This window comes from Brassica rapa, chromosome A01 (assembly GCF_000309985.2).
Source record: "Brassica rapa cultivar Chiifu-401-42 chromosome A01, CAAS_Brap_v3.01, whole genome shotgun sequence".
NCBI classification, from domain to species: Eukaryota; Viridiplantae; Streptophyta; class Magnoliopsida; order Brassicales; family Brassicaceae; genus Brassica; species Brassica rapa.
Genome location: NC_024795.2, coordinates 25,139,436 through 25,261,331, shown reverse-complemented (window position 1 = coordinate 25,261,331; position 121,896 = coordinate 25,139,436). Strand labels below are relative to the sequence as shown.

General features: G+C 35.5%; 23 protein-coding genes, 3 long non-coding RNA genes, 1 other non-coding gene and 2 pseudogenes across 38 annotated transcripts in view; 18 read left to right on the top strand and 11 right to left on the bottom strand.

Annotated features, from left to right (window-relative positions):
• Positions 1 to 5,987: 5,987 nt before the first annotated feature.
• Positions 5,988 to 7,743, bottom strand: LOC117125815 (annotated as a pseudogene).
• LOC117125818 (geranylgeranyl pyrophosphate synthase 11, chloroplastic-like) lies at positions 7,744 to 9,407 on the bottom strand. The gene has a single exon (XM_033272286.1). The coding sequence runs from the start codon at positions 8,947 to 8,949 to the stop codon at positions 8,461 to 8,463; it is 489 nt and encodes a 162-aa protein (XP_033128177.1). The 5' UTR covers positions 8,950 to 9,407; the 3' UTR covers positions 7,744 to 8,460.
• A 238-nt stretch (positions 9,408 to 9,645) lies between these two features.
• On the bottom strand, positions 9,646 to 14,962 carry LOC103844604 (terpenoid synthase 25). The gene is made up of 6 exons (XM_033272272.1): positions 13,254 to 14,962; positions 11,712 to 12,087; positions 11,400 to 11,618; positions 11,154 to 11,292; positions 10,822 to 11,070; positions 9,646 to 10,739 (listed from the first exon to the last, which is right to left on the bottom strand). Exons 1-6 carry the CDS (start codon positions 13,489 to 13,491, stop codon positions 10,407 to 10,409), a joined length of 1,554 nt encoding a protein of 517 aa, XP_033128163.1. The 5' UTR covers positions 13,492 to 14,962; the 3' UTR covers positions 9,646 to 10,406.
• LOC103841893 (cytochrome P450 72A13-like) lies at positions 14,633 to 25,774 on the top strand. Of its 3 annotated transcripts, XM_033272266.1 has the most exons (8): positions 14,633 to 14,643; positions 21,451 to 21,576; positions 21,641 to 22,670; positions 24,075 to 24,292; positions 24,366 to 24,613; positions 24,696 to 25,062; positions 25,134 to 25,440; positions 25,515 to 25,774. In XM_033272266.1, exons 3-8 carry the CDS (start codon positions 22,403 to 22,405, stop codon positions 25,652 to 25,654), a joined length of 1,548 nt encoding a protein of 515 aa, XP_033128157.1. In that variant the 5' UTR covers positions 14,633 to 14,643; positions 21,451 to 21,576; positions 21,641 to 22,402; the 3' UTR covers positions 25,655 to 25,774. The 3 variants fall into 3 exon arrangements, with proteins under 3 accessions (XP_033128157.1, XP_033128153.1, XP_009116734.2); XM_033272262.1 differs by lacking the exons at positions 14,633 to 14,643; positions 21,451 to 21,576 and adding an exon at positions 22,776 to 24,005 and having other exon boundaries at positions 22,432 to 22,670; XM_009118486.3 differs by lacking the exons at positions 14,633 to 14,643; positions 21,451 to 21,576 and adding an exon at positions 22,776 to 24,005 and having other exon boundaries at positions 22,432 to 22,670; positions 25,134 to 25,765.
• LOC103841923 lies at positions 16,546 to 17,330 on the top strand. Its single transcript, XM_009118517.3, has one exon. The coding sequence runs from the start codon at positions 16,780 to 16,782 to the stop codon at positions 17,224 to 17,226; it is 447 nt and encodes a 148-aa protein (XP_009116765.1). The 5' UTR covers positions 16,546 to 16,779; the 3' UTR covers positions 17,227 to 17,330.
• Positions 17,784 to 21,179, bottom strand: LOC103841913 (C2 domain-containing protein At1g53590). 2 transcript variants are annotated; one of them, XM_009118505.3, is made up of 10 exons: positions 20,802 to 21,179; positions 20,657 to 20,731; positions 20,445 to 20,588; positions 20,283 to 20,378; positions 20,073 to 20,204; positions 19,841 to 19,993; positions 19,682 to 19,723; positions 19,541 to 19,592; positions 19,309 to 19,401; positions 17,784 to 19,224 (listed from the first exon to the last, which is right to left on the bottom strand). In XM_009118505.3, the coding sequence occupies exons 1-10, from the start codon at positions 20,916 to 20,918 to the stop codon at positions 17,987 to 17,989; spliced, it is 2,142 nt and encodes a 713-aa protein (XP_009116753.1). In that variant the 5' UTR covers positions 20,919 to 21,179; the 3' UTR covers positions 17,784 to 17,986. The 2 variants fall into 2 exon arrangements, with proteins under 2 accessions (XP_009116753.1, XP_018510316.1); XM_018654800.1 differs by lacking the exons at positions 20,657 to 20,731; positions 20,802 to 21,179 and having other exon boundaries at positions 20,464 to 20,535.
• Positions 25,775 to 26,031: 257 nt separating the features above from the next.
• LOC103841876 (cytochrome P450 72A15) lies at positions 26,032 to 28,434 on the top strand. Of its 2 annotated transcripts, XM_009118468.3 has the most exons (6): positions 26,032 to 26,296; positions 26,363 to 26,446; positions 26,566 to 26,783; positions 26,851 to 27,098; positions 27,349 to 27,706; positions 27,777 to 28,434. In XM_009118468.3, exons 1-6 carry the CDS (start codon positions 26,170 to 26,172, stop codon positions 28,200 to 28,202), a joined length of 1,461 nt encoding a protein of 486 aa, XP_009116716.1. In that variant the 5' UTR covers positions 26,032 to 26,169; the 3' UTR covers positions 28,203 to 28,434. The 2 variants fall into 2 exon arrangements, with proteins under 2 accessions (XP_009116716.1, XP_009116708.1); XM_009118460.3 differs by having other exon boundaries at positions 26,033 to 26,446.
• Positions 28,435 to 28,750: 316 nt separating this feature from the next.
• LOC117125821 lies at positions 28,751 to 30,229 on the bottom strand. The gene is made up of 2 exons (XR_004448225.1): positions 29,893 to 30,229; positions 28,751 to 29,823 (listed from the first exon to the last, which is right to left on the bottom strand). It is a non-coding gene; the product is annotated as an uncharacterized LOC117125821 (long non-coding RNA).
• A 1,991-nt stretch (positions 30,230 to 32,220) lies between these two features.
• On the top strand, positions 32,221 to 34,806 carry LOC103841861 (cytochrome P450 72A15). Its single transcript, XM_009118440.3, has 5 exons — positions 32,221 to 32,595; positions 32,673 to 32,890; positions 33,163 to 33,410; positions 33,701 to 34,070; positions 34,159 to 34,806. The coding sequence occupies exons 1-5, from the start codon at positions 32,250 to 32,252 to the stop codon at positions 34,582 to 34,584; spliced, it is 1,608 nt and encodes a 535-aa protein (XP_009116688.2). The 5' UTR covers positions 32,221 to 32,249; the 3' UTR covers positions 34,585 to 34,806.
• Positions 34,807 to 37,261: 2,455 nt separating this feature from the next.
• Positions 37,262 to 40,317, top strand: LOC103841850 (mitogen-activated protein kinase 19). The gene is made up of 8 exons (XM_009118429.2): positions 37,262 to 37,793; positions 37,893 to 38,429; positions 38,518 to 38,577; positions 38,674 to 38,823; positions 38,907 to 39,062; positions 39,146 to 39,357; positions 39,433 to 39,534; positions 39,609 to 40,317. The coding sequence occupies exons 1-8, from the start codon at positions 37,770 to 37,772 to the stop codon at positions 40,177 to 40,179; spliced, it is 1,812 nt and encodes a 603-aa protein (XP_009116677.2). The 5' UTR covers positions 37,262 to 37,769; the 3' UTR covers positions 40,180 to 40,317.
• A 71-nt stretch (positions 40,318 to 40,388) lies between these two features.
• Positions 40,389 to 43,988, bottom strand: LOC103841841 (pentatricopeptide repeat-containing protein At3g14730). The gene is made up of 2 exons (XM_009118417.3): positions 40,574 to 43,988; positions 40,389 to 40,493 (listed from the first exon to the last, which is right to left on the bottom strand). Exon 1 carries the CDS (start codon positions 42,541 to 42,543, stop codon positions 40,606 to 40,608), a length of 1,938 nt encoding a protein of 645 aa, XP_009116665.2. The 5' UTR covers positions 42,544 to 43,988; the 3' UTR covers positions 40,389 to 40,493; positions 40,574 to 40,605.
• LOC117129039 lies at positions 42,737 to 42,839 on the top strand. Its single transcript, XR_004452616.1, has one exon. It is a non-coding gene; the product is annotated as a U6 spliceosomal RNA (small nuclear RNA).
• On the bottom strand, positions 42,859 to 44,933 carry LOC103844593 (protein Jade-1-like). Its single transcript, XM_033276457.1, is given in 3 exon segments — positions 42,859 to 44,791; positions 44,794 to 44,892; positions 44,927 to 44,933. Coding segments are annotated over 3 exon segments (810 nt in total). The 3' UTR covers positions 42,859 to 44,087.
• LOC103841824 lies at positions 44,889 to 47,037 on the top strand. Its single transcript, XM_009118400.3, has 2 exons — positions 44,889 to 46,716; positions 46,811 to 47,037. The coding sequence occupies exons 1-2, from the start codon at positions 46,264 to 46,266 to the stop codon at positions 46,856 to 46,858; spliced, it is 501 nt and encodes a 166-aa protein (XP_009116648.1). The 5' UTR covers positions 44,889 to 46,263; the 3' UTR covers positions 46,859 to 47,037.
• Positions 47,038 to 47,068: 31 nt separating this feature from the next.
• On the bottom strand, positions 47,069 to 49,581 carry LOC103841833 (bidirectional sugar transporter SWEET2). Of its 2 annotated transcripts, none has more exons than XM_033272279.1 (6): positions 48,873 to 49,581; positions 48,603 to 48,664; positions 47,909 to 48,125; positions 47,668 to 47,826; positions 47,469 to 47,588; positions 47,069 to 47,384 (listed from the first exon to the last, which is right to left on the bottom strand). In XM_033272279.1, exons 1-6 carry the CDS (start codon positions 48,951 to 48,953, stop codon positions 47,268 to 47,270), a joined length of 756 nt encoding a protein of 251 aa, XP_033128170.1. In that variant the 5' UTR covers positions 48,954 to 49,581; the 3' UTR covers positions 47,069 to 47,267. The 2 variants fall into 2 exon arrangements, with proteins under 2 accessions (XP_033128170.1, XP_009116660.1); XM_009118412.3 differs by having other exon boundaries at positions 48,603 to 48,639; positions 48,873 to 49,571.
• Positions 49,582 to 55,138: 5,557 nt separating this feature from the next.
• LOC117125823 lies at positions 55,139 to 57,213 on the bottom strand. Its single transcript, XR_004448226.1, has 2 exons — positions 57,026 to 57,213; positions 55,139 to 56,140 (listed from the first exon to the last, which is right to left on the bottom strand). It is a non-coding gene; the product is annotated as an uncharacterized LOC117125823 (long non-coding RNA).
• On the top strand, positions 57,082 to 60,121 carry LOC103841815 (trifunctional UDP-glucose 4,6-dehydratase/UDP-4-keto-6-deoxy-D-glucose 3,5-epimerase/UDP-4-keto-L-rhamnose-reductase RHM3). The gene is made up of 2 exons (XM_033272238.1): positions 57,082 to 57,330; positions 57,878 to 60,121. Exon 2 carries the CDS (start codon positions 57,903 to 57,905, stop codon positions 59,892 to 59,894), a length of 1,992 nt encoding a protein of 663 aa, XP_033128129.1. The 5' UTR covers positions 57,082 to 57,330; positions 57,878 to 57,902; the 3' UTR covers positions 59,895 to 60,121.
• Positions 60,122 to 60,211: 90 nt separating this feature from the next.
• Positions 60,212 to 63,077, bottom strand: LOC103841788 (zinc finger BED domain-containing protein RICESLEEPER 1). Of its 6 annotated transcripts, none has more exons than XM_033272230.1 (4): positions 62,922 to 63,077; positions 60,631 to 62,629; positions 60,473 to 60,534; positions 60,212 to 60,389 (listed from the first exon to the last, which is right to left on the bottom strand). In XM_033272230.1, the coding sequence occupies exons 2-3, from the start codon at positions 62,615 to 62,617 to the stop codon at positions 60,494 to 60,496; spliced, it is 2,028 nt and encodes a 675-aa protein (XP_033128121.1). In that variant the 5' UTR covers positions 62,618 to 62,629; positions 62,922 to 63,077; the 3' UTR covers positions 60,212 to 60,389; positions 60,473 to 60,493. The 6 variants fall into 6 exon arrangements, with proteins under 6 accessions (XP_033128121.1, XP_033128119.1, XP_033128106.1 ...); XM_033272228.1 differs by having other exon boundaries at positions 60,212 to 60,409; positions 60,474 to 60,534; XM_033272215.1 differs by having other exon boundaries at positions 60,212 to 60,371; positions 60,474 to 60,534.
• A 364-nt stretch (positions 63,078 to 63,441) lies between these two features.
• LOC103849825 lies at positions 63,442 to 64,665 on the top strand. Of its 2 annotated transcripts, none has more exons than XR_001957134.2 (3): positions 63,442 to 63,767; positions 63,872 to 64,033; positions 64,121 to 64,665. It is a non-coding gene; the product is annotated as an uncharacterized LOC103849825 (long non-coding RNA). The 2 variants fall into 2 exon arrangements; XR_629560.3 differs by having other exon boundaries at positions 63,850 to 64,033.
• Positions 64,666 to 68,165: 3,500 nt separating this feature from the next.
• On the top strand, positions 68,166 to 70,930 carry LOC103849026 (GDSL esterase/lipase At3g14820). The gene is made up of 6 exons (XM_033272298.1): positions 68,166 to 69,154; positions 69,247 to 69,420; positions 69,502 to 69,632; positions 69,716 to 69,940; positions 70,020 to 70,272; positions 70,374 to 70,930. Exons 1-6 carry the CDS (start codon positions 69,085 to 69,087, stop codon positions 70,568 to 70,570), a joined length of 1,050 nt encoding a protein of 349 aa, XP_033128189.1. The 5' UTR covers positions 68,166 to 69,084; the 3' UTR covers positions 70,571 to 70,930.
• An 11,143-nt stretch (positions 70,931 to 82,073) lies between these two features.
• On the top strand, positions 82,074 to 88,521 carry LOC103841779 (probable leucine-rich repeat receptor-like serine/threonine-protein kinase At3g14840). The gene is made up of 22 exons (XM_009118346.3): positions 82,074 to 82,360; positions 82,440 to 82,611; positions 83,440 to 83,511; positions 83,610 to 83,678; positions 83,768 to 83,839; positions 83,940 to 84,011; positions 84,097 to 84,168; positions 84,256 to 84,327; positions 84,417 to 84,488; positions 84,566 to 84,637; positions 84,722 to 84,793; positions 84,894 to 84,965; positions 85,051 to 85,116; positions 85,226 to 85,288; positions 85,377 to 85,418; positions 85,504 to 85,544; positions 85,622 to 85,995; positions 86,371 to 86,566; positions 86,648 to 86,803; positions 86,875 to 87,442; positions 87,534 to 87,684; positions 87,912 to 88,521. The coding sequence occupies exons 1-22, from the start codon at positions 82,264 to 82,266 to the stop codon at positions 88,326 to 88,328; spliced, it is 3,060 nt and encodes a 1,019-aa protein (XP_009116594.2). The 5' UTR covers positions 82,074 to 82,263; the 3' UTR covers positions 88,329 to 88,521.
• Positions 88,522 to 89,325: 804 nt separating this feature from the next.
• LOC103841769 (protein trichome birefringence-like 41) lies at positions 89,326 to 91,727 on the top strand. The gene is made up of 5 exons (XM_009118335.3): positions 89,326 to 89,822; positions 90,543 to 90,714; positions 90,831 to 91,006; positions 91,085 to 91,243; positions 91,322 to 91,727. The coding sequence occupies exons 1-5, from the start codon at positions 89,566 to 89,568 to the stop codon at positions 91,614 to 91,616; spliced, it is 1,059 nt and encodes a 352-aa protein (XP_009116583.1). The 5' UTR covers positions 89,326 to 89,565; the 3' UTR covers positions 91,617 to 91,727.
• Positions 91,728 to 94,791: 3,064 nt separating this feature from the next.
• Positions 94,792 to 96,486, top strand: LOC117127122 (putative nuclease HARBI1; the record flags this gene model as incomplete). The annotated part of the gene is made up of 1 exon (XM_033276454.1): positions 94,792 to 96,486. A coding segment is annotated over one exon (1,197 nt), but the record flags the coding sequence as incomplete, so codon positions are not given.
• Positions 96,487 to 96,723: 237 nt separating this feature from the next.
• On the top strand, positions 96,724 to 98,940 carry LOC103841763 (peptide-N4-(N-acetyl-beta-glucosaminyl)asparagine amidase A). Its single transcript, XM_009118324.3, has one exon. It carries the CDS (start codon positions 96,911 to 96,913, stop codon positions 98,702 to 98,704), a length of 1,794 nt encoding a protein of 597 aa, XP_009116572.1. The 5' UTR covers positions 96,724 to 96,910; the 3' UTR covers positions 98,705 to 98,940.
• A 4,900-nt stretch (positions 98,941 to 103,840) lies between these two features.
• LOC117125819 (phosphoenolpyruvate carboxylase 3) lies at positions 103,841 to 105,820 on the top strand. The gene has a single exon (XM_033272292.1). The coding sequence runs from the start codon at positions 105,311 to 105,313 to the stop codon at positions 105,518 to 105,520; it is 210 nt and encodes a 69-aa protein (XP_033128183.1). The 5' UTR covers positions 103,841 to 105,310; the 3' UTR covers positions 105,521 to 105,820.
• LOC103844574 lies at positions 105,628 to 108,444 on the top strand (annotated as a pseudogene).
• Positions 108,445 to 108,773: 329 nt separating this feature from the next.
• LOC103841746 (TPR repeat-containing thioredoxin TTL2) lies at positions 108,774 to 112,555 on the bottom strand. The gene is made up of 7 exons (XM_009118309.2): positions 110,633 to 112,555; positions 110,371 to 110,566; positions 110,111 to 110,295; positions 109,692 to 110,025; positions 109,398 to 109,602; positions 109,220 to 109,326; positions 108,774 to 109,151 (listed from the first exon to the last, which is right to left on the bottom strand). The coding sequence occupies exons 1-7, from the start codon at positions 111,721 to 111,723 to the stop codon at positions 108,999 to 109,001; spliced, it is 2,271 nt and encodes a 756-aa protein (XP_009116557.1). The 5' UTR covers positions 111,724 to 112,555; the 3' UTR covers positions 108,774 to 108,998.
• Positions 112,556 to 116,473: 3,918 nt separating this feature from the next.
• Positions 116,474 to 118,228, top strand: LOC103841737 (multiple organellar RNA editing factor 8, chloroplastic/mitochondrial). The gene is made up of 4 exons (XM_009118297.3): positions 116,474 to 117,111; positions 117,185 to 117,282; positions 117,353 to 117,418; positions 117,506 to 118,228. The coding sequence occupies exons 1-4, from the start codon at positions 116,741 to 116,743 to the stop codon at positions 117,970 to 117,972; spliced, it is 1,002 nt and encodes a 333-aa protein (XP_009116545.1). The 5' UTR covers positions 116,474 to 116,740; the 3' UTR covers positions 117,973 to 118,228.
• A 242-nt stretch (positions 118,229 to 118,470) lies between these two features.
• LOC117125788 overlaps positions 118,471 to 121,896 on the top strand; it is an 8,959-nt gene continuing 5,533 nt past the window's right edge. Inside the window, exon 1 of the mRNA XM_033272192.1 lies at positions 118,471 to 121,896. This exon is cut by the window's right edge and continues 1,775 nt beyond it. The gene's annotated coding sequence lies outside the window, so the exon portion shown is untranslated.

Below are 121,896 nucleotides of genomic sequence, written 5' to 3'. Positions count from 1 at the left end.
TTATTATTTGGTTTACTGTGGCCAATATACTATTCCCTTAGTTGCATTTTATACTTCGTTCTAGGTTTTTTATTTAAATTACAGAAATCATTAAATTTATTATTTTACCCTTAATTATTATGTTATTCAATTTTATTATGTTAATTAATAATCTAAAAGAATAAAGATAAAATTGAAAAAAAAATATCAAAGAAATATCTTGAAAATATAAAACGATAATTAAAATTAAATAAATTTTTAATTCTAAAACAACAACTAATATTAAAATGGAAAGAGTATTATTTATGTTTACTGAGATTAATATATTCTTATTTCGGTTTTAATGAGATCAATATCAGTGATAAATCAACTTAGGAAAAACATGACACCCCGTAGATCTTTATAAAATATTTATTTATACAGAAAAACATTGAAAATTACTGGGTGTGTTAGTGAAGTTTCCCTTATGACCCGACCCCTTTATTTGGCTATACAAGCATCTCTCTGATCTTGGACTTTTTCTCTATCTGGAAAAGAGTCTTGAAAGTTGAAACCTTTTCGAAAAACACGAGGCTTCAATTCATATAATCCAGATCTGCTAGACTGAAACATGTGATGAAGGATTTAAAATAAAGCAGCGATTAATTACTGTGGAATCTGTTGAAGTAAGCTTGAAGAAAGCTTGAGCGTCAAGCAATCCTAATCCCAAGTAGATTATGATCTTTAAGAGATAAGGATCAATATGTATTTAGGAGTTATCTATTTACAAGTGTTTCCTTTTAGGATTAGGATATCTAAAAGTCTTATATAAACACAATGTCATGAGATGATATGTGTGTGAGTTGTGTGATTGAAAGCTTGTGGTTTTGAGTGAGTTTCCACAAGGGATTAATAAGAAGAGTTAGTTCTTATTTAAAGTTGTCAAGTTCTTATACAAATTCTTGCGCCACATTGTGGTATCAGAGCCAGGTTACGATAGGATGAGTGATCTTACTGTGGCGACAACGTCAATGACGAAGAGGGAGGGAGGATCTTCCTCAATCAAGTGTCCGATACTAACTGCGACAAATTACACCGTGTGGACTATGAAGATGAGAATCCTACTTAGGGTGCACAAGGTTTGGGATGTCATAGAAACAGAAATAGAAGATGATACTAAAAACGATATGGCAATGGCATTACTGTTTCAGTCAATACCCGAAACCCTCATCTTACAAGTAGGAGAGCTAAACACGGCTAAAAAGATATGGGAAGCGATAAAAACAAGGTATGTAGGTGCAGAACGAGTAAAGGAGGCTCGTTTGCAGACACTAATGGCGGATTTTGATCGTCTCAAGATGAAAGATACAGAGACCATAGATGACTTTGTTGGAAAACTGGCTGAGATATCATCTAAATCTGCTGCATTGGGAGAAGAAATCGAAGAACCTAAATTAGTGAAGAAGTTTTTGAAGTGTCTTCCCCGAAAGAAGTATATTCACATAGTGGCTGCATTAGAACAAGTCTTGGATCTCAAGACAACTGGCTTTGAGGACATAGTAGGACGCCTTAAAGCGTATGAAGAGCGAGTTACAGACGAAGAAGAAGTTCAAGAAGATCAGGGAAAGTTGATGTATGCAAACTCGGATTCACAGTCAAATCGTGAAGTCACTGAACCACAGACAAACCGTTACAGTGAAAATAGATGGAGAGGTCGTGGAGGAAGATATCAAAACAGAGGACGAGGTCGTGGAAGATACACTCCACGTGATGCATCACGAGTCACCTGTTATCGCTGTGATAAAATTGGTCACTATGTGACTGACTGTCCCGAGCTAAAGCTGAAGTTCCAGGAGGCAGTAGAAAACGAGAAAGATGATACCCAAGAGGCTGACGAACTTATGCTTCATGAGATAGTTTATCTAAACGAAGAGAAGGTGGTTCCAAGCAAATACGAAGTTGAGAATGACGAAGATAACATCTGGTATTTAGACAATGGAGCCAGCAATCACATGAGTGGAGATAAGAGATACTTTTCAAGCATTGATGAATCCATTACCGGAAAAGTCAGGTTTGGGGACGATTCTCGCATTGAGATCAAAGGAAAAGGATCCATTGAGTTCTTGGACAAGAACGGAGAGCCAAGAAAGATTGTTGATGTCTACTTTATTCCTGATCTAAAGAGCAATATCATCTCACTATGGCAGGCCACAGAGTCGGGGTGTGACATAAGGATGAAAGATGAACATCTTATTATGCATGATCGTGATGGAAGATTGATCGCTAAAGCTCTTAGATCAAAGAACCGCCTATACAAGGTTCGAATGAAGATAAAGGAGGCAATAAGCATGCTTACAACTACAGTCAGTGACTCCATAAGGTGGCATTCAAGGTTAGGACACATAAACTTCGAGACAATGCGATCAATGGTACAACGAGGGCTAGTCATTGGTGTTCCACCAGTTAATATAGAGAAGAACGTCTGCGGCTCTTGCTTACTTGGAAAGCAAGCAAGACAATCCTTTCCTCAGGCAAGTACTTATAGAGCTGAAAAGGTACTCGAACTTATACATGCTGACTTGTGCGGTCCTATAACACCTTCTACGAGTGCTGGAAACAAATATATCTTTGTGATGATTGATGATCATTCTAGATATATGTGGACTGTATTACTCAAAGCAAAGGATGAAGCGTTTGGGAAGTTTAGAATCTTTAAAAATCGAGTAGAGCAGGAGACAAAGATGAGGATACAGACCCTGAGAACAGACAGAGGAGGAGAGTTTGTCTCAAAAGATTTTAATGAGTTCTGCGAGAACATGGGCATTAAAAGACATCTTACAGCACCATACAGTCCACAACAGAATGGGGTTGTCGAGAGACGTAACAGAACGTTGTTAGAGATGACAAGAAGCTGTTTAAAGGCTATGTCCGTACCAAACTACTTATGGGGAGAAGGAATCAGACACTCTACATATCTACTGAACCGTGTAGCAACAAGAGTATTGAAGGATGTCACACCTTATGAAGCTTTGCGAGGAAGGAAACCAAATATTGCTCATCTAAGAACGTTTGGATGCATCTGTTACGCCAAAATAGACTCCAAGTTCTTGAAGAAACTTGATGACAGGTCGAGAGTACTAGTGCACCTTGGGACAGAACCAGGGTCAAAGGCGTATAGGTTGCTTGATCCTAACACTCAGAGAATAGTGGTCAGTAGAGATGTCGTGTTTGATGAAACAAAAGGATGGAACTGGAAGCAAGACACCTCAGAAAGTAACCAAGTCGGAAATTTCAGCGTCACGCTAGGAACTTTCGGCAATCATGGTATTTATACCGATGAAAACAGAGAAACAGAACAGTGTAAAAACAGAGAAACAGAGCAAAGTAAAATCGAGATGGGAGCTGGGAATGAAAACACAGCCAGTGAAGGAAAAGATACGAGCAGTGAAGAGGAACAAGAAGATGATGATCCATTGATGTTAAGACGATCGGAGAGATTTCGATCAAAGCCGAAGTACTTGGATGATTATGTTCTGTTTTCTGAATATGAAGGAGAAAGACTACTGTTGAGTTTGAATGATGAACCGAGAAGTTTTCAAGAAGCTAGAGAGTTTAGAGAATGGATTCAGGCATGTGAAGATGAAATACGATCCATCACAAAGCTTGAGTGCTGGAGTCTCGTTGAGTTGCCACAGGGAGTAAAGCCAATAGGTCTAAAATGGATCTTCAAGCTAAAACGCAACGCAGACGGAAGTATTAATAAATACAAAGCTCGACTGGTCGCTAAGGGATATGTGCAACAACATGGAATAGATTATGAAGAAGTGTTTGCACCAGTGGCAAGAATCGAAACCATACGTCTTTTGATTGGTCTTGCAGCATCCCATGGATGGGAGATTCATCATCTCGATGTTAAAACAGCGTTCCTGCACGGAGAACTAAAGGAAACGGTATATGTCAGTCAACCAGAAGGCTTTGAAGTAAAAGGAAGTGAGAAGAGAGTATATAAGCTAAGAAAGGCTCTCTATGGTCTTAAGCAGGCACCACGGGCCTGGAACTACAAACTAAACAATATTTTGATGAGTCTACGGTTTGAAAAGTGTCACAAGGAGCCATCTGTGTATAGAAGATCAGTGGATGGAGATCTTCTAGTCGTTGCTGTGTATGTGGATGATCTGTTCGTTACCGGCATGAATCAGAAGATGATCGAAGATTTTAAAATAGAGATGGCAATGAAGTTTGAGATGAGTGACCTAGGGAGACTTACTTACTACCTTGGCATTGAGGTGAATCAACGTGTCGAAGGTATCTCACTGTGTCAGAACCGATATGCTCTCAAGATACTAGAAGAAGCTGGGATGCTCGCCTGCAATGCAGTTCAGACGCCTATGGAGATGGGACTGAAGTTAGCAAAGTCTGAACAAGAGAAAAGTATTGATGCGACCGGCTACAGAAAGATCATTGGGTGTTTTCGCTACTTACTTCATACCAGGCCAAACTTGTCATACTGTATAGGAGTTCTTAGTAGGTACATGGCTAATCCTAAAGACTCTCACGGAGTGGCATTGAAGCAATGCTTACGGTATCTAAGAGGAACTGCCACACTTGGATTAAGTTTTGAACGATCAAGGTCTGAGACGATAAGATTGATTGGCTACAGCGACAGTAGTTATAATACAGATCCTGATGATGGAAGAAGTGTAACAGGGCATATATTTTATCTTGGAAGAAGTCCTATCACATGGTGTTCTCAAAAACAAGACACTGTGGCTTTATCTTCTTGTGAAGCAGAGTTTATGGCCGCAACAGAGGCAGCAAGACAAGCAATCTGGTTACAAGATCTTCTTGGAGAGATCACAGGAACCGTATGCAATAAGACTGTCATACGAATAGACAACCGTTCAGCAATTGCACTCTCTAAAAATCCAGTGTTTCATGGGCGCAGCAAACACATACATTCAAGATATCATTTCATCAGAGAGTGTGTTGAAAGAGAGTTGCTAGAGGTCGAACATGTACCCGGGAGTGAGCAAAAAGCAGACATTCTAACAAAGGCTTTGGGAAGAATCAAATACAGGGAGATGAGAGACTTAATGGGAGTTCAAGACTTGGAAGTCATGGAGTTCAAGCTTAAGAGGGAGAATGTTGAAGTAAGCTTGAAGAAAGCTTGAGCGTCAAGCAATCCTAATCCCAAGTAGATTATGATCTTTAAGAGATAAGGATCAATATGTATTTAGGAGTTATCTATTTACAAGTGTTTCCTTTTAGGATTAGGATATCTAAAAGTCTTATATAAACACAATGTCATGAGATGATATGTGTGTGAGTTGTGTGATTGAAAGCTTGTGGTTTTGAGTGAGTTTCCACAAGGGATTAATAAGAAGAGTTAGTTCTTATTTAAAGTTGTCAAGTTCTTATACAAATTCTTGCCCCACAGAATCTACACGATCAGGTTTTATTGTACGTTGCTTTCAATCCACGACACTGCTGATCATTTAAGGTGTCCTTATCAAGTCCCTCACATTTTAGACTTTTAACAAGTTTTTGATCAGATATGAACTTTTTCTTGTAACGTGATCGGGCTCACTGATGAGAATTTCAGTAGAAACTCCCAAGATTGTTATCATGATTATTATCTTTAAAAGATAACTAGATTTTGATCCGCGCTTTCAAAGCGCAGATTTTTTTTTTTTTTTCAATTGACAAATATTTAGTAAATGTCATATTTTTATATATTTGTGTTTTATTTTATAAAAGACTTAAACTTTTTATCTTTATTTATCGTTTTTCATTTTAAATGACTATTTATGTTTAAAAAATTAAATTTTATTTCTTTAATGAATTAAGTTGGTATAACTCTGATAAATTAATTTTATTATGTGGTTAATATTTTAATAAAAAAAATATATACTTTTAATAAAGATTTATACTTTTCATTTCCAATGAAAAAAATTAATTTTTTATGAATGCTTAAATTATATTAAGAAAAGAAAAAAAAATAATTAATAATAGTTGAAAAAAATTATTTGAACTTGGACTCAATGGCCTAAAGGAAAAAAAAAATGTGAGAATTGGATCTGATTTCTTAATCGGCCCAAATGGTCCAAGAGAGATCTGATGTGGGCTGGGTCCGAAAAAAATAATCCAATATAGATGTGTTATTAATATTACTTGATTGCCCTTATTAAAACATGCAATGTTAGTAAAAAAATGGCAGGTTAAGGTAAAAAAGACAATAGGATCATGCTTTAATAGTATAGATTCATGCGTTGTGTAGGTTACAAAAAAAAAAAAAATTCATGAGTTGTGAACCGAATAATCCCAACCCTCATATTACTTTTTTTTCTTGGACTTGTATATCACAAACAAACACGGCCAAAACTACTCCTAAAAACCGGTTCAACCAACTGTTTTTGAAACCTCTTTTTATGGTATATAGGTGTATCCGAAACGCTAATCAGAGACTCCGAACCATTGCCTTCACCATTAAAGCCTAAAGACAAGACCCACTCTAAATATCCGATAGATCCAAGGAGAAAATGGATAGTACCAGCCTGAGCATACTACTTTATATATCTGAACCACGTTATTAATATTAAAAAGCAAAATTAAAAACTTCAAATTTAATTGTCTATATAATATTTTTCATAATTGTAATATCATAATAAATCAGTGTTAAAAAGAAAAGAGAGGCCGGAGTTGAAGCAATGTAACAAGGAGTTTGCGACTTGCCTTCCTTATATCAAACAGAGATTAAATACATGCATATATATATTGAGAAAGTGTTCTTACTTGCAAAATAAATAAGTTTGCGACTTGCCTTCCTTATATCAAACACAGATTACAAGTTTTGTGATAAAATAGCAAACAAAGTAAATAATTTCAAAATAGCATGCATTAAATGAAAAACAAATATATCCATGATTAATTATATATTTTTTTTAGTTTTAGAAAGTAAGAAAAAAATAATTATAATATATATATATATATATATATTTGAGTTTAGGGTTTATTAGGATAGGAGCTAGTTTAGGTAGGGCTTACAGTAATTTTTTTATCTTTTCATGTGTTATTTTGTAGATTTTTCTTTTGTCAGCCTAATTACTAACCATAGATAGCACACAAAAGAGTTCAAACTTATTCAAATTATGTGCTACTAAGAAAGTGACTATTATGTCGTTGTTCACATATAATTAATTATGTATCTAAGTTGTATAATTATTATTCCTTCAAAGCATTAATTGTTTCTGCTGGCAATGTAGCTAGCCAGAGCTACTAGAGGTGCCACCTTAACCGAATCAAACCCTACAAGCTGCTCCTCTGCTTCTCTTCTCAGTTTCTCCGCCAGTTCCCTCGATTTCTCCAAACCAAGCAACCTTGGATACTGTCAGTTTTCCCGCGATAGCGTCATTGCCGGTGCTCTTACCCAGTTCCTCAGTAGATTTAGTCACGTCAAGAATATCATCAACCACTTGAAACAACAGGCCGATACATCTCGCGTACTTTCTAAGCTTCTCCATCTCTTCATCTGTTCCACCTCCCATTATAACCCCTATAACCGCCGCTGCCTCCAACAACGCCGCCGTTTTGTGAAGGTGGATGAACTCTAGACGCTCTAATCCAGCGTCCTCTGGATTTAAACCTTCACTGCTTAGGTCAATAACTTGCCCTTGCCTTGGCAAGCTCAATCACCGCACGGACCGTCCTCTCGGGAGAGACACTTGACACAACCGTCATGTTCTCAAAGGCCAAAGCAAGGAGTGCATCACCCGTCAAAACCGCCATGCCTTCTCCAAATACCTTGTTTGAGTAAAATTTGGTTCAACACTAGTCAGCATGCATTAACACCAATGAAAAATTCAGCAGTTGTGAATATCATGGACAAAGTCCGAAGTTAGAAAGGTTCTTCAATAATATATTGGATTTATGGTTTGTTTTAGGTTGAAAACTCATCTAACTTATTAGTGAGCATTTCTCTAAGTCATTTTATGATTTAATAGCATACCTTATGGTTGGTAGGATTGCCCCTGCGGACGTCTGCATTGTCCATACAGGGAAGGTCGTCATCAGTGCCGTCCCGAAAAATTCAGTGGCCTAAAGCTAATTTTAAAATTCTACTTAACTTTTGTTTGAAAATATATGTGTAAATTTTCAATCGTATATAACTTTAGGTCAGAAATAAATATTTGTTATTTTATAAAACTTAAGAATAAAAAATATTCTTTTTTTTTTTAAACTTTACAACTGTGAAAACTATATATGAAAGATTAAAATTTATTGGGATAAACATCTAATAATCAAATAAAAAGATATTATTGTAATAGCAAAATCCTAAACTAACACAAAGAAAAAAATTTACTCAAAATAAAACTAAGTTAACCAACAAAAATTGGAACATAAATTCAAAACAAAACACACCATTGAAAAAAAAAAAGTAAAAAGATGTTGCATTAGACACTGAGCTACAATCATTTTATTGCAGTGTAGCCTTAGAAACTGTGATTAATATGTGTGGCCTAAAGCACAAGCTTTAGCTGCCTTATGGCAGGGACGGCACTGGTCGTCATGAATAAGAGAGCTCACATGGATCATCTCCACTGCACAAGCGGCTGACATGGCTGTAGCCTCGTCGCCACCCACGAGCTCGCATGCAGCAATGCAGAGCAGAGGCCTCACACGTTTTCCACCCGCTAGCAGTGAGTACCGCACCGGCTCTTGGATCGTGATGGGTTTCAGAAGTGGTACGGAAACGTGGAGAGCTGTGTTTACAGATTCGGCTTTACGCATCATATAGGACTTGAAGTCAAAGGGGGAGTTGAGATCACTGCCTTTTCCTTCTGGTGGAATCATGTCTCCGCCTTGTGAGATGAGAGCAGACGAGTGAGACAAAACTGTGCGTTTTTGGAGACTCTTGATGGAGGATATGGAGTTGTATCTTCTTCCTTTGGATTGGATGAAGAGGGAGGATGAGATTAGATGAACAGTAGCCATTGCTGATCCACTTTCTCCCAAATACAATTTTATAATTGGGTTTGCCCATTAAGAGCATGTGAAGGCTCTTAATAGATTTCTTGGACTTGGAAGTAATGAAGGTCTTTCCTGTTATTTAAAATTGTATAACCAGCGAAGAAGTTGGTATGAATATTCAATTATGGAATGAAAAGGTCTCGCATGTACAAATATATTATAAGGTAAGAATTTCAAGTAATAATTAGAATAACTGTATGCATAGTAATTACTTCTAAAAGAGATAAATTACCGTCAGGTACAAGCTGGCTTTTGCCGAACCCTTAGTCAGGGACATATTGTGAGCTATTATGTAAAATTTTTGATCTGATCCTAGAACATTATGAGTGTCAGGAATAGCCGGGCTTTTTTTTTTTTTTTTTTTTTTTTTTTTTTTTGCTTAGAAGCATAGGTTCTGCTTAAGTCCATCTCTAAGCAACAACTAACAGCCGTTTAAGTCACTTGAAACGCTGCGATTTGATGACATGCCTGATTGGGAAGACTGGTTAGACATATAAGAGCACCCCAACGCCAAGTCCTTAGCAATATTTGTTAGGAGAAAAAATATTATAATATTTATTTTTTAGGTTTTTGTGCCCCATAAACTCTTGCATAAGAGTATCCCCATTATTGAACCCCATGAAAGGGATTTACAAAGCATTTTTTTATTATTTTTTTTTTTTGGGTTGATTTTTGTTTTTTAAAAAAAAAAAATATATATTTTTTCGGACCAGTCGCGGGCCGCCACGTGCCGTGGAGCCCGCACTACAGTGATGAACCAGATTCACTGGGAAGGGGTGGAGAAAGATAGGTTCATCACTATTCCTTATTTTAATTTTTTTTTTTTTTGGAATGTGTGTGAACCCTCCCATAAGTTCACTAATGGGGTGCTCTAAGAATTGATTCATGTGCAAGTTCGTTACTGTTCGCGGGCTCCACTACGCTTGGAATTGATCAATTTATTTATTTTTTTTTAATTCGGACGAAAAGAAAAATAATAAACTATTCCAAAAGTTGTTTATTGGTTATCGAGCCCTCGGTTTCTGGGTTGTGGGTGCTCACTAGACATATTCCCTTATCTCAAGATCATACTGAGATGTACGGACCTAACAAGGAATTTACCGACTTTTCTTCCTTGTCGGATTTCTCTTAACACCCACAAATGCGGGGTCTTAGATTGCCAGCTAGACTACCAGCTACGAGAATCTTCAAACCCTAAGCATAAAAACCAGCTTTAACTCTCTCATTACATTTCCTTTACGTCATTTCAGCTCTCGAACTGGGATTCAATTTAAAGGCTAAAGTGAACTGTGTGTTAATGGTAACTTAGTTTCTTATTCAGTTTTGAAAAGACTAACCAAAAAAGTATGAGAGAGGGCACGAGTAGTTCTCAATGCACATCAAATACAAAGAACAAAGGGAAGAAATACAGAAAAGTATGATTATATATCTCCCAAATTCACTCGAACTTTCATAAGTTTTGAAAGAGGAATTGGATGGAGGAACAAAGAGGCAAGAATGTCTTTTATCTTTTGATCAGGATGACCAAATCCATCACCTTCCTTGTAAAACAAATCAATCACACGAGCAGTGTTGACGGCTCGCACCAGAATCTGTCGTGGCACAGCTTTTGAAGAAACAAATTCCTCCATCATTATCTTATAATTCTCGCGTTCCATCTTCCTCAATACGTCAACCGCTGCTTCTTTGGTGACACCATGTTGCTTCATGTAACAGTTGACGCCATTCGCCACCTCCCCTCTGCTCATTTCTTGCTGTTCATTTTTATATAAAAAGGAGTTGTAAATTTGGTAGTAAGACTTGGTCCATGTGTAATATATTTTTATACACATTTACCTCAAAAGTGACAATGTCATTTCTAAGACGAAATACAGTATTTAAAGCTTCAAATATTTTGGGTCTGGAGTTGAACCACTCATGCAATTGCTTCTTATCACAGTCATCCACCGATATATATCCGTAGGCTGCAAAGTCATGCAGTCCAGATGCGGAGCTCCCAACCTCCATGTAATCCTCAAAGCTTGGCACGTGACCTGCGCGTGCCCATTTTGATGTCGCCAGATACAATATCATCAGACTCTTAGTCTGCAAGGATAACTGTTAAATCAGATTAACTAAGTCAAATTGGAAGCTACTTCCGTCTACTACTTGAAATAGATTGCTTATACCTCATCTATAGTTGGTTGCAGACTACCGAACTTTCCTCGAGCTTTCATTTCTCGATCAATATCTTCAACTGTTTCTAACATATTTTGGTAGAGGATTCTCATATAGCTTGGTAGTTCTTCCATGGCCCCAAGATCCCACCTGGCCAATTAATTTCTTTGTTAGTTACATGAAACACACATATATGGATCATAGATGCATAAGATATTGGTAGATGTGCATGCTTGTAGATAAGACTACATAAATACCTCTGGAAAGCATCATGAAGACTAATAACTTCCCGAAGAGTAGCATATGCATCACATGTATCATCCAGAGCAGTCACGAGCATTGAAAATTTAGTGGCATGAATTCTTGCAAGTGAATACCTTGGCTCGAAAAACATTCCTACTGCAAAAAGAAAGACCTCCACAATTCGGTCCCTTATGTAAGATAGCTTAGGCGCCATGCCTATCTCTTTCCACCATCTGCAGCCATATAAATTAAGTTACATATCAAGTAGGCTGATGATCAGAATCATAAGAGTATAAACACACCTAAAAGACGAAAAACTTAATTACTTGGTCATTATCTTAAGCTCTTTGGTGTAGTGCATTTGGCAAAAGTTGAAGTTGAGCTTTGCAAATTTGAGGAGCATCTTGTCGTGGACCTCCTCTTGTCCGTAAAAAGAGATGTATTGTCGTGCAACCACTATTTCTATGCTATGATATCGAGCTCTATACAATGCGTGGTCTATCTGCTTAAAGAGATTTGGGTTAGTTTCTTGGCCAGTCAACATCCCCAAGTGGTGCCGCGTAAAAGTCAATGCCTCGTCCATTATATCTTCAGATGGTAGTCCCAGATGCGCTGATTCATACAACTGTAGCATTCCTCTAACATCATGCGCCAGACTTTGCTTAAATTTCCCCTCTTCAGTTTTGAATCTCTCAAACACATCTATAAGAAACCGGTATAAAGTCATAAATAAGGAAAACTGATGAAACATTTAAACTATTAGGAAGAAAGTCTCACATCAAAAATTGAAATGAACCTTAAATAATATATACAAAAATGACCAATCCACTTATCACCAAAATAGATTTTGATGCTACATGCCATGCGTAATTTATTCGTATTAATTTGATAAATTAAAAATTGAAATGCAAGCATACTTTTAGGTTTTATTAAACCTAAAGATGGTCATATTGATTTGAAATATATATATATATATAATTTTGTAAAGAGATTTTAATAAAACAAATATATGTTTATGGCAGTCTTAGTTTTTAAAAAAAAATTGGATACACCGGAAAAAAATAAGCGAACTTTTTTTGTTCCACAGGTTAAGAACTTTAGTTGGATCTAATTGATGTTAACTGAATAGGTGTCAATATATTGTTTCTGTAATTTGAAAGATCGTAAACGTAGTTATGAACTTTAGTTGTGTTGTTGAATCTAAATGATGTTAATAGGTGTTGATATATTGTTTCCTCTCTTTGCTGATCTTGTATAGTGTTTATATTAAGTTAAATTTTTTTTTTTAAATGCAAATCTATTAAGAAAACTTTCTCGTAATAAACCTTAAACATGATTTCCAGAAAACATCAAAAAATATCTTTGTCAACCTATATTTATAACGTACATTAAGTCTCAATTTAAATGATCTGAAATTTTGATTTAATGGTTTATATATGATAATTTTTTTTTGAATAAAATATATTATTTTGTATATTTTAGAAAATTGCTCGGTGATATTATATTGCCTTCTTCATCAAAATTGTTATTTTGAATATATTTCATATAAACTTCTTAAGGAATAAACTAATGAATTGATCCAACTAGTACTTTGTATAGTATATATATATATATATTTTTTTTTTAAATGACTATTTTAAAAGAGTATGTGGTATCATAACTCGATTCATACTATCTAGTTTATAGATCGAACCCAAACTTACCCATTAATCCTCAAATATTACAATTTTGACGTATTTAAGATAAAGTCTCCCATCATACTTGGAAAAGATCTTAAATAATGAATACCAAAAATAGCTAAATTGGTTATCACCAATTATTTTTAGGTCAAAAGCTCAACAAACTTAATAAAAACATTTTTAATTTACCGCAAGACATCTTGTGTCCATATAGTCTGAAAACTTCAAACATGATTGCAATTGTTTCCAGATCATCTTCTTCTGATATTAAGTCGTCCAGATTTTGGAAAGCATGGTGTAGAATTTCTTCAATTTCACTCTCAAAATAATGAGCAATAGCAAGGCTGATAAGCAAATGGACAATAGGAATCTTCTCCTTGTCGCTACTGTGAGGACACATGAGGATGTCTCTTACCTTTGGTTTCATCACGTATTCAATTTCTTGCTCAACTGCCTCAAATTCCTACAAAGAGAACAATATAACTTAATTGAAGAAAGTCTGTTGATCACGAAACAAATCAGATCACGAAAAAAATTACCAGTCGCAAAGCCCTTCCAGTTATTTAGAGGGTTTCAACAATTGCATCAATGATATTATTTTTTCTTTTATATTTCTTTGACCGAGTACTTTTTTTTTGTTTACTTTTTATTGTATAATTTTCCAATTTGGGAATTGTATATAAGATTTTGAACGTCCCCCCCCCCCCCCCCCCCCCCCCCAAAAAAAAGCAGAAGAAATTTGTATATAGCTTAAGTCCTTGGAAAATATTTTTTATCAAAGTAGAAAAACTGTGGAAGATTTATTTTACCCTATGATGTTCCAAGAAGCCAAACAACAATAGCTTAATTAATAAAGAGGATATTAGTTAAAACGATTTTACAGTCGTTTGTTATTTCTATTTGGAAAGGCCACAAGAAAAAGAGTGTATACTATAATACTGAAATAATAATGATTTGATGTGGTATATGATACTACTATTATATGCTTGTGTCTTTTTTTTTTGGGTCAAATATGATCGTGTCTATATAAGACCGACTTTACCATCAACTCCAGATTCGTGTTGTATTATTTAAAATACATTACTTACCTATAAGAATATTGGGCTTGTCTAGTATTTTCCATATACTGTTCTAAAATTTGATACAACGTTTACTTGTTGTAGTCTGTTGATGCCCTTGGTGACTATAAACGGAATATAATCTAATCACTGAACGTTGTTGACATCGCTATAACCTCTCACTATTGATGACGAATGCAAAAGGAATATGATTTGCTGGTTTGGCCTATTAATGTCCCACATCGCTTCTCACTTGCTTGATTTCTCCGTCTCATAGTTTGATTTCGAGGGAAAAATAAAAAAAGAAAAAGATGTTTTATTCGCATGTGTACTTGGCTCGGAAGGGTCCTCTGGGAACGGTTTGGGCCGCCGCGCACTTGCAGCAACGCCTCAAGAAGTCTCACCACACCGCCACCAACATCCCCAAAACTGTTGATCTTATAATGTTCCCGGAGGCACCTTTGGCATTGAGATTGTCTGGTCATCTTTTACTTGGTGTTGTCCGAATCTATTCAAAGCAAGTTGATTATCTGTTCCGTGACTGTGCTCTCGTCACCACTTGGTTATCTAAGTTTTTCATAGTTGATTTGCCTGAGGATGCGAGGCAGGCTCCCTGTTGAGTCTGTGACTTTGCCTCAAGCATTGAACTTGGACGACTTCCAATTAGATGATGACACGCATGAAGGGGAGTTTGATAATCATCTTAGGAGTCAGGAAGATATCACTCTCACAGATCAAATCCCCACTGGTGTTGATCCTTATGTTGCTATAACATTCGATGTGGGACATTAATATAGCCCTTTACAAATTACAACTACAAAGAGGAAATAACAATTAACTAATTAAAACATCAAACTACAGAAGTTTTGAATGAAATACATACTATTATAGAATAATTCGACAAATGTTGGAGAAAATTAAAGAAGACTTTAATTTTTTTTTTTTTTGAATAACAAATGATTTGAATGGTTTTAGTTTTGACGTTGGGTTCAAAACCCCGAAATTATACTGGTTTTAGCAAAAAAAAAAATATTAAAGAAGACGAAAACAAAGGTGGAGTCGGAGACATGTGAACCGATCGATAATTGATGCCATGAAGATGGAGTGGGTTGGTCCACTAAAAGAACCACCACTCTTGCTAATGCTTCGAATCCCATTTATTCGGTCAAATCATTTCTTCTCCAACGTCCAGCAGGACCAGCACCCACATGTGACACGTACCTTATCAAGCATATCGTAGAGTACCCCGAAAATTAAAGTTTTCTTTTTATACCTTTAATATAAAGGTTAGTGTCGGTACGTGTATTATAAGTGTGACATCCATTTGCATTCTAACCCTACATCATATTATTATGTACTTCAGCCGATATAAATGTTAGCTATGAAAATAGACCCCAACAGTTTGTTAGGCGTGTAAATTTTGCCTTCTTACAAAATAAAGACATACAAAACAAATTGTGTCTTTAGTTAAATTTATATACTTTAGTAGATATATATAGTTTTTAAAAGAGGCAACGTTTTTAAAACCTTTTTGATCCATAAAAGTATTAAACTTTTTTTTAATAATTTTGAACTTCAGGAACGAAATCCAGGACCATAAGATTTATAAATACTATGGCATGACGTAATCATTCTTCTCAAAGAAATTTAAACCTAGGGCAAGATAAGCCAAGCTTATTAAACTTATTATTTCCTATAAACAACCATTTTAACATGTTTTTTTTTTCAACACCATTTTAACATGTTTTATATTTCCTATAAACAACCATTTTACTGGATTGCGACGTACTATTTCTAATCACATGAATATATAGATCTTAATTTATGTTGAACAATTCGTCATTTAATCACTTTACTGAATAAAAACAAAAGAGGTTTTTCGTTTTACAATTATGTTAAGCTAAATGTTTGATATTTATATGTTATTCTGTTACACGTAATTATTTCATTCTCATAATTATGTTGTTACCAATCATAATTCTTTGTCTATATGGTGACTTATGAATCAAAGTTTGACATTTTATTTAATTTTTTTTTTCCGGTTGAAAGCAATTACTCGAGAATCAAATCTTTCATAAAAACAATTACTTTGTGGATATTTTATAGTCGTGGTATTCTCTGTCTACATAGTAGTGGTATTATCCGTAGCATATTACGTCCGTTGATTTGTTCCCAAATTAATTGCAAACACGATAAAGCAGATGTCTCGGGTTTGTTTCTTTGCCTAAAGTACCATATCTATTAGTGGGTTGTGCATTATACCAAACTTTCAAGATCTTCCCTATACGCATATTCCACTTAGACACTTGAGATTTGACATTCAACTAATTTTCTAATTATAATATTATATCCATTAATAAATTTCATTCAGTCATGTCTCCTCAATGGTTCAATATCAGTTAGGCCAAAAGCTACAACATTATCCCTCTTATTCTTTATTACAAACTATTATTATCATCATCGTATCAAATTACAAATGATCACATGATTGGTCGTGTAGAGTGGGGAGACATATGTCTTATCTCATGTGCCAATATGCCTAATTAATTAATTTAACACTTCCCTCTATATAAGACCTTAGCTTTGGCTCATGTTAAAATATATTCTCCCAAGTTTTATATATTTTTCTCTTCATAACACTTTACACATTCTCACAAATGGCGTCTGTTCAATATGGTATGGATCAAGGAATGGAGATTTTTAACAATGAGCTTATGATCATGTCGTTTCTGGAAGAAGAATCGCCTCTCGATAATCATAGCAGCATCAACAAAGAGAAAGAAGAGGAACTAAACCGCGTGATTAGATCTTTAGAAGTGGAGATCAACTCGAGTTCTTCTTCTCCCATGGAATCTCGGGAAAATGATCTTCAACAGGAGAAATCCGGCATTGAAGATGATTTCGGGTGGCTTAAGGACTTTGATATTGGTTTGATGTCGTCGCAAAATGATGACGAGATGATGAATTGGTGTACGGAACTTTCTTACATGGATGGTGTAGATAGTAGTGTTCTTGAGATTGAAGGTGGTGATTATTATTCTCATATTAATTATGGACTTACATTTGAGGAACCAACTCTTTCTCTATGGCAAGAGAATATGTAGTTATGTAAGATTTGATTGGTCTCGTGGAGTCATAATAATATAACAAAGACTGCTGTTAATTATATATATTCTTTAGATAATGCAATGATCACTTGATGAGAAGATTAGTTACTAAAACTAGCATCTATCAACATGAGTTGGATACACATATATACTTTCATACGGTTTCTAATGTTTAAAAGATAGAATTTTATATATACTGTATTTCACCTTAGAATTAGTTCTGTAATGGACTTGCATCTATGCTAAGTGAGTTGTATTTAGTTTATATAATGTTTTAACATCAATGAAATTGGGTTAAGAAAAACAAAAGACTTAAATATGGCATAAAAGAGAGGCCACTTTACATGATCAGAAGACTAAAAGTAAGCAATATATACCCAATGATCCATGCGTCTGCTATGCTATGTGTCAATAACATGTCTACTTCATATCTTCTTCTTTGTGAAAGCTCTTGAGACACACAGCTTGTGTGTTACAGCAGAGTTATTGTGTAACACACGGATAACCATATGTTCTGTCATTAGTGTTGTCCCTCTAATCAGAACACGATTAAGTGGTCAAACTTATTTCTATAAAGACAGAGCATTTGCTTGAGAATATTTAGAATAGTTTCAAAGCAAGTGATTAGACAGACACTCAAAAAGCTGTAAACCAACACATAAGACTCAAAACTCAAAAGCTGTACAATATTTTCCTTTGTTGTAAATTTAAAACTACTCAACTTAACAAGCCTTTTATTACCTATATCTATTTTCTATCATTGGACTTTTTTTGGCGTAAAGACTTTCTCAGCTCCAGCAGAAGCATCCATATGTGTAACACCTCTAGAATCTTCTTTAGAGTTTGCTGATGTATTCACAAGACCATCTTCTCCTGCCCTCACACCTTTACCTTCATCTTTTGCTTTCCTTGGTGTCCCCTGCACACTGACATCTGCAGTATCATCATCGTCAGAATATTCAAACTGACATTCTGAACCAAACACAGACTCATTCTCAGGAACCGTTGAGCACTCATCATCTCTCGACTTCCTCGACCCTTTACGCGAAAACGCGTGCTTTATATGCCTTGCAGACTTCTCAGCGTGTTTCAGAATGCTCTTGGCAACATCCTTCATATGTCCCTTGTTCTGAGCATCCTCAGAGCCAAAGCTCTCACCTCTCGGACTTCTCCCCGTCAAAGGCCCAGACAAACGGTCTTCAACTATGTACTTAACGCCAACATCCTTTCGGTTCAACGCCTTCAAGTTGACCCTAGGAGACCTCACATCCTCCTCCACGTTCCCAGACTCTTCCTTCTTCCCATTCCTATGAAACACTTTCTTCAATCCTTTACCAACAGACCTCGCTTTGTTCTTCCCTTCCTGGTTCTCATCAGGACTGCTGCTTTCATTACTACCAGTAGAAGCCTCAAGAGTAACTCCACGTATGTTGTTGTCAACGCATCGACTCTTGCCTTTTCTTGGCTCCCATATCTGAGAGACTTCAGTCCCTGGCTGATGCACCCATATCCCAGTCTCTTCTTGTCCTTCAATGTTAATCGGTTCAAGATTATCCCTAACTCTCGGAGACTTATCAGACACCACCGAAGAGAATGAGCCTCTATTTGCATCATCATTAGCAAAGGAAGCCCACATGTCTTCTTTACTTATCGTCGCTCCTTCAAACGGATCATCATCATCATCCACCTTTGCTTCCTCCTCGGTTACTGTAATAGCGAGGTGGAGCCTCCCCATCTTGATGTTCTGGAGAGGCAGCCACATGTCGTTTCTCTCCCCACCTCTAAACTCTGCGATGTTGACTGAACAGTCGCCGAGGCTGTCGTCGCTGAACCGGTCTTTGTCTTGGACTTCGATGTTGAGGATGTTTGGAGAGTCCCACGTCAAGATTGGGATCTTGAACTCTTCTTGCCATTTGGGAGAGAGTGTTTTCTTTAGTATCTTGGTTTTGAATCTGTATGCGCCGAGCTGGCCTTTCACGTAAGGATCAGATAAACCTGAAGCATTCCAAAATACAAGAAGAGTTCATAAGATGTTGTACTAAAGTGGAGGAGACTTAACTTAGCTCAGTGAGTTCTAACCGTTTAGATCTGATGGTTTAACATCAGATGCTTCAACGACTTCAACAAGAGCGTGTGCAACTGGTTCTTTCTCATCAACAAAGAACCAATTCTCTGGAACAAACATGGACAATATTAATCATATAGACTGATTAAATGAAAGTTTGAGATATTTTGACAATTTCAAGAAACCAATAAAAAAGGAAGTACAAAACTAATTTTATGTATTCTGAACATCAACTGCAATAGTTACCTCCTGATTGTGGGCTAACAAACTTCTCCATATCAACTACAAGCATATTTGGCTGCAAGTTAAGACACAAAAGCTTCATTTAGCCGACTTCATCAATGTAAAGAAAATGTTTTTGCTTAGCTATATGAGGGGAGACTTTACCTCAACAAGAGTCTGCTCAAATGCAATAGACAAGAGTTTGTCCTAATAATGGTTGAAGGTGTTGTTAGAAGTAGTAGTAAAAAGTCAAAAGAGCAGGAGGAGACTTTCTACACTAACTTAAGTTAACAAGCTGAATCAGAGGGGTTAATTAGTACTTACAAGCCATCCTGCAATCCCTGGAAGGACAGTAACATCAACTCCGTGAGTGAAGATTGGTTTCACATTCATTTGGAAATAAGGCGGCTCTGCAAAACAGACGCGTAACCGCCCCAGAAACGGCCATCTACGAAGGAACTTCACTCCAACCAACACCTACAAGAGTGTATAAGGTATCCAGAGAGTGTGTAAGTATATGTCTATGTGAAGTAACTACAGAAAAAAAAAACATTACCTTTCCTTCAACATGCATCCCTGTGAGATGTAACTTGGTCCACATCCCAAACCCAAGTCTTTTCCTCAACTTCACAGCGAGTATTGCGCTCATATCATCTGCTGTGAGGAAGTTCATTCCAAGTTCCAGCACCTATATATATATACACACTTCAGCATATGTCCTACTCCCTCTAAAACAATCTATCAAGAGATATGACTGCAACTATACCAAGTGATCATCACCAGTAGATTGCCTTAGCACTCTTATATCAGTCAACAAAGGAGGGTTTCTTCCCAAATAGAGATGTTGTATCAAAGCCTCTTTCTGCACAAAATCATCATTAACTAACACTCAATAAGAGTCATATGGAAGGAAAGGTGTAAGCTTTACCGCGGTCCAAGGTCTATACTTGTCCAAGAACCAAGGTATGATGGGACGAAGAATCTTCTGAGAAGCAATCTGTTCCATACAAATAGGCCATATCTTCTCCACGGCATGATTCAACCACCGCACCGATTCAGAATCAGATAGAACCTAAGCATAAAAGCTTAAAGTCAACACCTTTGGATACAAAATTGAGAACCCTTAATAATAATAATTACCCGTTTCTGGTTAGCTTGCTTCCTCTCTTCAAACTGCAACTTCTTCCTCAACCTCATCACGTAACGCTCATGAACCTAAAGAAACGTATAAAGATCGAAGCTTTAAGGAAACAAAAGTCAACCAGAGGAAGAGATAAGTAAATACCAAGTAGAGGTAAACGAGAGCGAGGAAATAGAAAAGGGCGTGTGATCGATTCAAGTAAGAGAGAAGCCAAAGAAACATCAACACAATCACCACGTGATGGAACACCGAACACTCCATTGTTGTTTCCCACTTCCTAACGGTTGAGAATACGACAAGAAACTCCAAAGGTTACTGCTTTTCTCTTCCTACGAAACCAAAATCGATTCGAACTTCTTCATGATGAGAGTTTTGGTTCGAAAACAGATGAGTTGTGTGTCTTTTTTTTTTGTTTCTTTCTGATGGTTGATTAGTTAGTGTAAACAGAGACGAAGACATAGAGACAGAGACACAGAGACAAACATTGGATCTATCCTAGAATGGAGAGAGAGAGAGAGAGAGAGAGAGAGAGAGACTTGTGGGGAAAAAAAACATGTTCTGAGAAAAAGAGAAACGCGTCAAACGCCTGAATGAGTGCGAAGCGTGTCATACACGTGTGAGGATATACCTGTAGGGTCTGCCATGTCATGACAGTGATGTCTGGATATAGATTTCAAGTTTGACCAAAAAAGTAATGATTAAAGCTCAATAAAAAAATAAAAAAGCCCACATATGATTTGGGAGAGATCTCCCAACAGAGAAAGATGTTCAGCCTAAGATCTACCGGATGAAGCTATGATTCTGTTAGTTGCTGCAACTCTTACTAATTGTGTAAATGCATTTGCTTGTGTCTAGGTACTTCCTAAGGAAACTGAAGAAGGTTAAGAAGAGCAACGGACAGATACTTGCCATCAATGAGGTATGGCAATTACAGTTTCACACCGTGCTGGATGTGATTGTGTTGTTATCTATTCTTTTTGTAGATTTTTGAGAAGAACCAAGAACTACGGTATCTGGCTGCGTTACCAGAGCCGAACCGGGTACCACAACATGTACAAGAAGTTCCTTGAGGTACCCTTGCATTCAGATCATTAAGACCGCCACTGTCCTTGCAAAGCTCTGCAAGAGAGAGAGAGAGAGAGAGCACCAAGCAGTTCCATATCTCCAAGATCAAGTTCCCTCTTGTTTTGAGGAAGGTCAGGCCACCGACAAGGAAGCTCAAGACTACTTACAAGGCTCCAAAGCCCAACCTTTTCATGTAAAACCAATTTTTACATGATTCTCTACTCATCAACCAGATCAGATTAGTGTTCTTGTTCCCCAGTCTCTTTAAATTTTTTAAGTTTAGCATTTTTAAAACTTATGAATATTCAAAGTTTGGCTGCTTCAGGGAAGTGTTTTACTGTAACTTGCACATAACTCATATCTGATATTATTTATTATATGCATTCTCATACCTTGTTCATTATGATTAGTGGATCTCTTCTTTAATCATTCAAAATGCTTAGTGGGTCTCTTTTAGAGATTAAAAAAAAACATTAGACAAGAAAAATGCAATTAGATAAGGTTCAGGTGGCAAACATTTACACGCCATTTTCATAATTCATACACTGTTCTTCACATTAAACGTGGGAGAAGTTGGTGAATCCCTTTTGGTTTAAACTGTACATCTTACAGTGGAACTCTCAGTGGTAGAAAAAGCTCTTAACTTGCAGAATCTAGAGTGAGTGAGAGAAGTAGTAGAGATGTCTTTACCACTTGTAGCAGCAGCTTTAATTGTGGTTTTAGGAGCTGTTTTGATAAGGGTTGTGAACTGGGTGTGGATAACACCAAAGGAGCTGGAGAGGTACCTGAGAAGACAAGGTCTTCCCGGAACTCCTTACACGCCTCTTGTAGGAGATATCAAGAAGAATATTAAAATGTTGATGGAGGCAAGATCAAAACCCATCTCTCTAACGGATGATGTCATCCCATATCTCCTTCCTCTTGCCTTAAAGATGTTCAACTCTCACGGTACTGCTCTCTCTCTCTCTCTCATTGTCTTTTTCATGTCATGACACAAACTAAACCTTAAAAGACTGTGAGAGTTGTGAAAGAACTTGTTGTTTTTGGTGTTAGGTTTTACCCAACAAAGAACAATAAGAGGATGAAAGCAATAGACAAAGAGATAGACACAATACTGAGAGGTATGGTGAGCAAGAGGGAAAGATGGAGAAGCAGAACACAATGATTTGTTGGGGATACTTCTTGAATCAAGTTCAGAGGAATCTGGAGGAAATGGTTTGAGCGTAGAAGAAGTTTTGAGAGAGTGCAAGCTGTTTTATTTCGCAGGACAAGAGACAACTTCAGTACTCTTGGTCTGGACAATGGTTTTACTAAGCCATCACCAAGATTGGCAAGAACGGGCACGAGAGGAAGTGAGACTAATCCTCGGTGATGATAATGATACTAAACCAGACATAATGTTCACTCTCCTCAGATAGTCATGACCACTCGTCCTCAGTTCGGAGCACATCTCATCCTCCACAAGCTCTGATTCTTATTTTTGTATTTCCATGGTGATATCATCAACTGTGTTTTTTTCTTTTCTATAAAGTGTTTATGAATGTAAAAGATGGTAGTTCAAAAATAATGTTAAAGGGAAGTAGTGTTTACTGTAACTCAACTCTGATGTTCTGTTGGTGCAATCCCATCACTTAACCGACAACACTTCGCGTCTGACACACACGCAATAATGTTAAGTTCATTATGATTAGTGGTTCTCTTTTTTTATTATTATAAAAATGCTTAGTGTATCTCTTTTGATGATTAAAAAACTGCAATTATGCAGTAGGTAAGATTCAGGTGGTAAACCTTTACACCCCATTTTCATAATTCATACTGTAAAGCTGCTTTACACGTCACTTAACCAACCACACTACTCTTGGCAAATTAAAGACCTGAGAGCAGTTGGTGTATCTCTTTTGAGATTTAATAACGTCTGCAATTAGATAGAAAACCTCTAAAGCATTGACATATAGCTCCACTGGTGGCAAAGCATTTGAACTGTACCAGTGAGTTAGTAAGTGAAGGAAGTGGATATGTCTTTACCAGTAGTAGCAGCAGCTTTGATGGTGGTTTTAGCATTTTTGTTGATAAGGGTTGTGAACTGGGTTTGGCTAAAGCCAAAGAAGCTGGAGAGGTACCTGAGAAGACAAGGTCTCCCTGGAACTCCTTACACACCTCTTGTAGGAGATGTTAAGAGGAATGTTAACATGTTGATGGAGGCAAGATCAAAACCAATTACTCTAACGGATGATATCACTCCACGTCTCCTTCCTCTTGCCTTGAAGATGTTCAACTCTCACGGTACTCTCTCTATATCCTTTCTCTTTTAAACTAGAGTTTGGACTTGACTGAGTTATGTTGGTGGAACAGGAAGGACGTTCTTCATATGGCTTGGACCAGTTCCAACGATCATGATAACTAATCCAGAGCACATCAAGGAAGTTTTTAGTAAAGTGTACGATTTTGAGAAGAATGCTTCATTCCCTTTGGTCAGATTGTTAGTAGGCGGGCTTGCTAGCTATAAGGGAGATAAGTGGGCGAGACACAGAAGGATCATCAACCCCGCTTTTCACCTTGAGAAGATCAAGGTTTCTGTTATCTTATCTCTTATTTTGAGTGTATATAGGTGTGTTTAGTGATCTGCTGTTTCTTGTTTTGCAGAACATGGTCCCTGCGTTCTACCATTGTTGCAGCGAGGTTGTTGGCAAATGGGACAAGTTAGTGTTGGATAAAGGGTTGTCTTGTGAGGTGGATGTTTGGCCTTGGCTTGTGAGTATGACTGCGGATGTGATCTCGCATGCTGCTTTTGGAAGCAGCTATAGAGAAGGACAGAGGATATTTGAGCTCCAAGGTGAACTATCTTCTCTCATAGCACAAGAGCTTAAGAAGCCTTACATCCCTGGACTGAGGTTAGTAAACACACACCCTCCTCATTTTCTAAACCTTAAAGGGTGTGAGAGTTAATGATAGAACTTGTTGTTTCGGTGTTAGTTTTTTCCCAACAAAGAACAACAAGAGGATGAAAGCAATAGACAAAGAGATAGACATAATACTGAGAGGTATGGTGAGTAAGAGGGAAGCTGGAGAAGCAGAACACAATGATTTGTTGGGGATATTGCTTGCATCAAGTTCGGAGGAATCTGGAGGAAGTGGAATGAGTGTAGAAGAAGTGATGAGAGAGTGTAAGCTGTTTTATTTCGCAGGGCAAGAGACAACTTCAGTACTATTGGTCTGGACAATGATTTTGTTAAGCCATCACCAAGACTGGCAGGAACGGGCACGAGAGGAAGTGAGGCAAATACTCGGTGATAACATTAATACAAAACCTGATATAGATTCTCTTAACAACCTCAAAGTTGTAAGTAAAACTTTCACCATTTACTTGCACAACAGTACAAGATTCACTTGATCAACTCTCATTGTCAACAGATGACTATGATCTTCTATGAGGTTTTGAGGCTATACCCTCCGGTAGCTGAGCTTCGAAGAACTGTAAACAAAGAAATGAAGCTAGGAGAGATTACACTTCCAGCTGGTGTCAGAGTCTATATACCAACTGCTCTTGTTCACCGTGACCCTGAGCTTTGGGGGGAGGATGCAGGGGAGTTTAAGCCGGAGCGTTTCAAAGACGGTATCTCGAAAGCAACAAAGAACCAGGTCTGTTACTTACCCTTTGGATGGGGACTGAGGATCTGCATTGGTCAGAGCTTTTCTCTGTTGGAGGCAAAGATGGCAATGGCATTGATTCTACAGAGATTCTCCTTTGAGCTCTCTCCTTCTTATGTTCACTCGCCACAAATAGTCATGACCACTCGTCCTCAGTTCGGAGCACATCTCATCCTCCACAAGCTATGATATGCTTTTTTTGTATTTCCATGGTGGTGTCATCAAGAATAAAGTGTGCTTATGTATTATTTACTTGTTGTAAAATAAGAGTAAGGAAACGTTAATTGAAGATTTGTAATTTTTTTTGCTCAAGCTATCAGTTTATGTTACCTACCATCGTCAAGTTTTTGTAAGTGTAAGAACAACAATTTGAATAGAACACTCTATGGAAGAGAGGTGAAGCTTCTGGACGGTCTTCATATTACATAAGAACACTCCTATACATTACTGTCATAAACAAGATAAAAATAAGAGCAAAGAAACGTCAAAAAGTCTAGGAGGTCCCCACTCCCTCCACCTTTGCATGCCACTCAAAATATGACAAAATACATATCTTCCTCTTTTTTGTCACCTTCCACAAAAACCAAACTCTGTGCTTCTTGAGACTTAGTGACATGTGAGTATGTGACCATAAGGCTCCAACTAAAGCAAAAGATCATTGGTCAAACCGAATACTAAATAATACTTGGCCACGATTTATTACCAAAGACAAATTACTTAAGACATCACCACACCAAATATCTTCTCCAAAATTCTCAACAATATTTAAATCCTGAGAAGTTAGCAAAACTGAGAGCAAATGGAGACATCAGTTGCATCGGTAGCAGTTTCAATTGTGATAGCTGTTGTGTCTTGGTGGGTATGGAGAACCTTGAAGTGGGTTTGGTTTAAACCAAAGATGCTTGAGAGCTACCTGAGAAGACAAGGTATTCCCGGAACTCCTTACACGCCTCTTGTTGGTGATTTAAAGAAAATGTCAAGCATGCTTACAGAAGCAAGATCCAAACCCATCAAACTAACGGATGATGTCACACCACGTGTCGTGCCTTATCCCTTCCACATGCTCAAGACTCATGGTATGTTTCCTGGTTAGCCTTATACCTCTTGATTCCTCTCTTGTTTAGACCTCAAAAACTGTAGAGTTAGTACATGGTATATACAAAGGTTGTATGATATCTCTATGCGGTTGGAACAGGGAGAACTTACTATACATGGTTTGGACCTATACCAACCATCACCATAATGGATCCAGAGCAAATCAAAGAAGTATTCAACAACGTTTATGATTTCCCAAAGCCACATACATTCCCATTAGTCAGATTCATAGCCACGGGACTCGCTAGCTATGATGGTGATAAATGGGCTAAACACCGAAGAATCATCAACCCTGCTTTCCACCTAGAGAAGATCAAGGTTCTGTTTTAGACCTCTTTTTAATATTGGTTGAAACATTATTGTAACTTTATGTTTCTGTGTATAGAATATGGTACCTGCGTTCCACCAGAGCTGTAGTGAGGTTGTTGGGAAATGGGACAAGTTGGTCTTGGACAGAGGGTTGTCTTGTGAGGTGGACGTTTGGCCTTGGCTTGTGAGTATGACTGCAGATGTGATCTCTCGTACTGCTTTTGGTAGCAGCTATAAAGAAGGACAAAGGATATTTGAGCTCCAAGCAGAACTATCTGAGCTCATCATACAAGATTTTCGGAAAGCTTTCATCCCTGGTTATAGGTAATGTTCAAAAAAATCGCTAAGCACTAATTAAACGCTTATATGGGATTATTGATTAGGCGGTCGTCTAGACCGGATCTTTTGAGTGTTTAAACCAATTTTTTTGATACAAAAAATTGTTATGAAAATTTTGTTTGTTTGATTTGCCGAATAGGCGGAAGTAATACTAAACCTGAACTAGTCTGGTTTTATTACAAGGATATAGACATGATCCGTGTTGTCATAATCTCTGAGCCTATTGTTTGTGTAGTTATCTCCCAACGAAGGATAATAGAAGGATGAAAGCAGCAGCTAGAGAAATCCAAGTTATACTGAGAGGGATAGTTAACAAGAGGTTACTTGCGAGAGAAGCAAGCGATGACTTGCTAGGTATACTTCTTGAATCAAATTTAGGGCAAGATGAAGGAAATGGAATGAGCACTGAGGATGTGATCGAGGAGTGCAAGTTGTTCTATTTCGCTGGACAAGAGACAACTTCAGTACTTCTTGTCTGGACAATGGTTATGTTAAGCCAACACCAAGACTGGCAGGCTCGTGCACGAGAAGAAGTGAAGCAAGTTTTTGGTGATAAAAAACCTGATGCAGAAGGCTTGAACCAGCTCAAAGTTGTAAGTTAAAAAACCAAATCAATAACTATCTTTGGTTTTGTTTTGATGAAATGATTTGACCCCTTGGCAGATGACGATGATATTGTATGAGGTTCTTAGGCTGTATCCTCCAGTAGCTCAGCTGATACGAGCCGTTCACAAAGAGATGAAGGTAGGTGATCTGACATTACCGGGCGGCGTACACATCAATCTACCTATTCTGCTAGTCCAGCGCGATACCGAGCTATGGGGCCAAGATGCAGGGGAGTTCAAGCCAGAGAGGTTTAAAGACGGTCTCTCAAAGGCGACTAAGAACCAAGTCTCCTACTTTCCCTTTTCTTGGGGACCAAGGATCTGCATTGGTCAGAGCTTTGCCTTGTTGGAGGCTAAAATGGCAATGGCCTTGATTCTACAGAGATTCTCCTTTGAGTTATCTCCTTCCTATGTGCATGCTCCTTACACAGTCATGACTATTCACCCACAGTTTGGTGCTCATCTTACCCTGCACAAGCTATAGTTCCATAACCCATGCATGTGTGATGTTTGCAAATGAGTCATATATAAGAGAAATAAAATTACTGCAGATCCTAATATTATAAAACCATGCTTTTAAAACAACTAGTGGTATCCCTCGCTACGCGCCGGGTTTGTATGTTTTATTATGTTATTCCATGTTTGGTTTTGTAAAATATAATTGTTGAAATTTATATTTATATTGGTGTGATTTGTAATATTTTTTGTTAAACATATGTTTCACGATTTCTTTTTAATTATTTCATTCCCATAGTGATGTGTTCAGGTTGCTAATACAAACAAATCACAATCGTTTACTACATTTGGCATTTATCCATTGAAATGTTAAATTAAAAGTAATTTATGTTTAGTTTATTTTAGTTATTATTATAATCAGTTTGTTTGTTTCTTTTTTTCTCATAGTAGGAATATTGGTTTGTGGAACGTAAAGGAGAATATCAGTAACATAAACTGAATGACGACTTGAGGCGTTATGATGCTGGATTTACAAAATCAATTTAATTTAGATTTAGTGTTATGGCTTCAACAATGTTAGGAGTAAGGCAATGTGCCGTTTCACGAATTCATTGACTGGATGTCAAATTAGTACCCAGACAATTGAAAATATAGTTTCAAATATGAAAACATGAGCCAAGTGTGAAACGGAAGGTTTGGGGAGTACACGTGATTTTGCGAACTTTAGACCTATCTATTTATGTTTAGTATAGTGACATGTTATTTCCCATTCTATTATTTTGTGTTGCTTAATTCAGATATATTTGCATTTTTGTTTATTTTATGATTAATGGTAAGTTCACTTTCACATTATGAGTTATGTTTTACTATGATATCTTTTCATATTTTGGCTTCGTAGATTCCTAATTGTTTTTTTTTTCTAGAATTGTAATGTTAGAGATAATTCACTGCCGCTGCTAAAAAATGTTATTGTTGATTTATATTTTTACAAATAATTAAACAATGGAAATTATTGTTCATTCAGTGAATTCTCAAAAAATGCCTTAGAGGGAAGTAAAATATGTTTTTCTCTGAATAGCATGCACTTGCCTCTTTTGCTTTTTTATCTATAGGAAATGTTAGAATTTAAACTCTCTGTTAGTAACATTGTGAAGTTGGTTAAGATGGAAATATGTAAAGAACAAACCTATCGTGTATATAAGATGAGTGCGTACATTTGCATGGACTTCCAATGTAAATTTGTGGTTGGATTTTAGATAGCTACTACTGTGTTTTTTTCGTCTCTTCTCGGACCATACGGTGACTTGGATGGAGAAAACATCATCCTTTCATTTAGTTTGTAGGACATTGTTGTTTTCTGTTAATAAATTGACCAAAAGTAGCAAATAAGCAAATCAAAAAGTTTTGGATAAGTGCAAAGTACGAATTTATTGTGCGCATAATTTGAAAACATAGTAGGTGATCTCAAGACTTGCTAGTAAATAGGGTCGTAATATCTGAAACTTGAGAAGTTCAAGTCATTTTGACTTGCGAGCTGATGTGTTTCATGAGCAAGGCCAGTAGCTACCAGTGAGCTTCATTCCCTCAGAACTCTTCCAGAAAACACATGTAGCTCCTGGTGTATCATCGGCAGGGTTGTGATTGCCTCCCTATCAACGCACCATTTAATATGTCAGATGATTATAGATGAGAACACGTTCTGATAACGATGGACTTACGTCTATCCCAATGTTAGATAGCTACTACTGTGTCTATATCAGTTGCGATCGAAGAGCGGAGATAGTGAATGTCTGATGGTTGGAAGAGAATTTTAATTTGGACAGCTGCAACTGAAAAGATTAGGCTCTGACAGCACTGTTGGGAGAGCGGAGATGCGGGAGACATTGTGGGAGATCGCAACGGGTCCTCCACACTTGGGTCCTGCTTAAAAATAAGAAGCTAGTACGGTATTGACCTGTGGTGAGGAATCAAGCTCTGGCACCGTTACTGTTTATATTTTCTGAACACCTCCATACATCAAAGAACTTGAGGAGCAATGACCATCAGTGTAACACAACCGGTGGTGAATAATGTGTCATGTTTTAGTAGGCGTCTATGATGAAAGTGTAAGTAAAAAACTATTATTTGAGCATCTTACTTGTAGAGGAACCACTAACCAGCACTGATCTCATTGCCAAAGTTGAATTGAGTCTCATATGTTGCATTAAAGAATTCACGTTTTCCACATGTATGGTTGCCTTTCCAGGTGGGTTAAGGAGGAACAACATGTTCATTGTTCCAAATTTGAGTTTATCTGTCGCAAGATAAAAAACATGCTTAGAAGGATCCTGAGAAAAAAATAAAATTCAGTAAACGAAGCAAGCTTACAGACCTGAGCACGAATCAAGCGTAAGAGATGATTGTTTCTACTAACTGACTCTGCATATTGATTTTTTTTTTGCTGCTAACAGAGCCAGAAACGTACTATGTTTCTTTAAGGTCATGACTTGTTCATCGGCAGTTTGAAGCATTGTTTCAGCTTTCAAGTAACCAACTTGCAGTAATATAACTGCATCATAGCCTTAGATAAGACTTAACCCATGGCTTTGAGTTGCACTATATGAAAAGAAAGTAACAGAGAATTTTACTCTATGATGTATACCTGAACTGAGAACATGAGGCTAGTAGTAAAAAATGTCACTGGGAGAATAACAGAAACAATAGAAGGCTCTTACCTTGGAGGAAGAGCTGCATCAGATGTTGATTCACCAAAAAAACAGGTTAGGTATCCTTAATTCAGGCCTAGAGTTCTTGTGTCAGTCATTCTTGTTTTTCAGTTTTGCGATACCATTGTAGGTTCATTAACCAACAACGTTCTATTTGGAAACAGACAAAGCAGAAAAACTGTCTATAACTTATCAAAAGCTTATATCACTCTGAACAAAATTTTAAATCATCATAACTGAAATCGAAAACTCAAACTCTTGACCTTGTGCATATACAGTAAAAACTCTATAAATTATATATATATATATATATATATATATAAGATTTTAATAAGATTATATATTCACATAAGATTTTCTAATAAAATATTATCGTATCATTTCATCAATTTATATTATATTTTTAACTGGTTTAACTCGGAACCAAAGAAATTTATTAATTTAGCGTGTTTATTAATATATCGAGTATTAGTTTATAGAGTTTTTATTGTATGATAGGAATTACCGCATGTGGCAACACAATTTTGAATAAAATCAGAAACAAATTTAAAACGAAAAAAAAAGACCAAGAAAATTACATATTCACAAAGACAATAACATATTTTTTTAAAGTTAAAAAAGTTAAAACCAACCATGAATGTTTGACTAATGTTTTTCTTAAAGAGATGTAGTGACAAAGAAATGTCAAAAGGTTGACGGTCATGCCTTTTACCCCTTACGCAATTTTATAGCCAATATTCACACAAATCCAAATTTTCTGATCGAATGCAGATGTAAACAGTAGTCAAAAAATTACGTATTCACAAAGATAGATAATAACATATTTTTATATAAACCACAGGGTGGTGGGCTAGTGGTCTTGAGGTAGTTAACAAACCAATACGGACCCGGGTTCGAATACCCCCTGTGGCCACGGAATGCTTTACGCCCTCTCCAAGTTTAAAGTTATCGCGGCGTTGGTGCTGGGTCCTTGGGTAATGGGTATTAGTGCCGGCTGGTTCCGGGCCAGGGGGATTAGATGGTTGGCAATCGGAAACCATGTGCGGATTACGGGCCTTTGGGCAAATGGAAACCACGTGCGGATTACGGGTCACCTTTGAACCTCCTGTTAAAAAAAAAAAAAAAAAAAAAAAAAAAAAAAAAAAAAAAAAACATATTTTTATATAGTTGAAAAGTTAAAACCAACCGTTGCTAATGTTTGACTAATCTTTTTTTAAAGAGATGTAGTGACAAAGAAATGTCAAAAGGTTGACGGTCATGCCTTGTCCCCCTTACGCAAGTTATAGCTAATATTCACACAAATCCAAATTTGCTTCTCGTGCAAAACATAAAAAATATATGACATCAGTGGTGAGGTCATCACCACATTCATGCATATATATAGATCCCGAGAATGCCATCAGATTATCTATCTCCCTCTCTCTTCTCTAAGAACGAAAATGGAAGCATCAGCTGCGTCAGTAACAGTTTCAGTAGCTATAGCTGCTGTATTGTGGTGGATATGGAGAACTCTAAATTGGGTTTGGTTTAAACCAAAGATGCTTGAGAGTTACCTGAGAAGACAAGGTCTTGTCGGAACTCCTTACACCTTACTTGTTGGAGATGTGAAAAGGGAATATAGCATGACGACGGAGGCAAGGTCCAAACCCATCAAACTAACTGATGATATCGTCCCACTTGTCTTGCCCTTCCCCTCTCACATGCTCAAGACTTACGGTAGATTTCTTGATTCCTATCTTTTAGGAACATATTAAAAAGGTTTTAATTTTTGTATCTGTATGTGGTTGGAACAGGAAGGACTTTTTTTACATGGCGTGGACCTATACCAACCATCACCATTACGAACCCCGAGCAAATCAAGGAAGTGTTGAACAAGATTTATGATTTCCAGAAGCCAAATACATTCGCCTTGAGCAGACTTGTAGCCAGTGGACTCTTTAGTTATGACGGTGATAAATGGGCTAAACACCGAAGAATCATCAACCCTGCTTTCCACCTTGAGAAAATCAAGGTATTGCTTTCATTTTTCTATAGTCCCTAATCACATTAGCGTACTTTATGTACATAGCTGGTTCTAGACACACTCTAATGAAACATTCGGCTAAAGAGTTATTTATACATAGGTTACATGATCTTCAAATTATAAAAAAAAAATTATTAAGATTGAACTAAAAATATTTATGACTTCTAATCTCAGATTCGGCCTTGTTTAGGTATGATATATGTATGTATGTTGGTTGCTTTGGATCTGATCCAGTTTGTGCCTTGTGTTTCTGTGTATAGAATATGGTACCTGCGTTCCACCAAAGCTGTAGCGAGGTAGTTGGCAAATGGGACAATATAGTCTTGGACAAAGGGTCATCCTGTGAGGTGGATGTTTGGCCTTGGCTTATGAGCATGACTGCAGATGTGATCTCTCGTACTGCTTTTGGCAGCAGCTATAAAGAAGGACAGAGGATATTTGAGCTCCAAACAGAACTATCTGAGCTCATTATACAAGCTTTTCGTAAAGCTTTCATCCCTGGATATAGGTATTGAGAACCTCTACTAATCAGGTTATAGTAAGACTAGGCCTCTAGACCATGTTTTATTTTTCTGGCAAACTATTAGGATTTCATTAAAATCAAATACGGTATAACACATTACATTAAAATATAACTTACAACAAATACATTTTTAACAAGAATTTGAAACTGAAAAAGTACACAATACTAACTAACTCATCCGTAGAATAGATTGATTTCGCTAACTTTATCCATCTTCGTTCTCGATCTTATAGCTTATAGCTTGACTAACCATGTTGTCTGATATCTCTACGTAGTTATCTCCCAACGAAGGGTAATAGAAGGATGAAAGCAGCAGCTAGAGAAAGCCAAGCTATACTGAGAGGGATCGTTAACAAAAGGCTAAGGGCCATACAAGCTGGGGAAGCACCAAGCCAAGATTTGCTAGGTACACTTCTTGAATCGAATTTAGGACAAGGTAAAGGAAACGGAATGAGCATTGAAGATGTGATAGAGGAGTGCAAGTTGTTCTACTTTGCTGGACAAGAGACAGCTTCAGTACTTCTAGTTTGGACAATGATTCTGCTAAGCCAACACCAAGACTGGCAGGCTCGTGCTAGAGAAGAAGTCAAGCAAGTTTTTGGTGATACAGAACCCAATGCAGAAGGCTTGAACCAGCTCAAAGTTGTAAGTAAAACAAAATTAAAAAACAAACTTGAAGTGACTTCAGTACTCTGGTTGTGTTATGATGATTTTTGCTGAATGTTTCCAACAGATGACGATGATATTACAAGAGGTCCTTAGGCTATATCCTCCAGTAATCAATATGACTCGAGCCATTCACAAAGAGATGAAGCTAGGCGGCGTGACGCTACCAGGTGGCGTCAACATCACTCTACCTATTATGCTAGTCCAACGCGACATCCAGCAATGGGGTAACGATGCAGCAGAGTTCAAACCCGAGAGATTCAAAGATGGCATGTCAAAGGCAACAAAGAGCCAAGTCTCCTTCATTCCATTTTCTTGGGGGCCAAGGATATGCATAGGTCAAAATTTTGCCATGTTGGAGGCAAAGATGGCAATGGCATTGATTCTACAGAGATTCTCCTTTGATCTTTCTCCTTCCTATGTCCATGCTCCTTACACGGTGTTCACCCTTCACCCACAGTTTGGTGCTCATCTAATCATGCACAAGATATAGTTTCCATAACACATGTGTGATGTTTTCATATGAACTTATTATATGTAAGATAAATTAAGAATAGTCAAGTTATGTTCTAAAACCATGCTTTTTAGTCGAGAATGCGTCTCTGACTATTATATCCTTTCAACCTCTGAGTTTCCTTGTGGGTTACGGCAGATATTTAATCATCTTTGTCTCTATTCTCAGTGGAACTTTGATATTAATAAATCTCTCTGTGGATTCTCTGTTTCAAAATAAAAGAATATGCCTTTTGGACAAGTACACGACATACACAATTGTTGATGTGCCCTAAACCACATGCAACTTCTACTGCCACTTTCACAGGACCACTATGGTATGCATTATATTTTGATTTTATTGACATGATGCAGCATCCTCTATTGTCTTCTTTTATCAACTTTATGTATTTGCATTATTGTTTTTTTTTTTAACTTATGTAATTGCATTATTGTTGGGTATAATAATATATATGTATCAGACTGAATCTCAGCAAAAATGTATAAATTAACTTATGGTCCTGTGTATATATTTTTTTTTGGTAAAAGGTCCTCTGTATATTTCTGGTGTAGAAGATTGAAAAGGATGTTTTGGTGTTATACGTTATTAGATATTTTCTTTTACTTGATGTAACAGGCGACAAAAACTTATTAGCATAATAATGTTGATAAGGATTTGTTTTTAATATTGAACACTGATTGAACTATGAATTAGGTTCGTTGATTCTTTTAGAGGCTACCAAACAAAACAAGAAAAAAAAATCTGCATGTCTGAGATATTTCTGAGTCTTGCAATACCACATTTGAATAAAGATAAAACGAGTATGTTTTTCATAAAACAAGAGTTATGTTTATCATGTGGTAAACTTTATCCTTTGTACTGTTTTGATAGATTTAAAACGCACATCTGGATGAAAACAAGTAAACAAAAAACTACTCGATTAACGTTTTCCAGTCAAAGGAGTAGCAAAAAAACTGAAAGTATATTTCCTGCGGTTTACCTTAAAAATAAATATGTCAATTCATACCAAAAAATGAATATGTCAAACAACACGATCTAGTATTTAAAATCCGTACTAAAAAGAACCTCAAGAATATTAAAAATGTGTCAGGTCGCCTAAAAGTTTGGATTGACTTCTATGTCATGCTGAAAGCTAAGCCTGAAATCTCAAAATTTTCTGCAAGTTTGATAATATTATATGAACTTGTAACATGTTATTTTAAGCAATTATCAAATGTATGGAACAATTTTTGGTTACGGAGGCCTTATCAGTTTGTGCTGTGATACAGAGATACCGACTTTACACGTTTCCAATACCATCACAATGTAATTATTAATAGCTTATTGACTTGGTATGTATTTTTATTATTAAAGAAAAGGTCACCACAACGATGAAAGTGTGATGGAAAATGAAAGATTAACTTTAGTTGAAATGTTTAAATATTGTCACTTGACACCTTGCCCTACATTGATATATTAAATGATACTATTTATGTGGCTTAAGATTTGAGATTCTTTTAGATCCGTGATATTGTATGTCTTTTTCATGCTTTAGTTAATGGACCGACTTTGCATCTCACCCATATGTTTAAATACCTCAAAACTATATTATTTTGTGTACAACCATATATATATATATATAAACAGATAACTCAAGTTGTAAATAAATGAATTACTCAAAAAGAAAGTTAGGAACGAACGTTAACTTGTATAATTGACATTTATTTTCCACGAGTATCATAATGTTTTATATAATAATTTTTCTTGAGACTGAGTCAGAGAAACCAATGAGCGACATGCAGTCTTTTTTTCAAAAGGCTTGAGACATGCAATCTTATTTGGTGATCTTAACGTTGTAGCGGCAACAACAGCAAGGTCGCTTGCGGAAATCATCCTATAGTTGTTTGACACTTGAGTCTTCTCGTTACTTAGACCATGATTAACGGTGAAACCCAAATGAGTTTTTTATTTATCTAAATAAAAATAATTAAAAATCAATTAATTACGGACGGCCCCGAATCAGTGGAGTCCACGAACAGTGCAAGAAACCATCGAATAGCGGTCTAGTTATTCTGCAACCGATTTTTGTTTTTTTGTAGACCCCTCTCTTAAGAAATCCACTAAACACCTCCCCCTCCCCCGATAATCCTGCCTTTATAATTGTAATCACGATAGTAGTAAAATTATTAATTTATTATTAAGAAACTAAAGTAATAGTAATTGCTATTTCAATTGCGGCCATGTGTATAAACTTTAACCATAGTTAGGTAAGTTATACGGCTCCATTTATAAACTTGTGGGATTTATCAAGCTTTAATCATATTTATTGACTGAAACATCAATGACAGTGATCAAGTCACCAACTTGACTGCCCACCAATTTTTGCCAAAATTATAATATTACCAAGGAAAATGAACTATTTAGGGGGTATTGAACCATTATGATAAAAAGAGTGGCTAAAATTCGATTTATGAATAGTTAGATGGTTAGAATTTAAATAGTAAAAAAGGGTCGCCCAACGGTAGGTTGCCTCACAACGGGTCTATCTCAAAAAGAACACCGACAGTGTACCTAACGGTAACAAAACAATCCTCAGAGTTTGTAAAGAACTACGAGAATGCCATCGCCTCGTGACCTGTCCCCTCGTACGCAAATAAGTACCACGAAAATTGCTAAAATTAGATTTATATAACCAAACAAACAAACAAACATTTGTGAGTGATCTACAGATCTCCTCTCATCTCTGGATCTATAGATCTTATTCTCATCTCATCTCCGAAGAAGAAGCCTTTTTTCTCTGTTAAGTGCATTCATCGGGTTTTGGTTTCTGGGTTTTTTTTTGTGATTCCAAGAATCGCCATTTTTTTCATTGGTCACTGTAAATTTGTTTATTGAGATCTCCTCTGAGATCATTCATATTAGAAAAGGGTTTCTTTTTTTTCTGGTTAAGGGTTTAAAGGTTGCTGAGTTTTGGATTTTGAATCTGAGGAAGACGATAGGGTTGTTGAGCGAACGGTATCCTTCCCCGGTTTGGTTTGGTTTGGTTTGTTTTGGTCTAACTTGCTCACCTTTCTACTTATTGGTTGCTGAGAAAAATCACTCTGTTTTTTTTATCATTCTTCTTGCCTCCTCTGTTTCGTCGAATCATCCGTAAAGACTCGAACTTTATTATCTTTTTGAAGAGGATGCAGCAAGTTCAGGCGAAGAAGGTTAGTCTCTGTCTCTTCAAGTATGTTTCTTTCGTTGTGAATCTGATAGACTTTTAACTAGTTTTGCTCTGTTTCTTTGCTTTTGGTGATGCAAAACAGAGCATGAAAGAGATAGACTTTTTCACAGAGTACGGCGACGCAAACCGTTACCAGATCCTCGAAGTCATCGGGAAAGGAAGCTACGGAGTCGTGTGCGCAGCCATCGACACGCACACGGGAGAGAAAGTCGCCATCAAGAAGATCAACGACGTCTTCGAACACATCTCCGACGCGCTCCGTATCCTCCGCGAGGTCAAGCTTCTCCGCCTCCTGAGGCATCCTGATATAGTCGAGATCAAGAGCATCATGCTTCCGCCTTCTAAAAGAGAGTTCAAAGACATTTACGTCGTGTTTGAGCTCATGGAGTCGGATCTGCATCAGGTCATCAAAGCTAATGATGACTTGACTAAGGAGCACCATCAGTTTTTTCTTTATCAGATGCTTCGTGCCTTGAAGTATATGCATACGGCTAATGTTTACCATCGTGATCTTAAACCGAAGAACATACTGGCTAATGCGAACTGCAAGTTGAAAGTTTGTGACTTTGGACTAGCGAGAGTGTCCTTCAATGATACTCCTACAACTGTCTTTTGGACGGTTTGTCTCCACCTTTCTCTTGATTACTTACTCAGTTTTGGTAATCTCTCCAATATGTTTGAATTTGCTTCTGTCTTTCTTGTTTCAGGATTATGTTGCGACGAGATGGTACAGGGCACCTGAGCTCTGTGGTTCATTCTGTTCCAAGGTACTTGTGTGTGGTTGTGAATGTTAGAGATATAACTGAGTTGCAGTTTGTAGATGGCTCAAGAGACTGAGTTGCTGTTTGTATTCTTTTGTGCAGTATACTCCAGCGATTGACATTTGGAGCATTGGCTGTATTTTTGCGGAGGTGTTGTTAGGGAAGCCTCTGTTTCCTGGTAAAAGTGTGGTTCATCAGTTAGAACTCATCACAGATCTTCTTGGCACACCAAAATCAGAGACCATTGCTGGAGTATGTTTCATTTTTTGCTTCCTCATTACGAAGTTTCTATTTTTGTTTGCTGGAAACTAATGATATATGTATCTGTAACGCAGGTTCGAAATGAAAAAGCTAGAAAATACCTGGGGGAAATGAGGAAGAAGAGTCCAGTCCCCTTTGCGCAAAAGTTTCCTAACGCAGATCCTTCAGCATTGCGCCTTTTGCAAAGACTGTTGGCTTTTGATCCAAAGGATAGGCCAACTGCTACAGAGGTGCCTTGCTTCTTTCCTTTTTCTTCTTGTTCATATCTCAGCTCCTCATGTGGTGATGTTAACATTGTGATGTTATTTGACAGGCGCTGGCTGATCCTTACTTTAAGGGTCTTGCTAAGATTGAAAGGGAACCTTCTTGTCAGCAAATCTCGAAGATGGAATTTGAATTTGAACGAAGAAGGTTAACAAAGGATGACATTAGAGAGTTGATATACAGGGAGATACTAGAATACCATCCTCAGCTGCTCAAGGATTATATGAACGGATCTGAAGGCTCTAGTTTCTTATATCCTAGGTTCTTACTTGCATCTTTCAAAACCATTTTTTCTCATTTTTCATTTTTGCTGATAGATTGATTTTGATGTTGCAGTGCCATTGGTCATCTGAGGAAACAGTTTGCGTACCTAGAAGAGAATAGCGGCAAAAGTGGGCCAGTCATACCTCCAGAGAGAAAGCATACTTCACTTCCTCGGTATTGTTTTCTCTTCTGTGCAGATTGATTCAGTATGGCACTTGTGATTAATCTCTTCATGTTCATCTTTGTAGGTCTACAGTCCACTCCAGTGTAGTAAGCTCCAATGCTCAACCTGGCTTGACTGCACCAGACAGTCGACGTGTTTCTTTCGAGCCTTCAAGAAATGGAGTGGTTCCATCAACTTCAGCTAATCCAACTAAACCTTTACGACCTCCTCCAAGAGTACCATCAGCTAGACCAGGCCGTGCTGTGGAATCATCATCTGTAACTTATGGGAACAACAGGAACCTCAAAGAATCGTCCCATGATGCAAGGACATCTTACTACAGAAGCACAGTACCCCCTCCACAGACCGCATCTCCCAACGGTTTCTTCCATCCTAACACCATGAACCAAGAGAAGCGTGGTGGTGGTGGTACAGAACCTGCTTCTCAGCCAAAACCGCAGTTTGTCCCAACACAATGCAACTCCGCAAAGCCAGCTGAGCTGAACCCAAACCCTTATGTCGTCCAATCACAGCACAAGGTGGGTATTGATGCTAAGCTGTTGCAGGCACAATCCCAGTACGGTCCTGCTGGAGCTGCCGCGGTTGCAGTAGCAGCACACCGGAGCGTAGGCACGGTTGGGTATGGCATGTCTTAGAATTAGCAGTTTGTTGGTGTCAGGTGATGATTGTTCCCCTCATTAGTCGTTATGTAATGTGTAAGTATTATTGGAACCAGGCCTGATTTGAACTCATCTGAGATTGTAATAATAAAAAAAGTTTCAGTTTTAACCTCACCAAACGTCTCTATGGGAAAGCCAAATGTCCTCTTGGAAACAGCTCTGCTAATCCTGGATCGACCAGGTGATTTCAGTTTTCAAGATTGGTCACATCACTCTGGGCTATAATAATACAGAACAATGGCCAAACAATTGTTGTTGGTTCGTAGATATTCTAATCCGGAAACGATCGTCTGTCACACAACATTATTAGTAAACTATAATACTCTTTCAAGGTTATGAAAATCTCGAAAAGAAGGATATTATGACTAACCAAAATTTGGCATAATCGTCGAGCAGCGTACACTAATGACCACCTAATATATGAGAAGTCAACGGGCTTAAACAAGCCTCGATAGATTCATATTCCGGGTGAGTCTTATCGCTGTTAAAGAACGTGTGAATCTCATGCTTGACCTCAATCCAGCTACTAGCTGCTGTCTTCTTCATATTCTGTTTTTTCATTGCGTCTCTAAGGGCCAAAACTCGCTCGTATCCACCGGTTTCCATATACATATTAGACATTAATATATAAGCGCCGCTATGCTCTGGCTCTAGCTCATATAACCGCTTTACAGCCAATTCCCCCAGGCCTATGTTGTTCCCGTGGAGACGACAAGATGCTAATATTGACCTCCAGACTACAGGATTATCCCCCACAGGCATTGTTACTGCTAACTTATATGCTTCTTGTAGCTTCCCTGCACGGCCAAGCATGTCTATCACACAAGTGTAGTGATCACTCGTTGGGACAACGTTGTACACCGTCTCCATCTGCGCCAGGAACCTTTTCCCGTCGCTAACAAAGCCTGAGTGGTTACATGCTTGTAGCAGCCCAACGAATGTGATCTCATCAGGTCTGACACCTGCTTCGCACATACGCGAGAACATATCCAAAGCTAGCTCGCCGCAGCTCTGGACACCGTAACCGTTAATCATAATGTTCCAAGAAGCCGAGTCTTTACTCCTCATCGAGTCGAAAACCGTCTGCGCATCTCTCAAGTCCCCGCATTTCGCGTACATGTCCATCAAGGAGTTGTTGATGAACTCATCGTTGGAGTTTCGGTTTAAGAGTCCGTTGACGATCATGTATCCATGAATCTCTCTTCCCTGGTTCAACGCAGCTAAACGACCGCAAGTGGGGAGAACTGTCGTCAACGTAACGAGATCAGGTCGGATTCCGGAACAAAGCATCCTGTTGAACATAGCTAAAGCTCCGTCATGATCACCACAGTAGTCATGAACACACAACACCGAGTTCCACGTAAAGATATCTCTCTCCTTATCCATCGCTTCAAAGATCTTAACCGCTTCCTCTAGCCACCTACTCTTTCCATACATATCAATCAACGCATTCGACACAACGGTTCCAGAATCAAACCCCGTTTTCACCGCGAGGCCGTGGATCGATCTACCGTTGTCAACATCTGCTAACACCGTGAACGCTGACAAGACGCCGGTGACTGTATGCCTACTCAAGGCAACACCTTCTTCACGCATTTGACTAAAGACTCTCAAAGCATCCTCAAACTTAAATATCTGAGAATACCCAATAACCAAAGCGTTCCAAAGCACACTGTCATCTCTCTCAGGCAATTCGTCGAACACCTTCTGCGCATCCTCCACTACCCTAAACTTTAAATAAGAACTCACTAACGCACTCCCTACATAACAATCCGAATCAAACCCAAGTTTAAACGCTAATCCATGAACCGTCCTAACATCAGAAACCTCCATGGCATCGCTTCCTTTAAGCAAACTAGGAAACGTATACTTATCAGGTAAAATTCCATTAGCTCTCATCTCTTTATACATCTCAACAGCATCGTAAGGAAACCCATTCACCACAAACCCAGAGATAATCGCGTTATACGCGAACACGTCTCGCTCGGATCCACCAGAGACGGAGATCGCTCGCCGCATGAGACCACACTTGGCGTACATGTTGACGAGGCTGGTGACGGCGCGAGGGGAGTCTTCGAGAAGCCCTTTTCGAACCATGAAGCCGTGTAGCTCCCCGCCGGAAACGGCGTCGTTGCGGTGCGCGCAGCGTTGCAATGCGGCGATGCAGGTAGCGACATTGTGGTGCTCGTATCTCTTCGGGTGTTCTTCGATTCGGGAAGAGAGTGTGGAGTAGAGAGATGATAAAGGAGAAGGCTTTATAGTGGAGAGGTTTCGTGGGAGTAACCTCAGAGTTCCGATGGAAATTTTTTGAATCTGGATTCGAAGGAAGACGACGGTCATGTTCTTGGCTCCACGATTTTGAAATTGAGCTTTCTTTTTAGTTGCTTTTTATATGGTCGATAACGTTAATGGGCTGGATACAAAGAATAGGCCCATTAAAGCTGCAAACGAGCGAGGAGCTTAAACAGTCCCACATCGGTTAAGTGAAGAGAAGAAGCTGTGTTTATATAGCGATAGAGTGACCAAGATGATTGTCCCTTCGGGGACATCCGATAAAATTGGAACGATACAGAGAAGATTAGCATGGCCCCTGCGCAAGGATGACACGCACAAATCGAGAAATGGTCCAAATTTTTTTTTTTCTTTTTTTCTTTTTTTCTAGATCGATTCAGTCTTCATCGGTTCTGCTGGGTTTCGATTGCTTCACGTTCTGAATCAGAACTGGCGTTTTGGATGCAAATCTGCGAGAAAAAGAGTCACTACACGTTTCTGAAACCGTTGAAGTTCTAGGGTTTTTGTTAATTAATTTTAATGGAACTGAACTTTGAGTACTTAAGACACTCTGACTTGTGTCGTTGTTGCAGTTCTGATGGTCGGAGAAATTCTCGATCTCTGTTTGTTTCGAGGCGGCGGCACCAATGCCTTTTGTTAAATCAGATTATTGGTATGAGATTCCGGTTAGGTTATCAGCATTATATTTCGGTTAACATGCTCTCAAGAAAAAAAACATGCCTCTTTGAATCTAATGCAATGCTTCAAACATGATTGAGACAGTAAAATGACTGAACTTGTTAAGTCTGAGTTTGAAGAGCAGAACATAACCAATTAATATCCTGATCTATCTGAACATCCGTCAGTGTCTTGGCAGTTGATAATCATCTGTTTTTGGTAGCTACTAGCATCAAAAAAATTCTCACTAAACACTTAGTGACCAAGTGACTAGCTTTGTACAGCTAAAAACCTTTCACACTATACACTAATAATATATTATACATGGTTTTGCAATTGTTGTGGACCTGTGGTACATGAAGAATTGAGTTAGTTGTTTTGTGCAACAAACTTACTCCTTTACATGTTTGGGACTCATGTGATCTTTGACCCTTATCATCCGAGTGAAAAGGCTTACCAAATTATTACTGATATACTGATGGATAAATACCTTAACAATTGAATTATTTTAGTCAAATGGTATTAATCTCTTGAGTGTACTTTGATTATTATATTTTCTACGGTTTAATCATAAGGATGCATTTCAAGAAAGTGTTTCTTATTTGATTTACGATCACAGAGTAAAGAGCAGAAGATGATCAACATCCTGATCTATCTTCCAAAAGAAAATATAGTCAATGATCATCATGACATAAACCAGAAAAGGATACAATGAGAAAGGAATTAGATTGATCAAGCTTTAGCCTTATGCAAGTTAATAACAATTCGAACATAGCATAAAACTTGCCGAGCATGAAACTTCTTGGAGTTGCAAGTAAAAGAGTGCTTCTGGCCTTCCAGCTTTCTGCAACTCGTTATCTTAATTTCTGGCAACAATCTTGTACGTCCCACTTTCCTGTTGCTGACAAACAAAAACTTATCATCAAAACTAATCCCTACACATTTTTTACACAACTAAATAGATAAGTATATGATGATGCAAATATTACCCTCTCCCACAGTTTAGTATGCTCATCACAGAAACCAACAACAATACCACCACTCTTCTTCCCTTCACGGTACTCAACACAAAGATCTTCCTTCAACCCGCAAGTAACGTGGAACCCCAACTCACACTTCATCTCAGAACACTCTATAACACACCCACCTCTAATCTCGCACAAATAACACACATCTTCCCATCTCTTACTCTGTATCTCGCTGCAACAAACCCCTTCCCTTCCTTCAGGATCCTCAAAGTATACTTCCGGCACAAACAACGAGCATGTGATGTGAGCCCATCGACCATCCTTTGTCGGTTTCATCTCCCCACCTTTGGTTGTACACAAGCAGCAAGAGAACATCTTCTCTCTCTTCTTCAACGACCTTGACGCAATACACTGTCCGCAAAACCAGTCACCTTCTGGTATAGCCTTAACCAAAGGGTTGCCATAGCAAGAAGCATGGACCATTAAGTCGCAACCGTCGCAGAACACGATTGGGTTCGATGGATCACCGTCTGTGCTTTGACATACATCACACATAATCCCATCTTTTTCTTCATCTAAAGGATCAATATTCTCTTTATCACCATCATCATCTTCTTCTACTTCTAGACTGGTTTCAACCATTAAAGCTCGATCCTTTTCGACTTCAGGCTTTTATACTCAACGTTCAGATCAAACGGAGAAAAGGGATTATCGGAAACGGCGTTTGGTGAAACGGTGAATGGGAAAGAACACCAGCCACGTTTTTGAAAGTCTCATCAACAGAAATTAAAATTTATAATTTTTACCCGCCATATTTAGTGGGCCTAGATTCGGCCCATCTCTGATATTAATCGGCTTCTTAGATGAACAACAGTTTTATTAGTGTGGGTTGTTCAAAATTGTATGCAAACCAAAAGCCAGAGCAATGCTACGTACAAAAGGATGACTTGCTTTGCTTTAAGTTTCATGAGTTGTTGACATTTTCATTCATGTCCTTGTGGTGGATGTTGCTGCTGCTGCAGATCATAGCCACCAGTCCAGGCAGCTGGTGGTCCATAAGGAGGAGGATAATAGCCTTCAACGCCTGCATCTATGTGCCTGAACCAGCATTGTCATCATCTATAGGGTATGTGCACCTAGAACTACAAGAACATGAGATATGTGAAGATAATTGTCATTCAGTTTGCTCCATGATGAATCATGAAAGTCAAAGGTGAGATTACATATCGAACAAGAACATGAACAAACAAACCTTGCGCGGCTCGTGATGTCATAAAAACTTTTGTGTCCCTACAAGCTACTGAGATATATAGTTATATAATAGCATATTACATAAGCTATACCAAAAGCAAAACAAATTAACAAACCTTTTTTTTCTCATGTTTTTTTTTCGTCGGGGTGGAAGCTAATCCCTTGGATATCTACTCACCAGTGACAGGCAAGCCCGGTTGTTCTACGTAGGAGTTAAAGAACCATAGCCTTGACCAATAGGACAACTTTTATCCAATGGAAACCACTATGGTTATTAACAAACCATTTTAAGTACCAACAAAGTTAATATTTCATACTAAATGTGCTATGTATTGTGCATGGATTAAATGTTATTATAAAAATAATTTACAATTTCAATTATTTAAATGGGCATTTTACCAAATTATAAATTTTATACCATTTAAATGTCGAGTATTTCTGTATTTACAATATATATTCTGAGTTCACTTAGATTATGTAATTAATTCAATACTCAGAAAATAGTTATTTATTTATTTTTAAATGAAAAGATATGAGTATAACTTTGGTGTTGAAGCATCAACAAAAATAAGTGTTAATAAGAATTTATATTGTTTTCCATTAACGATTAATTTCTAATTAGCCCTTTTTCAAAAAAAAAACGATTAATTTCTAATTGCGAAAAGGCTACAACGGCTACAGTTTCCAACTTCCATAATGAACCATGAAAGCCAAAGGTGAGATTAGATATTGAATTGAGGGGAAAAGAAAACTATATAGGGTATAAATATTAAATATCATAGTAATGAACATTAAATATATCGGTGGAATTCACATGAAGCTCACCATTTTTACCTATATACGTTCCTCACCCTTTACTCTCCAATAGCTCTAATAGACCCCCAAAGAAATAATGGAAGCCTTGTGGAAGTTGGAGGATAAACTGAAGCTAACAACGAAAGACGCGGTAGTGATCTTGGTCGGAACAGCGGCTGCAGTAACGCTCCTCTGCATAGCCGCAGCGTTTCTCAACCGCAATTCTCGAGGAAAGCAAGTAGCAGACGCGGAGTGGGCGTTTGTTGAGTCAAGAACAATGGATCAAAAGAGGAACTGTAAGTGGAGCAAAGTGAAGAGAAGGTTGATGGGCTCGTTTTGTTGGAGCTCTGCAGCTAAGTGGATGGAGATGGAAACACGACCGCCGCCGCAGAGGACATTGCTTGCGGTTAAAGAAAGGAGTCTTAATGCGGTTGATCAGGTTTGGCAGCGACCGATTCTGATGGGTGAGAAATGTGAACTCCCGCGGTTTAGTGGTTTAATATTGTATGATGAACGTGGCGATCCTATTCAGCATTCTCCATCTCAAGAAGTGAGTGTTTGTTTACACTTCTTCTACATTAGACAACAACAAAAAATGTTTTTGGTTAGAGATTGATATAAGTGTTCTTGTTGCTGTTTTGCAGGTTAAACAGACTTCTCTGGTAAGAACAACTTTGAGAGATTTGCTTTGATAGTTGTTTTCTCGAAGTTTCGTGTGTAACAAGTTTTAAAACCGCCATGAAGGGTAACACAGAAACAACACATGTTTATGTAAACCAATGTCTTATGTGATAGAGACAAATCTTCTTCCTTTCTTGTGTGTTTATTTGTTTAGATAGGCCAAATGGAAAAAAAAGCAATATCTTATGAACCAATTGCTACAATTTGATGCAAATGTTCTATAACAAAGAAAAAAATCTTATTGACAAACAAATAGAATAATCTTTTAGAACAAACAATATATGAACAAATGTTCTTCAAAATCAACCTACCAGAGATCTCCATCACACACACAAACAAAACCCACATCAGTGAATCTTTCATGTGGTCTCACATAATCTTAAGCAATTGAGCCATCAAAACTAGCTTCTTTGCCGAAACTCATACATAAGAAACAATCAAGGGCTCTTTTGCTTCCTCCTCTATAGAGTTTCTGTGGTAGTAGCAATACAAAGATAGCTGCACAATACCAAGAACCGTTCCTATTCCATTTGGTGTCTGAGTTTTCAAAAAAAGGTTTGTTAATACTTTTAAGAGAAATAACACAAACTACAATCACACTCACTGAAGAGTAAAACTTACATAAACAAAGGCGTCACTGTTGAATAGTCCGAACATGAAGAAGGAAGCGCTCATCAAGAAAGTCGATAGAGAGAGATAAAACGGCATAAACTCAACACTCTTTGTCTGAATCACTAAGTTCTGAAAAACACAAGACAACTTAAGCAATCAACAACGCTGAACACATGAAACTATTTGCTTGGGTTTCTTTGAAACTTACAATAACAAACAAGGGCGAAGCAACCATCGAGACAAGAGAACCGCAGCTCAAGAACCCGACAAGGTACCATCGTGTGACCTTCTCAGGTATCTGCAAACTTCCAGCTACAACCAACGCAACCACAGCAAACACCACAAGAAGCAAAACAAGCATCCTCATCTGCCATGATTCAAGATCTTGATTAGAGATATAACCAACATTTTTAAACATTTTTTTCATGTGAAAGAATCAATCAAGAAACCTTGGTTTTCTCGTCTGTATGCAAGATGAAGAGGATAATGTAACAAAGCTGGAAAGTGGCTCCAACGCCATTAACAGTCACAAGCATGAAGTTTCTTTGGGATACGTAAGGTGAGCCATACCAAAGGCAGATCAAGCAGTTTAAGAGAGCGTAAATATATGGTAAACCAGAGAATTGCTCGGTAGATTTGTTCCTCATGATTCTCCTAAATGTTGGCCTGGAGATAAAAAACAGACACACACCCACATATAAATGAGAAAGAAACCAGTGAAGTGTATAGATAAAGAAGAAAACTATGTTTATTACAAGCAAGGAGTACAAGATTTGTTGAGATCCAACATTAATATATAAATAGGTAAGACTAATCTACTTATCGCCAATTGGATTTAAGTTGGAAGCCTATGATAATTTCAAATTTAATATAATATCAGAGTTTCATTTGTTGATTCAGATAGGGTAGTCCAAAAAAAAGTTTATTATCGGTCCTAAGGGATCCGGTTCGAGATGGACTGATAATAGTCATCACATCTTGAGAGGGCATGTTTAAATCTCACATTGAAAATTTGAAGGAACCAACACTAATATATAAGAAACTAGAGCCATTCAATTTCTCGCCAACTGGTCTAAGTTGGAATCCAAGGACAAGTCCAAATTTAATAAAATTAGTAAATGATGATGAAGAAGAAGAACTCACATCGGTGAAACAAATAGCCCAAATGCAAATATGTTACCTGAAACAGAACAAACAATGCAACACTAGTAAACATCAAGCTAGAGTTCTTGTTTTTAGTGCCAAAGAAGAAAAGAGCAGACCAGAAATGGCCAGACATATCTCTTGATTTGGTGATACTCATGGCAATAAAGCCAGATGCAATATATGTATATCCATTAAACTAAAAAGGAATCAAAACGTACCAAAGAAAAACCACAGTGAACAGAATCAAAAGCAGATTAAAGTTTTTACCTGCGATTCCAGCAACATCTTTCCACATGGAGAAAGAACCATCTGCAGTAAAGAACTCCATAAGAAGCTTCTCTGTCTCATACAAAAGAAGAAAGAGAGTCTATTTGATTTACTTCAAAATAACAAAGCTTCAGCTTTTCTTCTTTGCTCTGTTCTGTTCTTATGGAGGCAGAAGTTTTGCAAAGAAGAGAGAACTAATATAGAGACTAATGACGGTGATTTGTAATAGAAGATGACTTTCTTTATAGAGCAAAGAGCAAAAGATTGAATGCGTACGACCGACTATATATATGAGGTCCACATTTGGCTGTGTCTACTTTTTCTACCAAGAAAGTTACGTATTTCATATTTGTTACAAATTACAAAATGACATGAACACGTTAAGCATGCGTATAATCTATCCAAATTTCTATAAAATAAATTTTTAAATAAAAAAGAATTTAATTAAATTGATATTTGACTAGTAAGACTTCATCGATTATTATTCTTTAAAATTAAAATTTCCGTATTGGAAATAGGATGTAGTCAAAGAGTGAATAGGCTAAGGGTTTCAAATCCAAAAGGATCAAAACTAGCTACAGAATTATGTGCGTTTATGAGATTATAAACTGTATAAGTCTGGTTTCAATCATTTAAAATAAAATTTACTATGTCAGGTGTAATTTTTTTCTTTGGATATTCCAGTTTCATGAATATTCCGAAATAATATTGCAAAATGCGAAAACGACGTCCAAGGGAGACGCTTAATTAAATGTCTTCTCGATTGAGCTCGAGCTCTCGAAATATTCCACTTGATTTATCTAGGACAGGGGCGGGCCTGAGCACAAGCTCATCAAGCATTAGCTTGAGGGCCGATAGTGTTAAAACTAATTTAGGGGCCAATTACATCAAATGTCTGATAGTTCAGATGGCAAAATTTGGTTGCTAATTAACCTAGGGGACTGAGTTCGAAACGCATATACAACAAACTAGCAACGATTTTTTTAAAAAGAGTTATTGTAGGGCCAAATAAATTTTGGTTGCTTCTGGGCCTACATATGTCAGGCCCGGCCCTGATCTAGGATAACTCCTGACCAATCATTTTTTTCTTGTGGATTGAGTTTTGGAACTTTTTGTGTGGTTTACATTCGACATTCCCCTGGACAAGAAATTATAAAATAACAAATACTAACATTTGCTCGTTGTATGTTCTACTATATCCAACAAGAGCACCTTACTTTTAAAAAGAATAAGAAATGAATGCTAGTGCTAACATATGTTGTAAAACCTTTGGTGTTTTTTTAATTGATTAACTTTAAAAATAAGAAATGCATGCTAACATAATGCTAACATATATTGTCCAAAAAAAAAACTTTATACAAAAAAATAAAATCTTTTTTCTTATGAAATGAAAACAATAATTCTAACCAAACTAGTATACTTCATCTGTTTCAAATTATAATTAGTTTTGATTGAAAGCACATGGATTAAAATATATTTGTATTTAGCATTTAATCAAACAGAAAAAGTGACCAGTCAAATAAATATTTCTAAAATTTCTTTTAATTTTTTTGTTTAAATATTGTTTTATCACTTTACTTTTTTTTATTGGACTTTGAAAACAAATTAAATTGTGAAACAAAAAAAAGATCAAAACCACATATATATTGAAGGGAAATTAGGGGCTATAGCTATGAAAAAAAGAGTAATTCACACACTAACGCTTTTACCTAACGGATGTATAGACAGCGTCATATATACATAATAATACTATGATGCCCTTTCCAATTAACCGAGTAACCTGCTACAAGATAAATAAATAAATTAAAAAATTTATTGTCCAAAGTGAATCGTGTCTTCTCCTTCTCCCTTTCTTCATCGGTTGTTTCAGGAATTCCAAAAGACCCTGGTGCTTATCTCCTCATACGGCTCCCCTCTCACAGCAATCAACCTTTCATCTTCGTCGTCTTCCCTTCTAATCGACTTCGGCTTTGCGGGCATCCGTGGTTCGGTTTTGCGCGACAGTTTCGGCGGAGAGGACTAACACCGCCGGCATCTCCAACTTCACAGAGTATCTGCTTTCTCAGATCTTTCACAACGTCGTAAGTTCTTTGGCTTTCGGCTTGGTTTCTGTTTCCCTGATTTTATTTTCGATCTTGCCAAAATTAGGGTTTTTAATTGTTAAGTCTGTATCATTGTGCCATAGATTATATTATTTCTATGTAAGTTCTCTGTTTGTGCCATAGATTCTATTATTTCTATGTTAGCTCTCCTAGTTGGAATAGATTCGGACCTACTGTATTCTAAGTTGATAAATCTAGCTCATTGTTTCTGTTGCATGCCCGATCTGGTAAACTGAGGTAAAACAATTGATTTAGGGTTAAAATTTTCTCACTACGAAGGGGGGATAGTGATTTTGGAATGAAAAGTCTCTTTTGCGATAAAACAAGTTTAGTTCTGTGTGAAATGGAATATCTTATGGAGCATGTGCTATTTGAAATGGAAAATTTAGTTTTAGAGACTCGTTATGTGTCATTCCATTCCTCTGCTATTTTTGAAGAATCATATCAGAAGTAATATACTATTCGCTTTCCATTCCATCAGACCAACTGTTACATTCCATATCTATAAATTATATATTATATCAGATGGTTCAATTCTAGTTGCACATGTTACTTCTTTACTTGCATAGGCTATTTGGAATTGACACAACTAAATATTTAACTTAAGCATAAAGTAATGCATATACTAGTAGCATATCTCATATGATGTCATTTCCTTCAAACTTATAAACTAACGTGTGTCTTCATTTTCATTTTGTTCTTCAGGTTTGTCATGGATGAATTGGAAGGGTGTTTATATGTGGTTTATATTAGTCTGTATATGATTTTGTAAAGAGAAATAATATATTGAACGTAAATAGAATAATATTTATTATGACATCAAATAAAACAGAATACAATGTGATGTTGAATGGGAATGATACATAAATGATGTTGTCTCTTCCACCCCTTTTTTCTAATGCCGTTAATCTTCGTTTCTTTTCCCACAACAATCTGAATTTGGTGTAAGCATTACCTCTATCCCTACAATCATAGACACTTCAAAATTTGAACAATATATATATATATGTACTGTGCTATATTGTTTGTAACATTTTATATTCTATAGCTCATGTAGTATGGAAATGCATATACTTGGGGGTTTAGTTTATGAAAGTTGGGTTTGACATTGGATTAGGGTTTATATTTCCATATAGGGTTTAGTGATTAGTGGATATGGTTTAATTTATGGAACATTGGAGTTGACATTGGATTAGGGTTTATATTTTTATGTAGGATTTAGTGATAGTTGATAGGGTTTAGTTTATGTACGATTGGAGTTGGCATTGGGACAAGCATTACCACCTTCCATGAAGGCATGACCATATTAGCATTTGAAAAATATGTTAAGATGATCTTAGGTTGCAAATACATTTTTGCCATTTCTATTCTATATGTCCTCATGTAGAATGGTAATGCATTTTACAGGCCTTTAAAAATTTGGGTTTAGTTTATGAAAAGTGGGGTTAACATTGTTTAAGCATTTAGAATGTGAGGGAGTATGTTTTGGGTCAGCATTAACTTCTTTCATGTAATTATAGATATATCATAATATTTCTGATATGTACTATGTTATTTATTTTTTTCCATTTTATTTGAGTTTTGGTTTTATATTTGGATTTATGATTTATATTGGGTTTAAGATTTATTAATTAGAGTTTAGGGTTTAGTATTTAGGGGTTGAGGTGTAATTGAGAAACTCGATTTATTAGAATAATAGTAATGGAAATTACTTGGTCGTTCCCTCAAATTAGGTAATCCTTGCTTTTTTCACCTTCTTGCTTTTGAATTCCTTCAGATGGACTTACAGTGGTAATTAGATGGAATACAACACTTATTGGTACACATTCTAATTTACACCACTTGTTTAACTCTGCACAGTAAAACATCTCTAATAACTCCGTCTATTTACGTGGCTTCCTCCTAATCTTTTATATGGAATAGCTGCAATCCATTAGTAGTCATTTACTGCAGAAAATACATCATCATCTCTGCACAACCGTATACATTAGCGTGTACGTAAGTAGTTATTTTAGGTCATGTGCATACACATATTCTACTTTATGTAGTTCATGTGGAATGGAAAGAAGATTCTTCACATGTATCTAGTTACGTTCATAATATATATTACATTCCATCTGACTCATGTCAAACGGAAAGTTTCGTCGTCTAAGTTGGACGGTTTTACTGAACTCGGCTTGAATTTATGTAAACCATTTCATATTTTATTTTCACCATGCACCTTATCACGGTTCTAAAATTGAGAACACCATCATTCCATTGTAAATGAACTTACAATAAACCATTCCACGTACGTGACGTAGTATGGAAAGCAATACAATCGGAATAGGATTTATGTCATCATTTTCAGATCGCCGTTATGTTAACAGAGACTCTATCTCCCTCACATCTGTTAATCACTACTCTTGATTTATATCCTCCTTCATACGTGCTCAAGACAAGTGCGCATAATGATCCTTATTATATGTGATTGTTACTGTGGCAGACAAACCCTCCACGTCGTTTATTTTATAACAACGAACCGACAACTTGTTATGGTGAGGGGTATAACCGGATAGAATCAAGCCAAAAAGTCTGACAATGAATTACGTCAAAATCATTGTTACTCTCTTCATTTGTCTTTGAAATATGGCTATCAGGCCAATAAGCCCTATATTGAAGGGGGGCCCATATATTGAAATAGAGGGAGTATATATATATATATATAGGTCACGTAAGACACGAACAACAAGTATTTGAACGTGTTTTATGATTTACCATTCAATACATAATCTGATGTAACACAGGTAAAGCTATTCATACGTATTGTTGTTTAGTTCTTAACCTTATATATCTCTTCTTTTTTTATATACAAGTATAAAGTATTTGGTCCTTGACGTTGATAATCAGACAGCCATATGGACCATCGACATAAAAGTGTAACTAAGACAAAATCAATTGCGTTTAAATTTTTTGACCTAACAGAAAACCATGTTATAAAAAAAAACATGCTTTAAACACGCAATCAAAGATATATCTATCTAAAAATATATACATATTTGAATTTAATAAAATATACTTAATCGGTGTTCAGTTCATCTAACTATATTATGAATTTTCAGATGTTGCATACGTACTTAATCCGAATATAATTGTAATCAGTGACGTTGAGCAATGTGTTCATGACTGTAAACTTAACTTTGCTTTTTTTTCAAAAAAAAAAACAATGTGTTCATGACCATATGCATGGTATATATTCTAATAAAAGATCACAGTAGCGTCTTATAGGAAGCAATGCATCCGAGTATTGTGAAGGATTCCATGAAACTCATTTGTCTCCTGATTTGAAAAAGTTGATGACTGATGAGCACTTGTGAATCACAGAGGAATTGAACATCGCGGAAACTTCTCTCCTCAGAAATGTACTAATAAAAACTAGAAATTTGTATCAAACGATAAGAAGAAGAAAACTTTTAAAAGTATGTTTAGAAAATGGCCACTTGTGAAGAAATTCGTTTTGCATGTATATTTTTTTGAACGTTGCATGAGGTTTTTCTTGTAGTCCTTATCCAATAAATTTATACTTTTTGTTTTGTATTATTAACTAATCCATATCTTGACCAACCAAAGAAATAAAAAGCTTAATCAATGTTGTAAATCAATAATAATTTGACTAAGCCATCTCGCTGATGACCTAAATTACAAACCAAGTCACGCGATCTTTATACAAAGCGTTGGACAACTACATTTCTTCTTTTTAAGTAACTTAACGTTACGCAAATGTCAAATATCACTAGTACTTCTCATTTGTCTTTTATTTGACTTTCTTCATCAATTTTTCGATTATAAGGTCTAAAAAGTGTTTACCCAACGTTTACGTGGTATGGAAAAATTATGAAATCTGAGATGCAATGATTAATTGATCAGGTGTAGTAGAGAGGATCAATAAAATGTTACGTAAACATTAAGAAAGTACATTGTTATATTGATTTGTAAACGTTAAAATACTTATCTTCTCACGATTAACTCCAGTCGTAATAAGGGAATACAAAACACATAAAATATATACATGTGGACGAAAATTAATGGATACGAAAAAATGAACAAGCTCAACTCCAATACGTAACGTGCCATTAATTTTTGCCGCAAACAATGATCCTCAACTAAAGTATTATTTCCTTGAAAGGAACAAAATGTCAACTTTATAATGCATATCTTCCAAAACGTCAAAATGATCATGTGTAGTCTCCTTTTCTAACATCAAATTGATCATGTACTCTAGTTATATTATTTTCAAAATTTTGTATCGCCTCCCTAACCGAATACATTATACATTATATTGATATAAAATACATGTAGCAGACTAGCAGGTCAAAAGATCCAGAGTAAAAGGCTTGACCTGGGAAGGTGTAGCGGGTGCCGGAGACTCTCGTCATAGTGCATCCGGTAAGGTCTTCTCAACCTTCTTATGCAAGAGTCAAATGCTAATATATACTTATCATCACATGGAATCTCCTAACTGAGAAGAAGCACCTTCTGGTTGGATAAGATCTCTATTCCGATCCTTGGGTTCCAAGCGTTTTGGGCTATGATTAGAATTCTTAAGTTAGGTTTGCCTGAGGGGTTTTTTTTTTCTGACAAAGTTTGACTAGTGGCTAGAAGTAGATTGTTACACGCTTTTTTTCTTTGGTAAAATGTTAAATAAGCTTTGTACTCTTGGTTTGGGGGTTAATCAAGTTGTTTAAGAGGTTTATCCCAACTCATAGGATCAATTCGTTCTCGCAGTGGTGAAAAATACAATGTTATTTATGTTTTTTTTTTACAAAACCTTGTATACATTTTATAAATGTTGTTTAAGCTTATGTAGTGTAAGATCTTTTTTTAGGTGCTACTAGATTTTGGTATTGTAGGTGGAGTTAAAAAATTTATAAGGTTGAAATTTTGTATCTACGGATTGGTAAATAAAATTTGATGGTTGAGCCCAAAAATATCCTGGGAAAAAAGATGGTTGATTTCAACGGATCAATACTCTACAAACATCTGGGGAGGCAGAAGTGACCCTTTTTCTAATACTTGTGAATAAAAGAGGGCAAGGCCCATAAACGATAACGGACTTTATAAATGGTTAAAACAGCGATAATTAAGGCCCAAATAAGATGCCCTCGTTCTTAAAAATTACTACGAAAACTAGGACTGTTCGATATGGTAAAACCGAACCGTACCGAACCGAACCGAACCGAAATAGATAATATGATTTGGTTTTGGTATATACCATATAAAACGAATGGATATAATTTTATAAAAACCGTAGGATTTGGATATGGTTTGGTATATAACCGATTAAACCGAATAAACCGAACAAAACCGATTAAAAGTAGAAACATGTAAATATGTATCTATTTTATAACAATACATGAAAATCTGTTTGTTACATAAGTTAAATTTGTGTTAATAATTATTACCATGATTTTATAGTAATAAAAAACTTTAATTTGTAAAACACTTGAACTATAACTAAATAAAAATATATCGCAATTCAGACATCTTATTTTCTAAGTCTTTTTTTTATCTTTTTTATTTATTTTATTCTTCACTAAATTAATATGAATATTATAAATTTGATGGACAATAATTAATGGAAAATTTTCAATTGAAAAAGCATGACTTTAATGAACACTAAATATGGAAGAGGGGAAAAACTTTTCTTTCATGTTTCTGTTTTGTTTCATATTTTTATTTTCAAAATTTCAAGCTTTGATTTTAGTTATAGATTTGATTATTTTATTTGATGGTAGAAGCATTTTTACTTTTTTGTTCATTTATTTGAACATGTAATATATTTTTAATAAATGAGTGTGTTGACAATATGACTTTAAAATTCATATAATATGATCTCAAACAAAATAATTATGTTTTTTGGTATAAAACCGAATAAACCAAAAACCGACGGTATATAAACCGAACCGAACCGAAGTAAATATGGATTTAGAATGGTAGTTATATTTTACTAACCGAAATACCGAAAACCAAAAAAAACCGAACCGAAACCGAACCGATATCCGGATTGAACACCGAAACTCAAGCGGACATGTGCGTTGCCTATATTTTCGGTTGGTAAATTAAAGAAAAAAAAACCTCTAAAAATTGAACCGTAACTGTTAAAAGCGTAGTAAGGGCAGTTTGGTAATTTGCGGGAGTCCACTGGTTCTCCGTAACTGTCTCAGGGGCTTACCGTTTTCTGAAGCTCGTTAAGATCCTTCCCTCTCTTTCTTCTTCATTTCTCCTATTAGTCCTTCACTCTTATATTCCATTGATCCCAATTTCTTCTCTAAACATCTCGAGAGATTGATCTCGATCTTGATCTGACATTCGACCCGGTACGTACCCCGAGCTCTTTCTGTATCATAATTCTATATACTTTCTTAGCTATTTCATTAATGTGCAAGTCCGTATTTTGATTATTTTTGTTGATTTTCTATAATCTGCGAACCTTGTTCATCTTTTTGCCATTGGATCTTCTACTCAATCTGAACATTTGATTACTACATTTGTCACACTTTAGGATCTGGATCTGCCTTCTCCCGATCTGGATTCCGCTAATAGCTTTAGCTTTTCGTACTAATCGCGTAGATTTTAGCTTCATGAGTGTGTTTTCAAAAGGATAGATCTGAATGAGTTGTTCTTTTTTTTAATCAATTTAATGGATTTAACACGTGTCAATCGTGTTTTCATCTCTAGTCCATATATTTCACTAAATTACACTTTTATCCCATGAAGTTTTTCTACTTGCAATTTTTCACCTTTTGGAGTTGAAATTGCTTGGTTTGCTAAAAAGGTTTTGTTCTGTGTGTCTAAATGCGAGTTTTGTAACAAAACCTTTCTTCTTATATGCATGCACTTTTCATTGTTATGGTGTTGCTGCAGATATTATTATAGCTCTCGCATCACAATGACTACATATAAGCCCAAGAACATCCTCATAACCGGAGCCGCCGGTTTCATCGCCTCCCACGTGGCCAACAGGCTAGTCCGCACCTACCCCGACTACAAAATCGTGGTCCTCGACAAGCTCGACTACTGTTCCAACCTCAAAAACCTTAACCCTTCCAAATCCTCCCCCAACTTCAAGTTCGTCAAGGGCGACATCGCCAGCGACGACCTCGTCAGCTACCTTCTCATCACCGAGAACATCGACACCATCATGCACTTCGCCGCTCAGACCCACGTCGACAACTCCTTCGGCAACAGCTTCGAGTTCACCAAGAACAACATCTACGGCACGCACGTGCTTTTAGAAGCTTGCAAAGTCACTGGACAACAGATCAGGAGGTTTATCCACGTGAGTACAGATGAGGTCTACGGAGAGACTGATGAGGATGCTTCTGTTGGGAACCATGAAGCTTCTCAGCTGCTTCCGACTAATCCTTACTCCGCTACCAAGGCTGGTGCTGAGATGCTTGTCATGGCGTATGGGAGATCTTATGGTTTACCGGTTATAACTACGCGTGGGAATAATGTTTATGGTCCGAATCAGTTTCCTGAGAAGTTGATTCCAAAGTTCATGTTGTTGGCTATGAATGGGAAGCCGCTTCCTATCCATGGGGATGGATCTAATGTCAGGAGTTATTTGTATTGTGAAGATGTTGCTGAGGCGTTTGAGGTTGTTCTACACAAAGGTGAAGTTAACCATGTTTATAATATTGGGACGACGAGAGAGAGGAGAGTGATTGATGTGGCGAATGACATCTCCAAGCTCTTTGGAACTGACCCTGACTCTACAATTCAGTTTGTGGAGAACCGGCCGTTTAATGACCAGAGGTACTTCCTCGACGACCAGAAGCTGAAGAAACTGGGATGGTCGGAACGAACCACTTGGGAAGAAGGGCTGAGGAAGACGATGGAGTGGTACACTGAGAACCCTGATTGGTGGGGAGATGTTACTGGAGCGCTCCTGCCTCATCCAAGGATGCTGATGATGCCTGGTGATAGACTCTGTGATAGCTGTGACGACGAGCACAAGGATGTTGCAGATGGTAATCAGACGTTCACTGTGGTTACTCCTTCTGGAGACAACAAAACACCCTTTAAGTTTCTTATATACGGCAGGACCGGGTGGCTCGGTGGTCTTCTAGGGAAGCTATGTGAGAAGCAAGGGATTGCATACGAGTATGGGAAAGGGAGACTAGAGGATAGAGCTTCTGTAATGGCGGATGTTCGCAGTGTCAAACCTACTCATGTATTCAATGCCGCTGGTGTAACGGGGAGACCCAATGTTGACTGGTGTGAGTCACACAAAACTGAGACGATCCGAGCCAATGTCGCTGGCACTTTGACTCTAGCAGATGTTTGCAGAGAGAACGGTTTATTGATGATGAACTTCGCTACTGGTTGTATATTTGAGTACGACGCTGCGCATCCAGAAGGCTCAGGGATTGGTTTCAAGGAAGAAGACAAACCAAACTTCACCGGCTCCTTCTACTCAAAGACAAAGGCGATGGTGGAAGAGCTTCTAAGAGAATACGACAACGTATGCACGTTGAGAGTACGCATGCCAATCTCATCAGACTTGAACAACCCAAGGAACTTCATCACTAAGATCTCGCGTTACAACAAAGTGGTGAACATCCCGAACAGCATGACCATACTAGACGAGCTCTTACCGATCTCGATCGAGATGGCGAAGAGGAACCTGAGGGGGGTTTGGAACTTCACCAATCCGGGAGTGGTGAGCCACAACGAGATACTGGAGATGTACAAGAGCTACATCGAGCCGGGTTTCAAGTGGTCCAACTTCACTTTGGAGGAACAGGCTAAGGTCATTGTGGCGGCAAGGAGCAACAACGAGATGGATGGTGCCAAGCTTAGTAAGGAGTTTCCGGAGATGCTTTCCATCAAAGAGTCGTTGATCAAATACGTCTTTGAACCCAATAAGAGAACGTAAAAACGCTCCTTAACCACACATACACTTCCTCTTTTTTTTTCTCTTCTTTGTTATATTATACTGCAGGTAGCTTCACTATAATGTGATTCTACTGTTTTTTTATTTGTTTTCATCATGTGATTCATTTACTCTCATTTTTGGCACTGTACTACGAAACATATCTTTTCTTTTTTAAATCATATCTTTGTTACATTAACATTATTACAGAAATGAATTTATTTCAGTTTTTTTTTGCTCTCTTATTGATTTCTACTCCTATTTAATTCTGTGTTTTCATACTATGAAAATAATATAACAGAGAATAAGAAGAGACAATATTGACTGCTTTAACTTGTTTCCCTTTGCTTTTAAACTTGAGTATTATTTTTGTTACAAGAACAATGTAACAATTGTCTCTCATAAATTAAATCTTTCTAATGCATAAATAGAAATCGCAAACTATAAATTAAAACTCTGTACTTCAAATCTTCACCATACCTGCAACGATGTACACCAATTCATAAGCAACAAGAAACCTACAATTTGAATAAAGATGTAAGAAAAAGGATGTACAAGAGAGGAACAGATGAAGCTCAGTACCTTGAAACTTGTTGTTCTCTTCACAAAGCTTGAGCATATTGTCTAGACAATGGTTGAACTTCTTTGCTCGTTATAAAATTCAAAAAGGCAAAGTCAGTAGTATACTTGATGACCAATTGCTTCTAAGAAGATATAAATAAAGAGTCTGAGACCGTACCTTCTGCCTCTGTAGACAACCAATCATGTGCACAGAACAAAGCTTGCCTAATATCAGGATTCAACGAACTCTTACTATCATCAACCACCGGTCTCCCAGAGTCAAACGCCGAATCAGCCCCAAGGATTGACATAGGCGTCCCAAGAATATCACGTGCCATCATAGAGAGAACAGGGTACCTCGGCGTATGTACCTTCCAGTAATTCAAAATGTTGAACTCCCCGCTACGGGGAAAGATAGGCTCAGACAAGTACTTGTCCAAATCAGACGTCGTGTTCTGGTTCTGAGAAGTCTCGTGGAGAAACTTGTCGAATCCTTTCAGCCTATCTCTAGCGTCCATACCACCTCTACCTAACCCTGAGCCACCACCAGAGAAGGAAGAGTCATCACCAATGGCAGAGCAGATCGAGTACGCATCAAGAAGCTCCTTGACACCGTTAGACACTTCCTTGATACGGTCCAGAGCCGTGCTGCCGTAGATTTTAGAGTAGTAATACTCCACCAACTTCATTTTGAACCTCGGATCTAAAATAGCAGCGATCGCTAACACGAAGCTGCATTTGTTCCAGTACTCATCAAACTTCGACTTCATCTTGGCTGCTAAAGAACTCAAGAAACTGTCCTCGCTCTTGCACCATTCGATCAGCTGGATGTGGATGTCGCACATCTCGGCAAAGTATACATTCGCTGTAGGACACTTGTTCCCCGAAAAATCAGCAGCGATCTCGAACACAAGCTTGAGATAACCGGCGACGGATCTCGTCCACTCCCACTCCTCGTCGGTTAGGGAAGAATCAAACCCTTGGTCGTGATCACGCAGATGGCAAAACGCGCCCTTGTACTCCAGCACAGTTTCAAGCATCTCATAAGTCGAGTTCCAACTAGCGAGAGAGTCAAGAACTAACACCTTCTCGGAGTTGATCCCCGCGAGCTGAGCGATCTCGTTGAACCTCGCTTGTGTAGACTGCGAGCTCTTGACGTACCTCAAGCTTCCTCGAATCTTCTGGATAACATCTCTCATAGCTTCCAAGCAGTCTTGCACAATAGCGTTCAGGAGATGCGCGGCGGACCTCAGCTCGAATAACTGCCCGTTGATCAAGACCTGGCTGCTCTGAGACATGTGGTCTTTAATCCTCAGGACGATCTCATCACTAACAGAGAAACTATCAAAGGTCACGGCGAAAAGCTTGCTCTCGAGACTCCACTCCATCAAACACCTGATGATTACTTCGGAGAGCATGTCTTCAGTGTGAGAAGGATCCAAGGTGATGAAGTTGAGAACGTTCCTCTGCAGCCTCCATTCCTCGTCGATATAATGAGAGGCTAGACAGACGTAGCTAGCATTATCCCTTGAAGACCACATCTCCACCGAGAGATTGATCTTACCGTATAAGTTACTCAGAGTATGCTGCACTCTCTGCTTCTCTCTGATGTAAATCTCCATACATGTTTCCTCAATGGTGGTAATAGCCACAGGTTCAAACAAGGGCTGGAGATTCCTAGCAAACACTTTGAAGCCAACATGATCAACCATAGATAAAGGATAGTTGTGCAGTATAATCATACGCGCGAGATCAACCTGACTCCTTTCTTGACTAAACCTTCCTCCTCCTCCGCTTCCTCGGCTCATAACAATCTCATCCCCTCTACGCTGCTCCTGATCAAACTTAGTAGGCCTAATGTAACCGTCTTTCGGCTGCTGGCTCTCATCGAAACCGATGGTAGCAACAGTCACTGGATTTTCCTTCTTCCTCCTCTTGGGAGTCAGAAGCTGAGACATGTCGTGGTTGGTTCTTTTGAGACAGCGCATGAGATGGTTCCGGAGATGAGTCGTCCCGCTGTTGCTGGAACCGCTGAGTTTCTTGTTGCACTGAATGCAAACAGCGTAGCAGACATCAGCCTTTCTCACCCTCTCAAAGTAGTTCCACACAACAGACGTCAGCCTCTTCGATTTTTGAAGGATGATCTCGTTTGATTCATCCATCATACCAAACTGCACCAGAAAAAAAACAAAAAAAAAACAAAACTTTAGATTAAAAACAAACGCTTTGAATCATCATCATCCGACAGAACCTAATCAGCATTACACAGTTATATTCAAAACCAAACACATCATCATAACAACAACAAAAGTTAGTGCAAAAAAAAAAGAGATCAAATTTGTGACACAATGAGATAAATTCGGATCCTTTACACTGGAGAAAGAAACCCTTTTGAGATTTGCTAAGAAGACAGAGTTTTTTTTTTTTTTGCATATGAAGAGAGTGAGAAAGGTTTGAAATTTTCGTTACCTTTGTTTATAAAAGAAAAAAGGGGGTTTCAGAGAATCTGTGCTACAATCGGAGGATCCGAGGAGTTGTTTTTAAGGGTTACGGGTGGGAAGAAGCTGGATCGAAGAAACATCAGATCCGATGGGGCGATTCTTGCTGGGTTATATAAAGACCCGATTTTTAGGGGTTCGGGTGGGTTTAACCAAAGATATATTAAGGTAAACCGATCCGGTTCTAGATCCGAATCTATCCCGGTTTGGTATAATATAATTATTATGATACTGGATAGAGAGAGCTGATTTGGTGATCCAATCTCACATTAATTCCAATATATATTATTCTTTTTATAGACCACATTAATCTAAAATCATAACGTCAGGAAAATTTTCGTAGGTTAAAAATATCTTTAGAAGATTTTTGACTCTTTTTCTTATCTAATTGAGAATCTTTCTCTTACTTGTTCATCTTATTCAACAGGTTATAATCTATCCTATACTAAAAGGAAGATATAATCAAAGGAGAGTGTGTCCACGTAGGCATTTTAATTCCATCCAATTAGAAACTTCCGTTTCTCCACGTCACTTCAGCTCTCCGTAATACCTTTGCGTAGAAGAAGCCCATTTAATTTTCCACATAGGCCCAGTTTTTGGTTTGCACGCCTCCAACCCTGATACGGCATAATCGATGAACTGAAATTCTTCTCTCCTCTGCGTGTGATGGAGTTTTGGTGACCTTTGCGCTTCGTCTCACTATCTGAAACGGTCTGAGTTATGGCTTCGTGTTTAATCCCCTTGATTCTCGCCCATGGTGAGGCTTTGAATGTGCTGTCTAGATCTAAAAGCCTGTGTGTGTTGGGTATAAATATAGGTGAGTATTGCTCTTCTTGAACTCATCTATTCTCATATCTCTTATATAGCATACTAATTCACGGCTTAATCGCTAACTCAAGGGTGTTCTTCTCCAATCTGAAGTTCGGCAAGTGTTCCTCCGCTAGGCTGTTGTGGATCTGGGAATTTGATGGCCTAAACCAGCATGATTACAGATGCATTTAATACCCCCTTTCGATTGAGCTCATCACTACGATAAGAAAGTGTTTGGTTTCATCCAAGGATATGAGCGTGTCTTGGATACTGGTACGTCATTGTTCCATTTACTTTTTCTTTTGTTAATTTATACTTCACAGTGATTTATTAATTCTTTGTTTTGATGTGATTCCCTAGCTTGCTTTGATCACAGAGGTAAACCAGAACATCCGGACTTTACACTCGAGAAAGATGGAGCCATATGCGTAAGTAGACATTCTAAAGTATCTGTATGATGCAAGGATCTCAGAGTCTGTTTGTGAGGCCTGCTGCATTTTGTTTCTGTCGCAGACCAGAAGAAGAACGTTTGGCAATGGAGGTGTGTTTATGCATCAAATAACTAAAGTATCTCTCTTTCACGGCTCTCTGACTCCGTAAGCTCCTAATCTGACCCTTGGGTTATCATGATATGAGATTCTCAATTACTGTTTGGAGTCTTTATCTTTTTCAAAGTTGTGCGTAGTCTTGAGGTGTTAAAGGTATGATTGTATTTACTTTTTCCTCCTGCTATTGAGTAGTACTAAATAATAAGATTTTATTTTGTTGTTTTAGTTTCTCTGTGAATATAACATTGTAAATGTCTTCACTTGGTATCAAGGTCATCGAGAAAGAGAGAGTGTACCAATTGTAAATTTATTGTGCAAAAACATTTATTTATTTATTTTTATACAATTTTTTAGTAATTAACAATTGTTTTCATATTTTTTAGTTTCCTGAAAAATACATGTTTTCATTGGTCTAATATGTTACTTAACTCATAGAGATGCTAATGATTTTATATATATAAAAGATGCCTTAGGCCAGTGCTTCACTTTTTTCTCACGTAAACACGGTACTGTGCAATACAAGACCAGATACAAACCGTTGAGAATCACGTAAAATATTTTAAATATATTTAAAAATTCATCATCCCAAATTAACAAAATTATTGGAGTTCAACGACAAACAAGAAAAAAATATATTTCTATCTATCTTCATTATATGTATTGTTAATTGATAAATTTTTGGTTTCATACAATTTAACTTTATTTTCAAATATAAAAAAATAACTACATTGAACAAAAAAACATTTAAAACAATATTATGCACTTACAAAATACTACAAAACATTAAATTAACAAATAGAAAATTAAAAAATAAAAACAAACCATTTACACAATCCTAAACAAATATATCTGAGTTTCAAAGGCATAGATTATTTACGTCATCTCCAACCCAACTGCAAAATACTATTTTTTACACTAAAACACTCTCCAACCCAACACTAAAAATCACACCATTTTAGTGTAACACTATAATTTTACACCAAATTTGGTGTGACACTATTCACCACACTAAAATACTATTCACTCCACTAAAACACTATTCACTTATTTTATTAATAAATTATATTATTAAAAACGAAAATTTAAATAAATTATATAAATATAATATTATAAAATAGCTTTTAGTGTGAAGTTTAGTGTTGTGGTTGGAGGTGAATTTGTTTTTAGTGTTGAAACTACACTAAAATAGTGTGGTTTTGACACTAAAATAGTGTTATGGGTTGGAGATGCTCTTATGCGTTAACAATATCATCTTTGATAGTAAACAAATCTTAAATAATTAAAATAAAATCTCTTAAGCCACATAGTGTTAATATATACTTTATCCATTTCATATAAAATGTCATTTTATGTTTAAAGTTTATTTCATTATAAGTGTTGTTTTCCTTTTCCAATGCATATATTAATCAAAAAAATTCAGTTTTTACCATTATTTTTAATTTATTAATTACCAAAGCAATGTTTTAAATATGGACACATATATAAAGTTTAATAGATAAACTGAAAAGAAGTGTGAAATTATTTTTACTTCGTTTTAGCTTCTGTTGTGATTAACTAATGTCATAGTGGATTTTGTTCGGTTTGGTATTGAAAATGGATTCAAACCAGAATTTAACTTTGAAATAACATTACAATTCAAATTCTCTCTTTATATAAAAAAAATATAATTTGTATTTGTATATTATGTTCGTTAAATTTATTAAATTAAAATAAATAATATTTTTATTAAATCCGGTTTAGTATGGTTCCACTACACTAGCAAATGCCGTAACAGAAAGCTTTTTTTTGAAACACATTTTTTTTGTTTGAAACACTGCCGTAACAGAAGCGAAGTCTACAATAAAATCAACATACACAGTACACACACTAATGATCAACGTAAGTTTTTTGATGAATAAAATATTATAACATTTAAACTGCTGAGTTTTGGAAAACAATATTAAGAAAGGTTGTAGATTTAAAGGGGGAGGATCCATTGAATTACTTGGTAGTTAGAAACAAAAATTAGAAAAAATTATAAGTGAAAGCTTTTTTTTTTAAACACATTTTTTTGTTTGAAACACTGCCGTAACAGAAGCTAAGTCTACAATATAATCAACATACACAGTACACACACTAATGATCAACTCATTCATGTAATATGGTCCAGATAATTAATGCTCCGTAAGTTTTTTGATGAAGAAAATATTATAACATTTAAACTGCTGAGTTTTGGAAAACAATATAAAGTAAGGTTGTAGATTTAAAGGGGGATGATCCATTAAATTACTTGGTAGTTGGAAACAAAAATTAGAAAAAATTATAAGTGAAATAAAATACATCTATAGTCCAACAAATTAAACACCATAACTAAAATTTAATTAATTTTTGTTCATTTTGTTTATCACCTTATATATATATATATTCCAATAACAAAAAAAAAATTGGATGCTGAAATTAAAAATTCGTAAGACAAGAAACAATGATTTTTTTTAAAAAAAATTATAATAATATATCTATTTTTAATAGATTATACTATTTTATATTAAATACAAAATATATAATCAAAATTAAAATTTAAACAAAAAAAACCCGGGCGTAGCCCGGACCGACCCTAGTATCATCTAAATTAAGCAGTAGCAGTGTATTCATTTCCTTACGATAACAATATCAAAAATGTCTTGGACCTTATTACAATTATGTTGTAACTGATTAACTCATTTTAAGAATGTATGGAATAAATGGAATTGAAATCAATAGAATAAAATAGAATGGAATAGTGATAATTTGAAAAATTAAATGAATGATATATATTATACATTTGGTTTTTAATTATATTGAAATTATTTCATATCACACATTCCTTTTTATCACCCTTTAAATTATGTGAGAATGTGTGGAATCAAAAAATATTTTTTTTCAGTAAACTGGTATTTTTTTAATACTCATGAATAACAAATTCTAGATATTCTATTAATAAAAAAATACATTCCATTTACCGCCTTAATCTATACTATTAAAGCAGGATTCTATTGTCCTTTTTACCTTAGTCTGCCATTTTTTTTTACTAACATTGCATGTTTCATTAAAGACAATCAAGTAATATTAATAACCATCTATATTGGGTCTTTTTTTGGATCCAGCCCACATCAGATCTCTCTTGGGCCATTTGGGCCGATTAAGGAATCATCTAATTCTCACATTTTTTTTCATTTGATCCATTGAGTCCAAGTTCAAATAATTTTTTTTCAACTATCCTTAATCTTTTCTTTTCTTAATATAATTTAAGCATTCATAAAACAATTAAATTTTTTCACTGAAAAGTATAAATCTTTATTAAAAGTATATAATTTTTTTATTAAAATATTAACCAAATAATAAAATTAATTTATCAGAGTTATATCAACTTAATTCATTAAAGAAATAATGTTTAATTTTTTTATAACATAAATAGTCATTTAAAATGAAATACGATAAATAAAGATAAAAAGTTTAAGTCTTTTATAAAATAAAACACAAATATATGAAAATATGACATTTACTAAATATTTGTCAATTGAAATAAATAAATAAATAAATCCGCGCTTTGAAAGCGCGGATCAAAATCTAGTGTTTACTTATTCTTAAATCACAAATTAGTATTTCAAAAAAGAAGAAACCGAAAACTCTTACAAAACCATTCATAGGTACATATATAATATGACTGCTAAAGCAGACTCAATTAAACTTTTGGTGCATGAAACACTAGTTGACAGCACTAACCACTAGATCATCTTCCATTGATCCACTCTAAATATTTCGAAGAAATTGGTGCTTGAAACACTGGTTTTCTGAGCTTTAGCTTAAAACATAGAACCGGTTCTGCATGTACACACAAATACATTCTGCTTATATATAAAGCAACGAAAAATCTCTCTCTCGCTCAACAATCTTTACAGTTCAGGCCCCATGCATCCAGCCTCCAGGAGGCGCGGCGCGGACCTGATGCATGCATCCAAAGATCATGAATTATGTGAGCTGGTCTGTAAGCATTGCTTTGATCCAAGGCTCTTGGATGCATTAGTGCGGGCCTCTCTTGGCTTTGATCCTCCTCCGCATTTGAATTCCATTATCTGGGATCGCGTTTGACCGTATAAATTTTAAAATAAAAGAAAATGCAATTTTAATGAAAATATCTCAGTCAGATATATATACAGAGTCTGTATATCAACTAGTAAGACGTCAAACGTTTCTGATGTCATACTTATTCATCAATGTGCAATTTATCATGCATGTATACATAACTTATTTATACAAAGGAGAGACGATCTGGCTCACACACATGTTCATTCATCCATATGACACTAAGGTAATGAAAACGATACATAATCCTAACAAAGTAGATAATCATATATAAATATATATATAAATGTAAATATATATATATATAAATATATATCTCTTTTATTTAGTTTCTATATTTCAAATTTTGAATTCACTTTTAAAATTATTACCAGAATTTCTTGTTTCCTTTTAAGACAATATTTTGTACGTTGTATTCCTTGTAAAATAGTGTTTTTTTTTCTTTTTCTTTTTGATTCGGTGTATCATATAATACATTTCTCTTATTTTCATAAAAAGAAAAAAGTAGCTGGATACTTTACACACAGTTTCATTTGCAAAATAGTTATTCATATACAACGTATATATATATATGTGTGTATGAATGGTCTATCTTCTCAACATCTTCTAAACACAAAAGAAATAATCAAAAAGAATTCATCACTCGATTAATCATAACATTTTCTTGGTATCATTATGGATCTGCGGTTTCTATGTTCTCTTTTGTTGTTTTTTGTCGCAGAAGTGACCACAACCAAGACCAAAGGTGCATAAATCAAAATTATTACATTTGATTATTTTCAAAAACGATGTTTTTATTAATCTCACGCTAAATCCATTTTGTAAAATATGCTTCAGGGAACACAACAGTTCCGGCATTAATAGTATTCGGAGATTCGATAATGGATACTGGAAATAATAATGACATTCCAACTCTTCTAAAGTCTAACTTTCCTCCTTATGGGAAAGAGTTTCCTGGTGGCATTCCTACCGGTAGATTTTCAGATGGAAAAGTTCCATCAGACATCATTGGTATAAAAAGTTTTATAATTCGTTTATGTTTTGTCCCATTTTTAATGTACACATACTAAACAATGTTACAAAAATAAACAGCGAATACATTGGGGATAGCAAAGACGATACCACCATACTTAGGCTCAAAACTAAAGCCAAATGATCTTCTTAAGGGTGTAATATTTGCTTCTGGAGGTTCCGGTTATGATCCATTAACATCTAAACTATTGGTATAAAATATTTATACATGTTATTTTCTTTTAGCTGTTATTACAATCTTTTAAAAACTTCTTACAACTTTTTATATTTTCAGTCTATAATACCAATGTCAGATCAACTCCAATATTTTCAAGAATATTTGTCAAAAATTAAGCAACACTTTGGAGAAGAAAAGGTTAAGTTTATATTGGAGAAAAGTGTGTTTCTAGTGGTCGCTAGCAGTAATGATCTCGGCGAGACTTATTGGGCTCGATCGCTTGAATACAGTCGTAACGCATACGCTGAATATTTGGCATACTTGGCTTCAGAGTTTATCAAAGTGAGTTTTTATTTCCGTTATAGTTTATACTTAACCACAACATCTAATTGAAAAAATATCTCAATCCTTCAACATTTAGAAACTATCTGGACTCGGAGCGAAAAAAATAGGAGTGTTTAGCGCAGTTCCAGTTGGATGCGTGCCTGCACAAAGAACACTCTTTGGAGGTTTCAAAAGAGAATGTTATGAAACTTTGAACAAAATGGCAATTCATTTCAACTCAAAGTTATCATCTAGTATGGATGCTCTGCAGAAACAGTTGCCCAGTAAACTAGTATATATTGACATTTACGAAACTCTTCATGACATCATGAGAAACTCTTCGAAATACGGTAATCATATGATACGAATAGCATTTTATTTTATTTTCTTTCATACATCAATGCTAATACTAGTGGTATATTATATATGCATGGCTTTTGTAATTGTGTAGGGTTTAAAGTGGCAGATAAAGGATGTTGCGGTACAGGAAGAATTGCGTTAGCTGTATTGTGCAACAAACTTACTCCTTTCACGTGTTCGGATCCATCGACTCATGTGTTCTTTGACTCTTATCATCCAACTGAAAAAGCTTACCAAATTATCACTGATAAATTGATGAAAAAATACCAGAAGCACCTTAGCAACTGAATATGTTCAGTCATGTGGTGATATTAGTCTGATGAATGTTCTTTTATATCTTTTCTACAGTAAGGATGTATTTCAACCAAAGTGTTTTTTTTTTTAATTTGATTTATGATCACAATGATTTCTTCCATCTCAGCCGACTTTTTATGCCGACTATCTAACTATATGGCTTATCTTTTGCGATGTAATGTTAAACCATGTTTTGGGTAACGACGTAACTTACAAACGTGAACTTACGAGACGTTGGAGCTGTGTGTTGTTTTGGATGTTTGCCCTAATAAAATACTTCATCCATTCCCCATATTTTCTAAAGTTTATTTTTGTTCCACAAAAATATATTTTTAAGATACTGTATATTTTCGAGAAAAAATAATTGTGAATATTTGAATTGATTAAATTTTATTGGTGGATAGTTATTAGAAAGTGTATAGAAAAATAAATGGTTATTAGTAATTTAAACCTCCAACTATTTTCAAATCGGATGAAAAACCTCAAACTAAAATTTTATGTTGTTAAACCTCCAACTATTAAACCGTTAATGCCGTTAACGTTCTGTTAACAAAATTATTTTTTTAACAGGGACCCGTTAAATCGAAATGCAGCGTTTTATGTAATCACAAAAACGACATGAGGTTCTTATAATCAATGGATATTTTAGTGATTTAAACTTCCAACTATTTTTAAATCGGATAGAAAACCCACAACTAAAACTTTATGCTTTTAAACCTTCAACTATTAAACATTTAACATTTTTAACCTCTGTAAACAAAGTCATCTTTTCTAAACGGGGAACCATTACATAAACGACACGAAATGCTTAAAACTTCCTTATATCAATGGGTAATGATGATAAACTTATATTAACCCTAGAGTTAATTCTCTTAAATAAGAGATCAGATGTAGCACTTGTGAATCGAATCCACAGAGAGCATGAGAACACAATAGAACATATTTTAATAGTATTGAATAGAGAGAATAGAAATGTACAAATATTAAAATTAATACTATAAGTTATCTTTATGCATTGAAGTTTTTATTAAAGATAAATCATATATTCAAATATATTATCTCAACTAATTATAAAGTATTAAAAATAATTAATTTTAAATTTACTTTATGTGTATTTTTACATATTTAATATGAAATCATTTCAAAATTATTATTAAATGAATAACTAATTTATTTTAAATTTAAATCATATATTTTTAGTTCTAGATTATTAAAAAAATTCTTATATATGTATATATATATATACGCTTCCAACACATATCCGATTCTTAATTTATTTAAAAACTTTGCTTCTGCGCTTTTATACATTTTCGCTTCCACGTACCCGCTTCTGTTTCCATGTAATTCTATTTTGATATAAATTTAACAGTTCCCTTCAGAAAATATAACTTTATTTACAGAGGGTTAAAAGCATTAAATGTTTAATAGTTGAAGGTTTAAAAACATAAATTTTTAGTTGTGGGTTTTTCTTCCGAGTTATAAATAGTTGGGTGTTTAAATCACTAAAATATTCATTGATTATAAGAACCTCGTGTCGTTTTTGTGATTACATGAAACACTGCGTTTCGATTTAACGGAGGAAAAAATAATTTTGTTAATGGCATTAACGGTTTAATAGTTGGAGATTTAAAAACATAAAATTTTAGTTGGAAGTTTTACATCCAATTTGAAAATAGTTAGAGGTTTAAATCACTTTATGTTAAATTGTAAATATTTATTATATTTTTAATAAACGTTAAAACTCTAGAAATCTGACTTTCGAGAATGGATTGAGTATATGTATTTTGTTTTTAATTGGTTGATATGAAAAGGAAAATAAAACTATACACAGTCGCAGATGTTTGTGTGTTTTCCTCAACTTCATGAGAGTTGGTGGTGCATTTTGTTAACCAGTTATCCGGTACGGTACGGAATGAATTGAGCGAGACTCCGGTTAGGAAAAACCAACTGCTTCATATAACTCACGGCATTGACTTAGTTCCTCTATATGGAATGGCAACAGCAGACGCACATGGAGGCCTGCCCCTGAGTATTTTTGAGCCTGAAGCAAACAAAGTTACAAACATTACGGACTTATTTTTTTTGATAAAACAAACATAACATTACGGACTTATCAATATATATATATATATTTTTTTTTTAAACATGAAGAAAAGAAAACAAAAGTTATAAATCTCCGAACCCTCCACCGACAGTAAACCAAACACAAGCACAAATCAACTGAGCTATTGAATAATTTGGGAGATAGTGGACCGACAAATAATTATCTATTCAGGGCTGCAGCCACATCGTTCTCCGGCTTATCCTAGACCGGCACTGCACACAAGGATAATTGTTAGAGCTGATACTCTTGCAAGTATTGGTCAGTCTTCCTTTTTTGTCCAGATTAATAATACTTTCGAGTTCTGAATCTTCCGGATATACAATACAAAGACGACAGATTTTTCTACTTATATATAATATAATGCTAAGACTTTAAGCCATTAATCCCCACAAGTCGGTGGACCGCACATATATGGCTCACACACTACGTTAAAAGACTACTCAGCAGCTGGGTCAACTTTCAACCAATCTAGCGAACGTTAATTTAAAAATGATAACAGTAATAAAAATCTAAAACTTATTGACTGTCATACAAAAGTATACAAAATTACAAATGTATTCATTTACTATATGTTTAATGGGTCAGAGACAGTTGGAGTTGGATCTTAGGTTTAATGAAGAGGAACGTTACAAACATATTAAAGTGAGCCAACTACAAACATTAGTTTATTATTATCTTTTATCTAAGTAAATCTCTTTTTTAGTTTGTTCAAATTTGACCCGAACAAACTACATTTTATCTAGAACTTGGGTTATAATGCGATGACTGAACAAAAAGTCATGGAACCCTTTTAAATTCGTAAACAATATTAAAAATGAATTAATTAGTGGAACAGATGCTTAATGAGAAATTGTTAGGTTAGAAAGTTAAAGTACTTCTTTAAAATCGTAAGGTCCCACTGAATACTGTATATGACTTTAAGTTTGAGAATTTTTTTTGACGAGATAGTAATTGTTATTGTTATATTTAATCACTATTTAATCTGTCATTAGTCCAATAAGAGTGGCTATGACTTGTTTTGAGATTCTTTCTTCGATCAAAAGGCTACGTTTGATTCAATGAACTAATGTTGATGGATAGGAAGTCTAGGAGCAAAAATATAATTTGCCATGTTGTCACTAGTACTATTATATCATTGCGATCTTTCAAAAACATTTTGAGTTAATTCATATTTTAAGAAATGACACTACGAAAATAGATAGCAATCAATTAGCGTAACTTTCATGAGTTTCATCTATTTCCACCAGCTAGGAGAAAGTCTTTAACAAAATAAGCATAAATAAAAGAAAGTTGATCGGCTAGCAAAATGGGAACCTTGCCCTTTCAAATAAACATATACTAATACATAGAGAGACGAACATATTGAAAAGAAAAACATACCTAATACACGATTTATCTAAAAGAAAAACTTACGTCATCCACGTAATGTCAGTCCTACGTACATACATTTCATGGAAGCTATGAGATAACTTTTTAAATATTATTATACATACATAATGATAGAACTACCAAGGAAAAGTCTAACTAATAAAACTTTTGAATCATGTAGTATGAGTTTTAATAGTATAGGCTCAATTTTCGCTAAGAAAGATTTACTCTTTTAAATAATAATTTACTACTATAATTTTTGCTTATTATGAAAATGTACGGGATTTCGGATCAAGAACTTCTCAATCGTTAGAAAAGAAAATATAATGATAGAACTCTAGTTCACATATTGGAATAGCACTGATCACACGATTCGCGACCTAGGGTCAAAAAACAATCGCCACAGCTATTTTGCTAAAAAGCTGTATTTCTTTATATATTACGGGAAAATCTCAAATATTATTTTTGTTCAAAAAACATCTCAACATTAATTTTACCGACAAAAAATGGATAAAAGCTGTCTCCAATCTCCATTGTGGGGCTTGCTGAGTGTTCCCTAGCCTTCTTGGCTTCTTGTTATGTGCGTCGATGACTCCATCGATTCACAAATCACAACTATTAAGGGTTCTAAAGTTTGATGATATATATACCACAGACGATTCATTTAAGCAACACACAAGTACTGAAATAGTTGATTTTATATGGTTTATATGCAGTTCCATAAATCAATCTAGTTATATATATATTTGTAAATGTTGTTTTCTTTTCACCAAATAAATAATACATAATTAAATTTAAGTGGTGGCAAAGGATGATATATTAGCACAAAGCCAAAAATCACTAAAATACATATAATTATATTTTATTAACAATTTACATAACTGATTATGTTAGCATGTGGTAGCCGTTTTAGCTTTTAATAGAGCTATCAAACTATTTGTTCAACCCGTTTCTACTTATTTATTTTGACAGTAATTGTAAAAAGGTCTACTCGTTAATTATAAGTTGGTTTAGAAACTCTGATTTATTTAAAGTTTTAAATATTAATTTAAAATAATAAAATTTTATTAATTACGATTTATGTAACATTTTAGTTTTGTAAACACATATATTTAGCAGATTTATGTAATATCGATTTAGAAAAGAATTACAGTTCATTTAAAATATATCAGATGCTATTAATACATGTACTGCAGATGACAAAAAAATGTACGGGTATATAACGTAAAAGATATAAAAGCTATGTTTTATAGTTGCGAAAATTTTATGGTTTAAAGTTATGTTATTATGGCTTATGATATATATAGTTAGGATTTTATGGTTTAGAGTTATGTTTTTGCTCTAAATCTAACCTATACTAAAAGGGTTATATGAGCATCAGAGAGTGTGTCCACGTAGGACAATTAAATCAGCCAATCAGGAAACTTCTTTTTGACACGTCACACACGCGATCTCCAGAAGCGAGTCTCGGCCTCTTTTCTTTTCGTCTTCTCCGTCATCTTCGTTTCATTCGATCACCGTTCTGGCTTACTAGCAATCAATCCCTTATCGAGCAATCAATCTCCTCTCTGTTCTTAAACGCAGTTCGACGGCGACGTTGTTCATATACCTTATCGCAGCCGACGTATCTATCGATTTTCTTGAAGTTCATCTCAACGAGTATCAAAACAGGCACCGTTACGGAACTTCCGCATTCAATTATTTTCATTAACACTCTAATTAACTCTATTTTCCCACTCATCACACGATCTGTCGTTCAATACATCCTCCTCTTCTTCCGTTATGAGAATCTGCAGCTATATATATGTAAGTTTCTTCCCGTAAAATTCATCATTTCATTCTTCTGAATCCTTAATTTAGTTATGTTCTTAAAGAGAGTCTCCAATAGTTGATGAGCGAAGAAAAGGGCTGTGTCTATTGTTTTGTTTTTTTTTGTATCAGATATTAAAGATCGTAACTTTCCAGCTCATTTTTTCAGCTAACCTTCACCTAATTTGCATTTAGATTAATGTTGGTTGAAACAAACTTAATTCATGGTATTTAGTTATATGAAGAGGATATGTAATCTATTTCACTGGATTTGGTTTTATATTTATTGTTAATGGAATCACTTAAAGTATATGGTACAAGCAGAATCTATGTGGGTTTTATTGTTTTATCATGATCAATTCTTTTGTCCTTTTGTGATTCTAATTGGTGGAAGCTATACACTGTTTTAGAGCCTTTGGCTCTAAAGATTTTGATTTATGTGTCAAAAAATTTCTTGGTACTTAGAAAAGGTTATAACTTTTCTTATCATGAAAAGGCATAAACTTTATTACTATTGTTGTTTCTCTATGGTGGCTCAGGTTGCGAAGATAAAGAAGTTTCAAAAAAAAGCTGGCAAAGGAGCTTTGAGATGGGTTCGTTTGGACGACGATGATCAGGATGATCGTAATGAGCTCGCCCTTTTCTTGCTTGGACCATCTGATCTGAAAGGAAACAACTTTCCACAAGTGGTGTAAAAGTAATTCAGCTTCAAGAACATAGAAGGATGGCAAGTGCTACTGATGATATCGGTGCTTCAAACATTGCAGTTTCTGATGATGGATACTCCAGAAAGCTTCTGGCTAGCCATTGTTCTACCTACACGAAAAGTTCCTAGCTTCTCTGGCTTCTTGAACTATATGGAGTCTGATTCCAAAAACTCTGTTAGAAAGTGAAAGGCCTTAGATCGTCACGGAGACTTTGATGATGCGTTGTTACCTATCCAAACTAACCAGTCAAGATCTTCCAACGTATTCCCTTTTACTTACAAATCTCTTACTAAGAGGCTTTCCTAACTTTTCATCAGAATTGATTGTTTGAGAGGGATAAGAGCTGTATAAAGTGCGAAGAGGATTGTTAAAAAAAAGAAGCTTCACTGTTGGTATTGAGCTATACTGAGGCAACTAAAATGGTATCAATGTCAAATGCGTGGCAAATCCATTGAAGCTGCAATTTGGATTCTACTCTTACTTTTTCTTATAGATAATATTCTATGCATTCAGATACGCATTATAGAAATCAGTGCTTAAGTATTAAGATGGCATGTTTGGCACTGTGGTAGTGAGAGCACGGTATGTAGAAAAAGACAGTTACGAAAGACCATGTTAGAGTTCCTTGATATTATGTGTAACGAGTTTTCCAACAGGTTGATTTGGCACAATCTACATTTTTAAATGTACGTACTAATTCCTTTTCTTTTTTTGAACCAATATGTACTAATTCCTATGTTATGATATTATGAAACATAGAAAACACATTTTTGTTAGATTATTTACTGAGAAAGTAAGAAATTAAAGTAAGTTTGTCTTTCTCTTTATTAGAGCCAATTCGAGTTGAGCACATTGTGTTTGAAGTGGATGTTTTGTAATACAGAAATACATCTTGATTAGAATATTCAAAAGTGGTTTCCATCAAAAATAAATCTGATTTTCGTTTTACTTTTACAACCAATCCGAACAAATTATTTCGTCAGTGATATCTAACCTTATAATCTGAGCACGTAAGCTTCCCCTTTCGCCAAGATGTTTCTATTACATAAAACTGGACTGACTAACTAAGTTGCTAAGATGTTTTACTAACTTCCCCTATGTTTCAAGCAAGTTAGTCCAAGACGGGCCTACGAAATACATACAATCTATAAACAAACCTAACATCTATTCTTACAAGGTCCAACCAAAATGAGATGTAAACAATCCCACACACATTTTAGAACATATATTACCCAGTTTTGAAACTTCATGCTTCTAGAAATACTTGGTAATGTATGTTTTACAAATGTGAAGAACACATTTCTATTAAAATGTTATATATAATTATATAACGGTTAGAAGTTTAAAATATCTATATTAGCAAAATAAAGAAGAACCCATTTCTATTGAAATCATCTCAACCATCAAAGTGATACATATTATCCAGACTCATAAATGGTTACTAATATTTTTAATAATGAACTAATAGTATAACACATAATATATCTTCTAACCATTATATAATTATATATAACATTTAATTTTAATCTATTAAATTTTAAATGTTTTCATTAGGTTTTTTTTATATACACCAAAATAGTGAAAACGTAATAATACAATGTATACTAATATGAAAATATTTTCCGGACCAATATATTTTTGTTTTAAGATGAAGATAATAATAATTCCACACAATGAAAGAATATGTCAACAGAAAAACAAATTCAATAAAAATATACATCGAACTTAAAACATATCTGAACACCATATTGCTTAACTACTCTTAAAAGTAAAAACCAATTAACAGCATACAATTTTTTAGTCATGATAGTGAAGATATTTCTAACAAAAACATGATTCTAAAAATAACTAATAATCTAATCGTAAACAATACGAAAAAATTGTAAAAATTGTAAGAATTGTAAAAATTGTAAAAATAATTTTCATGACTATTATAAAAATAATTCTAAAAACAATAATGTATTTTATGTTACAATAACAAATATTCCGCGTGAAACACAAATATATGAGAAATAACAAAAATATCATAAAAACAGAAAAAGTCACATAATTTTTAAAATATTTTCTCTAAGTAATTAATAAAAAAAATTAATAAAATAGAACGAATAAGTTAAATATAAAAATAAATGAAAATTTTATTTATATAAATTAAAAACCATATAAAAATAAGTGTAATAACTTCATGAATTTCAAAAAAAAATTGAATATAAATTTAGTATGATATGAAAATAAAATGTATGTAATTATAAATATTAAGTTGAAACGTAAGAAAAAGGTAAGATATAAAAGTATAAATGAAAGTAGATAATATAAAGTAAAATAAACAAATAAAAATATATGTATTACAAAATAAAGAAGAATACTTTTCTATTGAAATCATCTCAACCAACAAAGTATAAAATTTAGTTATTGCAAAAAAAAAGTCAAAATCATAATAAAACCCTATAAAATAAAGTAATATAAAGTAGCCACATATATAATCAAACCTCTCCAAATAAAAACAAATATTAAACCAAATATATTTATTTCCCGTGTGAAGTGCATACCGACCCTAGAAAACTATTCTCTTCTTTTCCTGCTGCCACATCAACAAATAGATTAACCACAGGTAGCCACGTGTATTAATGAGAAAAGATAACGAGTTTGGTTTCTTACGAGTTTTTCATTGGACTCAATATTGGATTATCGTTTAAATTCTCAATGGGCCTTAATACCACCAAAACATAAACCACATTAATGTAGTTAGGGTTATTGTTTGGGAACTTCCTATCAAAACTCCTCACCGTGTATATGTTCTTCTTCGATTCATCTTCCAGGCGATAAGGAATCTGCAAAGCGTTATTGAATCATGCTTAATCCAAGCGTCGTCTTTAATGCAATCATGCATCACCCTTTATTCCCTTCCTCTGAATCTTTGATTATAAATAGGTATACTCTCTACCGACTCATCAACTCAATCCTCTCAATCAAAAGCTTTTTAAAAATCAAGTTATAAAAATGGCTGACTCCCTAATTTAAATACTGGTTGTTGTACCTCCACAGCTCCACTATTGAGGTTTGCCTCCCTCTTGCGACTATCATTGAATCATGTGCAACCTCCCTCTTGCGTAAGATCTCTATCTATCAGTTCATTATAATCCAGATCTTTATTTAAAAATTTGTCATTTGCTCATGATTTTTGTTTTTTTAACACCACTCATTCGCTCATGATCATATTTAGTTTTCTGGCTGTTTGGCGTGAGAAATTATAAGTATTTGAGTTGTTCAATAGATTCTCGCTAATAACTTCGTCACTGGAACAATTGCATATTTGGGTTGCTTCTGACTTTTCTTATTAATAGATATGTGTTGTGGAGATATAGGGTTGCTCAGAGTATAAATAAGGTGATTCATATGAGATGAATAATGGATCGCTGAGTTCTCTCCTCATGTTTTTTTTTATCAGTAGCACTGGAGTATGAGATGGGTGATGCTCATATGGCTATCCAAGCCATATTGGTGAGCCAAGCTTTGCATAAAATGGGCCGCTCTTTGTCGCGTAAGTGATGAAAAACCTTTAGAACAATTCCAAAATAAGTGAATGACTTAAAGCGTAAATCTAAAGTTGTTGTATCTAATAAAATATTTAAAATCCACCCAGCTTCTTTTAACGACTGAGTAAGGAGACACTATGTCAATTTAAAATGTATAAGAGAAGCTATAAGTTTCAATAAATTTAGAAACAAAAATATTACAGATAGAAATAAGTTATAATTTATTTGTTGGATTTGAATTATACTTTTGAGTAAATTAATATATTTTACTTCTTGATTATAATTATAAAAACATTGATGAAAATGTGAAATAATGACATTTTTATCATAATATTTTAAAATAAAATAAAATATTATAATCAACAAGAATAACAAAATATTCAATATAATATTAATTTATTATAATTATATTTTTCATAATATTTTAATCTTTTTTCATTTGCTTACCCGCCCGTAGGGCGGGTTTTACCCTAGTAATTATAATATAGAGACTCGTTGATTTTGTGGCATCAGTAAAATTAATAAATGCTGCTATAATATAATTGGACAATAAATCATGCATTTTGATTGGTTGAATATTTGCTGAAATATTTTAAAAAATTATATAACTAATGTGTGGCATTCTATTGTAAATAATGCTAAAACATAAGGGCAAAATCCTAATATTATAGATAAATTGCTAGAGAGGAAAACAATATTCAAACTTCCATATAAAAACATTTGATTCCCTTGCAATAAACATACTATGGTAACATGCTAAATCTAGAAACTCATCTATATGACTACATAATCATCGTGAAAATGACCATCAAACACCTTTCTCTTGAAAATGTGCGAAATAGATTTCTGATTTGTTTTTGAATCGTTTTATTTTGTTCCTTAACCATACCAAACAGTGTATACATACTTTTTGTAGTTATAATTGATTTAGACGTACGTAATGAATTTTCAGTACTAGCAAAGTGTTTGACAGTAAATTGGTTTAAGATAGTTCTAGCCAAAAAAAATTTATATGTGGTTTCGAATTATTGGCTAGAAAAATATTAACATTTGCTAGAAAAAACTGAATTTTTTTCAGTTTTTTTAACTTGGCATAATAATTAAGAAAAATTTACTCTCCCTCAGTTCCCTGAAGATTTTCTACATTTTTAGTAGATTATTACATTTTAAAGTATTTTTGTATAGTTTTTAAAAAATGTTAATTAAAAATATTTGAATTGATAAGATATTATTAGTTGATAGTTATTAAAATGTATGATAAAATTAAATAATAAATTTAATTATAAATATATATTATATTTGTAATATATGTAAATACTCTAGAAAATAATAGAGGGGGTATTAATTAAAAGAAATCGCCTTTTTATAGTTATTTTTCTGTTAATCTTTTTTTTTATCTTTTTATTTTTTGGCAGCAAACGGCTATTCTATTACTCAAGATTGAGGTGGTCTGGGAAGCTAGACCGTAATAGAACAACCAATAAAACATAAGGGTCTATGAAAAGAACGTGCATTCCTAGCTAACGAATCTGCAAATTCATTTTACGTCTTTGGAAAGTAGATGATCTTGAAGTCTGAAAAACACAACCGAAAAGTTTGAATTGTATCCAGTTCAGTTGAGAAATTATGCCAAGCTTGTGGCTGTTCTATCATTGCAATCAGATTCTTGTAGTCCGTCCCAAACCTCTGACAGCTCGAGTGTTGTAGCATGCTCTCCATTGCCTACTGTAGCGCGCTTTCAGTTCCGAATGTAAAACTGTTTGTCTCCTCATCAGATTTTTTGACCCCATTTATAGTTATTTTTCTGTTAATCACAAAGACGCCTGCGGAAATTAAAATATCTACACCAACCATAATCATTCAATTATTTAGATGCTCAGTCAACAACTCGGTGGCCCCTTTGTTCATGCAAGTAGCAAAATTTGAATATTATCCCATTGAAATTATAATAATAGAAAAAAAACAAATGTAGATTGATACAATCTTATTTTAATAATGTTGACTTACTTTTCATCTTTCTCTCCGTCTAAATTTCTCAAATGTCTTTGCGAGTCTCTTCCCCATTCGTCACATAAACGAACATTACAAACCTCTTCTTCTTCACTCTCATCGCATCTCCTCACACAACAACAACAATTCAGATCTTGAAAAAAAAATATTCTAATAATGTCGATGATACGACTTCTCTTCCCTTCGTACTTCCTCCTCGTCTCTATCATCCTCTCCGGCTTTGCATCCTCTCAAACCTTACCACAAGAAGAAGGTATGTATACATATAACTATAATCATATCGGTGTTATGTACATGTTTGAGTCAGTGTCATGATCCTGTGATTTTTGCAGTGGATGCTTTAAGGGCTGTAGCGAAGGCGTTGAAGAAGACTAACTGGAATTTCAGTGTGAATCCCTGCGACGGCAATTCAACCAACAGTGGTTGGATAAACCTTAACGCCGGCAAGGGAACAGAAGACAACGTTACTTGTAACTGCTCCCCCGTTTGCCACGTCACCCACATGTTCGTTCGTCCCTTCTTCCCTCTTTTCAATAAACCTTTCACATAATACTACTAATTATGGTAATTAGTACTCCTTTTTATAATTTATTTTAGTTAAAAGTAAGCACACAAAACTACTTCCGTTCCATAAAGCTTGAAATTTTACACTTAACTAAAAATATAATAAATATTTACAGTTTAATTTATTATTTATTTTTTATACACTTTTCAATTACTCTCCACCAATTAAATCTGATCAATTCAAATATTTGTAATTAGTATTTTTTAAAATACAAAAGTACCTTAAAAAAATAAAAAATCTATCTTTATGAAACAAAAAGAAAATCTAGAAAGTTTTAATTTCGGAAACAAATAGAGTATATATTTTTTTTGTTAAACACAAAATTTGCATTAATATAATTTGATCATCCACTAAATATAGAAGTTGTATAAGAATAATTATATTTTGCATTAAAAATGAAATGAATTGTTTTATAAGTATTTTTAATTCAATTTATTAGGAGGCTCATTTTTACTCTTTAAAAAAAATTAGACTTTGTCGAAGTAGTAGGGGTCTCATTTTCCAAAGCCTAACACGTTTTATATTTAATTAAAGTAGGTTTAGTACTTTGATTGTCTGAATGTAGACAAAATCTATGGCGCAGTCGTTGTTGACCTTCTTTCACGCGTCCGTTAATCTTACAAAACTGTTCTTGTTTTCTTTTGTTTCTTCCCATAAAACTATTTTAATTAATTTTGCTTTTATGTTGAATGCTATCGGGCTGGAAACATAACGGGCCTATAATTTGCAAATCGTTTTCTAAAACCCAATAATTATTTGTAAAACAGACTTCTCAAGGCACAAAACCTCCGAGGATCTCTTCCTAAAGAGTTGACGGGTCTTCCGTTTTTGGAAGAGATGTAAGAAGCCCTCAAGCATTCTCATTGTTACGATATCTGCCACTACGGGTATCTTTTCATTAACGAACTTAACTGCCACATTCTTCTTTTTCTTGTAGTGATTTGTCTAGAAACTATCTGAACGGTTCCATTCCTCCCGAGTGGGGAACCTTGCCACTTGTAAGCATGTATGTATCTCTGTTGATATTAAACATTTTTATGTATAAACATGTATAGATTTGATGGAGTAAGTTTGTTGGATAATGAAATAATGTAGCTCACTACTTGGAAACCGTATAAGTGGTCCTATCCCAAAAGAAATTGGTAACATTACAACCCTTATGAGCTTGTGAGTACTCTTCTTTGATCTCTCTTTCTTCAACAATGTTTCATACTTAAGTGATACTATCTGATTCGGTTATTTTGATTTTTCTGGAACATTTTCTTAGTGTTGTGGAATACAACCAGATCTCAGGGAAATTACCTCCAGAGCTCGGCAATCTACAGAACATTAATAGACTGTAAGAATCTTTGTCCAATTTCTCTTTTTATTAAGAGTTACTGGTCTTTAATTACTAGTATTGAGACTCTGTTATCTCTTTGCAGCTTTCTTAGCTCGAACAACTTGAGTGGGGACATCCCAAGTACATTTTCCAAACTTACTAAATTGACTGATTTGTAAGTATTATTCCTCTGCTTTGAACATATGTTTTACTGGAGACAGTAACTTCTTTTTGCTGCTTATATTGTTCTCTTGACTTATAGCCGTATAAGTGACAACCAGTTCACTGGTACTATACCAGATTTTATCCAGAACTGGACAGGGCTTGATAAATTGTAAGCAGTCTACATTTTCGTATTTTTGATATCTGTGTTTTGTTACTTTATAAACGAGTGCAATGTTGTTTATTTCTGCATGAATCAAGGGTTATTCAAGCAAGTGGTTTGGTCGGACCGATTCCTAGTACCATTGGTACTCTTAAGAGCATAACAGACTTGTAAGTACACCAACTTCACGTGTTGTTGTCGCCTTTCGTGGACTCACTATCGGTGATACCTTGATATATTTTTGTAGGAGAATCACTGACTTAAGCGGACCTGAGTCTCCATTTCCGCCACTAGAAAACATGAAAGAGATAAAATACTTGTGAGTTTGAGCCTTAGACTAGATGAACTTTTAGTCAAGGTTTCTTGAGCTTATCTTCCATTTTCCACTCTTTGTGCGTTGTAGGGTTCTCAGGAACTGCAATCTTACAGGAGAGTTGCCTACATATCTTGGGTCGAGATCACTATTAAAAACATTGTTAGTAAACCCTTTCTTTTCTTTTCTTTTTTATTTTGCAAACATAAAATCGATTTTTTATGAAAAAGAATAAGATGACATTGTGAAACTCGCTGTGCAGAGATCTTAGCTTTAATAAACTAAGGGGGCCAATCCCTGCAACATATGGTGCTCTTACTGACGTAGATAACATGTATGATGTTCTTATCCTCTTTTTTTTCTTCTTATTTTGTTAAAATCTTTATGTGTATAAAAAAAATTTCTCTCTAAATTTGCAGATATTTTACAAGTAACATGTTAACCGGGGAAGTACCAAATTGGATGATAGACAATGGAGACAATATGTGAGTTTTCTTCACCGATTTATATATATATAAAAATATAACACAATTCTGTGTAATCACACAGCCAAATAATTGGCTTACTTACGATTCTTTGTATCTTAAATTGCAGTGATCTTACTTTCAATAACTTCTCCAATGTTCAAAGAACCTTAGAATGTCAGAGGAAGGCTGTGTAAGAAGAACAATAAAAATAATCAAACTTCTTTGGCATTCAAATTCTCTATAATATTTTACAGTTTCTAGCTTCTTTTTATACACAGGAATATGTTTTCAAGCACAAACCCGTTATTGACAAATGACCAGTAAGTTTTTTTAATTTTTGTTCTCAAAACTTACACTTTGGTTCTGACAATAACTAGAGAATGTTGATCTTATGTTTTGTTACAGCTCAAATGTTTCGTGTCTGAGTAGCTACGCATGTCCTAAAAGTAAGTCTTTTGAAGCTATATATAAATACAATCGTAGATATCTAGCAGCGCATCTGATTAATCTTTCGTTACTACAGCTTTCTATGGCCTTCACATAAACTGTGGTGGCAATGAGCTAACAATCAATAAGACCAAGTATGATGCTGATACAAATAATATACCACAGTACTACGATAGTACCAACGGTTGGGTTTCTAGCAACACTGGGCACTTTATGGACGATGCTCGGTCTCCCGAAAAAGTAACCATTTGGAAAAATACATCAGCGCTTAAGATAGCAGATCCTAGTCTTTACACAGAGGCCCGTCTCTCAGCCATTTCCCTCACTTACTACGCATTGTGCCTAGGAGAAGGAAACTACACGGTTAATCTTCATTTCGCTGAGATTATGTTCAGCGACGACAACAATTACTCCAGTTTGGGAAGACGATTCTTTGACATATACGTTCAGGTAACTTACCTAAAGGAGAAACATAAGTAACACTTTTAGCTTTTGTCTGGAAAAAACATAGCATTCAAAGAAATAATCTCCAAAATAACATTTATTAAACAATAAAAACACTAAATTACTCGAAATCCTAAACTCTAAACCTAATCTCATCTCCTAAATACTAAACTCTAATCACTAAACCTAAACTTAAAATATATAAATATTTTCTTTACCTTTTTATGAATGTTATTTTGAGGATTTTTCTTTTTATGTACTACTTTTTGAATAAAATTTTGAAAAAGTGTTATTTGAGAATATTTCTTTTACTTAAACTCCAAAAATGTTTGAAAAGATTGTAGTGATGTAAATCAATTTGGCTTGTATGGTAATGTGCAGGGCAAACGTGTGGCTAAAGATTTCAATATTGTAACTGAGGCAAAAGGTGCTGAAAGAGCTGTGGTTAAGAGTTTCCCGGTTACGATTACAAATAGGAAGCTGGAAATAAGATTGTTGTGGGCTGGTAAAGGAACTCAAGCTCTTCCTCAAAGAGGTACATATGGTGCTCTCATATCAGCTGTATCCGTAGATCCAGGTAAGCTTTGCTAAACTCTACTTGACTGTTTTCTTTTGTTGTTGTTCTCTCTTGACTTTATCTCCCATGATCTTGCTATAGATTTCACTCCACCAAAGGAAGATAGCCCTGGTGGTGGAACCTCTATTGGGGCCGTGGTTGGTGCTGTAATCGCTTCAACGGTGGTTCTTGTGCTTTTAATTGGTGCTATTTTATGGTGGAGAGGTTGCTTGAGACCCAAGAGTCAGATGGAGAAAGGTAAGACCTAAACAATATAAGTGATTTTGAGTTAATAATAGTCTATAACGGTGTTTCTTATTCACCTTCAGATTTCAAGAATTTGGATTTCCAGATAAGTTCCTTCTCCTTGAGGCAAATCAAAGTTGCTACAGACAACTTTGATCCTGCAAACAAGATCGGAGAAGGTGGCTTTGGTCCTGTATACAAGGGAGAGATGAATGATGGAACCATTATCGCGGTGAAGCAGCTATCAGCGAAATCAAAACAAGGCAATAGAGAGTTCTTGAACGAGATCGCTATGATCTCTGCTCTACAGCATCCACATTTGGTTAAACTATACGGATGCTGCGTCGAAGGTGACCAGCTCTTGCTTGTCTACGAGTACTTGGAAAACAACAGTCTCGCAAGAGCACTTTTCGGTCCTCCAGAGACTCAAATACGGCTAGATTGGCCAACGAGGCAGAGGATTTGCGTCGGTATAGCGAGAGGATTAGCTTATCTCCACGAGGAATCAAGACTCAAGATTGTACACAGAGACATCAAAGCAACTAATGTCTTGCTGGACACGGAACTAAATGCAAAGATTTCGGATTTCGGTCTTGCTAAGCTTGATGAAGAAGAAAACACACACATGACCACACGAGTCGCTGGAACATAGTGAGTTGGACTAATCTTATCACTAACAAGAAGTTTCAGCTCTGTTTAGGTTTCTTGTAACCAAAGTAATCTTTTTCTTTTTCTTTTGCAGCGGATACATGGCTCCTGAATACGCCATGAGAGGTCACTTGACTGATAAAGCAGACGTCTACAGTTTCGGTGTCGTGGCTCTAGAGATTGTTCACGGAAGAAGCAACACGAGCGCACGATCCAAAGGCGAAACCTTCCACCTTCTTGACTGGGTTAGTTATTATCTTTTCACCTCAAGTCTAAAATCTTGAATCTGAATTCGCCTTATTTAAAATTAAAATATGAATTTGATGGTGAAATATTTGCAAAATGTTTATTAGAAAATTAGCGATTGATTACCTATTAAACTCTAATTTTTTACATTGAGGAATGTAGTCCATCTCAAACAAACCTTAAACCCTAAACACATTTTGAGTTTGAATCACATTTTCTTTCACAGGTTCACGTTTTAAGGGAGCAAAACAAACTGGTGGAAGTAGTAGACTCGAGGCTTGGAACAGACTACAACAGAGAAGAAGCAATGACGATGATCAATATAGGGATCCTCTGCACCAGTCAAGTTCCATCGGACAGACCTTCCATGTCTACGGTGGTTAGCATGCTCGAAGGAAGCTCCACGGTGGATGTTGAGAAGCTTCTTGAAGCTTCGTTCAGCAGAGGAAACGAGAAAGACGAAGAGAGCGTGAGGGCGATGAAGAAGCATTACGCGATTATTAGTGGAGAAGAGATGACGAGTATGACGGATCAGAGTATCAACACCTATGGACCATTCACGTCGTCTTCGACGTCCACTGCCAACGCCAGCGACCTTTACCCTCTTAAGCCTGATTCTGCGTATTGGAAATCTAGAGTCTAAAGTGTGTATTATGCTTTTGCCAAAAAAAAAAAACCATTGTTAAAATAATCATTTCTTTTCCGTTTTGGTTTTGAACTATAATTATTTTATTTAAGACAATTAGAAGATTACTTTTTGTAAACAGAATATTTCATGAAGTAATGCAATGAATATTTCATGAAGTAATGCAATGAATATTTATACAAAACTCAAATTAAACTCTTTGGCTTTTACTTTTCTGAATATAAACGATATTATGGTTTATTAAATTTTATATTAAGTTAAACTTCACTCTGCTTATTGCGATACCCTAGATTAATTATGGACTAGAATGAAATTTATTTCCCTACTGTCTGGAGTCATATGCTTGCTGTGTTCCTTATCTTGTGTTGAGTTTCTAACGATGAACAAGCGTTGTAATATTTATTTATGATTTAATTATGAGTATGGTCCCATGGTTTATCTTCTTTTTAAACATTCTAATTTTTCTTATAATTTGTTTTGGCATTACTGTATAATATCTTCTAAAAATGATTGTCTTAGTCAACTATCCTTTCAATAATTTCAATACGTTTCGTGATACATTTAATAATAATTATTTTACTTAATTGCTAACCATAACGATTGATTTTGATAGAATAAGTAACAGACAGAATATATTGTTGTTCCTTTTTTTTTTCAACATCGGTTTCTATTGACAAAATGGTTGGCTTGCATTTGTTTAGTATGATCCATCTATAGTGTCGTTTAGGAAATTACTCTATACAAAACTACAACCAAACTTAATGGATTAATTAATTATCAATTTATAGGTCCACAAGTTTTTCAAGAAGTATACCTTTTAAACAAAACACAAAGAACGTCTTCACAATTTATCTATGGTGCGAACAAACCGATTAACTCAGGGAATGTCATCACAGTTTTAAAATCAATATCTAAAAAAAATTATCAGCAAATCACGTCATTAAATAATAAATACACAAGATGTCAAAAAAAATACACAAAAAGAAATGTTGAGATTTGATTTCAAAGTTTGTTACCAAAGCAAATATGACAATAATTATAGTTTTTTTTCTTATCAAAGACAATAATTATAGTTATAATTAAGCCGCCAACAAGCTTAAAAAACAAATACAACAAGTTATTTTTAATATGACAAAATTATATACAACATTACATATATATAGATGCGTGGGTGTATAAAACCCAAGATGCGTATTTGAATCTTTCTCTCTCTCTTTCTCTCCTCTGTGCTAAAATGGGTTCTACGGATAAAGCCATTTCTTATGGCTCTGCATTAGTGTTATCGCTGCTGCTTCTTCTTCTTCCTCTGCTTCACGAAGCTGAAGGGTGTGATATGTTCACGGGACGATGGGTGGAGGACGCTTCCTACCCACTCTACGATCCCTCCGCATGTCCTTTCATACGACGCGAGTTCGCTTGCAAGAGAAACGGACGGCCTGATCTCGATTACCCTACCTTCAGATGGCAACCTCAGGGCTGCAAATTAGCACGGTATCATCAATTAACTTATATTACTTTTATTTATTTTTTAGATTTTAGTTTTGTTGTTTCTAGATATTTTGAATCAAGATATCGTTATGCATATTATCACACGCGCAGCCAGAAAATTTCTTGTTCTTTTTTTTTTGTAACTGAAAATTTCTTGTTCTTGCTTTTAAAATTCTAGATATTCTTTTAATCTATTCGTCAGTTTTTTATCTGTTGAAATTATGTTACATTAATGAAATGAAGGAAAGAGAAAGAGTATACGTTTATGCAATTGTCGGTTTCAAAATTACTTTAAACATAATAGTTCAATTGTTCGAAGAAATCTTGATTTGATTCATATAATTTACAAGAAAATAGAAAGTATGTACCTTTTTGCAAAGTACTTTTGAATGATCAGCCAATGGTAAAAGAGAACGCTATTTATATATTTGTTTTGCGTAATGGACTGATGTGTGTTGGAATCTCTAAACTGCACGAGACGTAAACTAACTCTTTTGTCCATAATATGCCAACTGGTGATTTTTTTCGTGCATCACACGCGCCACCAGTGATATTAGGACACCCATCAAACTCACCAAGCTCATAAACAGACATAAATCCCCCCACACATGTGGGGACACTAGCTCAAACTCTGGACGACTTTGGCCTGCTGCTTTTTTTTTACCGTTAATATATCATGTCACTGCCTTAACACGGCACCGCTATTTATTTTTATTTGTGTAGGTTCAATGGAGTTGAGTTTTTGGAGAAAAACAAAGGGAAGAAGATAATGTTTGTTGGTGATTCACTTAGCCTAAATCAGTGGCAATCTTTGACATGTATGCTTCACTCATCTGTTCCCAATTCTCCTTACAACATAACAACACAAGGCACTATCACAACCTTCACATTCCAGGTAATAATAAAAACCAATTCTGCATTAATTTGTTTTAGGTTAAGTAAAATGCTTCTTAAACAGGAAAACCGGGATGAGTTAAACCGAACTAAACCAGTAATGATTAATGTTTTCAGGAGTATGGAATGGAATTGAAGCTTGATAGGAACGTGTATTTGGTAGATATAGTGAGGAAGAAGATTGGGAGAGTGTTGAAACTTGATTCGATCAATGACGGACATAATTGGTCAGAAATGGATACATTGATTTTCAATACTTGGCATTGGTGGAGCCGTAGAGGTCCTTCACAACCGTACGTTGAATGTTCTTCTAAACTAAACCAGTCAATTTGCTAACAAGATAATGTTCAAAATTTGAATTTTTTTTGTAGATGGGATTATATCCAACTAGGAAGTAACGTTACAAAGGACATGAACCGTGTGAAAGCATTCAAAATCGCACTCGGGACTTGGGGCAAATGGGTCGATACTGTTGTGGATACTCAGAAAACTAGAGTCTTTTTCCAAGGAATTTCACCATCTCATTACAAGTAAATTGTTATACATTTTACGAAAGATCAATACCTATAATATATGTTTGAACTTTAAACATTGTTTATTTTTTATAGAGGGGCTTTATGGGGTGAACCAACGGCAAGGAGTTGCGCAAAACAGAATAAACCACTTTTGGGGACAAGTTATCCAGGAGGATTGCCTGCTGAAGTTGGAGTTCTGAAGCGAGCACTTGGGAAAATATCAAAACCGGTGACACTGCTAGACATTACAATGCTTTCATTGCTTCGCAAAGATGGCCACCCTTCGATATACGGTCTAGGAGGCCGAACCGGCAATGACTGCAGCCACTGGTGTCTTTCTGGGGTACCAGATACTTGGAATGAGATTCTTTACAACTATATGGCTTAGTAAAAACATTTTAAACATAGAAAAAAAAACATAGCATATTTGTTAATGTTTGATTCTGCATTTGAATCTTAATAAGAAGGTACGGCTATTAAAAGCATTAAAGCTAATTTGTGCATACGAGTGAAATTAAAGAGAGGTGGTAGTGAGTTTGAGGAAGGGGATGGTGTGCGTCCCAAGAAAGTAAATCAGATAATGTGAATTCATGTAAAATATCGAGTGGTTGGACAAATCTGAGCAGGGTTAGAGGAAGACAACTAAGACTTGAGTTAGTTAGGAGATTTTTTCTGTCAACAAACTACATATCCAATTACTTGAGTCTCAAGCAATCTCTTCGTTAATTAGATAACAACGGAATTGAATGGGATTTCAAGTTGTTTTTTTTAAATGGATCAAGAAATTATTCGTGAATTAGCTTATATCTGGAAGCCAAAAACCTTGGAGATCTCACAATGCTTTTTCGTAAAATCAAACCGGTCCTTAGCTCAGCGCTTGAGCATTTGAGTGCACATAAAGAGGTCACGGTTCGAACCGAGTAGGGCCTTTTTTAGAATTTGTAATCATTTTAAAACTTAAGGTAACAAAAAAAAAAAAAGCAAATAAGAGGTTGAAACAAAATCAACAATCCTTCATTACAGTACATTAACCTTGTTTTCTCTAAGTAATCTCTGCCAAAGCAATGTTCATTGAGGTCTGACTTTTGATGAGTATGTGATTTGTGTTTCTAGAATCGAAATGGAGTTTCAGGTCCGTACGTACTTGTCGCTCCTCATATTGAACTGATCAAACTTTGAACTGTTACTATACTCTACAGGCTTCACCGTCTCTTCTCCTGCTGTTGTCTTTGGTTCTGTCTCTGTTGTTTTATCTCTATGGCGACGCCTTGATCTTGATCGCTCTTTATGTACCTTTGGTTGGAGAATCTCTCCCGAGGCATAGAACTGTGCATACTCCTGGCGTTTTGATGATGACCGGTTGTGCTTTAACGATGGATCCTTCATTGCACTACTTGATCTCAACTTCACGGTCTTATGTTCACTTGGTTTAGGCAAGTGGGCATGTCGGGACTCAGAGACTGGTACTGGTGCAGTATGATGCCTTTGGAGTAAAGGTGGTTCTTGTTCGTCTTCAGGCATTTTGAGTCTATCTAGTGGCCTTAGATTGGAGCTGGCTTTGAAACGGGATGGGACTATGTGGTTGGCGAAAACCTCAAGTGCGAGCTGAGCTGCTGTATAGCATATGGCTAATGAGAAGTGAAACAAAGGCGTGAAAACAGAACACATTGCATCCTGGCTTGGTCCATCTCTGTATCCGTATCCAGCTAACATTTAATTTTCCCCCAGCTATTGTAGTAACGCCTGAATGACCAATCTTTCGGATGGCAAGATTCAAAGTGTCAGCGACGTAAAGATTGCCTTTTATCATCCATAGTGACTGACTCCTCTGAGATGATTAAAACGAGCCTCGCTTGGATTTCCATCTACATGTCCTGTCTTTCCTTGAAATGATCCAGCCACTAATCTTCCCCTGTAACAAAATCTATAAAACCAACCATATATTCTCATCAATTTATGGAGTAAAAAACATCTTATGAAAAAGACATGACTATGTGAAAATGAGTGAAAAAGTAGAACTTGTAGTTGTAGATCCTCAATATTCTCAGATAAGTCAAAACCTTAAACCTGCAGAATATTCAATCGTCATGTCTATTTGTAAGGCCACTTAGTTCGAACTTGATGTGGCGAGCTCTAAAACAACAAAATCAGATAAGACCGAGTCAACAAATAATCAGTTTCCATGAAAAGTATATATTTAAGATCTGAGGAGTTAGATGTGGCATGTACATCTAAGTATCAGAACTATAAGTCAGTAAGAAGGAAGAGTTGAGATCAGCAAAGATGAGCACTTACTTTTGGTATAAATCACAAACACTTTTTAATGAAAGTTCATTATTGTATTATTCAATCTTATCACAAAATATAAATCCAATTCATCAGTTCGTTCTTAATAAAAATTTGTTTATAAATAACACGTAGAAGAATAATATAGACAGACATAGTAACTTCATTTAGAATTTGTGTTTTTTTTTCCTCTTGGTCCAAATTCATTAATAGCTTTTTATCATAGGAGTTTATGTTTTTCCTCTTACAAAGATTAATCATGTTGTAATAATGTTGTCTAGATGGCAACTATGAGGCCGCCTAGGCATCAAAGCAATCATATGGTTCAAACGACTTTTTAAAAGTCCGATTTAAACTGTTAATCGAATAACTATTCTAAAATAGTTCAAATCGATTTAAATTGGTGTAAATTGATATAAATTGATGTAAATCAGTTAAGTTCCTAAAAATAATTTTATAATCATAGTAAAAAAATAAAAATATATAATATAAATATCTATAATATATGAAATAAAATAAAAAATTCATACGCCTCTAAATTCCAAAATAATTGGCCTAGTTGCTAAGTCCGAACATAACATATATACACAACCTAGCGATTTTTTGAATATTTTTTTTAAAAAATTGCCTTAAAAGAGGATGAATAAAAAATATATTTCTATATACATATGCAAATATGATAAAAGATATGCATTATAAGCATTTGGAGTTGGATTCACATACAAATTCGATTCACTAATCCATTTCGATTAAGCCGACTTTAAATATTCACATCCCAATTATGTAGAGTCTTATTTTTAATACTACAGTCATAACTAAGAGTGTCAAGATGGGTAAAAGTTGATGGGTCAACCCAAACCAATCCAAACCATGTATCTTAATAAATAAAATAATTGGCTACAAATGGATTAATGGATTAAATGGGTAAATGGACTTAGTGGATTGGATTAAAATGGTTTGGATAGTAATGGATAATGAGTTATCCATAACCAAACCAATAAAAATTTATAACAAACAAAAACTCAATTCAATAAACAAAAAAATAACCAAACCAATTTTCTTAACCAATTTTACTACACCAAATTTTATTTATAACTAGGCCTTTTACATCGCGCATTAAAGTTCCTACCTTGGATGCGAGTCATGCGGCCGTCGGATGGTGCTAACTGCTTACCACTATAAGAGTGTGAATGGGGAAGCAGGAGAGAGACAGACCATCTGCAACTGCTTTTTTAAGATATTTAATTGCCACACATTTTTTTACACTGCAAACATAAAAAGCAGGACAACTGCAAGTATACAGTTTTTTTTGTCTTTTTCTGCCTAAATGCTGGTCTCCTGCATGTCCTGCAGTTCACTCTGTTTTTGGAGCTGAAAGAGGACCAGTTCAAACCGATGGTGGTTTAAGATGGAGAAATATTTGGCGTCGACTACAAGAAGATGCTGCTGCGTGTCTTCAGTTACTACGAATGTCTCTTGGTGTTTTCATGTCTCTATGTGACATATTGGAATCAAAATATGGTTTACATCCCACTCTTAATGTTAGCATTGAAGAGAGCGTGGCAATGTTTTTGCGAATTTGTGGGCACAATGAAGTTCAAAGAGATGTTGGATTACGATTTGGACAGACACAAGAGACAGTGAATAGGAAATTTTTTGAAGTTCTTAGGGCGGCAGAGTTACTTGCTTGTGATTATGTTAAGACTCCAACAAGACGAGAACTACTTCGAATTCCTGAAAGGCTTCAAGTGGACAGAAGATATTGGCCATATTTTAGTGGATTTGTGGGAGCTGTGGATGGAGTTCATGTATGTGTTAAAGTGAAGCCTGAACTACAAGGAATGTACTGGAATCGACATGATAGGACATCATTTAACATCATGGCGATATGTGATCTCAATATGTTGTTTACATATGTTTGGAATGGAGCACCCGGATCATGTCACGATACAGCAGTTCTCACGATGGCACAAGACGGTGATTCTGACTTTCCTTTGCCTCCAGGAGACAAGTATTATGTAGCTGATTCTGGGTATCCAAATAAGCAAGGTTTTTTGGCTCCATATAGATCTTCTTGGAATGGGGTTATTAGGTATCACATGTCTCATTTCAACAATGGTCCTCCTCCTAAGAATATAGAAGAACTGTTTAATCGATGTCATGCATCTCTACGTTCCGTTATTGAAAGGACATTTGGAGTTTGGAAGAAGAAATGGAGGATTTTGAGTGAATTTCTGAGATATGATATCGAAGTTCAAAAAAGAGTGGTAACTGCTACAATGGGATTGCATAATTTTATCAGAATTTCAAATTATTTTGATGAAGATTTTGTTGAAGAAATGGGACATACAAATACCAGCAACGAAGATTCTGAAAGTGATATAAGTGACATGGAGACAACAAATATGGCTGATGGAAATCATATGACAAACATTAGAGACAACATTGCTCATATGTTATGGGCAAATCATTAAATTATTTTACCTTTGTTTATGTATTTTTTATTATGTGTTTTGATATTTTGATGTAATTTTTATTGTTTAAATATATGATCTGCACTTTTGAACTGCTTTTACCATTCATAACTTTGAAAAATAACTTGTCCTGCTTGATCTGCATCTCTCCTGCATGATCCGCTTGATCTGCACTTGTCCTGCTTGATCTGCATGATCTGCTTGATCTGCACCGCTTGATCTGCTTTTACCATTCGGAACCTAAGTCTCAGACAAATAACCACATAATTAGAAAACAAGAATAAAAGGCCGAACTGTGGAAGTCCTCTAAGGTAGTTTGATTAAAGATTCATTTATGTTTTTATAAAGTTAAAGTTTCGAGTCTTAGCGAAGGTAAACTAAAAATATATATATTTAAAAGACTTTTTAGCTTGGTGTTTCTATGATTTTTTCTTTATTTTTTATTAGTATTTTTTGTGATTAGCTTCTTATAAAAAACATCTGAAAGTCTCTCAACCTTTACCATAGTCTTTCACTTAGAAGATTTTCAAATGAAGATATCTCTCAGTAAAATGTTGTTATTTTGGTGAAAAGTTCTACAACAAGATCTCTAAGTATGAATGGCCTAAGTTTCTTTTGTATATTTTATCCAGAAAGAAAATAAATGTGCACACTAAAATTAGCCAATACATTGCATTTATTAAAATATAATACAGAACTTAAATATTATTTAATGCAATCTTTCTCGATACTGTCCTTTCATACTCCTTAGTAGATTATGTTAAGTCAGTGATTAGTCTCTTAAGTTCCCAACAAACAATCATTATCCAGCTTACAAGAAACATAATTAACTTGAAGATCTTTTGTTTCCTTGGATCCTTAACTTTTACATCATTACCACCAGACACAGACAAAAAAAAAAACGTCGGTCAGTCATACGATCATGGCCTCTCTTCCTCCACTCATCTTCTTCTTCACCCTCCACTCTCTTTCCACCCTCTCCCTCGCCGTTCACCGTGAAACAACCAGATCGCGTTTCAAACCACCACATTTCTCCCCTCTCCTCATCTCTCCTCCATCCCAAAACCTCACCTCACCTACTCCCTACCTCGAGGTCAAAAAGCCTCCCGTCCTCCCCGATTCTCCGCCACCACCGTGCTCTCACCACATCCTCCACCACGAGTTCGCCTACACCTACGGCAAACCTCCTGTCCTCACCAACTACACTCTCCCCTCTCACTGCCCTTCCCTCGAATTCTCCAAGATCGTCCTCGAATTCAAATCCACCTGCAAAGGAAGACAGTTCGACCGCATCTTCGGCGTTTGGCTCGACGGCGTCGAGCTTCTCCGCAGCTGCACCGCCGAGCCTAGGCAAAACGGCATCGTTTGGTCTGTCCAGAAAGACGTGACTAGGTATCACTCTATCCTCGTCAAGAACCAAACTCAGACTCTCGCTGTTTACCTCGGTAACCTAATAGATAAAACCTACACTGGCGTCTACCACGTGGATGTGATCTTCCATTACTACCCTTCTTCTTCTGGTTACATCTCTCCTCGAGCTGATATGATCCTCCCCGTTTCAAGAAACCTTCCCTTAAACGCTGGACTATGGTTTGAGATCGTTAATTCTAGTTACAAGGAAGTAGTGATCCCTAGGAATGTGTATAAAGCTGTTCTCGAGGTTTATGTTTCTTTCCACGAGAAAGATGAGTTTTGGTATGGGAATCTTTATAATGACTATGTTACCGCAAACAATCTAAGTTCTCCTGGTAACGGACCTTTTAGAGAAGTTGTGGTTACTCTCGACGGCGAAGTTGCCGGTGCGGTTTGGCCTTTCCCCGTTGTTTTCACCGGAGGAATTAATCCTTTGCTGTGGAGACCCATCACAGCTATCGGCTCTTTTGATTTGCCGAGTTATGATATCGAGATGACGCCTTTCTTGGGGGGTTTGTTGGATGGAGAGGCTCATAAAGTGGGGTTTAGTGTGACTAATGCGTTGAATGTTTGGTATATAGATGCGAATTTGCATCTTTGGTTGGATAAGGAGAAGGAGGTAGTTGAAGGGAAGGTCTTGGAGGTTAGGAGAGGTTCTCTGGAGGTTAGTTATGTCTCTGACTTCAAGGGTTTGAATGGTAACTTCACAACCAAGGCGAAAAGATCGGTGTATTCAACAGGGTTGGTGAAGTCCTCTCATGGGGACATTATAACCAGTGCCAGTCAGGAGTTTACCTATGGGAACAATATGGTTTTAGGTAAAGATGGGAATATGCAGATTATAGATCAGTTGATCAAAGCTGATGACCGTGTCAACGCCAAGAGAGAATCCAGAGAAATTTACGCGGCGAAATCCATCAAGAGTTTTCCTTTTTACCTATACTCTGACTATTTGGAGGGGCAGAATCACACGTTGAAGGAGGTTGCGAATGTCACGATGGGATTCAATGAGGAGAGATCATGGAGTGACGATGATGGATTGATGAGAACGTTCAAGAGTAAGCTGGAGAATAAGCAAGAAGCGCAAGGGGTTATGGTGGTGAAGAATAACTTGGTGGTCAGTGGATATGGGGGGACGCAACAAGTGTATAACTATGTTGGAAGTGACCAGTGTTACTTCCGGAACATTAGTAGCTTCAACTATACAATTCTATATAATAAGGTTGAAGCTGTTTGCAAGAAGAAAACACTGAAGCCGACGCCACGGCTCGAGCATCTGACCATACAGCCGTTGTTGGCTTGACATATGACAAGAGACAGAGACCTCGCTCTTGCTGTGAATGATGGTGAAGAAGGAAACATCACAAATAAGTAACAAAAAAAAGTAGTTTCCTTATGTTTCTTCTCTTATTTTCAGACGATGTCTTGGTCACAACTTCTGTCCTCATCAACAAAGCTCAAGATAACAAGAAGAGATCCATGGTTATTTAATGTTTCCATATGATTTATATATGTTTTGAAAAGCCAAACCAAACGCTATCTCATAACTCAAATGAACATCCCTTCAAACAATTTCATAACAAGTCTTCTTTAATTCTTACGTTATTATGGGCTATATTGGACTTAATTATGACATCTTTAGCCCATAATTACATATAGTAGAAGGCCAGCAGGACATGTACCTGATTTATGAATTTGGGGCTTTTTTTTTGAATTTTTATGTAACCTTTTTACCATATAAAATACATTAACATATGTGAAAAAATTAATGTAATTTTCTATTTCAAATAATTTTTTTGTTTTGAAATGGTATAAAACTAATATTTTGAAACAAAATGAAAAGGATTAAGGCGTTGTTATAGTTACCTTCCCAACTTAAAATCGTATAATGCTTGTTATTAATTAAATTATTATTTGAAATGGTGAACATTTTAAAGAATAGGACATAAGAAAATTAATTTATATGTTGTAAAGTCAAATGAAATCGCAACATGTAAAGTTTGTTTATAATGTTTACTTGTTTAGTTGTTTATCACTACAGTACTCACTACCATGGCCCGATCACTTTGCTGTCGTGAATCATCCCACTTCTATTCTTTTCTTTTCTTTTCTTTTTTGGTAAAAATGTGAAAATACTTCTACTCTTTTGTTTAATAAAATTCAAAACAGAGAAATGCCCTCTCCGAATGTTTCTGATAAATAATGTTAACTATCATGTATCATCTAATAAGTCAACCGAATTATCACCCACACTGAACCACAACCACTAAGTAAAACTTTATGCTAATAGTTTAGGCTATTATCAAATATATTATCCAATGATTGAACCTAGTTATTTATTTACTCTATAAAGGGATATATGATTTTTTTTAATTCAGAATTTTTGCTAATTTTAAAATTAAAAAGACATCATGATACATCCTGATTCCTGATTCCTGATCCAATCCATAAAGAAATACAAAAGGGTCAATGATAAATGTTCGAACGAATCAGTCTACCAAGAGCCATTTTCTAAGATCTATAAAAACAACTCATAAAACTTATAGACTTCATCTGAAATAGACAAGAACCCACGTAGCGATACAGATCACAAATCACAACCATTTTTTTGTTTCTTTTACAAATCACAAACTTGGTTGACTTGCGGACATATTTGAGATTTCGAATATTCCATTTTTAGGTATAAGAATTTAAAAAAATAGTAACCGTTGCATCTCATATTTTTTTGACAGAAGGTATTCAATTTACTGATTTAGTAACAAGTACAAACTTTTTTTGCTAAGCAAAAAAACTATGACTTTCAGTCATACATATCGGTTATTAATTATAGTTTCAGAGAGATTTAGGGATATAAATCATACACTTAGTATATAAGAGAACAAGAAAATGAAGAAAATATAGTTAAAAGAAGTTACATAGAAGCTGAGTAACATGTTCACGATTAATGGCCGCACAAATTTATTAGCCTCGTCGTAGTTTTCCCTTCTTCATATTCTCATAATAATTACAACCGGAAAATGTCACAGACTATTCCTAATTAATGAAAATGGTGTTTTTACAAGAAAAATAACCAGCTTTCACTACATATATGAAAAAGTTTGAACTCTATAAGGAATTCTTTTTCACTTTCAGAATTAAACATATATCAGGAGTGCAAACCACTTTGACAGATAAGGTTGCACGTGGTGTCGGTGTCATTCTTCAGTTGTAACATATGTTAGTTCAGTATTTCCCATTTGGTTCACCATATTGAATTAGAATTTTATTTGTTTTAGTTTACTTTCATGTTGAAAAAAAAATTACTACCGGAAAACGCTATGGCCAAACAAATTTTTTTTTTTTTATAAATAACCTATAAAATGTAATTAGTTGAAAGTTGCACTTATGTTAATTAACTTGATTATGTTTTTGTTCTGACCGCAAATTTGGAGTATCATACAACTTTATTCTCTTCATGACTTCATCTATATAAACTTTTAATTACTTAGCTACAATGTATGTAGCCAAATAATTTGTCATAATGTTGTTGTGTCATCATCCAAATTCAAAACTTTTGATGTTAACTTGATTGTCTGTGTAAGTGAGATTTGTGATGTTCATGCATAGACAAAATTAATTAATTTCTAACAAAGCTAAGAAACAACCTAAAAACAAAAGTTAAGATTAATACCAAACCCTGTTAAATGCAATTCCACAACTCTTGATACACTTATATTTCACAACTTGGAATTCAATATCCGCAAGGATATTTGGCCCAGAAAAGAAAGCAGAATCCATTACATTAGGAATTTGATGCGTAAAACTTAAATTCAAACGTATATTAATTAATGTTTTTATATTCAAATTCAGATAATCAATCAAATTACTATCAGTAATTTTTTTAACTTGTAATATATTTTTATACTGTTCGATAAAATTAGACAAACTACAAAAAATCTATCTATAATAATAAAGGGGAGTTTTCTCTCACCTCCTGCTGCCACCTGAGCAATATGCATAGGGCAATTGTTGACACGTGTATTGTATTTTTAACAATCTGAAGTTGCATCTCCCGTTATGTTTTTTATTTGGGCTTTTTGTGTACTGAAATTGATATTCTTTAAGAGGCCCAGGTCAAATTAGGGTTTGGTTCATTTTTGCTTGTGTCGATCCAGAGAAAGTTCCTGCGTCTCTTCACATCTCTCTAACTCCGGCGTACCTTTCTGTAACCGGTGTGATTATCGACGATTGGCGACATTAATTCAAGCATAACGCCTACTGCACCACTCCTCTCCAATTAAAGCAGGCATCAATCTTCCAAAAAAAAAAAAACCTAAAGCTTACCGTATAAATGCCTTCGTCGCTTGGGATGAACAGTCATACTGAAACCAAATCCCGAAGGTCTCTCTATCGCAAACTTCAGATCCATCAATGGCGAATTTGTTTACTCTTCTTGCCTATTTGAAAGCTGGTCAGTGTTCAAACACTTCCGTCTACTCAGTTTCTGGGAGGCAAGGAATGTTAAGAAATACGGCCAACTCATGGATGTCGACATGCTTCTCATAGACAAGCAGGTAACTACGGCGAACTACCATCATGTTTCATTAAAGTTTCTTACTCATTTAACCATTTAGATACTACCTTCTCATCATTTCAGTCTGTCTAGCATTCAACGCTCATCCAAGGAAACGTGAATGACAACCGCATCAAGGGTTCAGTTTACTCGCTTAGCACTTGTCTCTCTGGTGCACATGTTCTATTCGATTCAGTGAAGGTACGTTGTTTGTGGAAATTAAGGATTCGGTTAAGCAAACTACTGAGCTCTTCAGGTTCTACAATCACGACCAGCTGTTGTCGTTAGCTAATACCAACAAACAGCTACCGGGTACTCTTATAACTTTCTTTCGCTTTAGAATCTTTCCACTGTTCTTACTGACCTCTAATTTAATTTTTTTAAGACGTTCTTGGAGAGTTCATTGCAATCAGAGAGACAATCAACGTCGGGACACAGGGGACACATCGTGTAAAGCTGACTCTAAGCTAGAAAGGTAGCCTTAACAGTTTAAAATTCAGTGCTTGTCATCTCTTACAACTTTGTATGATATCGTATTTTCCAAGAATTTCATTTTCATTGATACTTTACAGGGATGTGAATGTGTGTGTTAGTCTGTTCGACGACCTAACTTTCGCATTTCATAACAAATTGGAAAGCTACGGTTCTGAGCATTTGTAATGTCTCCAGTGTTAAGACACAGCTTCATCTGTAGGATTTATTGTGTTCTCAGACCAATATATCACTAAAAAAAACTCACTTTCCATCATGCAGGCAGGCTATTTGTTAACGGCACTTCCGAAACCCATCTCTACTGTGACGCTGAGACAACTGTCGGTCAAGGACTCTATGAAAACTAAATACTTGCTTCTAATACAGGTATTAGATATAAACAATTTTATGCAAATTAAAAATATTGGCATATGCTTCCTCTTAAATTTTCTGTGCTGCCACGTTTAAACTCTTTAGGTTGTTTGGGGATGGTTCAACCAGCCTGCCTCTATATCAAAGCTGGTTCATGCCCAAAAAATTAAACCTCTCACCCTTTCTGAGCTTAACCAATACGTGTTGACCTCCGCATCTCAGGTGAAAGTCTTCACTATTTCAGTTTACCCCCTCAATTGTGTATTCTAATTGTTATGGTTCTAAGCACCAGACCTTCACCTTCACTGAGCAGCAGCGTCCACCACTCCCATTTTGTTATACATGTTGGTACTTAATACTGAGTTTTTTTCTACATCTCTTTGAATTATATATTCATGTTAATCACTTTGATATCACGAGGGAGATGGCCAGGAACCTAATGATGATGTGCCTGTGGAGAAACCGTAGCATCTAATGGCTCTATTGGTGCTGATAACACTTTGGCATAGGTAGCAAGTGGTGTGGGAGCAGAAGGTGGTGAAACTACAAGTGCCAACCATAGCCATCCTCATCTGTTGTTGCAGGATTAATTCGCTCTGCATCTACCATTCCCATACTTGACCCACATGAGAATCGAAAAAGAAGTCCCGCATGGCATAGCTACTGTTGCCGAAGCAAAATCCCCATTTACTATACTTACTAAGCAAACTCTCTATGTTATTTTTACATTAATTTCGTTGTGGCTGTTTGAACTATATCTGCAAGTTTTATTATAACAAGGCTTCGTTATTATTTTAACACATTTGCACTTTTATGAACTTACGTGCTCTCCAAGTTATATTTTTCTGAAACAGGTACCAATGAAATGTCGTACCTATATATCCAAAACTGTTATAAAGAATACAAATACATCGGTGAGTGGCACCATACATTCTTTGGACTTCAATAATTTCTCCGAAATCTTTAAAATAGCATAATATATAAACAATGATGAGCACCGGTCCAAACATGAAAACAATATATTTTATTGTTTTTCCTAATTTGGTAAAATTAGCCTCTGTCAAAATTTGTTTCTCACGCAGTTACAAAAAATATGAAGAAGATTGTTTCTAACCTATAGAAAAATAATAGTAACTCTCTCATTATAGGGTGTCATATTGTGAATAGATTTTCAGGTTTTACCCTGACTGCGTTCCACAAATGCATATGTTTTATAAAAAAATTAGAGTCATCAAAGCATTCACTCAATTTAATATTTAATAGTTTTTTTTCCTTGATTTACTTTCGTGGTATATGAAATTGGTGTTAATCGAACATACAGTAAATCCAAACCGATTCGAGTGGTATCTGTTTTCTTTACACATAAGCGTATACATGTTCATAAATGACTTAACAAGAACCAAAGCACATGTGGTTCGAAACATCAACCGCTGTCAGCAAAAGAACTTTCTTAATGATAAATCTTTATTTAACAAAATCAAATATTTGTAAAGGAAAAAATATCCCCTGAACTTTTATGTACAATAAAATTAGTTTACTAAGAATTTACTAATGGAGAACTTCTCGGGCTATGGGAATTCACCACTAGCTATATCACCTTAAGCTGCTTACAATGTTCAACTCTCATAAATAATCAAAGAATGAATAACGAACTACTTATCTCTTATGAGTTCTCACATCAAACAAGACTTTCAGGAGCAACTCTCCAGCACACACTCCAAGTCTACATCTACATGCTCAACATACAACAATCTATCATTGATTTCTAACTATTATCTATCACCAACCATCAAGATAATAAATTTCGATTTTTTATTCTACTGTCGCTAATCACTATCAAAGAAATCAGAAAAAAATCTTATTCTCTTTCAACATATATGATTTTTTTTGTAACGGTATAGCATATAAGTTCATGTATTCGCTAATCATTATCAAATGAATTATAAATTTATTTCAGAATAAAATATACGAACCCGGCGCGTAGCGCCGGAATACCACTAGTAAGTAATAAACCATGAAATGCAATGTAAATAATAAAAACATCTCATTTCCGTATGTTATGTGATCTGATTGTAATAGTATCTATAAAGATGCAGAATATCCATGAGTGTTATACCTTTACATTACAAAATAAGATGGACTTGACGAATAATGTTCTCACTAGTGCTTAATTTAACTCAAGAAATTCTAACAAAAATGATTTAAAAAAGAATGATACTCTATATATATACTTGAGCTACTTACTCATTAGTTCTCATCCTAGAATCTTGTTGGCTTCTGTCTCAGATTATCCGCAGATATCATTTTAAGGTTTGTCTCAATTCTGTTTATAAAGTTTGATATTTCTTTAATTTGTTTTTAGAATTCCCGGTTCCATCAGACCAGATATGTTTCATTGATTAACAGATTTTACATTTTTTATTGATTTAATAAATAATAAAAAAATTCACCATTGATGGTTACAGAAGAGCTCAGAAAGCGTGTGAGCTAGTGTAGATCGATTGGTCAGCGATCATGGCGGGTCGCAACATAGAGAAGAAGGCATCGATAGATTCACAGCTTCGGCAACTTGTTCCTGCTAAAGTGAGTGAAAATGATAAGCTTATCGAGTATGATGCTCTTCTCCTTAATCGCTTCTTGCTGAGTATGAAGGCAACCATGAGTCTAAGAAGCTTGAGGAACTTGGGAAAGTCCTTACTAGTTTGGACGTCAACTGCTGAGTAATGGAATCTCTGATATCCCTGAAGAAGCTACTTTCACCAATGTGGAACATGTAAGAAACATGTACTAAGTTTTTTTCTTTTGACCAAAACATGTACTAAAGTTGTTGCATGACTCTAATAACATGTGTGTTTACTGTTCTTTGTTTTACTTACGCAGTTATTGGAGCCTCTTGAGTTATGTTACCGATCACTATGTTCATGTGGTGTCCAATAGAGTTGATGGAACCTTTCTTGATTTCTTGAGGCAAGTCTCTACCTTTGGACTCTTCCTTGTGAGGCTTGACATTAGGCAATAGTCTGAACGCCACACCGATGTCTTGGATGCTATCACCAAGCACTTAGACGGTTCCTCTTATAGAGACTGGTCTGAAGAGTGCCACCAAAAATGGCTTCTAGCTGAGCTAATTGATAAACGTCCACTTTTTGGACCTGATCTTCCCAAAACCGAAGAGATTGCTGATGTCCTAGACACATTCAAAGTCATATCCGAGCTGCCTTCAGACAGCTTTGGAGCTTACATTATCTCTATGGCAACTTCACCTAGTGACGTCCTTGCTGTTGAGCTTTTACAACGCGAGTGCCACGTGAAGAAGCCACTTAGAGTTGTACTACTCTTTGAGAAGCTGGCTGATCTCGAAGCGGCTCTTGTCGCTGTTTCAAGACTCTTCTCTCTAGACTGGTATAAAACCGTATTAACGGTAAACAAGAGGTTATGATTGGTTACTCTGATTCAGGGAAAGACGCTGGACGTCTCTCAGCTGCTTGGGAGCTGAATAAAGCTCTCAAGAAGAGCTTGTGAAAGTTGCTAAGAAATATGGAGTGAAGCTGACTATGTTCCTCCATGGACGTGGAGGAACGGTTCGAAGAGGAGGTGGTCCCACCCATCTCGCTATATTGTCTCAGCCCCGGATACAGTTAATGGTTCGTTCCGAGTTACAGTTCAAGGTGAAGTCATTGAGCAATCATTTGGAGAGTAACACTTGTGCTTTAGAACACTTTAGCGTTACGCAGCTGCTACTTTTGAGCATGGGATGAACCCTCCTGTTTCACCTAAACCCGAGTGGCGTGCTTTGCTTGATGAAATTGCTGTTGTTGCTACCGAGGGCGAGGAGTATCGATCTGTGGTCTTCCAAGAACCTCGATTTCGAGTACTTCCGCCTTGTAAATAATTCACATTTGTCTCCAAGATTTATAGTTCAAAGTGTTATAACCGTTTGGTTTTGGTTTTGTTAGGCTACACTTGAGCTGGAGTATGGACGTATGAACATAGGAAGCAGACCATGAAAGCGAAAACCGAACGGTGGGATTGAATCTCTACGTGCAATCCCATGGATCTTTGCTTGGACGCAAACAAGATTCCATCTTCCTGTATGGTTAGGATTCGGAGCAGCTTTCAAGTATGCTATCAAGAAAGATGTGAGGAACCTCCACATGCTGCAAGACATGTACAAACACTGGCCGTTTTTCCGAGTCACCATTGATCTTATTGAGATGGTGTTTGCCAAGGGAGACCCTGGGATCACTGCTTTGTACGATAAACTTCTCGTCTCAAAAGATCTATGGGCCTTTGGAGAAAAACTCAGAATCAACTTTGAAGAAACCAAGAGCCTCGTCCTACAGGCAGGCCCGGGCTTGACCCCATACACGTGAAACAATCGTATGGGGCCCATGATTCATCCAAAAAAAGAGAGGCATATTTTTTTCTATTGTTAGTACTTAAATGGATCGATTTGTATTGTAGACAAGTTAAAAAAAGTGATGAGACATCTCTTATATACAAACACAATTAAATCATACATATCCTTTTATGTTATTTAATATGAATGGATTAAAAAGAACATAGCTGATTATTTTAGGGTAAAAAAAACATAACTGATCAAGAATAATTGATCTTTCAGACTAAATTACTCTTTCTTCATAGGCAATTGCGTTTCACTCTTTTCCTACTATCTCTTCGTACGAGTTACAAGACCAAAATATAAAAATAATTATCAAAATATATTAGATTGTCAATCCCGGTTTTAGATGCTCCAACCGAAAGAAGCTTCTTAAAACTGCAATTGTAAAAATATTACTTGCGATCAACTAAGAAAAATATGATCAGAAAACCTTGATTCTAAAAGTTTGATAGATGATTTTCAGAAGAAAAAAATTAAGAAGTGTTATTATACAAAAAAGATCAAATTTTAATAGTTTTGAAGATGTTGTAATTTTTTTAATTATAAATTGATTTTTTTATCGAGAAACTTTTTATGTATAGTTAGGGGCCTCGGTTTTGTATTTTGTATTGGACCCTCAATATCTGGACCGCACTGCCTACAGGTATAAACAGAACAAAAAACAGATTCCTCTGTTTTGTATTCGTTATAACTAAAATCCATTTTGTTGCAGACTGCTGGACACAGAGATCTTCTTGAAGGAGACCCTTACTTGAAACAGAGACTTATTGAAGACAAAGACTTGGAACGCAACTCTGAATGTCTGTCAAGCCTACATATTGAAGAGAATCTGTGATCAAAACTACAATGTGACTCTACGACCACACATTTCGAAAGAGATCATGCAATCAAGCAAATCAGCACTAGAGCTCGTTACGCTTAACCCGACGAGTGAATACGCTCCTAGTCTTGAGGATACTCTCATCATCTTGACCATGAAGGGTATTGCTGCAGGATTGCAAAACACCGGTTAAGTGAGTTTGAGTCACTGAAATAAAAAACAAAACTTTTGAGTGTCTTTCTTTTATATCTGTCCTTTTTAAGAATAATGTTATTACGGTTTGGTTACAGTTTACTTTATGTATCCACCGTTGAAAAGTGTTTTAATTTTCCCAGTGTGTGAAACTAATCACGGTTCTGTTTCTCGAAGTGGAAAACAAAAAACCGAGACAGTGATTGAATATTAAATTTTATCTTTGTTTGTCTTTTTGTTTCTCTTCTCTGTTTCGCAGTACCATAACCATTTAACAGTTGTTGATATGGTTCTACAACACGTGTAGTTTGCATGCACGTCGTTTAAAGCCTGAAATGTGGTCCCTGTAACCGGCAGGAATGATTAATCGAACCGGGATGTTAAAGAAGGGAGGTGCGCGAGGAAACGACACGGTTTTTTGTTCTATTTAAAACATTCGGCACGTACTTCCGTCTACATCTATGGTATAGAGTTCCCACACTCTACTCCTCCTGCTAAAGATGCAAGTCAGGAGCGAGTGCTAACCACGCGTCCTTAATCATTCTTTTTAGAGGAAAACCATAAACACACAAAAATGTTTTTGACAACATGAATGAATGTCTCTCTCTATTTATTTTCTATGGTTCCATCACCTTTAAGTAACAAAAAAATTCTGTATGTGCAAATGACTCCTAAACCGAGCAATGAATGAATCAAATCTGTAAACCTAATCCTCTAGACTCTTGAGAGATTATTGACAAGTTTTCCTCATTTTTAAATGAAAATAGTAACGTGTTTGAGAGAGTTTGCTAAAGGCTATAGTGCCTCACTGAACTCTCCAGTGCTTCCTTGCTTGGGCACACAATCTCCTTCATCCGAGTCCCAAGTTTGTAAATCTTGAATGTTGGTACAATTCTCACTTTCTCTGCATCACATACTCCAGGACATCTCTCAATGTCCACCTATTGAAACATCACATATAAGTTTTACTTATTCACATAGATATATGTTCAAAGTTTTTGTTATTTACCTTGAGGAAATGTAGAGATGGGTAACGAATACATAGTGCGTCCATGAAAACAGACATCTCTTTGCATTGTCGGTCAGAGACTTTCATAAAAAGTACAACGGAAACTCCTGCCACCATTTGAAAATACACAACAAGTTAGTAACGAGAGTTCACATACAAGTTTGAAAATATTACGTACCGGGACGGGTCAGTGCAGCTTTGAACTCTTCAAGGGTAGATATCTCCTCAACTTCACATCCAAACTCCATGTTTAGAACTACTCCTCCACGAGATCTCTTCAATGCAACTTGAGCGTGAAACAAAGACTCAGCTATTTCTCTATCATAAGATAGTTCCTTTCTTAAGGTTTCATAATCGCGCACAGCTTCATCCCATCTCTCCAGCTACAACAGTTTCACAGGAAGAAGCTTTTAGAACAAGTAAAAGATCGAAAACTAAGTCATACCACATACTGTATATATATAGATGTTACCTTGCTGTATGATGCAGCCCTTTGACGACGAATCTTTGTGTAACTAGGTAAAATGAGCAATGCGTGGTTACAGTCTTCTATAGAGCTCTCCCAATACCCAACTTTAAAGAAACACTCTGCTCTATGACCTAGTAGCGTAGCATTGTATTGATCAAACTTGAGGCCTTCTGTATAAGCTGCGATTGCTTCAGTGTATCTTTCTGATTCATAAAGTTCGTTACCACGGTCACGCGCCCTAACTATCAGTTTAACGTTTCTATACAATGCTTTAATCTCACTGTTTCGTGGATCGATCTCTGAAGCTTTCTCTGTGAATGTAACTGCGTTTTCAAACCTACAAGAGTTTTGGCATCTGCTTGTTATACTTTTTTTTCAACTCATTAACATAATAATAAACCAAGATTCAATCAATATCTAACCTTCCTAGAGCCAACTCAATCTGAGATTTGACAAAATATATGTAAGCTTGGGAGATCATATCGAAAAACCGAATCTTTAAGAAAGATGCTGGCAATAGTTCCATGTTGGGGGAAGATGCTAGTATTGTTTGAGCCTCATCAAGCCGTTGGAGTTTCAGTAGTGCTTCAACTTTACACATAACTAGCTGCAGATTTTGAAATAATTTATGATTCTTGATAAGGTTACATAAGGTTAATACAAGAATATTTGTTTTTTTTACCTGAGGAGACATATCAGCTCCAGACTCCATTGCTGCACTTGCTTGTGTCAGAACAACATTCCATAGACCGCGTCTTCTTGCATCTGCGCATTTGTTCAAGTGTCTATCAACTTGTTGAAGAACTTTCACCACCATAGGATCTGATGGTTCCCCCACACAGAACAAGTGCTTCCCGGCACTATCAACTTGACCTAATCTGCAACCAAAACAAATACTTCAATATCCTTCCTTGACCAAGAATCTATTAAGCAACTCAGGTTACCTAATAAGCAACGTGGCTAAACGATGATGAGCCCTTGCAAGATTCGGATCCAATTGAATAGCTCGTTCACACTCAATCACAGCTTCAGCAATCCGACCAAGACCAGACAATGCAGCTGCCCGGTTGCTATGGTACTTCGCATTGGTCGGTGAGAGCTCTAAAGCTCGGTCGTAAAACTTTAGAGCCAAACTGAAAGAGCCTTTCTTGAACATTTCGTTTCCAAGTCTCTTTGCTTCTTCTGGATTAGGACTATTCATCACTCTCTGCCACGACGTATCTACCTCGGAGCCACCGCCACGGGAGATTACAAGTGTACCGGAGGAAGAAGCGGATGTCGGAGAATAGCTGTTTCCTCGGACAACGCTGCCGTATCCGTACGATTTGGAACCTGGTCCAAGTACCATGCTTTTGGTAACTCCTTGAGTCATCCCTGTAATATGAACCTTCCCGGACGGGATAATATTCCCGGCGGGAACGATTTTGACCGGCTGCGGCGGCGTAGTGGAGCTTTTACCCGGTTGTTTTACTGTAGTCAAAGCTGAGTCTGAAACTAAAGAGCTCCGACATGCTCTCGGATTCCCACTCGCGGTCTTTGGGATGTTACTGCTCGACCGAACTTTAACTCCGGCGGAGGTACTGCTCGACCTCCGATGTGCGGCGGCGGGAACGGTCGACTTTAAAGATTTAGCGGCGGAGGAAGCGGCGGGCTTATAAGATTGCGCGGCGGGTGTACAGCTCAACTGAGCGGCGGCGGGATTGTGAGTCGCAGATTGAACGGCGGAGGAAGTGGATGGCTTACATTTCGCGGCGGAGGGATTTGGCCGGCGGGAATCGGTTTTTGTCGTGACCGGAGCATGTCCACCACGGCCCGTCACCGATTCAGACGAGCTAGAATTGAAACTACTGGTGCTAGTGGTGGTTGCCGCGGAGGTGAGTCCACTCGGCGGGGTCCGAAGCGGAGTTATCGGTGATCCACGATCGGCATTAACACTACTAGTGTCTTGTTTGTTATTTTCGTAATGCAATGATCTGCGGCGAAGCTTATCGGCGACAGTGTCGTGTTCCAACACATGTTTGATATGCTTCAACATTGTGTGTCCCTTTATAAAATAAAAAAAATCGCTGAAAGTCTCAAACTTTCTCTATGGATTATATTCAAAGGAGAGAAATCGAGAACAATGACCGTCAACACGATAGAAACGACGGTGAAGATGCTCCGATCAATGCACCGCCGGGAAAGCAGAGAGAAGGGAAAAATGGAGAGCTCGCTATGTAACAGGATCGAAGCAAAAGAATGAATGCAATTGTGTTTCTAGAGAGAGAGAGAGAGTTTCAGAGGAGAATAGAACAGGAAGGAGACGAAGAAGAGAGAGTGAAACAAAAAATAATAATTAATCATTTGTTTTTATTATTTTGTGTGTATTTCAGCGACTTGACACACACACATATAAAATCTGATTTATCTTCTCAACTGTACTTTAAAAATGAAAAAGTGTAAAATTAAAGAAAAATCTTACACCGTACGAAGATATTATAATTTGATATTCGTTTTTTTTTTCCATTGTTTTAAACTAGATTTTAGCCTAGTCAAATGAAAACTAATGTCGCTATTGATCTAAATTAAGATTTGGTTATAGGCTTATAGCTATTTTTTAATATTCAGAATCCAAAGTCTTGACTAAATCCTTCTCGTGGATTGCGCTCGACTATGTCCACGCAACACTGAACACTCTACTATGCTTAGTTATAGGTAGGTACTCAGACTATTTTTGATATGAATAATCTATAGGATATATGATTTTTTTATTAAATGTTGACAAAAATAAGCTAATTCTTTAGAGTATTTCTAATGGTTAGTTTTATTTTATTTTAAATTTGAAGCTCTTACAAAAATGAAGTAACATATTCTCCAATAGTTTGCTTCATCTTTTTTTTAAGAATTTTTTTTAAATATATTTGTATCATCATTGTATAATTAATTATTAATAACATTTAATATATTTTTCAAATTTACTAATTTTATCCATCTATTTTGCTTTAATATTAATTCGACCTGATTGTTAATTATTATAAGTTAAAAAATATTATATAATGCAACTATTACACATAAAATAAATAAACGAATTTTTTTAGATTTTACAAAGAAACACTAAATACATATATTTTTTAAGTGATTAGAAAAAGTATTTTAAAACAAAAAATAAGTTTATTTTATTCTAAATTTATTTAAATCGAACATAAGATTGTAAGAAATTAATAATTTCATGTTCTTTGTTATTAACATTCAGTTAGATAAAATAATAATATGAGCTTTGAAATTAACTGAATGAAGTTTGTATTTCTAATTTGTTTAACTACAAAATAATAATAAATAAAAATTTAAGATTTGTATATCTTTGAATAAATACTGTTCAGTTCTTCAAAATTTGAAGAAATGAAGAAAAAATCAAATTCTATTTGAATAAAAATGAAGCAAAAAATAAGAAATGAAGCACCATTTCAAGTGTTCTTATCTCTTGACTTTGGCTGCCCTACTTTTCACGAGCCAGACTTCTAATTTTTTTATTGTTCAATTTATCAATTTCGAAAGAATGTCTTGTCAATAAAATATAGCGGTGTGAAGTAAATAAATGATTGAATAATCTGCGTACTTGGCTTTCTTTCAATACTGCTGTCTCGTTTTTTCTTACAACATCTAAAAGACAACTCGTGTGCTGTGAGAAGTGACATCCACGCTCCTCCTTAAACCAAATGTATTAAGTACATCATTAAATTAATAAATTATTTATTAATTAACTCAATGAATTGACTAAAAATCGTTCAACAAACATATTTTACGTTGATCATATATATGAATAAATGTAAGAATTTAGTAATTCGATTAGTTGTTTTCATACTAACTAATGAATTAAAGCATAATTTCAACATTAAATAAATAAATATATACATAACTAATTTGAAAAATATAATTATTCTATTTTATTTTCCAATTCAAGTTAATTTTGAAAATTTTATATATTTATAATTATGTTATTGGCTTAAAATTTCTATTAATAGTAATACATCTAAGTTATTGTTATAATTTAAAATCTTACAAAAATGTAAAATATCGTAAATAAAATTTGACATGTTTATAAGTAATACATGTCATCATTTACATCAAGTAATGTTATTTTTTTCTTTATAAATAAATATGGTAGTGACACATAAGAAAATTTAAAAAAATTATTCATAAATAATGTCTAAAGGATTCATAGATATAAGACCATAAGAAAATTTTAAAAAATTAATTCATAAATAATGTCTAAAGGATTCATAGATATAAGACGATGAATATCAACTGTAATTAATATGTGGATATTTAGAGAATAGCACGCACTTAATTGGTTAACAGGTGGTTAATATAGTATTCCAGCTGTTTCAAGCTATATCATGGTGCTCTAATAGAATACATACGATTCTAGACATTTTACACGAAGACAAATGATTCCCGCTTTTGTATGAACCTTTTTCATGAAGATCACTAATTATTTTAAATCAGTAAAATATTGTTATAATAAACATCATTCGAAATTAAAGAAGTGGACAAAATAAAGTATATTTGATGTCTGTATATAGTGACTGCTTCATAACTGTTTGTTTTGGAAACCTTACTCTGATGTTAATGTTTAAAGACAAAAAAAAAAACAATCAGACGAAATTAAGGACCTAAGTTTATTTTTTTGGTTTTGTAAACGTGGTTTACATCAAACACATTCAGTGGTGTTTAATTTGGTATGTTCAAAGTGCATTATGTAATTTGGTGGTCATCGATGAAAAGTAAAATAATAATTTGATGGTCATCGTCAGATCATGACGTTGGAATCCTAACTATGACGCCAGATTAATCATCACTGTCTCTGCCTGACGTAGATAAGAGAACGTGGCAGAAAGCAAGTACGTGTACGTTTTGAATGATTAAAATAATTTTTTTGTTCCTATTATCATGGTTTTTTTAAATGAAGGATACAAAATTAAGAAAAAACGAGATAACGAATGGGTGAAGGATGTTTGATTATTTTTTTGGTAAATATGTTTGATTATTTTGTTGTGTTATTAATTATTATGGATTTCGACAGCTTTTAACATGTTTACACGAAGATGGTAAGATTCCTAACTTTTTTGTTGGATACTTCTGCTATTTTAGTTATTATTTTCCGCAGACCACACAAATATTTTTTTCTCAATAATATGATAAAAGAGTCCCGTACACGTACAAATAACATAGCAGTTTTTCTATGATTGTAATACACTGAAATATTTTTGAATCATATAGGTTATAATCTATTTTAGTTTCCTCAGCTATTCACGTCCTTAGCATATGCAAGTAAAATGTAGCATGATGGGAAATTAATTTATCTTCTTTTTTTTTGCTAAACAAATTAACTTATCTTTGTGTAACTTTTTGTATAAAATCTAAAATTTAGCAAAAAAGAAAAAAAAAACTTTTGTATAAAATGCGGACATCGAACCTGAGGTATATCCCAAACAGCAATGGAGTAAGGTGAGCACTCTGGTTCACTAAGGGTCTGGTGGTTCTCATGTTGACGTTCACTGCCAGCATCCACGCACCTATTGTCCCGCCCTCGTCGCCAAACATCCTGAAACTGAAGTTCGAAAATATATCTATCTTTATTCAACAAAAACGCTTACCTGGGCGAAACCAAAGTACTAATAACACTTGAAAGACGAATATCTTGCCTGTTGTTCTTGGGGGCAACCGAACTAGTGACAACATCAGCAGAAAGAGCATGTATTGGGCCGTAGGCATGAAGATAAGTACTCTTTCTCAGGCAAATGTGCCAAAGGATTAAAACCTCAAGTGTTATCCTGCCAAATCAAAATTTCAATGCAAACAAGTGCTAAACTAACGTCTTGTCTGAGAGCTTATTGTTCTCCTCTATACCGAGCAGTACGAAGTCATCGTATCCGCAATCTCCCTTCTAAGCTCAGCCATTGTCACCTCATGATCTTTTGTATACTTGCTGTTGAGGCTGAAATAATTATAGCCTTGAACCCCAAGTCATTTGCTCATCATTAGTAATTCAGTGTACAACTGGATGTTGCATATTTATATAATATAAAATTCATAGATGATATGGATTTGGAAAGGACACTACTAAATTGAAACATCACCAAAAGATTTGAATGAACCAAAAAATAGAATATATATTTATATTTAAATAGATTTAGACCGATAAATTGAATATACACAATCCATTTTTATTCTGCCATATAGACATGTGAAGTTCAATTTCAGTGGAAAATTCTCGAAACATATGAACACTTAATTATAAAATCAGGGCTGTGCCTGACAATTGATGACCCAGAAGAAAAAAAACATATTTGGCCTATTATCTCAAGAAGTGTAAAAAAATACTGAAAATGCAACGGCTTGGATTTGAACCCAACACTTGTATATTACTTTTTTTTTTGAACAACACACTTGTATTACCTAAAACCGGCTGTAACAAGTAAAACTAAAGACTATCGTCCGCTATTATTGGTTCCTAAAGCAAGTTAATTTAGTTTGGCCCTGAAACAAATGCGTCATTAGCCTCTATTCAGAGTTCAGACACTGCTGCAATTAAAGAAAACACAATTATAAACATATCAAAAATGATATTTTTATTTAAGATATCCTCTCATGGCATAAACTAGCAATCATATCTACTGTTCATATATAACTCAAATGTAAAATCCATTCTATATATACTAGTAGTATAAAAAAGGAAAAAAAAATTACTAGTAGTACCACAACCAATCACATACTATCATATTGTTACAGCCAATAAATTAATAAAACAAAAAAAAACAATACTAAACCAACTAGATTGGCAAAGTAACTAGTAACATGAATATCACTAGTATAGGAGTATCATTTGATGTAACTGTTGCTAAAGTTCATTTTGCTCCATTTGATAAGATCAAAGGGGTTAATGACCGAAGATCTCGTTGATATTTTCTGTTCAGATATGAAATACCGAAACTACCCACGACTGAGTATTAAACCCTCCCAAAACCTCTGTTTGGCTCATCACTACTCTCTACGGTTTGTAGCTTCCTTCCATGGCGACGCGTTCCATTTCTCGCTCCATTCCCAGGCTCTTGACTCGATCCTTCGCTTCATCCGCTCCCCTCTCCAAAACCCCGGCGGCTCCGTCTCTCCTCAGCAGTTCCCGCCCCCTCGCCGCCGCCGCCTTGTCCTCCGTTCTCCGCGGTGGATTTGTTTCCGTGAAAGGTCTTTCGTCGCAGGCGACGGCGTCTTCTCTGAAAGATCCGAGTCCCAACTGGTCGAACAGGCCGCCGAAAGAGACGATCTTGCTCGATGGGTGCGATTTCGAGCATTGGCTTGTGGTTGTGGATCCGCCTCAGGGTGATCTTACGAGAGACGAGATCATTGATGGGTATATCAAAACCCTAGCTCAGATCGTTGGCGGGTAAAACCCTAAATTTCAAAATTCAGAAGTCTCTTCTTTTGTATGATAAAGTTTTGGTTTTTGAAATGGACAGTGAAGAAGAAGCGAGGATGAAGATCTACTCTGTTTCGCATCGTTGTTACTTTGCTTTCGGTGCACTCGTGTCTGAAGATCTTTCTCACAAGCTCAAAGGTTTTGTCTTTTGACTTGTTGAGGTTTTAATTTTTCTCCAATTCTGCGTTTTAACTTTTGTATGTAACAGAGTTGCCAAATGTGCGTTGGGTTCTTCCTGATTCTTACCTTGATGTGAGGAACAAAGACTATGGAGGTAAGGCTTAAAGGGCGTTGCTTTACTCTTCTTTTGATTGTGGAGAGTTTAACTTGATGTGTTTTGTGTTTTTATATTGGATTTTAGGGGAGCCTTTCATTGATGGGAGAGCAGTCCCTTATGATTATAAGTACCACGAGGAATGGATAAGGAACAACGCTAGAGCTAATGACAAAAACAAGCGCAATGACCACCGTCCAAGAAACTTTAATAAAAGGAGAGACAACATGTCAGGAGGCTCTCCTCCCATGGGAGGCCCTCCTCCACCTCAGAACTATGGGGCACCCCCACCACCACCTAACAACATGGGAGGACAAAGGCCTCCACCGAACTTTGGAGGTGCACCACCGCAGAACTACATGGGAGGACAGAGGCCACCACCAAACTATGGAGGAGCACCACTGCAGAACAACATGGGAGGAGGAGGTCCACCACCAAATGCAGGATGGTCAGGTAACAACTACCAGCAGCAGAGTGGTGGAATGCAGCAGCCACAGTACCAGAACAACTATCCACCTAACCGGGATGGCAGCGGGAACCCGTACCAGGGTTAGAATAGTTGAACCAGTTGTGGGTTTTCTTTTATTCATGCATTCTGGACGATGTATAGGTTAGTCTAAGGAAGGTAGGGAGACTTAAAAACTCCTTTTGTTTTCAGTGTTTATCAGCCAGGTACCGTGTGAGAGAATAACCTTGAATAACTGTGTCATGGTTCTGGCGTTTTTTTAGTTTATATCCTAAATCCCATCTTAAGAGTTCGTAAGTGATTCACTTGGATGCCTTTGTTCAGTATGCATCTTTAATAGCTGATCGTTTTGTCTTTGTTCGACTCTTTTTGGGTCGAGTTAGTGTGTATGACTTACTGTTCTCCAAAAATGTTTCCTGGCTGCTTGTTGAGCAAAATTGATACTAAGAAAATTACATTAGAAAATTGTTCAAAGAGGATAGTGTTAACATGTTATGATATTACCAGTAGATGCTTTGCAGAGCAGGTGACATTATCTGCGCTTGGTAAAAAATAATTGCATGTGGAGGAGGTGATCAGGTGATGCTTATTGCTTACTCTCGTGTGGCTACATTAACCAGTTGCATTGCCTCAGATAGTCAGATGATAAAAAGTTAAAATACTCAGTCTACTGAATCTGAAAGAGAACAGAGCGAGAAATATGTACTACTTCGGCGTGTTTGGCCCGAATCTGTAAATCTCAGCCCAAAGATAAATTCCCCATCCGACCATACCCTGTATATAAAAATAAGTAATAAAAAGAGAAAAAGTAATGTTTGCTAGTGCTACTGTAGTGACAACTTGCATTTATCTGCCTTGCAGTATTTGATTTACAAAGAGATGAAAGTGTACTTGTTGGTGTATTATTGTTGGATCACGAGCCCTTCTGTCTTTATGATTTTCATTTTCATTACTTTGATGAATAAATACATGTCAAAAGAAGTGAGATAGTGAAAGAACATTGTGTCCTCTTTCAATGTCTCACCTTTTCTTTTATTTTTGTACTTTTTCATAAACAAAGTAAAACTCAACAATGCTTGGTAAATTAGTGAATAGATCGTTGACAAAAAAAAAAATTAGTGAATAGATCTTGTACGATTTAATAAACATATCTATTTAGTCTTTTTTCTATAGATTTGTTTCTTCACTAAAGATTTATTCAGTGTGTTATTTTTTCTTGAACTACAATTAGTGTTTATATATTGGTCTCTGTAACGATCATGATAATACTAGTATTTTAAGTAATGTTGGAGGACGAACACAAGAAACAAATATGAGCAGTAAATAGAATAGAGACCCTTCGAAATTAAAATATTTATGATAGCAAATGGACAGAAGAAGAGTGTTTAATTTAAAACCAAACAAAACAAATGAAAATTTATGTTCTTGAGAATAAAGGAAACATGGAGACAAATGACTATATAGAAACTGATCCGAATGGTACTATATCATGGATAGCATACGACCAAAAAGCACGAACACCAGTCAGGGGTAAAATCGTGATCTCGTTTTATATAATCAAAAGGTAAATCGTAGGTGAACTGTGTTGATTTTCAAAGAAGCCAATTGTCATCTGTCGCCACCTGATCATGATTTAGTAGCAATGTCATGTCCTATGTGCCCAATCCGACTTCACGTGTGTCTTTCTCTTTCAGATGAGTTGTTTTTGCGTTATTTTCATGTTCACTCCTCTTACTGTTCAAAGTAAAACAAGTTAGACGTCTATCGAACTTTCAATTAGTACCTAAAGTCTCCGAGCACTATGAATATTAACATACAATAATAAACAAATACATCAAGTGGTCTACTAATTTACAAGTAAAGCATATTCAAATTGAATCATATCAATAAAAACATAGACCAGAATTAAGTTGCTATGTTGCAGAAAAAAATGTTATGTTGCGAAAAGTGGATCACTACTACTTGTCTAGTTGGTCATATGCGAGAAAATTAGTTGATGAAGCAGGTGCATACCTTACTCTATCGAATTCTGTAAAATATTAATTTGAGGTTGTTAAATTTTCATTATTCATATTTTAATTATCGTTTTAGATTTGTGTATATAATTAAAAAAATAATTAATTTTATATGTTTTTAAAATAAAAATATCATTACGTATACATCTAACTATATTTTAATAAATACAAAATTAAATAATTTTTTAATAAATTGTGTATTAAAATTTTAAAATAACACTTATTTTATAATGTAAATTTTATTTTACAACGATAACTAAACCGAAATGGAAAGAGTAATAATTTTCATTGGGTAAACGTAAACAATTGTCCTCGTTGTAATTGATAGTTGAAATTCACATAAACTCCCATAATCATAATCATTATATTTTGTTGTGTTGCGATATATGACTGTAGTCCCAAGTGGAAAGCTCCTTTGGTGTGATTAAGTAATATGCAACCGTGTGATGATGACATATATTCTCCATTTATCTATTAAATAACCTACTTGATGTAAAATATATCCCTACTTGTTTTGTTTGATCAATTATTTAATGTGTTCGTATTAGGTTATAATGCAAATATGTCACTTTCATAATTATTATTCCATTAAAGTAGGTGTGTTTAACTGTAGTTATTATTTATGTATCTAGACGCAATAGTTTGGAGTCTACAGATAATTATGTACGACTTATTTTCCTCCGACTAATAAAACACTACTACTACAGTTTAACAATATGATATGATACGTTTTTTTTTTTGAAAAACATTATGATATGATATGTTGCGTCGAGTTTTTATTTCTGCTTTTAAAACATAACTTATTGAAAACTGTTTAGCTTACCGTGTGTTTATGTTTAAAATCTTATAAAATTATGTGAACAATATGTTTTGTTTTTTCTTTTTGCTTAAAAAACAATATGTTTATATTAATTCAAATATGTTTTGTTGGTATTCGAATTAATATCATTTATATTAAAACAAAAATCACAACCTTGATTCATGTGTGATTTTTTTTTAAAATAGATTTATGGACATATTTCTAAAAAGTCATGTTACATTTAATTACTAATCTTATCATTTAAATTTTGGATCTACCAGAAATTTTTATTGGACTATCAATAATTAGATTTAATCAATAGATGATCCATTGGATTTATAGAAGGTATAAATTAAATATATATAATTTAATGTTGTAATATTATACTTTCAAAAAAATATTTATACTTTCATATGTCAATTATTTAAATATTTATCGATGTTAAATTTTAAATTTAGAAAGATTTTTTTAAAAAATAACAAAAATCATATTATCTAACAATGACTAATCTTTACTACCTTAAACCAATGAAAATAAATTTCAAACTATATAGTTTATTTTAAAAATAAAACAAAAACTAAATGTTTGATTATAACATAAATCTGTGAAGCGAAAAATTTAATTTTTATAAAACTTTCTAAATTTATGAAATGTTACAGTGTTTTTGAATATGACAATAAAACAATATTTTATTAATTTATATATATATATAGTTACGATTTTAATAATGAAATAATAATCTAAATATATAAATATATATAGAAGAAGATACATATACATGTGAAAGTGTGAAACAATCTATCCAATGAAAAAATATACCGTAAACTTATTATGTTTTAAAAATTGATAGACACATATATATTATAACATATCTCAATTTAGAATTAAAAACAAAATGTTTATATAAAATTACATGAAAACAAAAACCCGTGCGGTTGTGCGGATAGAGATCTAGTAAGCAATTAATTTTGGAAATATCTGTTATGTGTTAAACATATTTTAACCACAATGCAACTCCATGTGAATTAGTCGTGTGAGTTTAAGTTTAGTCAATTGGTTGGGTTTGAAGAAGCATTATGGAGTCCCACAAATTTTTTTCGAGCTTGTAAAATTCTCTCGAGATTTGAAATATCTCCGTTGAAGCTTAGATTGTCTTTTACTCTCCTACTATTTTATCCTCATAATTCAAGATACCTTA

Bases quoted from the DNA above. Each gene is read 5' to 3' on its own strand.
- LOC117125818 (XM_033272286.1), bottom strand. From the start codon at position 8,949: ATGGCTACTGTTCATCTAATCTCATCCTCCCTCTTCATCCAATCCAAA.
- LOC103844604 (XM_033272272.1), bottom strand. From the start codon at position 13,491: ATGAAACCAAAGGTAAGAGACATCCTCATGTGTCCTCACAGTAGCGAC. The intron at 11,293-11,399 runs GTATTTATGTAG...TTAATTGGCCAG, and splicing joins CTTCATGATGCTTTCCAGAG to GTGGGATCTTGGGGCCATGG. The intron at 11,071-11,153 runs GTATAAGCAATC...TTATCCTTGCAG, and splicing joins TGCAACCAACTATAGATGAG to ACTAAGAGTCTGATGATATT.
- LOC103841923 (XM_009118517.3), top strand. From the start codon at position 16,780: ATGGCGTCTGTTCAATATGGTATGGATCAAGGAATGGAGATTTTTAAC.
- LOC103841913 (XM_009118505.3), bottom strand. From the start codon at position 20,918: ATGGAGTGTTCGGTGTTCCATCACGTGGTGATTGTGTTGATGTTTCTT. The intron at 20,205-20,282 runs GTATAGTTGCAG...ATATATATATAG, and splicing joins CTACTGGTGATGATCACTTG to GTGCTGGAACTTGGAATGAA. The intron at 19,593-19,681 runs GTAAAGTCTCCC...CTTAACTTGCAG, and splicing joins TTGAGCAGACTCTTGTTGAG to CCAAATATGCTTGTAGTTGA.
- LOC103841893 (XM_033272266.1), top strand. From the start codon at position 22,403: ATGTCTTTACCACTTGTAGCAGCAGCTTTAATTGTGGTTTTAGGAGCT. The intron at 24,614-24,695 runs GTTAGTAAACAC...TTTCGGTGTTAG, and splicing joins CCTTACATCCCTGGACTGAG to TTTTTTCCCAACAAAGAACA. The intron at 25,441-25,514 runs TGGCATTGATTC...ATAGTCATGACC, and splicing joins GTTGGAGGCAAAGATGGCAA to ACTCGTCCTCAGTTCGGAGC.
- LOC103841876 (XM_009118460.3), top strand. From the start codon at position 26,170: ATGGAGACATCAGTTGCATCGGTAGCAGTTTCAATTGTGATAGCTGTT. The intron at 26,784-26,850 runs GTTCTGTTTTAG...TTCTGTGTATAG, and splicing joins TCCACCTAGAGAAGATCAAG to AATATGGTACCTGCGTTCCA. The intron at 27,099-27,348 runs GTAATGTTCAAA...TTGTTTGTGTAG, and splicing joins GCTTTCATCCCTGGTTATAG to TTATCTCCCAACGAAGGATA.
- LOC103841861 (XM_009118440.3), top strand. From the start codon at position 32,250: ATGCATATATATAGATCCCGAGAATGCCATCAGATTATCTATCTCCCT. The intron at 32,891-33,162 runs GTATTGCTTTCA...TTCTGTGTATAG, and splicing joins TCCACCTTGAGAAAATCAAG to AATATGGTACCTGCGTTCCA. The intron at 34,071-34,158 runs GTAAGTAAAACA...TGTTTCCAACAG, and splicing joins GCTTGAACCAGCTCAAAGTT to ATGACGATGATATTACAAGA.
- LOC103841850 (XM_009118429.2), top strand. From the start codon at position 37,770: ATGCAGCAAGTTCAGGCGAAGAAG. The intron at 39,063-39,145 runs GTGCCTTGCTTC...GTTATTTGACAG, and splicing joins ATAGGCCAACTGCTACAGAG to GCGCTGGCTGATCCTTACTT. The intron at 39,358-39,432 runs GTTCTTACTTGC...TTGATGTTGCAG, and splicing joins TCTAGTTTCTTATATCCTAG to TGCCATTGGTCATCTGAGGA.
- LOC103841841 (XM_009118417.3), bottom strand. From the start codon at position 42,543: ATGACCGTCGTCTTCCTTCGAATCCAGATTCAAAAAATTTCCATCGGA.
- LOC103841824 (XM_009118400.3), top strand. From the start codon at position 46,264: ATGGAAGCCTTGTGGAAGTTGGAGGATAAACTGAAGCTAACAACGAAA. The intron at 46,717-46,810 runs GTGAGTGTTTGT...GCTGTTTTGCAG, and splicing joins AGCATTCTCCATCTCAAGAA to GTTAAACAGACTTCTCTGGT.
- LOC103841833 (XM_033272279.1), bottom strand. From the start codon at position 48,953: ATGAGACAGAGAAGCTTCTTATGGAGTTCTTTACTGCAGATGGTTCTT. The intron at 48,665-48,872 runs GTAAAAACTTTA...GATGTTTACTAG, and splicing joins AGATGTTGCTGGAATCGCAG to TGTTGCATTGTTTGTTCTGT. The intron at 48,126-48,602 runs GTGAGTTCTTCT...TTTTATCTCCAG, and splicing joins GGGCTATTTGTTTCACCGAT to GCCAACATTTAGGAGAATCA.
- LOC103841815 (XM_033272238.1), top strand. From the start codon at position 57,903: ATGACTACATATAAGCCCAAGAACATCCTCATAACCGGAGCCGCCGGT.
- LOC103841788 (XM_033272230.1), bottom strand. From the start codon at position 62,617: ATGATGGATGAATCAAACGAGATCATCCTTCAAAAATCGAAGAGGCTG. The intron at 60,535-60,630 runs GTACGGTCTCAG...TAACGAGCAAAG, and splicing joins GTTGTCTACAGAGGCAGAAG to AAGTTCAACCATTGTCTAGA.
- LOC103849026 (XM_033272298.1), top strand. From the start codon at position 69,085: ATGGATCTGCGGTTTCTATGTTCTCTTTTGTTGTTTTTTGTCGCAGAA. The intron at 69,155-69,246 runs GTGCATAAATCA...AATATGCTTCAG, and splicing joins GACCACAACCAAGACCAAAG to GGAACACAACAGTTCCGGCA. The intron at 69,941-70,019 runs GTGAGTTTTTAT...TTCAACATTTAG, and splicing joins TGGCTTCAGAGTTTATCAAA to AAACTATCTGGACTCGGAGC.
- LOC103841779 (XM_009118346.3), top strand. From the start codon at position 82,264: ATGTCGATGATACGACTTCTCTTCCCTTCGTACTTCCTCCTCGTCTCT. The intron at 82,612-83,439 runs GTTCGTTCGTCC...TTTGTAAAACAG, and splicing joins GTTTGCCACGTCACCCACAT to ACTTCTCAAGGCACAAAACC. The intron at 83,512-83,609 runs GTAAGAAGCCCT...TTTTTCTTGTAG, and splicing joins CTTCCGTTTTTGGAAGAGAT to TGATTTGTCTAGAAACTATC.
- LOC103841769 (XM_009118335.3), top strand. From the start codon at position 89,566: ATGGGTTCTACGGATAAAGCCATTTCTTATGGCTCTGCATTAGTGTTA. The intron at 91,007-91,084 runs GTACGTTGAATG...TTTTTTTTGTAG, and splicing joins CGTAGAGGTCCTTCACAACC to ATGGGATTATATCCAACTAG. The intron at 91,244-91,321 runs GTAAATTGTTAT...TATTTTTTATAG, and splicing joins ATTTCACCATCTCATTACAA to AGGGGCTTTATGGGGTGAAC.
- LOC103841763 (XM_009118324.3), top strand. From the start codon at position 96,911: ATGGCCTCTCTTCCTCCACTCATCTTCTTCTTCACCCTCCACTCTCTT.
- LOC117125819 (XM_033272292.1), top strand. From the start codon at position 105,311: ATGGCGGGTCGCAACATAGAGAAGAAGGCATCGATAGATTCACAGCTT.
- LOC103841746 (XM_009118309.2), bottom strand. From the start codon at position 111,723: ATGTTGAAGCATATCAAACATGTGTTGGAACACGACACTGTCGCCGAT. The intron at 110,296-110,370 runs GTAAAAAAAACA...CAAAATCTGCAG, and splicing joins GAGCTGATATGTCTCCTCAG to CTAGTTATGTGTAAAGTTGA. The intron at 110,026-110,110 runs GTTAGATATTGA...AAACTCTTGTAG, and splicing joins ATTGAGTTGGCTCTAGGAAG to GTTTGAAAACGCAGTTACAT.
- LOC103841737 (XM_009118297.3), top strand. From the start codon at position 116,741: ATGGCGACGCGTTCCATTTCTCGCTCCATTCCCAGGCTCTTGACTCGA. The intron at 117,112-117,184 runs GTAAAACCCTAA...TGAAATGGACAG, and splicing joins CTAGCTCAGATCGTTGGCGG to TGAAGAAGAAGCGAGGATGA. The intron at 117,283-117,352 runs GTTTTGTCTTTT...TGTATGTAACAG, and splicing joins TCTTTCTCACAAGCTCAAAG to AGTTGCCAAATGTGCGTTGG.